Genomic DNA, 144179 nt, shown 5'->3' with positions numbered 1-144179 from the left:
GGTGAATTCTGTTAGCAAGCACCCTAACAGGTAAAAATATTAACTCTCAAGGGACCGCAACACTGCAAAAGTGATTTGAAGCAGAGTCTGAAGGTAAAACACCTAAAAGCATCTAAAATAAAAGCCTAAGTGATATATTCTTTTCCTCAATAGTCAGAATTGCCTCTTAGAATGGCACAGTCCACGTGCAGACCTCTGTGCCTTGTCTTCCAGACATCTGCCATTCTTTGACGTTGTGCAGAGAGCAGCAGAGTTTTACTCAGAGCTCTGGATTCTGGTAGGAATTGGACTGTGTGAGACTCAGGTTTTCTTGCTCTGATATCAGCTGTGGTGATCCTAATTTCTGGCCCTGTTTCTTCAGTCTGCAGCACCAAGGATGTGATAGGCACCTCACTGATAAAAACCTGTATTTGGACTGTGGCCAGGGTGTTTTGAAGTAACAAATTTGCATTTGTTTTGGCTGTTAATATTATAAATGAGGGATACAGTTACACTGTTGTGATCAACAAGAGTTTGAACACCATGAATTAGGCCTCCAAACTCATGAGGTTAGTTTAAAAGTAGAGATTATATTTTGAATAATAAATAGAGGCTTCTTTTTCTTAACCCCTTTTTACTTTTTCGAGTGCACTTGTGTCATGTTTTTTATTTTTCTTTTTTTTGTTTGTTTTTGAGGCAGAAGGTAAGATTTTATTTTTTTTTAATCAGAGACCTTCTATAGAAAGCATAAGACTGACAGCTGGAGCTTCAAAGAAAGAACAAATACCTTTAGAGCTGACAATGTTAAAGTTATTGCCAAGAAAAGAGAATCCAGTTTTCTGTAATACTTCCTGTAACTGGGTCACCTTGTTCATTCATTGATTTGTTGCCAGCATTTTCTACTTTATAAGACATTTATGCTACCACAATTTGTAGCAGGCAGCAGAGTAGATAATGAGGAAGAGGAGGAAGAGGAAGAAGAAGAAGGCTCAGAATCAAGTTGTCCTGTTCCTTACCAGATGAAGCCTCCTCCAGAAGGATGTTGCACCACTGATGGTACGAAATGCACTATCAGAATGCATGCTATCAGAAGGCATTTTGCCCTACTGAAATGGGTATAACTGGAGTATTTCCCCTATACCTAATCAGAATAAGATCATTTGTATGTTGTAGAAATCATAAACATTCCTGTGTTTGCTATCTGTTAGACAAATCTGGGATAGTTCTTGACTGGTTTTGCGTTTTGCAGTGTCTTTACCAAATGTGTCAAATAAGTGTTTGTGCTAGAACACTGGCATAAGGACAGAACATCTGTTCTATTAGGCAAGGTTGAGTTTACAGGCAAAATATCCACTATGATGAGTGTGGTAATTCGCAGGCTTTATCATCAATTTTTACTACTTGAAGTGTACCTAATTCAGCGTTGCTGTAAGAATTAAAACAAAACAGGAAAACCAGTGAAATTCACTAGATACTTAAAACTATTATCAGCATTTTTGAAGGTCTGACTGAAGTTAGAGTGACATTAGTAAGTAGCCCATAAATATCTGTGATGTTGTGCGACATCATCATGAGAAAATTCACTGTGAATTTTCAAATTTGTTTGTTTATTGTACTGATGGTATTTGTTTATAGTGACCAAAAGGCAGGGAAGAAAACTATCTCTTAGTTTGCTCTTGACCTCAGAGGATACCACTTTGTTTTTCACTAAAACTATTGGAAGATCTTTAACAAAGACAATTACCCGTGTTAAAGAAAAGAATCTTCTCAATTTAAAATACATCTACTTGATTTGTTTTTTTTTTTTTTCTAGGTTTCTGCCAGTCTGGTAAGGATTTGAGATTGGTTTCAATTTCCAATGAACATATTGAGGTACCATCAGGGTTTTTACTTGTTGGCGCCAAGTCACCAAATTTACCTGATCACCTCTTAGTGTGTGCTGTGGATAAAAGATTCCTTCCAGATGATAATGGGCGCAATGCCCTGTTGGGTAAGTGTTTGTGGTCGCAGTAAGAGAGCACTTCTGCCTACAGTTAATAGCTTTTTTTTTTGGTTGTTTTGTTCATCAGATGTTATTTCTGTTGTGTTTGTACAGTAGTTCTCATTGGTGATGCACAACAAGATAACAGTTCCAAGCTGGCTATGTTTACTTTGGAAAGATACAGAGCAAGCCAATTCATTTGAAGTTCTTCATCATCTTCTGTCCACTAGCCCAAAAATTAAGTCACTGTCTGGTCTGTTTAGTCCTAGTTGCTGGTGCTACGCATCTGGTAACTGGAGTTGAACTGCCGCCTTTCCCTGTTTTAGCTTTCCAGATACTAATATACTTGGACAGAGTGTAGATCTGTCAAAGTGAACCTTTCTGGCTACAATATATATGTAAACTGATTATAGCTTGTACTGTAAAAAGCAACAGAGAATCATAGAATGGCTTGAATTGGAAGGGACCTCAAAGATCATCTGGCTTCATACCTCTCCTGTGGGTAGGTGCCAACTACTACATTAAGCACTGCATCAGGTTGCCCAGAGTCTCATCCATTATGACTATTTTGATTCACTTTTTTGGGGGACAGGAATCACATTCCTTCATATGTTTAAACAATAGCATGAATCCTGGATCCTAACCTATGAATTTTTACAGATTTCACGGTAAAAATAAATATGAGGCATTATAAGTTGAATTTTTTCCTTAATGTGTAATCAGACAATACTGTGTTTGAATTCAGTCTTACAAGGCATGTTATTTTAAGAAAAAAGTTGTGTAGAGTACTTAAACTTTCCTTGCTTTTCATTAATTTAATTGTCCAGTTTCTGACATAAACTGAGTCTGTCTATTTTCATTACAGCCCTTCTGACTGCCATTAGCAAACACAATTAGGGGCAATCCACAATCATGTGAATGAATGAACTAAATATTGAAGTTAGTAAAGTGGAATAGTTTATATACTGGGACAAAAAGTATACGATCTAGAGGGAGAGCTATTATTTCAGTCAGACATTCTTGGGTAATTATGTATTATTTTCTTCAAAAAATGCCTCATCGTTTATCTGTGTACCAGTCTGAGCTTTAAATAGCAGAAAGGAACTATTTGTCATTGTGCCCTTTAACCATTTTCTTTCACAAACACTGAGGGATATGACGTGAACTCAGTTGTTATCTCAGTTTGAGCCACTCTTCAAAGCATTTGGGATGACAGCATAGTGTGAAGGTGGGTAATGTCATTCTGTGCACAGTAATTTCTTTCCTCATGTGATCTTGAAGAGTTGGATTGGTCACAGTAGATTTAACTAGTGATTGTAAAAGAGTTAGGAAGACTATAAATCACCCATGTGTTGTCATTTTAAAGATAAAGACAGGAATATTGTACCACTCACATCATTCAGTGCTAGCACTTTTAACAGCTTAAGCTCCTTAGGCTGTTAGCAGAAAGGAAGTAGTGTGCTTGTTAATTGCATGCTAAACAAGAACAGAAAAAGGCAATGGGAGCATAACTGAGAGAATTTTATACTACTTGCATCCTCAGCTTTCTTATTTAATACTGTTTTCTTCTTCAAAAACAACTTAGATGCTTTTTTTTGTCTGTTCTACATTTAAATTCTATTGAATCATGTTCTTTTGCAAAAAAAAAAAAAAAGTGATAATGTAGGATAACTTGTATGTATTATATAACAAGCTTAAATGTGGAAGAATTTGCATTTGGATCTTTAAGATTAAAAAAAAATCATCTATAAATTGAAAAGAAGTGTTCCCTGTTGCTATAATCTGGTGAAAACATATGATAGATCTCACTGACATGAAGATGGAATACTATTGGTAGAATAGACCATATAGTAAGTGGAAGTGATATTTTTATTCTAGTTTTCATCCACTGATGCAAATCACATCCAGGTAAGAAAAAATAGAAGCAGACATCAGTAGTCTGTTTCAGATGTAGTAAGTTAAAAGGCAGAACCACTCTTGTTTTTAATTCTCTGCTTATTAGGCTAACACAGTTATCTGTCTTGTGCTAAATTGAAGATGAAAACTTCTCATAAACTCCATCAAGAGCAGTAGCCCTTTTTAATACTTGTATTTTTAAAGAGAGGGTAGAAGGCTTACTTTTATATTCTGAATTTAAGCTATGCTGTCTTCAAAGATCATGGCCTTTCAGAACAACACAAAGTGATTCCTGAAGCTCTTCTGTATTGAATTCATTTTTATTTGAAATCAGGTATAATTGTCACTCAGATTATGTTTCACACTTTTGCTAAGGTTTGCTGGTGATTCTGGCACATCACTTCTAACCCTTGAAACTTATTATTAAAAAAAAAAAAAATCTTTTCTGTTTTTGTAAGGCAGTTATTACTGACTATTGTGGGATTCCCCTTCTCCCCCCCAAATAATTTCTTTGTAGGGAACATACAGAAATTTCAGAAGAAAGAATAATGTCTCAGGAGTTTCTTGACCAGCTTGTGACTTATGGCCTTGTTCCCATAAGGGGCTGCTGATGTTTGCACCAATTTATTCATTATGCTAATGAGTTGCCTCACCGTCTAAAAGTACGTACCTATAATATGAAAGTTGTCCCCATTGGAGAATGAGGTTATTTTGTTTCTTGGTTTTTACAGTGGATGGTTTACTTCATGGAAAACTTCTGTTTTCTGGAAGAGGCGTTCTTTGTATTTAACGAGCCTGAGAATATATTGTGTATATTTCCATTAATAGAGTTAGATCCCAAGTTATGCTACTCTGCAAAACAAATTCAAATTTTGGCTCTAGGAAACTCTTCCTTTTTGTTTTGTATCCTGAAGGAATGCTTCACAGGGGGAAGAGCTGTTATAGTGTGATATTTATTGTTTCCTTGGAAATGCAGCTAATATGTATCACCCCCAAAAGTTTTTCTCTTTTTTATTTTATTTTTCTCCAATTCTTACTCATAAGGAGAGTCTCTCGTGATAAACAAAGCAGCTATTCACCCATCATTTTCCTTCCCAAAAGACCTAACAGCTGCCCACTTTCCTAGCAGGGAATAAGAAATCCTTTCTTTTTTCAGTGGGTCCCTGAGGTCAGGACGACAGAGGAAAAGATTAGTTTGCATGCATTGTAAGCTGTGTGTAAGATGAAAAGATTGCAGTATAAAAACTGTGGCACTTCTGTTAGAAGATACAATGTTCTAGTTGGCTTTTGTAATAGTAGTGAGTTTCTGTACAATGGAGTCTTAACATGACGGTATTAATTTCATGTATTTTTTTTAAATGTGGGCCTTCAGTCTTCAAATGGAATGGTAATGAATGGGAGGGAAAAAATGTGAAGCACTGGAGATGTTTGTGTGCTTCTTGCTTGTGAGTAGAAGTGAGCAGAAGAAATATTTCTGTTGAAGAGTTAAAACCATGCTAATTCTTAGTATTAAGCAAGTTCAAAACTTTTAAAATTATCTTATCATTATGTAAATATTAACATTAATTAAAACCCCATTATTCATTTAAAGAAAAAAAAAGACAGGAAGAAAATTTTCATCTGGGCCAACAGGTGATAGAATAGATTGAGATTTTAGATGAATATCGTTCCACCTTGAAATCTTCTATTTACCTTTATCACAAGCACACTATTAATCCAAAGGAGCCATTGCCCTGTCATATGGTAGATTGGGCTTCCCATCTATTTAGTCCAAGATCCTGCTACCATCCCTTAGCATGGAAGTGATTTTTAAATTACAGTCATTGAATATCCAGAGTTGGAAGGGACCAACAAGGATCATTTAGATAATGGGTCACTCCAATGTGGGAAAATTCAAGCAAATGCACTTAAGATATCAGATTCAATCAAATATCTTCTGATTAAACAATCTTCAGAGGGTAACGGTCTTAAGTCACTACTGAACTGAGTTGAGTTTGAACTGCTGACCTAAAGGTGAAAGGCTTTTAGCCCCGAAACTCCAGGCATTGATTTCTAATTCTCTTGTGTAATCAGTTGCATGACATAGATATATTGAGCCACCTTATGGCTGCCCTGACTCCCTCTGACCTTTGTCCTTTCTATAATATATGGGAGAATATGTAATGTGTCTTGCTTATAAAGCAAACTCTCTATCGGTTGTTAGACCCAGCCATTGCATGTGAACAGGGCATGCACAGAATGAGAATTGGTAGTGGGTCCAGCCTTGTTCAACTTCTCATCAGTGACCTAGATGAAGAGATGGAGTTTACCTTCAGCAGGTTCACTGTTGATACAAAGCTGGTTGACACACCAGAAGGCTGGACATCTGGCCATTCAGAGAGACCTGGACAGACTGGAGAGTTGGTCAGAAAGGAACCAGATGAGGTTTAACAAGAGCAAGTGTAGAGTCTACACCTGGGGAGGGATAACTGCATGTGTCAGTACAATTTAGGGCCCAAGCTGTTGGAGGAGAGCTCTGAAGTTGTACACCAGGACCAGTGTGTCCTGGTGTACAACAGGTTGGCCATGAGCTTGCAGTGTGCCCCAGTGGCCAAGAAGGCCAATGTTATCTTGGGGTGCATTAAAAAGAGTGTGGCCAGCAGGTTGAGAGAGGTGATCCTCCCCCTCTACTGTACCCTGGTGAGGCCACATCTGGAGTACTGAGCTTAGTTTTGGGCTCCTCAGTTAAAAAAGTGTCCTGCTGGAGAGAGTCTGGTGGAGGGCCACAGAGATGAAGAGGAGCCTGGAGCATCTCCCTTATGAGGAAATGCTGATAGACCTGAGGCTGTTTGACCTGGAGAAGAGAGATTGAGGGGAGTTGGACTGATTGTCTTCAGAGGTCCCTTCCAACCCCTACAATTATGTTATCCTGTGATTCTTGTGCTGGGGGCCCCAGAAATGGACACAATATTCCAGAGGGCCTCACAAGTGCAGAGCAGAGGGGGACTATCACACCTCTCTCCCTGCTGGCCACCCCTCTGTTTAAGCAGCCCTGCTGGTTCATGTCCAGCTTTTCATTCAGCCATTGATGAACACTGTGAGTCTTACTCCATCTGCTGCAAGGCTGGCAGTGGATGCTTCAATCTGAAAAGCAGCCCTGGAGTAATGAATGAACATCACTTTAATGCACTGAAATTATAAAGTCATGCGATATTGTATCTGTGGTGTCATCAGAGAAAGTGTCAGTCTGAATGAATGGGGTGAAATTCAGTGTTGGCAGGTGTTTGCCAGAAGGAACTCTGCTCAGTGGGGATGGGAAGACTTGAGGTGTAAGATGATAGTTTTACTTAAATGGAAAACTGAGGAATAAACTTCTGAGTGATTCTCTGAAGAGTTTTTAAACAAGTAGACTCTTCAGGTGTTTTAATTCTTAAATTAACCTCACCTGTATGCTAGAGTTGGTGAAAACTAGTTCTCCAGTAGACCTTGAATAGTAGACTCTTAAAGATAGATGACGTAGAACAAATGGCTGTTTCAGGAAGGCGGTATTTTTTTGTTAAATCTATCTTAGTTTGCTGATGATTTACAAGAATTCTCAATACCGACTGGCGTAATGTCCACATAATAAGATTTGTGCCCACTGCTCCGCTTTCTGTTACGGAAATATTTCTACATGTGGCTTTGGAAAGCAGTTGGACACTTTCATCAAAACAAAAAACCTAGAAACGGTAAAAGTACTTCTGTTTTTCTTTTGGAAATGGTCCCCTCATGCTTCTGTTTGGAAACAAATAAGTCCTTGCAAGTGGAAACCAGTTAAAAATTGCAATGCTGCTTCTCATGCTCAGTATACTGCCAAGATGTAGAGGAAGTTTCCATTTGCTAGCAGCATTTTCTGTAGTTTCTTGATCTGCCTAAAATGCATGTAAATTCTACAGCCTTTATCACATCCGTTGTAGTTTTGTTTCCCTTTGTTGCTTTTCATGCAGCAACTGAAGGTTCTGTGATGTTAGACAGATGCTTTCGTGTTGACTGATACAACACAGGGGATTTTGCAGTCTTGACTTGTCCTGATTTTATGAGTCATAATGACCTTTATCATTCTACCTATCAGCCTCAGTGATATATTAGGCAGCTTTCAGTAGTTATTGTTTACTCATTACCATAGAAGCAGACCAAATGCCACATAAACTTAGATTTGTAATGAATTCTTCTGTGCAATTTGAAAATTAATGAAAATACTCAGGTTATAGAGCAAGAAACAGGTGCTTACAAAGCACAGCGCTTCAGTGACTGCATGTTAGTCACTTAGGAAATATTGAACATTGATTTGAAAATGTAATTTGTCTGAAATGTGATGGAAACTCTCATAAATGGCTCTTCATTCTATTTAACATGTTGGAGGAATAATATTTCCAATGTTATTCCTCATTATTTACATGAGATGCTTTTCCCTTACTTTATTTTTACTATCTTTTGATTGACTGAAGATACAATTTCAATTTGTAATTCCTGTGATAACATATCAAGATGCCCATTAGATGGGATTAAAATAAAAAGAACCTTTGTGCTTCAGAGCATGTGGAGGGAATAGGGAGAAAATTTCCATGCAGAACATTATCTTCTGTTTACACACTATACAATTTCCTTGTAGGTATTAAGTATTTTGAAATAATTGTTCAGACATAGTACAAAACTTTCTTATGGAAGTACTTTGGAAAATGGAATAATAAAGTTGTTTAAGAATAAAAAGCAGTTAAGTCTTAATTAGCTGTTCAAGGATTGTTCTGTATTTACGGTGATAATGGCATCACCATCGTGAGCTCCTCTTTGAAGCTCAAATTTTATTCCTCAGAATGAGAGGAAATGGCAGTATCCCTGGAAATGCCCCATTAAGTCTGAGTACAATGAGCTTTTTTACGTGCAAGGATTGCATCTCTCTTGTGTTCTCTAAAGTTGCAGACATGTTATTTTCACAGTCGTAAATAGCTTACAGTGTTGTGAAGTGCTAACACAGTCCCATCATATAATTTGAGAAATTTACTTAAATCAGTATCCTAAGACTGCATTAGTATTTTTCTTCTCTAAACAAACATCTGTAGTGGATGCTTGGTCCGTAAATATACTTGGATCTTCTTAAATAGAGTTGATTAAATACACTTTATTTCCTGAGGCTTCACTGAATGTTTAGTTTCAATGCAAGTTTAAAAAGAAGTGAAGCTTACTTTCTGTGGTGGTAAGTGTGTGATTCAGTACAGTTCAGACAAAAATATTTTGTTTTAATGCTTTTTAGGTACTTAATGTGTGGGTGCTGTGATTTTTTTTTCTGGTGGGAGAAAGTGAAAAATGTGGCTTATTTTACTTTTTCTGTTGGTGTGGCGTTCTGGTTTTGCAGTCTAGTAGCCAAGGTGCAACAGAGAGGACTCAATGTAAAATATTTTGGTTGATAACATTAATACAAAGTTAAATCTGTAAAATAAAACTTATTCTCCACAGAAGAGTCATGTTTTGATGTTATTAACAGACACCAACCTATCTCATTGGATTATATGTATTGTTTGTTTTATCAGGCTTCTCTGGCAATTGTGTTGGCTGTGGCAAGAAAGGTTTCTGCTACTTTACAGAATTCTCAAATCACATTAACCTTAAACTGACCACTCAGCCCAAGAAACAGAAACACTTAAAGTATTATCTGGTCAGGAATGCACAGGGAGCTCTAACCAAAGGATCTGTAATCTGCTGGAAAGGGGCAGGTAAGATAATGAAGCTGTCTTACTTGAGCACTGGTTTTTGTCATCCAAGCTTAGATATTACCGAGACTGGCGTCTATGTAAAACCTGAGAAGATCAGTTGAAAGAAAGACTCCTTAAAGTGCAGCTGTAAAAAAGCAATTGTCCACCCTAATAAGAGGATGGCATGTCTGATGCCATCAGTTCCTCCCTTCCAAGTGCTATAGCCTTATTAAGTAATTCACATGTGAAATTACCAAGACAAACACGCAGAAAAAAGCAACTGTCGCTGTTGTCGGTGGGTAAGAAGTTTCTTTTCTTTCTTAAGAACTCAGAGGCCGGCAGTCTTCATCCAGCACCTGTTCAGGCACAGTGTGCCAACTGACAGAGAGCGCAGGCCTCCCTGGGAGCACAGTGAGTGAGCCTCCCCCAAACCCTCCATCTAGGACTCTGCAAACAGGTATGATGCGGAAGGAGAACGCTCTGGGTTAATGTGTGCTCTTACTGCTCTGTTTGTGCACATCTGTGTGCATTTCTACACATAGACAAATAAATAAGCACGTTACCCCATACAGTACAACAAATTGAATAGACTTAGAATATCTTGTGAATAAAGAAAGGAATCCTGTTTTCAAGGCTTTTTACTGTCCATTTGTCCCCCTGGATTTATATACAGAATTTTAGGAAATAATAAAACGGATAGGTGATGTGAAGCTTGTTCATAACTAAGGCAAACCACGTCTTTTAAGAGACAATTTGCATTATAACTAGAATATGCATTACTGTTGGGATTGTACGGGCATCAGCAGAGAAAAGCAACTTTTAACATTAAAGGTAAACTGATGAGTACTGTCTTTGTATTAACAACAATTTTTTTAACATTTACTTCTCCTTTATCCTTACGTAAATAAAAGGTGATCGATGATAGTGGCTAAAGTGATCTTCCTGAGCTTCACAATGAATATTCTCTTGTGACTCTTACAGAGATTCATAGAATGGTTTGGGTTGGAAGGGACCTTTGTGATCATGTATTTCTGACCCTCTGCTGTAGACAAGGGTACCTCCCTCGAGTCTGTGTTACTCACAGCCCCATCCAGCCTAGTTGAATGCTTCCAGGGATGGGACTTTCACAACCTTTCAGGGCAACCTGTTCCAGTGTCTCACCATCCTCAGAGTAAATAATTTCTTCCTGATATCTAGTCTAAATCTACCTTCTTGCATTTTAAATCCATTTCCCCTTGTCCTGTTGCTACCTGCTCTTATTAAGTTCATTCCCAGGTTTCCTGTAGGCCCCCTTCAGGTACTGGAAGGCTGATATAACTTCTGATCAGAGCCTTCTCTTCTCAAGGCTGGATGCAGTACTCCAGGTGGGGTCTCCTGAGAGCAGAGGGGAAGAATCACCTCTCTTGACCTACAGATGTGAGAACTGAAGCACATCTGTTGGTAGTTATATTCTCTCTGAGAGACAGAACCCAGTTAAATAGTTGGGATCTGGAATGCTGGTAGTCCTCCAGAACAAACTGGTACTCTCTTTACAATAGCAGCAGTGGCATTTGTTGATATTGAGATCACACATATATTAAAAAAAAACAACACAACAGCATTAATTTCAAGAACATTAGACTTATAAAAACCTCTTTTTTTAATGTGGCACACTTGAAATGATGTGTCAGTCTGAACTGCATTGTTATTAACATTTTAAACAAGTTAAACAATTCTGATTCTCTTTGCTGATTAAGTAAACTTCATATAGCAGCTAGAGACAACCTGCAAATAATCTAAAAGATCTGAAATACACTTAGTTGCACAGTGGGATTTTAGTTAGACACTTATTTAGGAGTGGGACAGCAATATTCTAGTATGAGATCAGTGGTGAGTTTATTTTATTCAGCATGGAAGTTGCTCTGAGCAGATCTTGATGTCTCTATTAAATGGTAATTGTATTATGTCAATTTGGGATCTTGATCTAGAAACATTAATACGTCAATACTATTTTTTTTCTTGCCAGCTACAGCCATAGATCATACTTTATCAACAGCAGCATTCTGCTCAGCAGCTTATAATGGCAAGGAATCTCCTAAACAACAGTTGGTGAAAAATAACCTATCTGCTTTGTCAAGACCACTGGTATTAGGTATTTGTATGGATTTGTTCTTTAATAACCCTAAGCTCTGTATTCCATGGATGTGATAGAAACAGTGAAAAAATGATATCATGATCATAATTGTCTGTATAAATAGAAATTATCCTTCCCTTCCAAATCTTTTGTCATAACCCCTCCTTTTCTTTTGAATGTTAAAAAGTTTATATGATTTCAGCCATAGCTTTGTAGCACTTCAGATTATTAATTGGAAGTTTTTCATGACACTTAGAGTTGATATCATTTTGAATCAGTAAAGGCTGGATTCTGAGTCTAGTTTCTTCAATAATATATTTGCATCAATCTCACCAAACAGGCTTTGTGAAGGGAATTAAGAAAAGCATGTAAATATCATTCACAAACTGATTTCTGAGTTGCAGTCCACTTTGGGATGGAGCATTAAATTTTGACAACTGGCTCCAGACTAAAGACACTTTCCTCACTGAACCATGATTATCTTGATGTGTATCAATTATTTTCTGTCACTATCTATTTCATGTTTCTGACCTGTTTAAGCAGGAAAGTTTTTGTTAGTCTTTACCATGGAGTTGATCTCTTTCTTCCATGCTTGATCTCTTTCTTCCATGCTGGAACAAGTTTTCAGATCTTGCCAATTCATTTCAGCTGGATTCTGAGTATCAGCATATTCGATAATCCTGGAGGAAGGAGTAAGGCATTTTGAAATAAAAATTTCTTCATATTGAGCTGAGTATCATCCTGAAATTACATTTGGGTCACATCATTATGCCAGGAAACAAAATGAAAAAATGGGTAGAACAAATGGCTACATACTGCCCTCACATGGTAAAAGTTTAAAAATGAACTTTGAAAACATCGTCATAAGATTGTTCTGCAAATGAACAATCTTCTCCAGATTTGAGCATTCCTGGTTTACTTTTGACTTTAATATCTTTCATAAAAGTAAAACATAATAACACAAAAACTCAACCAACAGCATTTTTAATACAAAATTTTTACTCATTTTGAATTTTGTGTAAGACAAAGCATTTGACCGGGAGATATGAACTTGCCAGTGTACGATAGTAACAGTTTTTGTATTTTATATTAATGTGTATAAGTAGAAACAATTCAGTTCTTCAAGATGCTGAGTAATTCCTGGGCAACTGGGGACTCTCAACAGTTCTTTTAAGTGGAAACTCATTGTTTAGGATTTTGCATCAGTGCACAAGGTGACCAAAGAAAGTAATGTGAGACTGAGGAATATATTTGTCATGGGCTCCCAGAAAACTGTAAGAAATATGGTTATGATTTTACAGACAAAGATCTTGGAGCTAAGATGAGTATATGAAATGTGCAGAAGTAATTTGCTTCAAGTTAATACGGATTGTCATTAAAGAAAAGGTGATGCCAGTGAGAAGTACAAAAACCTCAACAATGGAAAAATTGTTGAAAAGAATGCAGATCTTTATTAATGTTACTCTGAAACCCATGAAAATATTTTTTTCAACATGAAGTTATATGAAACACAGTATCATGGGTTTGGAAATAGAAGGCACGAAATGCAGATATTGGCTTCAAAATTTAACATAAACATTATTAGTATGTCTTATTTTAGTATATTGCTCTTAATTCAGAGTAAACATTGGTATAAAATAGGTTAAGTTTAACAGGCCTCTACACCAGGAAGTTCATAAGTCTTTAAGCAGAAGATAGCAAAGTAAAACAAAAACCATAAGCAGTAATTACACTCATGGAGTCAGCCTTGTCTACCACAGTACTTAATGCTTTATTCAGTCCGTCAACACATGTTGAATTATCATGCACTAAAATGAATACATTTTATTGTAGTACTTTTACTACATGTTATCATTATTCAGGCACTTTGACAAATTCAGGACCTCCAAAAAAGCGCCATAAAGGTTGGTCACCAGAATCTCCGTCATCCGCTGAAACTTTGAACTTGCCCCTCAACCCACAGGTTTCAAACAGAATTAAAAATGGTAAGCTGTACCCAGGACAATGATGATGTTCATTTTATTATTTAGAAATAATGGGGGAAAAGAGCCAATATTTTAAAAACACACAGATTCTAAGGAGAGTTTTGTAAGGCATTTGATACCTACATTTACAGAATTGTTTGTGTTCTTCATTTTTATTGATTCCTCTTTGAGGCTCTGGACCTAGCTCTCATTAGAATCCAGTCACCAAGTCATTTTTAATAAACTGCAACAGGTACTTGTTTCAGTGTCTAAAGATGGACACACGTTTGGGACATAACAGTTAGTGTCAGAACTCGGATATCAGGGTATCATCTCTTGTTTCACTTGTTTGTCACTGTGTTCTTGGCCCTTTCTTGAATTTTAGTCTAGATACAGACTAGTGATATGCAGTGAAACAAACCAACTTTACCCAGGATGTTTTCTTTTGTATGCTACTGTTAAAATTACCATGAAGAAGTTAGTTTTGAACAAATGCTGAATCTTTATTTTTTATATATACCAAAAAACCTTACTTGTAATTAGTTTTACTGATTCTATCATACAAAGCCCACAAATTATACCTTTGCATTGATATCGTGTATATCTCTGTATTCACACATTCAGATCTAGAAAGGTTTCCTTATAAATATTTTGAAATCCTTGGGTGCATGTTCAATGTTCAATACAATTCTCAAAAAATAAGCTTGGGTTGTAGTAACAGTTCATGAAATGTTTGATGTCACCTCTAGAACTATGTAACACTTATACCAAATGTGTATGTATGATGGTGTTGAATAGCTTTTAATTGAGGAAGCGATTACTAGATCTTACTCCAGAGATATTATGTATAAACCCTTAGATGGAGGAAGCCTGTCATCTCAACCACATTCTGCTTTGGTGGGGCCGGCCTCATCTCCAATGGTGGGCTCTGGAGAACCTGTCTCAGTTCCTGACAACTTGCTGAAAATCTGTAAAGCAAAGCCAGTTATTTTTAAAGGTAAAAAAACCCCAACCCCTCACCAGGACCTCAGGTCTTTTTTTGTAAGAGACGTAAAGATAAATCCTACTTCTAAACACTGCTAAAGCTCTCATTTTTTAATTATCTACTATTCAAACTCTTTAAGTATGAAATTAATGTGATATGTACAAATGCTGTTTATTTCTAAGGTCATGGAAACTTCCCATATCTTTGCGGGAACATTAATGATGTGATTGTGAGTCCTCTACTGTATACCTGTTACAGAAATTCACAGTCTTTATCTAGAGCATATGAGCAGTATGGTGCCCCAACAATACAACCTATTTCAGAGGAAATGCAGCTCTTGTTGACTGTCTACTACCTTGTTCAGCTAGGTAAGGTGATTTTCTAAAACTAAATTAGTTGCTCCTGAAGACCAAATGTAGATTAAAATTTAATGATACACTGGGGGGGAAAATAAGGACAACAGCTGTAATTCATTGCTTTTGCTTGCATATAGTCCATAGTTTATAAATATTATATTGACACGTGCAGTATTCAAACACTTAAATATTTCTAATTAATGATAGTAGTCAGGTTCCAATTACAGCAACTTTGAGTCTCACAAGGACACTTAAAAATGAAAGATATAGTTCACATTTTCGTAACGGCATGTATAAATCTGAAATATGAGCATCTCTAAAAAAACCCAACACTTTTTAAAAAAGTTTTGTTCAATTGTTTCATAATATGAACATTTTCCTCTTAATTTTTTCTTAGCTTCAGACCAAGTCCCTCTGATTGAAGATTTGGAACAAATATTCATGCGTTCTTGGCGAGAATCACACCTGTCTGAAATTCGTCAGTACCAGCAGGTGATTCCGCAGGCCTTTCCTCAAGTGCCCAGCCATATTGCTCCAGTGACCTCGGCCCAGCTCCCCTGGCTGGCAGGGCTGGCAGCCAGCTCCTGTAATGACAGTGTCCACATCATTGAGTGCAGCTATTCTCTGGCTGAAGGGCTTTCAGAAATGTTTAAGCTGCTCATCGAAGGAAAATTAATAAAGACAAACTACGTAGTGATCATATGTGCTGGCAGAAATCGAGCCATTGATTCCTGCATTGTGATAACAGGTGAGATCCCAAGGGTGCATCTCCAGGCAAAACAGAGTCATTCCATGCTATGAGAATTTTCAGTAAGCTGCCTCATATAAAAAGGCCTTGACCAAGAAGGCATGGGTTTTGATGAACCCAAGCTGCTGCTTCACAGTTGGATCTCCCTGCTAATCCCATTCTGCCTGCATTAGCTGTGTCCTTACAAAGGCACTACTACAAATAAATAATGTAAAACTAACAGCAGTCAGTGTGTAATACTTTCCTCCTCTGTGCTACTGGGGTATTCCTGTGAGCAGAGCACTGAACATTTCCCCAGTGTTTATAATATGCTATTTCAACTTTATTGCCTTCAACAAACATGGTACATGCTTGGAGGAAGAAAAGTCTCATCTTGGCCTTTGTTTTCTGGCAGGAGGGAATTAATTCAGCTGGGAGTTGTTTTTATTACGACTTAGAATGTTTTTACTGTAGTTCAAAGTACTTTCAAAATGTCTTTTTTGTCTTTTAGGAAAGTATCAGGCAAGAGTTCTCTCTGAGGGCATGCTCACTCCTTCAGACTACCAAAAAGAAGTAAATTATCAACTGGTCACAGGCAAAGTGGAATCTCTGGGGTCCTTCTTCAGCACCCTCTGCCCAGGTACATAATATGCTGTAAATAGGCATATTTCCAAGTCTCTGTCTTTTTAGTGAGTGAAAATAGCTGTGCTCATGCTTCCTGGAAGTGAAACGTTATTAGAAATGTATAAAAAAATACAGGACGAAGGTGTGAAAGTACATTAGAATTGCAATTCTTCCTAAATGTGTCAGTTTCTAAATTCCCTCAGTTTCATAAAAATATGCTAGCAGGAAGCTGAATGTGCTATTCTTAGCTATGCAAACCTATCTATATAATTTATATAAGCCCATATGCATATGAATGGACACATTCTTTTGCCCTAAGCACATGATTCATTTGGACCGTGGTAGAATAGAATTATTTTATTGAAGGAAGTCTTACTGTGAACTTGATCTTGATGCATGGGAAAGAGAAGAAAATTGCAGAGTCAGCTTGACAGGATCGTTTTTAACTGAGTATATTGAGGATTACTACAGTCAGCATTTTCTGTGGCTAGATCCAGCCATGTGGAAAATGTAACTGTATCACACAACTAGAGCAAATGCAGCATGCTTGTCAGTGTTAATGCATTTCACAGGCCCCTTCACCATTCACATCACAACACAGAATCTGTACTTACAAGGCAAGAATGCTTTCTGAACGTGTTATGATATTTTCACTAGTCACTGAAGAGACACCTGTCTTCCTAAGAACCATCATGCAGTTATGTTGGTGTCTCTGTGCCTGGTATCTTTGAGTTACGATTCTCAAAATAACTTGTACTGTTGTTGGAGCAGAACAAGTAAATGAACATCCTGAAAGGAGTTACCATCTACATTGCACTTCTACTGGATTGCACTTCACAGAGCAGACCCTGCCACTCTAATATCATTTGCAGACACGTTCTAACATCTTTTCAACTGCTGAGAAAGTACTAAGTACTCAGGACAGACAGGCCTGTATTTTCTGAATAGCTATCATCTGTAAACAGGGTCCCTGTTAAACAGGACAGGATGTATTTGCAGATGTACTTAGCTCAGCAAAACATACCTTGCTTGCTTTTAGCATTATGTATTGGTACAAAACTCTCATTTCTCTGTCTACTTCATAAGAAAATATTTCTCCTTCTTTTTCTCAAAAGATTTTAAAGAATAATATCTCAAAAAAAATTAGCTTCAAAAACTTCTAATCCTTGTTAGTGATTAATAACAAATAGCTCAGTGGTCAGGACATAAACTTGGTTGCCTTCAGGTGTTTGTTGTTGCTGATTTAGATCACAACCTTGAAGCTAGCTTTCCACTGCATTCTGTAAACGTCCTAGGCTGAGGTCTATATAGCTGATATGTCATTCCTTGGCCTAGCGTGCATTTTATTAGTGATAAGGTGAAAAAAATAATGTAATGGAAACTAATGATAGGATTCATGTACAAAAAGGTCAATAAACCAAGGAGATGACAACCACCTAGCATACACAAAGCTCTTTGAGATCTACTAAAGAAAGTCAGCATGAAATACAGCTGTTGTCAACCTGGATATTTTTACCACTATCCTTTCCATTTGATAGAGGGTGACATTGATCTTTTGCTGGAGAAATTTTATCAGGAAAACCAAGGGCACATCTCTTCATCACTGCCTACTTCAGCAAATAAATCAACGACACTGAATGGAACAGGAGCAGTTGCTTGTACAAGTAAGGAGGATTTTCTGAAAAGGTAATAGAGTCAGATGCTTGAGAGTAGGTCTTTAGGTTTGCAGTTAGATGAACCTGTGCAGAGTCCTGGACTCTTGAAGAATTCTGTTCTGATGTGATTGTGAACTTGTGTCTTGGGATATCTAGGTTTACACTGGTGGATTCTCAGCTTCATTCCATGAGAACTGTAATCCCTGAAGCTTTAAATCTTACTTCCTTGGTAGCAGAATGCTACTGCACAAGTTCAATTTCAGCTCTTAAATACTTAAAGAGACTTGCAGGAATAAAATACCCAAGTGCTGAAAGTTTCTTTTGCATGTTCTATGTAGACTTTTCTAAATTAGAATTCTGACTCATAAGCAAAGTTCCTTAAAGAATAGACCTATCATTCTTTTCCAGACTGTAACATTTTGTATTAGATTAGGCTTCTGGTTTATATATAAAAAAATAATTTTGTCTTTTTCTAGGTTACGAGATTGAACGACATCAGATCCGCCCATTCCAGCTAGCAGTGGCTCAGAAACTGCTGTCTCATATTTGCTCAATTGCTGACTCCAGCACTCAAAATCTTGATTTGGGTTCCTTTGAGAAAATCGATTTCTTAATTTGTGTTCCACCCTCTGAAGTGACTTATCAGCAGACTTTGTTTCATCTCTGGCATTCAGGTGCTCATTAGTTAGCTTTGTTAGCTGGATTTGCAGGAAACCACTGAAAGCATTTGTGTCTGGAAATACTGACATTTATTCCGGTTTTTTTTTTTTTTTCTAGGTATTTTATTAGAACTTGGGTTGGAGAAGCAGCATCTTACAAAGCAGAGGGTGGAGCAGTATGTTATGAAACTTGACGCAGAGGCCCAGATTAAGTTCAAAGTCTTTCTGCAAAACTCTATGCAGAATCCACACACTTTGTTTGTCCTAATCCATGACCATGCACACTGGGATCTAATGAGGTGAGAATACTCTAACTTGTTTTTTGAGCAATTCTTTTTGTTTTTATTAACTCTTAAGATCAGGTTTATGATTTGTCTTCCTTCATCTGTTTGCATCTTTGCAAACATCTTTGAGAAAATGGACTGCTTTTACTTTCCAGTCACTGAGGCACTGGAGAAATTGGAGAATATACTGAATTCCAGAAACACCATATTCCATCTGTATTTGTTAATGTGGTGGTGTTTCTGAAACCATAAATGCTTGAGTTTTGCTTGCAAGTGGAATGACAAGGTTTTGGCTTTTGCACTGGTCAAGAACCAGTATTTTTCACCAAACTTTTGTTTTTGCATGTGTGAGGTTTTCCTGTTCAACTCCTCTTTATCTTAGACACTTGCATGAATTATTACAGCCTCTACAGCATTTATTCATGTTACATTCCTGAGTGGTAGGGATGTACCTTTATAGCTACTTAGCTCTGATATTTCTCCCTTTTATTTAATAGAGATATGTAAGAGACAGATATTGAAGTGATTATTCTGTACAGGAGGATCAATACCCCTTCACTGATATCAGTTAAATGAAGTGTCTGTAACAGAAATTTAGTTGCCTGGGATTGCCCACATAGTCGCAGCAGAGACACGAGCATTTCTGAAGGCTGAGAGGTCATGGGTTGGCACAAACGTTTTCTGAAGTTACCTACCTCTCTTTGTTGATTACAGCATCTTGCAGTGCTGAAGCTTTGTAACTATTCCCTGCAGATAAATGTTTGAGTTGGGACTGATGTGTTAAGCTGGACCAAGGAGTCGATTGCAGATGTCCCATGGTACTGGCATTTGCATTAACAATATGTATTCTTTATTGTACTAATTCTGTCACATGTAATTTTCCCCCTTTCTTTCTACTATACTGGCTTATGGTCTGTCATTTTCTTATCTTATATTTTGTAGCCACTTTTTCTCAAGAGCAGCACTAACAATGTGGCTAAATTTAACAGAGAAGTGTGTGATAATTAGTAACTGCCATAATGTCAGCTTCCTTTCGTATTCTGATGGCTGTAAGAGTCTGGTAATTTGCTAACTATGGAGTTAACCAGACTTAAAGCTGCAATGAAATAACTTGTTTCTTCTCCTATCTTCCATACAGCTAAATCTGGGTAAAGTATAGAGTCCTAAGTTCCCTGTACACGTTTAACTTTGATTTCACATCTCTCTTGCGCCGATCTCTTTGGAGAGTTCTGGGTTTCTGTTTTTCAGTGCTGTGCATAGCCTTTATCCTCAGACAGAACTGTCTACAGGACTTGTTGACAGACTGTTGAACTGCAGGGAGGTGAAAGAGGCGCCCAACATTGTGACCCTCCACGTGACTTCCTTCCCCTATGCACTGCAGACACAGCACACTCACATCAGCCCTTACAATGAGATCCACTGGCCTTCTTCATACAGCAATGTAAGATGGATGCTCTGAGGTGATTTTGTGATCTTTTCATGAGTTATTTTACATTATATACTTGGTGAAACTCTGGAGGCCTGATAATTTTTGTGTACACTGAGTGAAGTTTACATGGCATCCCTTGTGATCAATCTGTGTCAAATTCTTTTTTCCCTTTGCTTCTCCTGTAATTTTTTGCTTTTTTTCTTTATACTTTTTATACCTCCTATAAACTCTGGTAACCCTACTATAAACCTTTGAGTTATATAAATAGAAACCATCTTAAAATCTGTTTCTAGTACATTACTGCATAAATATAAGTGGATATATATGAATTTTCTTCATCTATTTTTACCTGTTTTTTTTTTTCTATCTGTCTATATGTATATGTTGGGAATGAGGAGAGAAATGGGAAAATGTAGTAAACTTTTTTTTCTCTCCAAAAATCAATTCTTTCTTTCTCTTTATATTTTATTATGTGCTTGAATATATGTACGCTTATTATAGAATGTGACTGTAAACACTGATGATTAATCAATTGTAAACTAATAATTGGTGGCTTTTACCTTTGAATTTTTGTTTCATTTCTTTAGGGTGTAGATTTATATAACGAAAACAAGAAATACTTTGGACTGTCAGAATTCATTGAATCCACCCTCTCTGGGCATAGTATCCCACTGCTTCGTTATGACAGCTCTTTTGAAGCAATGGTCATGGCTTTGGGAAAGAGGTATGGTCAATCCTTAGTTTAATGCAGGAAATTTAGGAAGTGTATTCTAGTGTTTTATTAGTTAGAAACCTGATTTTTTTTTTGTCTCAGATTACTTCATTTGTTCTTACTTTATCCTCCCATCTTTTTTTGTGTGTGTATATATTTGGCCTGTAATCTAATCAGTTCAGATGAATTGATTAGATAAACTTGCAGTGTTCAGCCCATAGTTGTGTGTGTTCCTGATAATAATAGATTCTTCTATATTATAGTATTCAAAAATGGCACTACCATGTTCTTTCAAATGTATTATTACTTTTATAATAACAATACAGGCCTTAGCTGATTTTTTTTAATGTATCATTTTTGTATGCTGCATAAATAGAACACAAAGAGAAGGAGGTATGTCACTATATTTTGTGCACTTATATCAGTGGTAAAAACTTTAGAGGATCATTTGAGCTTGAAAATATATCAACAGCTAGTTTTCCTTGGTCCCTATGAAGCAATTCTGGAATCACTGCAAAAGAATAAAGACACATTATGTGAAGGCATGCAACTGTGGGTGATCTCATTGGATTCTGGAAGAAGTTTAAAATAGGATGAGTACAATCTTGCAAATTTGTATTGCTGACTGAATGAGCATGTCCATACTTAAATACTGACATTTGCTACAGGGTGCCAATGAGCTCTGATCACATACATCAGGCAGTTTTCTGAGCAGGCCATAGTTCCTCTTTGTACTGTGCACCTGGGTTTCAATTTTGTGAAAACCAGAGCAAAGGAAGCTATTACATTTCCACGTCTCTCCCTCTCATAGAGTGGGCATTAAGACAGGGTGTACCTGGGCTTGGAAACTTGGAGTGCTCATTGAATGCTGCCTACATATTCTGTCCTCTTGGAAAAAAGAGTGAGTTGAATCACAGCTTCAGTAAGAACGTAATAGAAAAAAACCCTAATGATAATGTTATGAAGAGTACTGTTCTCATTGACAAATGCATGCATTTTGATCGATGGTATTGCTGAATGTAATAGCAAATACTCCATGACAGATTTTCTAGCAGCAGTAAAGTATTGATAACTTGAAGTGATCTAACATTACTGAACTACTTGCTTATTAAATCCTAACTGTACAATAGGGAGACAACTTCAGTTCTGGTTGTGAAATGATGTGTCATTGCAAGGACTCTCAAACTGTGATTTGGTGAGATTCTTTTGGACAGTAAATGTGAAGGGTTCTTTACAGGAGAAAGTCCTGAGTTTACTATATTTTGGAGAACGTTAGCTTTTTTACTTTAATACTTCACTGTTTAATTCACCCTTTATTTCAGGTTTCCCAGATTACACAGTGCAGTGATAAGGACTTTTGTCCTCATACAACACTACTCTGCAGCTATGATGGCAGTGTGTGGTCTTTCTCAGATGAAGAATTACACCTCAGTTGAAACTCTGGAAATCACCCAAAACCTAATAAACTCATCAAGACAATGTCCTAGTGGTCATGGCCTCATGGTAGTGTTGAGAATTCCATGTACCCCACTGGCTGCAGTGGCATATGAACGTCTGTATAATGTAAGGGAAAGACTAGCCCTTGAAGATAACTTTGAAATAATCTTGGGAAATCCTAATTCTGGAATCACTATAGGGAAGCACTTTGTGGAGCAACTGAAGGTAACTTGCAGAATGACATATACTGGGGAGCTTCATTAGATGGGTGTAGATGGGGAGACTTTATTGGTGAGAAATATGGTCTTGAGCTGAAGTGTGGTTCTATCTAGAAAAACTCATAACTACCGTGAGGAGCACAACTTTTATTTTTAGACTAATCATCTGTGATTCCTTTACTGTTCTACCAATGGTTACATTCTGGTATTCAGTTGAATATTAACCAATAGAGCTAGAGCTTGGCTTCCAGCAGCAACCTTCCCAAACAGCTGAACTGCTTTTATTTTTAGCAATGTGGAAAACAGACATATAAAACTGTCACAATTTTCTCACAAAGTCATTATTGGGCAGGAAGATTTTTTTGGGTGATCAGAAAGCTTTATATTATTCTTTCCACCAGCAGATGGCATAAAGGCACCAAATTGGTGGTTCCTGCTATGGGTCTGCATTTCACGGCTGGGGACTTTGTTCTTTCTGGACCATGTGGTGTTTCAAAGATTTGTTTATACCCTTTATGTCCAGAATCTTGGGTCATCTGTGTAACAAAAGGCTCTGTTATTTTCTTGCTCTTCGAAAATTGCTCTCTGATTGCTAAAACAAAAATGTACATTACACTCTGTTCTGTGCCTAATTTGAAGTGCTAGACAGTCACTTGATATCCAGGGCCTAATTCTCACCTTACTGTGTTATTCATAACTTCTGAAAAATCAGTGTTCTGAATGACATACTGTTTGTGGTAATAAAGGTACAAATAGCTGAAGCTGAACTATCTGTTGTTCCTGCTGTGTATTCCTTATCTGTCAGTCAGTCTCACAGCAGAAAGTATTGGCTGGTGGGAGTGAAGCAATATAGCCTGATGCTAGACATTCAAATGTTGGCCGTAGTTATCAAACTTCTCATTACGTTATTAGATATATTGACAACTTTGGTGGAAAGCAGGAGGCTTCAGGGGGTATTAAGTGAGGGCAGTATAATGTGCATGTTCAGAACTTCCAGCTTCCTGCTATATTCCTCTATTGTGAAATAACCTAGTTCCTTGCTCGTTTCCCTCCTTGAACTCAAACATCTGTAATTTGTTTATCACACAAAGCAACCCCTTCTCTCCTCAGAAGCTCCTACTCATCTTAAGTGTCTGATGTACCATATCCACTCTATCCATGTATGCCCTAGCGCTATGCAGAATATAGTGTCCTGATCTCCTCAGGTTTACATCAGATTGATACCTGTAACTCTTTAGGAACTGTGCAATCTACCTGTGTTGAAATTAGCTCTACCACGTGGCTTACTTTGGTGGAACATCCATCCCTGTATAAATCAATTCATACAATGGATGATAAAATGTATTTTCATCTGTGCCATATCTGTATATTCAATAGCGTCTCTTATGCAGGTCTGGCAGAAAATTGAAGATGTAGATTGGAGGCCACAGACCTATTTGGAATTGGAAGGTTTGCCCTGTATATTAATATTTAGTGGTATGGACCCACAAGGGGAGTCTTTACCACGGTAAGCAGATCTGATATTTTCTCAGTGGAAGTTTTTTATCCATTGCTTATTGAATGATTAAAAATTTAACTGTTTAAATACTTATGTGGAAGGAAACAGATCTCAGCATCAAGATACTTCTTATCCTTTTTATTGTTCTTTTGTTTTTGAATATGTACAAGTAAAAATAAAAAACATTTTAGTAATAATCTCCTGCCTATAGCAAGATAGAAGTAACTTTTAAAAATATGAGCTTCCTGTTATATAAGGGTATGTTAAAGAGAAGTATCTGTAGCTACTTTAGATATGTCAAGGTAGCTGAGATATCTGCAGGATACTTGTGTATATCCAACAAGACATGTCCATGTCCTTGCCCAAGAGGTCCATGCCTTCTGGAATTGAATCTGGAAGACAAAAAAGATGCCCTAGGCATCCAAAATAGCCCTAGACAACCAAAATAGCACTAAATGCTTTTATTTGTTCGATTGAATCCAAAATTTTATTTTTTTCCTATGCTGATTTTCAGTGCACCAGATTAAACTGCTTAACTGGATGAAGAATAATGAAATTGTATGCACTGTAATGGAAAACTTAAATAAACACCACAGATCTACTTTATTCTATCTTATATATAGTTTAAGCAGATCATAAAAAAAAATATTCCCCTTTGTTTATGTCTGGAAAAGAAATAGAATACAGTGAGTTTTCATACTATCTCATCTGTTTCTTTCCAGATCTCTGAGATACTGTGACCTACGTTTAATAAATTCATCTTCTTTAGTAAGGACAACCTTGGAGCAAGAGCTTGGTTTGGCAGCATACTTCGTGAGCTCAGAAATACACAGCGAGAAAGCAGTTGTGAATGATGTGTTAGAAAGTGACCCAGAGAAACTAAGCAGCACTGATAATGAAGATGAAGAAATAGCAACAGAAGGTATTGCTACTAGTGATAATAAGAAGTGTAAAGTGAATGAGTTGTATTATAAAAATGTATGTGATAAATTAGAAAAATGTGATATATTAGAAATGAGGGTTTCATCTTCTCCTGTGTATTGTCTGTCTTTGAACTCATATTGAAATGGTAGAGTTGGTAAGGTTGTCATAAAATGTAATGGGTAGGATGTAATTCATAACATGCTGACAAAATAGAGCTCTTTGTCAATTGGTTTCACCAACACTGGTTGAGTATGAAAGGTAAAGCACAATTGTGACGTGCCAGCTCCTGGCAGCAGAATTAATTTTGCAAGTCAGCATAATTAGATTATATCATAGGTTGATCCAATGCTGCACAGTAGGAACACACTGAAAATAGTGTCAGAAGGAGAACAGAATCCAGACAAATCCTAGAATCACACTGTAGGATGGAAGGAACCTTAAAGACCATCCAGTTCCAATCCCTTGCCACAGGTGGGTTTGCCACACACCAGATCTGGCTGCCCAGGATCCCATCCAAACTCGTATGCTCTTCCTTATTTCAACAATATTGCCACTACTTCTTACAGGCTTACTTTAATTATGTATTTGGTTTTGTTTGCCTCTGCTACTATTCATGAAACAGGTTCTACTTCAGAAAAGAGAAGTCCTATGAAAAGAGAAAGATCTCATTCCCATGACTCTGCATCTTCATCTCTTTCTTCAAAAGCTTCCAGTAAGTCCAGTAAGTTTATCTCTATTAAGCTGTATTTAAGATAGGAAAAAGACCTTTTATTCAGCTTGTTAGAGAAAGAATAAAAGGCGTAAATCACTCAGCTTTTGGCAAGGCCTATTTTAATGAGGTTATAATAGGTAAATTCTAAAAAAGATATTTAGAATTAGGCTTCTTAAATATAAGAAGTTGATTTCTTGCTTGGAAAGTAATATAGGACAGGGTACTTAAAACAGACACTTGTTTAATGTGTGACTCTTAGGTTTGAATCCTCAGTACTGACTGTGTTCACCGTGACAATTTAAACATTAAAAAATCCATAGTAAAAGAAAAGAATTCTGTCTTGTGTTTTTGTCTTTTTTATTTTGCTTTGGAATGTTCACTCATTAAATCTGCAACTTTAGAGGTAGATCTTTTCTCTTAAATCTGTTTCCTTTTTAATCTACAAATTGATGCAGAAAGCATGTGGCAATGTTCAGAACTACCTGAGCTTCTTGACAGATACATTTATTTGCATGCTTTTCAGTGCAGACAATATTAGGGGGAGAGTTGACTGAAAGTTCAGTTCCACAGTGTCCTCGTGGACTGCATGCAGCTTTGTGGCCTGAATTTGCTTGGGGTTAAAAAAAAAAATCCTTATTTTTATTTTTATTCTTTTCATTTTTCCTTGTGCCCTGGGATACTGATATTTTGCAGGATGTTGCAGTGGTTTCTTGAAACCATTTGTACTGCTGATATTTTTATATGTTCACTGCTAATTTGGTTGCTGCTTTAGATTAGTATATGCAAGTAGGATCTCTTATGATTTCTTGAGACCAGGAGAAACTATGGACTTTTTTGTTCAAAATGTGTTTGTTGCTTCTCTGTTTTTTGTTTTGAGAACACAGAATTTTGTTTTCACTAGGAATGGAAAGCTGCTTTTATCTATGTCTAGTTTCAGACAGATATTTCCACTGTGAGACTGATTCCTGAATCGGTTTTCAGTCTGTTCTGAGGATTGCAGTCTTTGCATCTCCTTTTTGAGGGTCACTGAGATTAAAGATGCTCAGAGCCACTTAAAATGAAGCTTTAGACTCACAAGAAATCATAATGATTAGAATATGTAAATGAAAGTAGGCCACATTCAGAGAGGTTGCAAGGGGCTGTGTGGTACATCTAAGTGAGTGATGGTCAAGGCCAGTCTTGGTGAGTTCAGTTTCTGCTCTGAGCTGACCAAAAGCATGTGGTTAGGTTCATAGCACCAGAATCTTGTGAGCTGGGTTATATTATGTCAGGCTAAGTGTTTCAGTGTCACAAATATGTGTGGAATCAGAGCTGACTCAGAGCTGAGGACTGTTTCTAGATGGCAGTCTTTGTGGACATTTCTGTAGTCTGATGGGATAAGAGCCCGTGAGTATGTATTTTCTTATATCCTTTTAAATAAAAGTTTACATAATTTTATAGTGGTCTTGAGTGATGAGGGCATGTGATGAACTTCTGACTCAAAAAGGGAATGGATGAGGTATGGATATATCAATCACACCTTTCCTGTGAATCTAAGTTCTTGGAAAGGCACTTGCTGCATTGAGACAAATACTCCCAACTAATCTCGTTAAGGCTTTATGTATGAGTAAGTTGAAAGATAGCAGGAACAGGGGTGGGGTTGCATTATTTGACAGGTACTGTATCGAAGTCACTTCTCAGTGTTCCACTGTGTCATTGACTAGCTGCAATTACTGTGCTATATTGAAATACAATTTTTCTTTTAGTTACAGCATTCTGCAGCGAGCCATCTCCTCCTTTGGTAACAGCAGGAGACAGAGCCAAGTCCCCCCACCAGGTCCTAAGTAACAGCACTGAAGAAGCTACAAATAACCACGAAAGGCAGAAGCAGAAAGTAGACAAGGGGGCACAAACAACAATCAGCAAACACTTACCAGCAGGAAATGAGCAACTTGATACGAAACAAAACATAAAAAGTGCTCAAATTTCCATCACCTCCTCGTCCTCCTCACCTTTCTCTTCCTCTTCTTCCCTCTCTGCACCTACTCCAAACTCCTTCATCTTACAGACATCTCAATGCTCCATGACTAAATCATCAAAACAGCCTCCCATAGTTTTCCTGCCCAAACTGGTTTATGACATTATTACCTCTACAGACAGCAGCGGACTTCCCAAATCGTCTTCCCTCTTGCCTTACCACTCTGTGATGTGGGCAAGTTCTTTTCGTCCTCTTATGAGTAAGATGATGACTTGCACGGAGCAGTCTCTATACTATCGCCAATGGACAGTGCCCAAGCCAATCCATATGGACTACAATAATAGAAATGAAGGCAGAATGGACACCTTTCACCCAAGGAGGCTGCTGCTGAGTGGGCCACCACAGGTATGTAATTAGAACAAGGTATTATCATCCATTTATGTTGTTTAATTTTATAATAATCTACAAAAATAGGTTGGTTATTACTATTTGTACTTGAAACAATTTTTATGTGGAGAGTAAGTTGCTTATATTTTATTTCCTTATTTCCTAACTTCCTTCTAATAAAATAATCTATCATTCTTTACTGTTAGTTTGAGTTCAAAGATAACAAATCTGGAGCAATAGTCATTTTCTGTCAGTCTCTTTCCATTGAAATGTTTTAAAAGATAGCTTGCTCGGAAGATGGATTTCATGCATTATTTCTATTTTTCAAAGATGAATAAATATTTATGTTTTAAATAAAGATCAAAGATCAGCACAAAACCGCTTTCCTAGGATCAATCTAAAGATAGCTGGAAGTTTGCAGTTGAGTTTTCTGTTTCCTCCACGTGATGGACAGAAAGATAGAAGCTGTTGTGGATAGCACATGCAAGAAGGCCTGTTCAACATTAGCAAAACTTTATTTACAAGGTGAATGATGACCCAAGAGTTTGTAGATTTGTTTCAAAATATTCATGAAAATGGGTATTGTCCTAAGAAATTCCTTCCCTGTCTTTTAAATTCTCTGAGAGTGTTTAGCTCTTATGTCTGAGTAAGGTGTCTCGTCGTTACAGACTAAGTCTGATACTGTGCCTCTCATGTTCTGCTGAAGTACCAAGCAATGAGACCACATGCCTATGAGCATATTTACATCACATGAACATCAGAAGTCAGAAAGGATAAATCATACCAGAGACTCATGTTTCCTGTTTTTCTAGCATCAACAAAAAAAAACATCTAAAGATAGTTACCTGCCTTAGCTTTCCATGTTTCACCCATTTGTGCCCTTTATTAATATTAAATATTTTTTTTCATACTACATCCAAATGTATATTGCAGTGAAGTAAGAAGAGTGTAAATGGATTTTTCACCTTGAAATTTCCTGCAAATATTACTGTAATGTGTGAAGCATTCCAGAAAGTATTATGATTAGAAGTTACACAGAACTCTTGATTCATTTAAAGGAATCAATTTACATTAATATAAATTGCCAATATTTGCCATAGATTGAGGTATTACATAATCAATAAAATGAGTGTCATATTAAGGTGCAGCCCGAAAAATAATGCATTCTGGAGCAGACTGCTGACTTTCCATCTCTAAGAAAAACATAAGCTGTGAGAATTTTTTGTAGAATTTTATATGTATACACATTGCAACTCACAAAGAGGCTATTCCCAAAGACATCCTCAAAATTCAGATTTACTGATATGTGAATACTGCCTTAGTATTCATTTGTTTGTGAAGCATATGGTTTAGGGTCTCAAATGTAAACCTGTGTTTCTCAGAATAGTCATTCAGAGACTTGAGAGCATACTGCATATCCATCAAAAGGATTTGTTGTTTAACACATGACATGTGACATTTAGCTAATTATATTGAGACAAGCAGCTTGCTTATTCATTAGCTCCCTACTCTGGTGTACGATATTTACCACCTTCAGATATCAAATGAAACTCTTTTTCCAAATATGGACTAGGGCCAGTAGGCCTATGTTCTGCAGTGAATGCCCCTTTAATATCACTTTCTTTACATGAAATTCCATCCTTTCTCCAGCTATCTGGAGAAGTCGGCAGCCCGTGTCTTGGGTCAGGTATACTCTTTGCTGGATGAAGAGCTGGATGGAAGGCTGAGCCTAAAGAGTGGTGGTGAATGGAGTTAAATCCAGCTGGCAACTGGTCTCCAGGGTTCAGTGTTTGGACCTGTCTTAATTATTGATGACCTGGATGAGGGCATTGAGTGCATCCTCAGTAAGTTAGCAGGCAACTCCAACCTGCAGAGAAATATAAGACGACCATTCTGAGGGATTTGGACGGATTGGATTGATGGCCTGAGGCCAACAGGAAGAAGTTCAATGACACAAAGTATTGGGTCCTGCGCTTTGGTCACAACCCCAGGCAATGCTACAGGCTAGGGATAGAGTGGTTGGAAAGCTGCACAGAGGAAAAGGATCTGGAAGTGCTGGTCAGCGCTAGGCTATAAGTGCCAGCAGTGGGCTCAGTTTGCCAAGAAGGCCAATGGGATCCTGGCTTGTATCAGAAATAGGTGGTCATCAGGAGCTGTGAAGTGATCCCTCTGTACTGAGATCTAATGAGGCCACACCTTGAGTACTGTGTTCAGTTTTGGGCCTCTTACTATGAGAAGGACATCAAGGCCCTGGAGTGTGTCCAGAGAAGGGCAGCAAATCTGTTGAGGGGTCTGGAGCCCAAGTTTAATGAGGAGCTACTAAGGGAACTGTGATTTTTCAGTCTGGAGAAGAGGAGCCTGAGGAGACCTTGTTGCTCTCTACAACTCCCTGAAAGAATGTTGTGGTGAGGTAGGAGTCAGCCCCTTTTCTCACATAACTACTGATAGGACAAGAGAGAATGGTCTCTAGTTATGCTAGGGATGTTCAGGTAGGATATTAGGAAGAATTTCTTCTCGGAAGAGAGTGGTCAAGCACTGGAATGGGCCGCCCAAAGAAATGATTGAGTCACCATCCCTGGAGCTGTTTAAGGAAATGCTAGACATGGTTTAGTGGTCAACGTTGGTGGTAAGTGGATGGTTGAATGAGATGATCTTAGAGGTCTTTTCCATATGATTCTATGGTTTTATCTCCACAGTGCAGATTATTTCCTAGTATTGTATTGGATCATACAGATAAGACATTGCTTAGTGAGCATGAACAAGTATCATAGCTATGGGTAGAAATGTATGACATTGTTGAGATTTTGTTGAACAAAATGCCTATCAGGAAGTCTAAATTCATGGAAATATTTTTCTTAGAAACATTTCTTTCATTTGTAGCTTGGAGAACTTTACCTTTGATACCCTTGCTTTTATAAGTGAGTATTACAAACCTAGAACTAGCGTTTTCCATAGGCATGGAGGACGCTCATGGCCTGTAAGAAACTATGCATTCCTGGTTGCAGAAGTTCTCTCAGGGAATTAAAAAAACATCTTAGGACACTTCCCGAGGAAGAAAACTGCTGCCCATACTGTTTGGGTCTCCTTTCCTCTTACTAAAATTTTATTACAATGGGCTTAAATGCCATTCTTCTAATGTAATAAAGGTACTAGGGAAATATTTCATATATCTTTTGTTAGCTGTCTTTTAGCAGAACATAGCAAGTGGAAACAAGGAGAAGACCCAGCACCATTTGACCAGCTGTCTGTGAATCATCAGCATATTTTCTATGAATCAACACAGGTTTGCAAACCACAGACTGAAAACCACTGCTGTGGTATGTGAAGAACTATCTCACCTGGAAATTAAAGGAGAGAAGCCTTACAAAATTTTTTCCCCTTTTGCCACATTGGTCTAAACGTGAAGATTGGTATCATATGGTACTTTCTGGAGGCATGTGAGAATAATAAAGAACTCCAGTGATCCTGATGTCTAATGACTGGAATAAGTTGAAAATAAAAAATAAAATAAAAAAAAAAGAAACTCATTACTCTTAGACCTGCTGTAACAACACCTTTGGATGACCTTTTTATGAATAAGCATGAGGACATGCATTTGATTTTTCTGGCTGGATTCTCTCAGTTTTTGTTTCTTAGTTTGATTACAGTTTATTATAGTTATTATAGATATCTATAGAAAGTACAGTTCAGTGGTCAAAATCTTTAATAGCCATCCACTCCTGTAGGCACTGTAGGTCTTTGACACAAAAGATGGACCTTTGCTCCTCTTGAATGCTCCTCTTGAATTTTCTGTGGAAATAATTGGAATTAATGTTCTCTCCTCTGGTTCTTGTATAGCTACTATCTTCATGAATGAAGAATTGCAGAGAAAACATGTTCTTAGTATCTCACCAAATCATTCCTTGCATTTAGGATGAAAATAGAAACCAAAATACTAGATCTTGACAGGATCTACGTTTCTTATTTTTTGGAAGTTTTCACAAAATAGGAGATTTTTGCAACTTAGTCTTCTGTGATTTTCTTCTTTGAAGTCTAATTCATCAAACTTCTATCTTCCAAACTCAGCAAGAAACAAATTCAAGTAATATTTCAATTATTTGGACATGTATGACCTCCAGGTGACCTATTCCACTTGCAGCATCTCTTTGCAGATGGCCCAAAAATCTGATCCAAAAGAAGGGAGGTTGCGTAAGAAACAAGAACTCTTTGGTGAGATCTGTCAGCTGTGTTATGACAGATCCTCAGTACTTTCAGGCAAGCAAAGACACTCTGTACAGTTCCATTTGGTCAAGTAAGGGTACATTAAAAAATACATTATTGAATTTAAAGACACATTTACCTATCTGAGCAGACTATACATTCAGATGTTTGAATTTCTTCCCTTCTGGAGCAAGCATTGAGTCTCAGTAAGTCATTTTTCTTTTCAACTTTTGCTCTCTAAACAAACTGAGAAGAGTGTTATGTATTTTACCAACTTCTTTCTTCAGCAGAAAATGCAGGCAAATATGTGAGTGAGGGGAATCAAAGTATGAACATTGTCTTGTGTTCAGCCTGGATTCTCTGCCTGCAGAAAAGCAATCTGAAAATGAGAGATTCCTGCCTGCTCCCACCAGCATTTTCCATACAGTGCTGCTAACACCTAGCAGTTCATAAGGCTCATAGTACTGTGTTGGACCATTTTCAGGTCATAGATAATGAGATTAGGTAAGGTGCGATGCGTAGAGTATCAAAAGTGCATATGTTTTGGTTTCCTGGGCAGGGACCAATACTTTTAGTCCCGTGGTTTTCAACATTTTCAATTTGTGACCCCACTGCTTTGTATACTTGAATCAATAGACAATTGCTACCTTTCTTCTAAGTACTGCTTAGGGTTAGCTTGCTGATCCCAGATGTGCTGTTGGTGAAAACACGCTTCCTGAGGGAAATGAAAAATAGATGATTTTGATAGAGCAGGTTTTAAATGGTTACTTAAAGGGAAAAGTAAGGCTTTCAGCCTGTTTACAATTCAAAGTACACTCTTCAAACAGATTAGGAATGATAGCTGCATGCTTTAGACAGTTTGTCTCTCGTTTGATCAAAATTAGGAAGTTTTGTCAGGCCACCTGTTGTTTAATCAAAGAATGATTGGAGGTACTTAAAATATGTTCATAATGGCATGGAAATGTAATCTCAGCTATGAGGAAGAAATATAGAACATGCATTGTAACAGAACAAAGCACAATCAAATTTGCCGCAAATGTGGAGAATGAAGTTTTGCCTTGCTTACCAATGAACAGCAATTCCAGTGAAGGTTACAGCTTTGTTCTAAGGTCAGTAGAAAGATTCACATGAGTCAGAATGGATTTTATATGAAAACTCAGACTGGGAACTAAAAACATCTCGTCTGTGGGTCCGTGCTCTAATAAAAATGAACTTTTCCTGTATTACCCCTGGCCAACATGGAGTTGTGCACTAACAACGTACGGTCTGTGGGCTTATTTTACCCACGGCAGGGAAAAGGGGACCCTTCTCAACTCTTACCAAACATTTATTCAAGTGCAGTCAGATTTACTGAGAGTAACAGGGTTGAACTTTGACAAAAGCAAATGTTTACTTGCTTGTTTCATCTTCAAAGATTCAAGTGTTGAGAGAAAGTGAAAAGACTGCTTGTAATATTTTAGTAGGTAGCACATCATGTTGCTGACATACCCCAACAGTAACGTCTGTGAAAGCTGGGGTTTAAGTGCAGTGCTAATGTAGATGTATTTCAAAATCTGATAAAACTACCTGATAACACAGTCGCAGAAGTAGAACGTGTCATAACTGATCTACGTGTTAACTTCACTCTGTATTCTCCTGTGAGAATGAAATGAGTTCGCAGGCCTCTTTTTTTCTCATTGAAACCCTTTTTGTATGGCTTCCTTTTGAAGTGAAGCAGAATTATTTCCTCATAGTCATCAATAAACATTATATGACACACAGAGCAATTAATTGAGTAAAACACTGACTGTGCTGAAAAAAAAACATAGAAGGATAACAAAACAATTGGGTGTAAGGAAGAAAAAATACATATTTTGTGTTAATGTGGTAAAAATGTAAGTTTAAAGTAATAATCTTAAGATAATTTTAAAACAAGCTTTTAGCAGATAATTTGAAAACAGTGAAAGAAAAATAATATCTTTTCAGCAAAAGAGGTGGAACAATGCATTATCGTGTATGCCATGTCCTCCTAGGAGTGGATGTGGCCTGAACAAGTTCTCCAGTGGAGGTTTGACACTTCTTTCTTCAGGATACTTCGACAGCACTTAGTGTTCTGATAAATTGTGCAAATACAAATGAGTTGAAGTAATCTTTTTTGTTATTTTACATCATGTGGATTGTTTTTAGAACATTTTATGAGCTTATGTGGATTTTTAACTGTTCATTGCCCATGTAACCACTATGAGAGAGAGAAAATATGTTGTCTTGTAATTAGACCTGTGATACAAATTACATTTTTCAAACTGATTTCCTGCATAAAGAGCACAAAAACATTGAGCATTTAAGTGTGTCATTTATGGTTAGGAATATGAAAGTATAGGGATATTTAAATGCTAAATATTAATATTTGGTTTCACTTCAGCTGTAATTTCCACATGAAAATGAAAGTTTTGTATTTTCTGATTTGTATATTTACAGATAGGGAAAACAGGTGCCTATCTGCAGTTCCTCAGTATTTTATCCAGAATGCTGATCAGGCTAACAGAAGTGGATGTTTATGATGAGGAAGAAATCAACATTAGTAAGTTATTGTTGTAAATATAAATATAATTTGCTTCTGTATTACTTCAGGCAGTAATTTTTTTCTGTTCACCTTAGCGATTAATTTACATCATTGAAATATTTTTTTTGTGATCTTTAACTGATACTTAAGAACACTTTAACATTCCACTCATGCTTTCTAATAGCTGATTTTAGTCTGAAATTATAAAATTACCGTTCACTCACTATCTCTTACCTACTTCCAAATATATTTCTGACTCTCAGCCACAGTAATTATGGATCAGTTGTATAGAGAAATCATAGAACAATAGAATAGCTGGGCTGGAAAGCTCAGGGTTTGATAGGAGAGCAGCTGCGTGGCCACTGAATTCAGCATGGGGCTGAACAGGAATTTAGAAAAGTTTGGTAGCCTGACTGGAATGCCAAACTCTGATGTTGCTGTTAGCAACCGACATGGCAAGTTAAATCAAGATGAAATCAAAAGTGAAAGCTGAATGCCATAAAGGAAGAGGAGCATGAAGTAGTGTCTACGCTTCAAAATCGCAACCTGACTTATGCTATATGAGCTTCACTCAGCAGATGATGTCACTACATTTTCTTTTGTCAAAAAATATTGCTCAGAGCAAAGTAGCGGTGCATAATAGCTGGGGAAATTTAAAAGCAGGTTTAGAGATTTACACTGATGAAGGGTTTACGCAGGCATGAGAAATACTGAATATTATGCCCTTCTATTGGAATTTCACCATCTGATTAATTCCAACTGAGTTCATATTTACTTTGGATTTTATCTATTGCAAATAATTATTTAGTAGTCATAGACATTGAGTTATAGTTCTTTACAATAGCTGGAAACTGACCCTCAAACCGAACTCTTCACTACTTTTATCCTCTTGAAAAAGTGGAAAAGTATTTTGGTAGTGCTAGCGTGCATATGTTTGTTTGGTTGCTCATTTGTTTAATGTCAATTTGCCTGTTCCAAAAAAACCAACCTGAATTCAGAGCCTCTGGTCTTATTACAAGAAGGGGCATTTGACTTTAACTCTGCGTGGTACTTAACACCCAATTTTTGAAGCAGTTTCTTTTCCCAGGTGAGAATAATGTGCTATAAATAGACTGCAAATGTCTGGATACAGGTAGATCAGCTTTACTAGCATCTTAAAAACTGTTTTCATTATAAATTAAAAGCCAAAATTGCAGTGAAATATGAGGTATGTTTGCTCAAAGCTGCACCTCTTTATGCATAATAATATTGCTTCATGAGAATGATTAAGGAAAAAATGATGCAAGAATTGTGTGCATTGAAACAGATTCTATAATAATAAAAGGAGTATTTGCAATTGTAGTTCCATTAATCTTTATTTTTCAACAATTTCACAGATGTAAAAGAAGAATCAGATCAATGCTACCATCAGCCTGGAGATACGTGGCCAGATTTGGAGACATTTAAGAAAATCCCTTTTGACTATACTATCCATGACCCAAAATATGAAGATGCAAGTCTGATTTGTTCCAAGCTTCAGACTGTAAACAGTGAAGGTTAGAATTTGAAAAAGCTAGAATGGTACACGTACATACATTTCTTTGGTTTCAAAATGTGAATTGTGTTGACTTTTAAACAGTTGCACTTAAGTAATAATTGAAGATTTGTAGTTTGTTAGATGAAACACTAGGTTTTGAGCCTTATTAATATTTTATGGCATATCAAAGAAGTAGTCTAATTAAAAACACTCTGATCCCACCAAAAAAGTGTGTATTTAAATGTTTTCTATAGTAACGTTGGTCTAATTTGTAGCAATTAAGTAATTTATCTGTTATTTATGTGCTTAAATTTGTGTTCTTAGAGATGTTTGGAAAGGGTGATATGTGCCTACTCAGATTTAGATTCCTATGGTGTTATGGTGTGAATTAGTCCTCTGGACTCCTTTAGTAATTCTTCATAAGAAATAAGCACTTCTAAAGTAAACATTATCTGTAGTGTACATTTAAAGTAGGGCATGTGGATTGCAGGCTAGATGTGTTTGTGTCTTTCTGTTGGTTGTAACACTCCTGCAGCTTACAGGCAAATAATAAATGAAAATGTCTGTGGTCAGGTGAAAAAAAGTCTTACTATGGTCCCATACATAAGCAGCTTGGATATACATGAGACCAGATGGGATGCACCCAAGCATGCCAAGAGAGCTTGCCAACATCACTATTAGGCTACCATCTTTAAAAGGTAATAGCAATGGGTGGAGGTGATGGAAAAAGGCAAATGTTGCCTTTCCTTTTCAGGACAAGAAGGAAGATCAAAGTAATTACAGCCAATTCAGCCTACTCTCAGTCCACAAGACAGTTCTGGAACCAACCCTCCTGCAAGTCATGTCCAGGACATGTTCCTGAAGAACAGGAAAATGATTGGGAACTGCTAACATGGAACGATCATAGGCAAATAATGACTGGCAAGCTTAATTGCCTTTTATCATGAGATGAGTAGCAGAACGGACAAAGGAAGATCAGTGGTTTTATCTGATCTTCACTCAGATCAGAGTGAAGGTAAACTTCTAAAGCTGAAGAAGAAGCTTTAGAATCTCTTCAGTGAGATTTTTGTCAGTATATTCTGTAATATTCTTATAGATAAAATTGAAGAGAGAGTTTGGACAGGTCAGTTGTAAAGTGCATAGGAAATTGGCTGGACTACTGAACTCAAATACGATGTGGCACAAAGTCTGACTGACATCTGCTTATGCATGGCAATGCTCAGGGACTGATAGTAGGGAAGATGTTGTTTAAGCTTGCCTTTAGTAGCACAGTCAAAGGGAATCATTGCAACCTCAGCAAGTTCATGGACTCACTACTCTCAGAATGACGCTAGATTTTGTTTTGCATGTATTTAATCCTGCCATTGTTGGTGAATTTAATTACAGTCACAGAAAAAAATTATCACGAGGGAATACATTCTGGCCTTGAATATACGTTACATACAAGTTGTTCCTGTTTTTAATAGACAGACCCAAAAGCAGAAGGCAGGAGGATATGTACACCCACCGTCAAACAACTAGAATGAGACTATCCAAGTATGCAGCGTATAACACCTACCATCACTGTGAACAGTGTCATCAGTATATGGGTTTCAATCCCAGGTATCAGGTAAAGATTTTCAGACATTAATATTTAGATCAGAAACGGGACCAGATAACATCCCAAACACAGTTTTTTGTTTATTCACTGTGGCTAAATTGACCTAGAAGCTGTTTGTAAGCATTGGAAACTAAGAAAGAGCTGATGAACTGATTTTTTTATTTCTTGAGATTTGACTGCCTTAACTAGGCATCAGATCTGGGGTCTATAGAGTTTCTGTTCCTCATATAATTTTGGGTCCTCAGGTGGATATTATGCGTTTGGTAATACTATGAATGCATATTAGCCACAGTGAGACTTTGTAGGAGATAATTCTGTCACTAACCACTGGAATTATCCTATTTTTCCCACCTTCAGCTTTATGAGTCCACTCTGCATGCATTTGCCTTTTCCTATTCCATGCTGGGAGAAGAGATCCAGCTTCATTTTATCATTCCAAAGTCAAAGGAGCATCATTTTGTCTTTAGCCAACCAGGAAGACAGCTGGAAAGCATGAGGCTACCACTAGTCACGGATAAGGTAGATGGATTATTATATTTACGGCCATATATGGGAGAGAGACATGACCAATTTTGAAATTCATTGTAGGATTCTTTACATTTGATTGTGCTGTCAAGAGATGATAAAAACCTGACACAGCTTGTATTTTCTGCCAGAAAGAGACATCAAGCAAAATCACCAAGCCACTAATAAGCCATTTCTTTTTCTCAGTATCAAGACTGATTTTTTCACATATACATTCTTATCTGAGATTAAAGTTCTTTCATTACGGGTTTAAGGCGTTAAAGTGAGAACAGTTTAAGCAATTGGCCTCAGAGATATGGTTCATACAGCTTACTGACTGTAAGGAAGCAATTTTTTACTCTAAAGAAATGCAGTGGATTATCAATCCTATTATGCAGAAGCGCACAGATGCTTCCTTACAAAAACAAGGTTTTCAAAGACTCTTTGCCATGGCTTTAAGACTGCCCAAAGAATTGCAGGATACACTTGTAGAAAACACCTTATAAGGTGATACATTTGATAAGCTATGCAGTCTATGATGTTGGCCTTTACAGTGCTCTTAATATCCATATTTATGATGAAGCTGTGAGTGGTACAGGCTAGGGCTACACACATTATTGGAGCAGTTTGTGAAGTGGTAGTAAGCACTATTTTACTACTTGAGAAAATAAGCTGCTTCCAGTACGTGATAATCTATCAGTATCACCCTTCATTTGGGCATTTATGTCCTCAAAGTTTGAAATGGGAGACCCCACACAGCAACACAGCAGCAACTGTACAATATGAGGTTTAAACTTCAGTAAGCTTGTACTTGCCTACATAACTTGAAGCGTGCACTGTGTAGTTGTGGGCTCTTTTCCTGCTTCCGTGACAGACTTGCTCTGAGGTTTTGCCAAAAATATTTGTTTTTCCTTTGCTTCTTTATCTGTTCATCCACTTCAAAATGGTGCCTGCAGCCTTGATGCAAACTGGAAAAGTGTTGAGAGATATAAACCTAGATTATAAAACTAGATTAAAATGTTTTTCTCAATGCACTTTAAATTAAATTTGTAGAACTCCACAGGAATTAAACCCATCACATTGTGCTTTGGTATTTTTAGTGTAGAGTGCTTAATTGCAAGGGCTATCAGGAGGCATATTTCCATTTTGGGTCCTTAGCAGCCTTAGTAGGCATCAGGCTGAGACCAGTTGCTCAAACTGGAATAGTTCTGGATGTCTGTAGAAACAGGGCACTATGGAGATATACTATCAAACTTGGCAATAGCTAGTGAATTTAAATGCATTCAAGATGGCATGTTAGCCAGTCAGAACACTTGTACTGCAGTTTTGGACTAATATGTTTCTTACCATGTTTTGTTATACTGGATCTGGACCCTTTCCCAGATCTAGCCTCAAGGTCCATGTGTACTTGGCAGGTCAAAATTAGCAGTCCTATTCAATTCAGCACTCTCTCACCAGTCAAGTAAGCCAATAGATGGAGTTTTCTTTTTCACAGCTGTTATAAAAGTTGTTTATTTTCCCATTAAGTTGATTTAAAATTTAGCAGTGTAGTGAGACTTTAGCCAGTTTACTCTGTTGATTTGTTCTGATTCTCGTTTAAACAATACCTAGTTTAATACAGAAACTTACACTTCTGTTTATTTACAGAGTGAAGATTTCATAAAAAGCCCCACTTTCACACCCACCACTGGGCGTCATGAACATGGGCTTTTCAATTTATATCATGCAATGGATGGAGCCAGTCATTTGCATGTTTTAGTTGTCAAGGAATATGAAATGGCCATATATAAGAAGTACTGGCCCAACCACATTATGCTTGTTCTTCCAAGCATTTTCAACAGTGCAGGAGTAGGTAAGTGTGACATATATTGTGACATAAAAAAATGTGGACATGTGACTTGGGCCCTTGAGGTGGTGCTATTCATCAGTGAAATGTAGATATATACCTTATAGCTACCATATCTGGTGATCTGGATTCTCTTTGAGGACAATGTGTAACAGTCTTAGGTGAAGTTCACTTAATCCAGATCACCTGGAACAAGCTAGATGAATCACATCATGAAAATAATTAGTCTTCTCTATCGAGTTTAAATATAACTCAGTGTAGTTAATTCAGATTGAATTACCTACTCTGCTTTCTTCTGGAACTAAGTTGTGTGCTATTTTCAGAAAGCTGTGTCACTTCTAGTTCTGCATAAATACCTCAGGTACCCAAAGAGCTCCAAATATTGCTAGATATTTCTGTTTGTTAAGTGAATTGTGCTTACAGTTTCTGGTAGATGAGGTAACTGCAGCATCTCATGAAAGTGAAACATGTGAGTTCATGAAACTGGAAGCCCACTAATACAGCTTCAGATATGCGTGGAGGAGAAATGAGATGGGTAAAGATTACTGAGCATACTGAGCAGGGTACATATCTTAGGTAGATTCTGTTAAGATAATATCTGTGAAATAATCAACACCTTGCATTAGTGATGTAATTTGTAGACAGCAGTAGTGACAACCATTGAGAATAGAGAGTCAAGAGAAATCGCTCCTATGTTATTCAATTAATCATGATTTCTAGATGTTTACACTAAGAGATGATAGTGGAGGCAAATATCTGTCACGCTAAAATGATCAGTCACTAAACCTTCAGATATTAAGAAATCTTTACCACAGAAATCAGGCTTCATCTGGCACACTTTCACGGAGGGCTCTGTCAGTTGTTAGCTTGGCTGGAGACACAGTATGTTGGCTCTGAGGAGTGTTAGGGCATTGAAATCTTCAGAGTGAGTCATTCCCTGGGCTCCAGAAAAAACCCTTCAAAAGGATTCCAAGTTAAAGGCAAACAATTTCTGCCTCTACTCTTTGTCTTATGGTTTATGTCTTTTGTTTCAGGTGCAGCACACTTCCTGATAAAAGAGCTGTCTTATCATAACTTGGAGCTAGAACGAAATCGGCAGGAAGAGCTGGGCATAAAGCCCCAGGATATTTGGCCTTTCATTGTCATTTCAGATGACTCCTGCGTTATGTGGAATGCAGTAGAAGTTGATTGTTCGGGAGACAGGAAAAGGTAAATAGAAGACCACATGCTTTTTCAGCTGATCTCTTTTAAGCTTTCACTGCATGTCAGCTTTAAAATGACATGTTTGATGTACTACTTTTACCTTATGCAAACAGAGAATAGTTATTTACCTAATGAAAAATTGTTTTCCACACTGGTTAGTGCCTGTTTTACGTTCCTGTACCCTGAGGATTTAAGTGCTTTGCAGCCTTTGTTCTATAGTTTGACTCTGGTTCAAACTAGAACTGCAGGTTTCAAGTTCTGTAAATAGTCCTTGATACACTGAGCAAACACAGCTATTCCTGTGTACATTCTTAGAAGGATTTTTCTAAGGAATTTAAAATACATTTCTGTGCTAATAGAGCATCTGATTTCTGATGGATCATTTGTCTATCTGTGTGGTTCTTTCAATTCCCCAAATCTCCAAAAAGTATTTTCATTTTCACTACCTTAGAACATTATTTGTACTAGATGTCTTTGTCTATTTCCAGAATGGTGGTAATGTGGGATTTATAGCAAAGCTTCAAAAAGAAATAAACTCGTGAAAGGTTTGAAATTTGTGGATTTGAGAGGTAGGCAAGGACAATCTTATATTTTGCACTGAAGTCATGGCACCAAGCCAGCAACCCTCTAATGGTCGTTGTCCAGGTACATTGCAACATAACTTAAAAAATCTCTAAATCTGAGTGAGTACTTTGAGAGATCTAAGATAAATTTCCAACCTGGCATATCAGTTCCCCACCACATAAGCACTAGTTAGTTTTAAATTTTGAGCCTACTCTGTAAAAAGTTGCAATGAATCAGTACAACGTTGAAGTTATCTACCTGGTTAACTACTATGGGCTGTTGAGAGCTGTTGTTCAGCTGAATAAGATTCTGATTATTCTCTCTGTATCTCAACACACTTTCCTAATTATTGTAGTGACTATACGTGGACTGAAAGAAATGTTTCCTTGAAGCACATTCTGCAACGTATTGAAACAACTCCCAATGTCACTCACTATGCCTTAATCGGGATGAGGAAATGGTCCAGTAAAACAAACACTGCTGAGATCAAGGAGCCATTCTCCTGTTGCCATGTACATGATTTCATTATGCTAAATGTTGATCTGACACAGAATGTACAATACAATCAGAACAGGTAAGTAAATCTGTAACACCTTTCAAAAGACATGAAATACAACTAATACATTTTACAAAAACCCTCTTGCTGGATTTTTAGGAGGTTGTTAATGCAATGCAAACAGATTTTTTTTCCTTAAGATTCAAATTCTTCCCTCATTGCCAGTAGTTGGAAAAAGACATCAATCCCCATAGTTTCAAATAAGCAGTCTTTTGAGTTCTGGAGTAGATGCACTAAGCAATGTGCCCTGTAATGTATGTCTCCCAGTTTTGTCCAAGTGGTCTTATTGATAAATATCATATTTCTCTTCCTGTTCACTTGGACTCATCCAAAGGAAATCAGGGCTGTGTGGGTAGGTAGTGCATACCTAAGTCTTGTTCTGACATGGAAATGAGATACAGCTGTTGTTTTTTTGTTGTTGTTTTATGCTGAGGAGCATAACACAGATCTGAATAGCTATTATGACAGATTTATTTACCATGGGGGTGGTCAAACATTGGAACAGGTTTCCTAGCAAAGTGGTCGTGCCTGTCAATGTTCAAGATGCATTTAAGTAATGCCCTCAATAGTATATTTTAACATTTGGCTAGCCCTGAAGTGGTCAGATAGTTGGATTAAATGATCTTTGCGTGCTCCTTCTAACTGAACTATTCCATTTCCTATTCTTATTCTATTCCATGTATGTTTTATCAGCAAAATCAGAAGAAAGGAGTAAATTAACATCATTAACATTAGTAATTGTTTCTCACATTCTGCTGTCACAGAACTCCCATTTTTTTCATTTATTTCACATAGAGTATTTCAGATTAAAATACCACTGTGAACAGTATCACCACAGTTACTAGAACTGCATTCAGTAGGTGCATCACCTCATAGACATTCACTGTTTTATGTGAAAACCCTGGGGTTTTGGTTCTGAGAAACAAGCATTTATCACAACAGAATATCATAGCTATTGTCAGAGGTAGGATCCCTTTGTCTAAAGTGAGTCTTTCAGCACCTCAGTGTACACAATATGTCCAGATGGGGCTGACACATACGACATGGAATCTAAAACATTTATTTTTCTTTAAGCTATTTGGGATAGTCGAAGTCATCTAAAATGCACAACAAAACACTAATGTATTTCTCAGGAGAATGTATTTTGAAGTCCAGATTTATTTCTAGCTGTGTGGAAGCTCTTCTGCTTTCATTAGTCTGGATAAACAGATGACCTAAATTCTTATCACTACCAATCTGACACTAAAATAGCATTTAAAATTTGCTCCTATCCATTTTCTGGTACAGAACTGTGCTCTCAGGCTGTCTAGTGGTATTGTCTTATGAAGCATTATGAACTGCTAATGAAGGAAATGACAGTGCAATAAAATATTGATATAATATAATGATATGAGCATCAGCAGCAGCACTAAAAGGTCAGGAATGCCAGACCACATCATGCATTCCTGTCTGTGTCTTTAATCCATATTGCTGTATGTGGGTGATGTTGAAGCTGAAGCATTACATGACATTCCAAGCATGAGCTGGCAAGGAAAAAGGTATATTTTGAAACACAGAGACACTGAGAGTCATGGATAACACATAGCCACATAGATATTGTTAAAATCAAACAGGGTTTTCAAAACATATAATAAAATAGCATTTTTCTTACTGATGTATACTGTTGCAGTAACTACTTAGCTGTTTTAAATCCAAGCCTTGTCCCACAGTTCTGCACGTCATCCTGTTTGCTGTACAAATCTGCATTCTCAGTAGCAAACTGAGGCTGAATTTCCCCAAGGCCAGAGGATTTTAATGTTGTCAGCTTTAGAAGTTTACCTTCTGTTCCATCTTACTGTTGAAATAGGTCAAATTTAGCTCAAGGTTGTTTGGCCTCATTCTGCTTACTTTATTCCTATGTCTCATCACTTCTGCTGGATTGAGAGAAGAGTCTTTGTCTTCAATTTTTTTCTCTAATGTAAAATTGCATTATTTCTGTAGAGGAATATAAAATAAAATTAGTGGATATCACAGAATCACAGAATTGTATGTGTTGAAAGGGACATCTAGAGGTCTAACCCCCTACTGTAACAGGTTCCCTACCATAGGTTACACAGGAAAGCATCCAGATGGTTCTTCCAATATCCCCAGAGAAAGAGACTCTCTGAGCAGCCTGTTCCAGTGCTCTGCCACCCTCATAGAAAAGAAATTTTTCCTCAAGTTTGTATGGAACTTACTTGTGTTCTAGTTTGTGCCTGTTGCCTTTTCTTCTACTGTTGCAATAGATTTTTGTAGTCTAAGGGAAAAAATGATTAGGCAGACTGTTTTGCATTTGACAGAACAAATGTAGGACCTTTTTCATTTCCTTAGAAGTCAAAGGAATTAATTTCATTGACCTTATTTAGGTCAAGGAAATCAGTGTATCTTTTTTCTATGACTGCATTATTGTACTAAGAGCAAAGACAGGTTTTAACTCCTGGGTCATTTCCCTGGCCTTTTGCTACTCTTTCTGCTTTCCCCTATGTTTCTATTTTTTTTTTCTACTCCCTAGTGGTTCCCTCCCTCATTCTAATCTTCTTGAACTCATTCTGGTCATTGCTACTGGCCTCATTATTACAAAGCTGAAGTCTCTTTCCCCAGTTGATTACTGCTGAATGCAGCATGGATATATTTGACAGCTGTCCTTCCTTTGGTACTGACCAAAGACCCTGGGTGCTTGTATTTGTTAGTCTCTGATGAGAAGCCTTCCTCTGAAGTGCTGTGACTTTATTCTTCCTAGATTTACCTGTGACGATGTTGACTTCAACTTGCGTGTCCACAGTGCTGGCCTTCTTATTTGTCGGTTCAATCACTTCAGTGTCATGAAAAAGCAAATTGCAGTAGGAGGACAAAGATCCTTCCACATTAAGTCTAAGGTGGGAATGAGACCTCTGCTTCCTTGTTGTTAAAATTTAATTTTCCCTTTTGTACCCTGGAAGCAGTAGAGCTGAGATATTAATGTCATCACCCAGTTGCCAGTAATGGGGTATGTTTGCTTTTTTTTTTTTTTTAATGAAATCCAATTTCCAAAGTTACCCAAAATATCACTTTATATTATAGATAACCATTCACTATAAGTTTATAGTTTTGATTACTCATCTTTATATGATTTGATACTTAGGAGTACTTCAGTATCAAAGAAGAAACCCCTAAGACTCTATAAATACAAATATAGTTATCTGAAGCTCTCAACATTTTTAGTAGCAGATATGTTTGTTTGAAAGACTTCTACATAAATCCTAGATTTCTGGATAGAGATGTGTTTTGTACAAACCAGAATTCAGATAAATGCAACATGATTGATCAGGATTGATCTGTACCAGAAATATTTTTTCCTCATAGGTATCTGACATTCCAGTTTCAATCTCACCTGCTCAATACATTTGTGCTCCTGACAGCAAGCATACTTTCTTGGCAGCACCTGCTCAGTTACTCCTAGAAAAATATCTCCAGTATCACAGCCATCGCTTCTTCCCCCTCTCACTGAAGAATTACAGACATCCAGTGCTCTCTGTGGACTGTTACCTCAACTTAGGACCACAGGTATGAAACAAAGAAATCTTTAGTCAGCTTTAGAAATGTATTTTGTGTGTTTTTTGGATGAGTTTGTTGATGGATTCCTTCACAACACAGCCTTGAAATAAACAAATATTAGAATCATAGAGTGTTGAATTTTTGGTATCATAGAGATATTTGGAGAAATTACAAATGAAGTACATGGAGAGCAATGTCAGAGTTGTCTAATAGAGTTTGTGAGTGGTATTAGATTTTTAACTAACTTAGAACAAATTTTCTTTCTTTAAGAAGCGTTTTCCCTGTCTGTTGTAATTTGGTCCTTCTTACATCACATATCTTCCACAAATGTTTTACAAATACTAGCTAGTCCTTAGAAAGCACCTTAAAATACAAAAAATTGAGTCCGCTTTTGGCTGACAAGCTGAGTCAGAGAAGCAAATACCGAGACAGAGATACGCAGTCAGAATGGGAGAAGCTGACATTAGCTTTCAAGAGCTGTTGGCTCTCCCCAGTGGCTTTGGACCTAAAGCCAAGGTTATATTTAAATACAAATGTAGGTCATGTAGAAGTGCATAGTAAGGAGCTGATTTTCACTGAACTATTTTTATCTATTCACTTGACTTAAATGCTAAATGAAAAACAGTCTTGCTGCATTTACTAACTTCTTTACCAAAACAGCTGTGTAATGACCTTTCAATCTGTGCTGCTCCCAGAACATTTTCGTATCTTTTAGTCCTTTCTGGCTGAGCTCCTGCAGGTTCCCTCCATGCCTAGAAAAACAAAGTCTGTGGAAAGGCACTGTACTGTTAGTGTCTTTATCCACTGCATCCTATCAGCTGTAAATGATTCAGTATGTAAAATAAATTAAATTCAGTTCTGGAATTGTTATCTGAGCTAGTATGTGATATAGTAGGACTGAAGGAACTATTGCATCTATATAGTGCACAAATAGAATAAATAGAGACATCCTGAGCCAGTTTCTGTTCCTGTGGGTCAACCTTCCTCCACTGATTCACACTGATTCCTGCTGAATGTAGGTCTCCCCCATCTAAGTAGAAAGGCACTTCGGAATCCTCATATGTAGAGGATGAAGTTTATAAAACCTGAAAGGATGCTATAATTATTCCTAGTTCCCACTGGAGTAGGAAAGTAGTGATAGAAAAAATAATTAGACAGTAGGAAACCTCATGCAATTATGTAGAAGCACAACTGTACTGATTTGAGTAATCCTTCTGTGATGTAAATGGCATTAGACCTTTCTAGAGGGTTCTTCTTGTGTCAGACTGTGCAATTACTATATTTATGCTTGTGTAGATAAACCGTGCTGCACAGGTCATAGAGTTATGGCTGTGGGAAGCCATCGTTACTGCTGCTTTCAAACCTTTCATACCTAAACCTCATGATTATAGTAGTAATGAATAACTATGACTAATGAATACTTACAGATACTGCTCTTAGATTGCTTTTTAATAAGTAGAGGAATTGTTACAAAGGAACAATAAGGATCATAATATTTGGAGTTGGGAAGCAAATCTGAAGGTGGATCAAGTGCAAATACTATAAGGTTGATATGAAGAAACCTGAAGGAAGCTAATTTCTGTGTTTCTTACCCCTCTCCCAATCAGATTGCAGTTTGCTATGTGAGTTCACGGCCTCACTCTCTTAATATCAGTTCCTCTGGTTTGACGTTCAGTGGTCTCTTGCTGTACCTCTGCGACTCCTTTGTTGTAGCTAGCTTTTTGAAGAAGTTCCAGTTTCTTAAAGGTGAGCTGTAACAATTTTATTACAGGGAATTATATGACATAGACTCTGGAAAATTAGGAAGAAAGTGGGACAGGTACCACTGATTTTGAATTTTATGTGAAAAATTGCATATGTACGTGTATATATTTTTACTCTTATTTATACACCCTAAAATCTCTGATATTTGATGATTGATCTATAACAGTGTTAAGAGCTCTGCTGATAGGAAAGCAGTGTTGGATCTATGTTGCTATGTATAGTGTATTGACATAACTTATTAGCTTGTATTTGAAACTGATTAAGATATATGTATGAAACATTTACCCATTGTGTTCTTGCAAGTGGTGTTTTTTCTACTATCAAGAGAAAATGGATGATGATAAGACTCCATCAAAATCTGTTTGCTGTATCTGGAAATATAAATTCTATCATGAAAATTTATTCTTAATAACAAATTTCTTCACATAATGCTAATGACCATGGACAGCACTGGAGACAAATCACTTTTGTCTGTATTGCAACTTCTTCTGGATTGTTCTGCTGCTGTTGTAGAGATTCTGTGCTCTCGGGATTTGTTTCACTCAGCTGTATCTGTCACTGCAGTATAAACACCATAGCCACTGCCTTCTTAAAAAGGCAAAGTTACAAACTGCCATGTTCTTTGTTGTAGTTAATAATGTGGCACTAATTAGCGTATACAGTACTTTAACCTGCACATGCTACTGAAGCCATGTGGGTCCCTGTGTCTATTCCCACTCTGGAGCAATGTCCACATTTTAAGTATAAAAGGACTGTTCTCATTCAAAGTTACTCTGGGTTTGGTTTTTGTTTGGTTGGGTTTTTTTGAGACAAGATGCTGTCAACCTGCACAAATCAGCTGATTTTTGCAGGGTGTAGCACAAAGTGGATTTGATTCAGGAGTTCCTTGTCTCTCTTGGCAGTTTAGTTGACCTTCCAGTCAGTCACTTCAGCATTAAACACCACTTGACTCTCTTGTTATTGGCCTATGTCACCTTCTCTTTTTCAGAGTATTGAGTGCAGGTGAGGTAATTATTTCCTCTTGACTGAGCACTTTTTTCAAAAGACAGGAAATCACGAGTATGTGTTGAAATTGTATCAGCATGCCAGTCAAAATAGTTCATATTAGATCATTTCTGCTCAGCAAAACACACAGAGCTTAATTAGCCATTGTGGGGATTGGCTTGTGTTGTGTTTTGTTGAGTGAGGGTTTCACTCAACAAGGTAATGATCAGCAGAGCTAGAACAGTAATGGAGTTAAGGTGTTATTTTGTTTTCTGTCACCACCCTCTTTGGCTTGACAGTTTTGGCCTTTCTTACTCCAAAGAGAAGGAATGTATTGCTAGTCTTGTGTACTAGATGAATACTAGATATCTCAAGTTACAGAAGACTCTGATAAGCAGGAAGCTGAAGGCAGCTCTCCAAAACAACCGCATGTCTTAGTTTTCACTCAAGAATATCTATAGCTCCTGTTTTGCAAATAGTGGAAACTCCTCTTGCTAAGAGGTGGTGGGAGATGGGTGATTTGAGAGTAAGGGTGATACTCACATGGGTTTCTCACTGACTGTTTACTTAGGTGCCACTCTGTGTGTTATTTGTCAAGATCGGAATTCTCTTCGCCAGACAGTTGTCCGGCTGGAGTTGGAAGATGAATGGCAGTTTCGACTGAGGGATGAATTCCAGACTGCCAATGCAAAAGAGGACAGACCACTTTTCTTCCTGACTGGACGACATATTTAATAGATAGTAGACACTATTCCTGAACAACTAGGAAAAAAACCACAATGATTTGGGAGACTAGTTACCACCATCTCATGTAATGTCTTCGAGAGGCTCTGCTTTCTGAGGAGAAACAAGACTGCTTGCCACTGTCTATTAGAATCAATTTATCCTCTTATTTCCAGACACTGTAAGTGAATTTTCTAATTTAATTGTCTGATGGAAGTAACTCTTGATTCCTGGGAAAGACGCAGAAACTCATTATTCCTCCTGGCAGCAAAAAAATTTCAATCAGAAAGGAAATCAATAAATGCATTTCTTCTGACATAAAAAAGGGCACATGTGAGTTGATAAGCAAGAGTTTTAGAAAACTTGCTGTTCATTCCAGCAATAGGAAATGTAAGTGGAGGAACAGATTGTGATTTTGTTTTACAAGTCTTATTTATCTAACAGTTGGTACAAGGCAACAGGAATTGTAGTATATTGCTCTTGATTGATCCAGGTAGGCTTTTTAATGAAGATATGTGAAGTATAATTCTTACAGAATGGAAGTGAAGCCCAGTTGGAGTCTTTTTTTTTTTTTAACAGGTGCCAACTGGATAGTTTTAGTATACAGAAATCTTGGGATGGAAGCATAATCATATGTCTGATTTTCATAGCATAAAGAAGAGCCGAGAAAGTAGATTTAACAACGAAATCTGAACATTTAAACATGAAAATGAAATTGCCTGGCATAACTGAGAACACCACATGGTGAGATTTACCTGCAAGTGAACTTTACAACTAGAACATTGATGTTTTTGGTTTCTGACTAATCTACTGCACTGACTACAAACTTCAAGCTAGGCACAGTGCATTCAAGACAGCATATTAGATGGTTCTGAAACACTCCTAATATACTTACTGGGGATATTTTCTTGCCAAGGTGCATAAATAAAATGAGAAAATAGAGACTATGTCTCTGAGTAATTTAGCTGACCATCTAAAAGCATGTTCTAGAAGAGCACCAGGCATCACAGTATTCTTGTGCACTCTAAATGTGAAGTCAGTGATCACAGTCCTCGTTTAGATTTTTCAAAGTATTCTCTTAAGTTTCAGATTTCATGTTTATTTTTATAGAATCTGTGTCAACTTCATTCAGTCTGGATGCAAGAAGGGTAAGTGTAGACGTTGCCAAAAGGTAATATTTAGGCAGTCTTTCTTGCTGGATACACCAATAATGATGTCATTGATTTTATATTGATGAAGTGCCATTAGGTGCCTGAAGCCTTTACAGTATCAGTCTTGAAATGATGATGTGAATATGACTGTGCCAAAGAGCAAATTTTGGAATGTTTACAAGAAAAAGGTAATTTCAGTAAGTATGAGAGACTTAGATTTCAATTTACAAAAGACAGGCTGCTATTTACAATATAACAGGCAGAAATCAGTGTGCTTATGTATTTCATTGTTTTTCTTTCATAAAGAAAGATTCAGATTGGCTTTGTTTAAGTTTTGGGAAGGAAGATGGACATTGTCTTATGTAAATAGCATCAGCTGTGCAGTATTCACCTGTTGGTTAGTTAATTTAAACTTTTTAGAGGAATGTGACATTCATATCCAAATGATCCTTTATAAATAAAGTCAATATAGCATGGATATCTGTCTTGGTGGTGTATAGCACTGGGAGTTTTTTCATGGGTCGAGGGTTGGGGGAGGAAGAAGGTTGGTTGAAAGGGGCTAATATGATTAAGAATTTCCTGAACTGATCAAGAGAAAATACAGTGTTGTTTAATGGTCTAAAGCATAACACAGCCTCAAAGCTTACATGAGTCTTCAGAAGAACTCTGGACTAAAGACGGAGGTTCAGAATCTCCTTTCTCTTAACCAAATGCTCAAACTACTTATGCCAAGTGTCTGTAAACTTTTATTATGTTTTAGATGTGAGATGATTTGTTTTGCAAGTCCGTAGAAGGGCATTTTCTCCATGAATCATCCTGTCCCTTAAAAAAAATGCCTGAAGTATTTGTTACGTTGAAGCAAAAAGCTTTCCAATTGTGCTTTCAGAGATGGGACCTTTGCTTAGCAAAATTTCTAACTCTTCACTGTAATCTTCAGAATTTCTTTCAGAGGAAATATGTGCGAGTTTTTAGAAAAGGAAATGGTAGAGAAATATGGTACTGTCATATTCATAAATAAATTCTTGCTTTTCTAACAAAATGTTAATATATTTAGTTTGACTGATGAAATGTTAGGAAAGAGAAAGAAATAACCAGAAGTAAGAGGAACTAGCATGATTCTCATAGCTCCCTGAGTGTCAGCTATCAAGCATGGGAACAACACAGGATTTTGTGTTCAACCTGGACTCTGAGGTGACACAGTAACGCAGATAAATAGTCAAGACAAATAAAATCCAGTCTGTTTGGGTGGGACTGGCAGCTTTTGCCATACACAAGGTAGTAATTTCTTTGTGCTGTGTGTTTACCACAGGTGCATTTGGAGGGTTGGGAACCCAGGTCCCAGCTCCACTTGTTTTACCTTTGTGAGAGGGAATTATTTGCTTTCCATCATGGTGACCTTTGTGACAAAAATTAGCCAACACTCATTAAGCAAACAGATCATTTAGTCTTTTCTTTCCGACTTTGACGTGGCAAGGAGGTAGAGCTCTCCATCACATGGATTGATGTGGTAATTTAGTAGGAAACAAAAGGCAAAAGGGAACTGACAGCATGCTTTTACTGACTTTTATCCAGCCTCAAACTTCTTCTCTAGTGCCTTCCCTGCTTGCTGTCTTAGTCAGCCACTATTATCACAGATAGTATTATAGTTGTGTTCTGTTTTGTGTGTCAGAGGGTGAAGCATTTTGTGATTCAGCTTCTGCAACAGACAGCATCCAAATATAAAGAAGGTTACGGAGAAGATGACATTATATTCCTTCTTATCACCCTCTCTCCAGTATCAAAGCATGCTTCACAAGCACTTGAGCTCTGATGTCTGGCATTTGAACAGCATGGGCATGATGATCTGAATGATACAGGATGTGTAAGGGATTTCAGCATTCTTCCCTTAATAAGCAACTCTTGGTGTGACAGGGAATGTTCAGATCTCAGCTCCCACGCCACATCTCACAGCAGCTGCTAAATATATCAAAGGCAGATTTGTGATACTCTGTGATTATGTGTGTCAATCATACAAAGCAGAAGAAGTACAAGAGAGATAGACTCTGTGTGTAAGGCTCAGGGTTACAGAGGTTTACAAAGTGGAAAAGGGAAGTGGGGCTACAAACAGAGACAGCAGAACCTTGGTGTCTGCCTCTCAGCAGTCTGCCTTGGTAATTCATCACCTTTCACTGGAATAATGTGAGGAATAAAATGTGTTATTCTTTCCTATCTCCTTAAAGACCCAGCTGTTCAGTGAAAAGGAAAATTAATTCCACACATTCTCTGCCTGTTGACTGTCTTCCACCCTTTATCCCTGTTCCAGTTTTCACCTGAAAAAATAACAGCAGTTCTGGTCAGTGCTTTTATCACATTTCCAGTGCTGTCTTGGCAGCCTCAGAGGCACTAAGGGATTGTTGCAGAGGACACAGTTCAGGGAGTTTTGAGGCATAGTCCAGCTGCTGGCGTTCCTCAGTGTTTACACATTTTTCAGTGAAAGAGAGGATGGTATCAGAACAGTGAGAGTTCTGCTCAGTTAAAAAAAAAAGAGATTTGAAATCAGCTGCCATATTTTTAAGAAAAGCATAATAAAGATGCCCAGGGAAGTGGTGGAGACATTGGCCCTGCAGTTATTCAAGAAACATGGAGGTGTGACACTGAGAGACATGGTCAGTGGGCATGGTGGGGATGGGTTGGTGGTTGGACCAGAGGACCTTCAAGGTCTGTCCAACCTCTATGATTCATATGTAAATGTAGTTCTGCTTAAAATCCTCAAGAAAACTGACATATTTGTTTTGCATTTTCTTAGTTATATAAGCAGAAGGAAATGTCTTTGTACTTGTTGCATCACTGATGTGTTGACTGAGCACTTAAACTCTGGATGGATTAAGGAGAATTATTTTGGCAAACTGCATACTGATGTGTTAGAGAAAAGGTTTAGTAGCATTGTTAACAGCAGCTTGACAATTTCCTTTTTTCTTAGAAGCAACAAGATGGATAAGAAAGTGAATTTGTACTTGTTACTGCCTGTAGGGAGCCAATAAGGACTTAGTAACTGTTTTGAGAACAGGGTATTGCAGTTACCACAGGATTCTATACAACACAATACTCATGCAGCAGGTCATTTTGCAATTGCACAGAATCTGGGTTTGGTGATGGTGTCATTTCTATTTGAATTTGATTTTCATAAATGCCCAGAGTGTATCAGACACAAATCTCAGATCTATCCTAGACAAAGTGGCATCTGTGCTGTTAGCAGCCCTGTGTGCCATTCTGAAGTTCCCCACTGAGACTGTGTTCAGGCCAGACATGAAGCATTTTGCATCTTACCTCTGCTGTCATTGTGCCTTTTATTGCTCGTTCTCCTTAGCAAGTGTAAAACAGAGGAAGTAGTGAAAAGCGGTTTCATGTGCTTTGTTCTCAGCAACTCCAGCAATGTGAAAAAGCTGGAGAAAGTTTGACTGTTCTAGGAGAGTGATACTGCCCCAGAACAGCAGAGTTGTGACTGTATTTAAAAATATCTTCAACTAATCTTAAAGTGGAAAAACTATTTTGTCAAAAATAAGAAGACATAATCTAATCATTTCAGAAAATAAAGTTCACACCAAGGCTTCCATGAGATAATATTATAATTTTAAATATTTTGGAATGATTACAGGTTTGTTTTTTTTTTCCCTTCTCATGACAGAGCACTTACAGAGTCTATAAAAAGAAATCGGCTTCTGTTTATCCTGTGCCCTCATGTAATGAAATTATTGAGAGATGTTTAAAATTGTCAAAGGACTCCTGGATGCCTACCCGTGCAACCTGGGCTAGGGAGCTGCTTTGGCAGGGGGTTGCATCTGATGATCTCTAGAGGTCCCTTCCAACCCCTACAGTTCTGTGATCACATGATTATCCAATGAAGCTTTCTGCTACAGGATCTCACAGAGGCAAGGAGCTGAGTAGAAATCCAAAAGTGGCCATGAAGCTTATGGGAACCTGAGTCTGAGAATATCTTGTGTGATTCTGGGGCAGCCCCAATGGGTCTCTGATGAGAAACACTAACCTGGGAAAGAGCAGCAAAGTTGTAAAGTCATGGAGAAGTGATTGGGAAAGCATTGAGGGGAAAACAGCTGGCATGTGGGGTTGTAGGAAGGAGACTTTCAGGAGGCAAAGAGGAATTGGCCTGGCTGGGGGCACTGAAGCAGAGGAAGTGAGAAGGGGAACAGGCAGTGGCAAGGACAACCTTAGTGAAAGGATGGAATCACTGTGCTAATGTATGAAAGGGGAAAGTCTTTTTCCATGTGGTTATTGTTCCATTTCTGGATTTCTTGATCAGAAGCACCTGGTGCTGGTCACCCTTGGATGCAGGATGTCTGACTATCATTCCTCTAGGAGCAGCAGTCACCGGGTTCATGGGCTGCACAGTAGAAATGCTCATAGCTGTTGGGGCTTCCTGGGGAAGGAAAGTTCCAAGAGTTGGACAGTGCTCAAGATGACAAAGGCTTCAGATATACAGTGTGCTGGGAAAGATGTCCAGCCACGTCTTGAATAATTTTATAAATAATATTATTATGTATTATATATATCATTTTTATATACTACTATTACAGTGATTGAAACAATTTCTGATAGACCAATATCAGCTTGAAAGTAAATTTAACAGAAGAGTTGGGTGGTACAGTGGAAAATTATTCCAGCAACAAGTGATTCCCACCTTTCAAGTGCAGTGAATAAACATTTCAGTGGGAGTAGGAATGCCGTTGAAATTCTCTAGGTGTGGCACTTCCCTGCTTAGCAACACTGAGGAGAATTGTATTGAATTTCCTTCCCTAGATCTATTCCGGAGAGAATATATGATGTGCCAGATAGCTAATAAATGGGTTACTGTGCTGACTGTCTTAGCAGTTGCTGTTCAACAGAAGCAAGTAACTTGAGCATCCTGGTAACTTAAGTGCTGTGCTTTTTTCTCTGGGAAATGTTGTTCTGCAATATTAAAGTGACCTGGCTATTTGGCCACCTCAGATTCAAAGTTTCTGATGTGAAATGTGGGTATCTAAGGAGGCATTAATTTTTCTGAAGATTCGCTGTCCTCCACTCTTCCAAGTGAACATCCCATGGTCCTTAGTGCCACTTAAGGTGGAGAGAGACCATACTCTGGCTACGGGCTACACCTGATCTCAGTACCAGATTTCCAAACTTTTTTCATCACTTATTATTTTTCCTACTTACCGAATCTACATACAGCTTAAGGTGAAATATCAAACACAGATGGGTTCACTTGTTGATTTGATAATCATTATCAACTCAAAGCTAACCCTGGGTCTCTCCTGCAGTAGCTTGCTATTATTAGCACATTTCATTCTAGTGTGTAGTGGAAAGATTGAGAAGCCTTTGCCTGAAGTCAGAGATTTTTTAATAACAGTTTTATTTCACCAGCAAATAAAACTAGATGCATTACTAGAAAAGGAATTCATAAAATCAAAGCCAAAGGTTATGAATTTGAAAGTGTAACGGAGCTGTGAATTACTGCTCAGCTCAACAGCAAAGCCTCTCTTGGTCTCATCTGGGATTCCATTCAGCTCAGCTGCCAGGGGTGATTTTAGGACGCTGAGTTCTGTAGTTCTTTGATAACAAAAGAGTCCTACAGGTATCCAGGCTGATTTGTCTGAAGTTCCATAGGACAACATTTATAATAATTGTATTTACACTCTGGCACATATCTGAAAAGAAACATAATACCAAAAGAAATAAGTGGAAAAGGAGGTTTCCTCTTTCAAGGTCTTTATTGCACAGAAGGAAGAATCTGTGCTGCCTGCACAAGTTACAATCTGTAACAACTGTACAACTGTGCAGAAAGGCAGAATTAGACTTTGACATTAAGAACCTGCCTTGAAAACAAAATGAAGCCATTAAAATTCATTCTCAATGTGATTAGTGATGGTAATAAAATGTTGGCAGGGTGAGAATTCCTTATATTCTGTTCACAGAATGTAGCACTCAGCAGGTTGTCTGAGCATAAAATCTCATACAGAGGTACAATGGATACTGACTGTTTGGAAGTTAATTTGTTGGCCAAGCTCTAATTTTTCACTGAACCTTATGACTTAATAAAGATACTTGAGGAGTCAGTTGCAAGGAAAATGTGCTCTGGTTTACTGAGCTCATGTTTCTTTCTCTGACGGTGCTTCCAAGAACTTCAGCAGGTAAAATTAGCAAGCAAACGCGATCGCTGGGAAATTATATTCTCTGGAGCTTTGTTGTCAACAGCTAAAAACTGAAGGCAGCATTTTTGTATATGGCCAAAACCAGGACTAGTTTGAGTAGCCTGTGCAAAGGATGGGGGAAAACGATCACCTCAAGATGTCATCTGAGGATGAAGAACAGCCTGAGAGCCCTCCTGGATCCCCTTGGTCTTGGGTAAGATCTTATGCCCTAAGTAACATTTAAAAGCTGTAGGAAAAAGTAAGAGAGTGTGCTGTATGAACCTAGGTGGAACTGAATAAAACAAGCTTTCTTAAAGTTTGCTTCGCTAATGATTAGATTTTCTGTTTTAGCTTTAACTGTAAACATTTTTAAAACATTTGAATCAGGAAAACCTGTTGCTTCTGTTGTGTGTGTCAGGTGCTGCAAGAAAATCTGCCTGATTCTGTAAAATCTGCTTTCCTGTCTTACTGAGGGTGTAAAGCAGTACTGTGGAAATGTGCCTTTTAGGTGTAATTGAGGGAAGGTGATTTAAACAACAGTGTAAATCTTTGCTCTAAACGTATGCGTTAAGAAGAGGGTCAGTGAGATCTCTATTACAAACACAGAAATGCACTGCTATAATTTTTTTCAGTAATACAGAGACTGTCTTAATACCAGACAGTGCACCAATGGTCCACTAAACGTAATCAGTGTTTGAACTTGTTTCTGATTATTCTTGGACAGGCACAAGAGCATGTGTGTTAAGCACAGAACTGACATTTCATGCAGGTACTTAAGGAGTTATCAAAGAAAAATATTTTTGAAGGTAAAATGCATAGAGTAAACTTTTAGCTGATGATACGACTGTGGATTTAAAGTTGTTTTATCTTTGGAGAAACACGCAGGGAGGATAAAAAGGAATATCAGCTGTTCTCACTATCACTCCACAAGCCTGCTGCCAAATAACAGGATTAGTGTGTTGGTGAATAACTATTTTTGATATGTGGGAAAACAATTTATAGGTGTTGATTTCTTAATTTAATTAAGGAAAAAAATGGTATCTGCTGACATTCATCAATACTTGCTGAATGTTGATGGAGACCAAACAGTGGATGTGAGCACAGTGAGGGCGGTGGTGATGCGTTTCAGCACTGGTGACAGTGACAGTGGGTCACCACTGCTGGTGCAGACCATTATGAGTGCAGCACTCAGGCTCTTGTTCATTGCTTGTGAAAATGCAGAGCTAACTGTGGTGACTGTTGAAAAACTGTTTTGTAGCTGAGAACGTGTTCTATCAGTGCTGTTGTGCTCACTGTACCTGTTGTAGTTTCCATGCAAATAAATAGGATGCATTACTTTCAGAGTGACCTACATATATTCAGTATAAACTAAACTCTTAAGTATGGCTAAAAATAAGACTTTTTTTTTAACTTTGAACTTCAGTAGATTTCTGGCTATGAGTTTTTATTAAAAATTAAGATGTTCTGAAAAAGCAAAGCAAAGTGAAAAGAAAATGAGAAAAACAAAAAAGATGACATTGTTGCATATGTACTCTAGTTTAAATTTACCTCTGGGAATTTCCTTCAGGTATAAGTATCCCAAACTGCAAAGAGAAATCCTAGATTCCACTGCTCCATGGAACATTCTATTCTGTAACAAATATGGGAGTCTCATTGCAAATTAAATAAGTAGTGTTATTTAGCATATAAGGGATTTGATTTAGTAGTTCAGTGGGTAGGGATGGCGATAAGAGGATGGTTGGACTAGATGATCTTGTAGGTCCTTTCCAACCTAATGAACCTATGAATCTAATAGAAATAGATATTCTAAACATCATTTGAAAGAGTTGGTGTTGGCCTCTAGGTTTCTGCTAAGAACTTCAGAGAAGACCGTTTCTCTCCATAGATCTACTGCAGTGCTGCTGTGTCTGCATATCATACAGTAAATAGAAAATTGTGATTTCTAAAGATGATAAGGGAATACATATATTTGAGATTATTAAAAGCTCATAATGAAGAGTTCTTCAAATAAAAGATTCCCTAGGTATGTAAAGATAAACATTTCAGTCCTCAGGTTAAACTTCGAAATTGAATGTGCAGTTAGAAAGATTACTTTCTTCCAGAAGCAAAAATATTCTTTTATAAGCATCTAGACCTCAAAACTGTTCCCTTTATTTACCATAGCATTGCAAGAGGACCACATAAATATGATTACATGTTGACATTTTATTTCTGTAAGGATATTGAATGAGATTGTATTCTTCTCTCCCTTTCATCAGAGGAATAAAAGAAAAAAAGGTACAAAATGAACCCCAGACAAAGAAATTGCACATCACTGAGAGAAGCCAATATATCACGGTGAGGACGGTGTAGCTATAATTCAGACTTGAAATAGAAAGATTCCTAGGAAGGCAGTTTTGTAGTAATTATACAATAGATTAGGCAGAAGGAAAAGTGTTACCTTAAAAACCTGCACAACCAGTTCCATTTCTCTTCCTTCGTTTTTTAACAACTCATTGGCAATGTGTCAGCACATGAAGTTTCGGTAGAAAACTGTGACTAATCTGTGTGGCTGGAAAGAGGACTGTTAGGAATGGAGGATGCCACCACAGCAGCACAACCTGCAGCCCAGGTTGCAGCCGGCCTACATGGGTTGTGTTATGCTTGTGTATCTGCCTTTCTGGACCTCTTGTGAATGCAAGGTAATTATAAATTCTCTACAGTGTTACAGTCAATTGCCACAAGTTTGTATTTACAATGCAAAGGCGGATTCCTTTTGCTCATTCTTGAACCAGTCCAGCCCATATCGAAACTGAGGAGCGGGATGAGCTGTGGGGATGCTGGGGCTCCTCCTCTATAGAGGGGCTGCCATCAGGGGCCCACAGAGGCTGAGAGTGGATTTCCCCTAAAATAGGAATACTGTGGTGGTCACAGGTGTCTCTCAAGGGCCCTTGCTCAGGAAGCCTTCTGAGCTGACAGTGCAAGGCTGGGTGGTGACGCTGAACCTAACCCCCGTGGCTTTTGCCCTTGCAGCACCAAAATGTCATCAGGCCATATATCATCACGGGGCACTGGGGTCACGATGGGTGTGTGCCAGGCACAGAAAGCTGACTGTCCATTTTGTGACCAGGAAACACTCGTGAGGGGCGTGTGGCAGGAGCCAGAAGGCCTTTTATTTCCCTTGATTAATCTGTTTGGATTCAGCTTTTTCATGGTTTCATCAGTTCATATGGGGGTTGTTTTGAAGGATGTCCTTGAAATCCCCATGCTTTGGAGTAGACAGCTGTCTTGTCAAGTAGAGGAGAGCATGAGGCTGCTCTGGGGAGCATGTTGGGTGTAGGGTCACCTGCTTTCCAGGGAGAGCTCACAGCAATGGTTTTGTACCTGATAACGAATGAGATAGTGTGGCTTATGCAGATTTAATTACAGAAATATCCAGCAGCACTATTTTATCTAGTACTCACCTACCTTCATTATCATGAAATTTCAGAGCAGGGCTAGGCCTGCCAAACTACAGAGGAAACAAAGATCTATGCAAATTCCTGTACCAAACTCCCCATACAGCCTTGGGCAAACATCAGGTTTTATTTTCCATCATTCCCACATGCTGCAGGGAGCTCTGCTCTGAGATCCCAGCTCAAGACCTTCATGCTTTGAGGAACTTTTGCAAACTGAGTCCTGCCTTTTCTTCAGAACAGATTGCTGGAGGTCAGCAATCACTGTGTATCTGGGGATCATGTCTCTCAGAGCCTGCCCTGTCTTAATATAGACTTGAAAGTTCATGAGGACCAAAGGATGTGAGGGCAATAGCTGGTAGGGAAACAGTATCAAGGCTATCAGCTACCTTGCCTTCCAGTTCCTTCCTGTCACCTACGCTGCCACTGGACTTCTGTGGGATGAGTAAGCATTAATAACAACAAATAGTGTTTCCAGAAATGCAGAGAGTGTTAATCTCCATGCTGCCAGTGCTCCTTTTAGTGGTCATTGATAGGTGACTCTCTGTTGCAACAGGACTTTACACCAATTCAAGGTGCAAGCTTCAGCAGCCCTGTTCAAACAACTGAACAAAACCTATGCCAAGTTCTGGGCTACAAATGCAAAACACTTCTATAAGTGTTTTGCCTCTAACAGATGCTGCCTCTGCATTCAGTGGGAACAAACCAGAGAGATAATCTCAGAATATTTGTGGCAAAATGGTTCCGGAGATGCAAAACTGGCTTTTACTTTGCTTAAAATGAGTGTGTGGGTAAGGAAATGGGAGGAAATGGTCTTGTAGAAGTCATCACCTTTACAGAGCTGAAATAATAAACTGCAAATGGAGCAAAGATTATTTGCACTCCTCTTGTATGTGCATCCTCTTAATATGAGGATCAGACAAGGGCCTCCTGTGAAGCCCAGTTAGAACTTGCACTGTCAATGAAGCATCTGTTGCCTGGCTGTCTTTGGGTGGTGAGTGAAGGGCATAGATACTCATAATGTTTGATCATTTGCCTTAGCAAAAGGAGATACTAAAAGCTTTCTGTGCACTGTGTCCCGTGGGGCTCTGAAACTCCCTCCCATGCAGGGCATTTGTGTGCATGCCAGTGGCTTTTTACATTTTAGAAACTGAAGCTGAACAACAAGCAAGTAAAAAACGTTGAAAATGTATTTTTAATGAGGCCTTCAGGGAGGTGACGTCTCAGTGTCATGTGGGATTCTGTGGCACTGTCCAGGGCACTCAGGAACAGAAGTCAAGAGCCTGTTTATCCCTCAAAACCACTAGAAGTTATAACTCTCAGAATCTTAAACATGTGGTAAGCTGTGATTTTTATCATTACAGCTTCCTAGGAAGTCCAACATACAAACTGCAGACCACAACACAGAAGATCAATCATTGTTGAACAGAGCAGATCTATATTACAGGCACTGTTACCAGGCAATAGAGGAATGCCCATTCACAATAAATCCTTCCTTCTGAAAGGCCAAGAAGAAAATTGATGGATGGATGTACTTAGTTCCTATATTTTCTTGCCTTCTCTTCCTTTATTCTCCCTTCTGTCTTCTGAATGTTGTGAGATCCTCAGATCTTGGAGCAATGCTGATTTTATGATGTCAGTCCTTCAGTCGTTCTTTTAAACTCATTTATTTATTAACATCATTGTCTTCCAGTTCTAAATATTCACATTGCAGAACTCTGTAATATGGATATGTATTTTTTGAGGCATTTGCTAGTATCCTCTGAAGCCTTTCTGAGCTGCTGAATATCCTAAGATAAAATAAATATCTTCAACGAGTTGTTATGAACAAGTCTGCAAGCTCCAGGTGTAGGAGTTGGATAAACTGTGTTGCTGCCTAAAACTTGGGAAGCTGTGGATTTCTAAAACAAAAGTGACCTCCAGTGGTCACAGACATCAGTCATGGCTGGTGAATAATATTTCTCTTTTCTGAGTTAGGGAAGAGGCAGTGTGGTCTCAACCTGTGCCTTTACTAGCACTTTTCCTATGCCAGCATGGTTGGTTAAACCATTCCTTATTTCTAGGTGTTCTATATACCAATGGGCTTGCTAACCAGAATGAAAGTTTTTCATTATTTTACCCTTTCATCAGTGTTGTGTACCTCAGGAACATTTTTTTTTGTTTCTGTTTTATGCTTGGGACTATCTGCCCCATTCTCTTTGCTCAGCTTTTGTGTGTAGTACTGCTTTGATGCTAACATCCCCTGTACAAAACAGAGTAGAGTTTTGAATAAACAAATAATGAGAGAATATGCTGTCAGATATCTCAAGGTTCATTTTTAGGTATTACACTAGCAATGAGGAGCTCTGCAAAGCTTGGCTAATAAAAACACTGATTTTCCTTTAAAATCTGGAAATCTGATACATTTCTCTATGGGGTCATCTTTGTGTTTGAAGGTAGAGAAACATAAGGCAGAAGTGTAAGTTGGGGCTTTGTGGGATGTCTCAGAATCACAGACTTGTAGTTGTTGGAAGGGACCTCTGGAAATCGTCTAATCCATGAGTGTCCAACTTTTTGGTTTACCTAGGCTACACTGATTGAAGCAGAATTGTCTTAGGCCGCATATACGTAGGTTACTATGAAAGTAATGCTGGGTTGGGCATGCCAGAGGAGCTTTAGATTGGACATAAGGAAAAACTTGTTCTCTCAGAGAATGGTCAGGCACTGGGATGGCCTGCACAGGAAGGTGGTGGAGTCGCCGTCCCTGGCAGTGTTCAAGAGGCATCTGGATGAGGAGCTAAGAGAAATGGTTTAGTAGTTTGTGGTAATAATGGTAATGGGTGTATGGTTGGCCTAGATGATCTCGTAGGTCCTTTCCAACCTTGTGATTCTATGATTCTATGCCTCATCTAGTCTAACCCCCTGGTAAATCAGGCTCCCTACAGCAAGTTGCACAGAAAAGCATCTCAGCCAACACCTCTGAGAAATCTGCAGAGAATTCAAGGATCACCTTTCAGCATAAATGCCTGAGCACCCCGAAGTCCCCAGTTTTTGTTTAGAGATTTTTACGAGACATCTGCTGGTGAGCTTTCATGCAGAGCAATGCTGAGGAAATTCAGTAGAAGAAACACTCTTTAATCAAGAAATTGCTAAAATTGTATGAAGGAGTTGAAGAAGAGTTTTCCCACTGGTATTTAAATATTCTGCATCTTTACATCCTCAGACTGGTTTCACTGGCCAACACCCAACATTTTTGGAAGGTCAGTGAAAATGCAAGTCATTGCAGTTTGGACTGATTTAAAGAAATACAGACATGACCTTTGATAAAAATGTTTGGATATTCATAAATCCCCTCCCTTGGAAATTGTATTTTGTATGTGCTACAGGGGCAGACTTCAGTGTAAGCCAAGTAAGACTTCTGTCTAAGATTGAGAAACAAAGGGCATCTCTTGGCCTAAGCCCTGTGGTGCTGGCTCAACACAGGGTGACAAAGCAACTTTCCCCAGTGCTGCTGGATGAAGTTCAGCAAACCACTGCAACGTCCTCAGTTACTCCATCTGTTATAAGGGGATTATACTAATGACATCAGTTGTAACATGCTTTTAGATTCACAGAGGCTGTTCTTTATGTAACAGAGAGATTAAATAAACAGATTGTAAATATACTAACGCTTTTATTTTCTTCCTATATAGAAAGTTTCATAACAGACGAGAGTTAAAAGGATGGAAGAAGGAGGCTTGCTTATCCTTATTTTATCTCTCCCTTTTGCTTCCCTCCAGCAGCTTTGTTATGTTTCTTAAGCAGGATTTGGTGAAGATGTTCATAACATCTCTGCAGTGACAAATTTGGTTATAAATTGTGCCGTAAAGCTTAAGCTCACAATTAATATTCCTTCTCTCTCTTCCCCCCTTGCCCTTCCAGGGGGATACCTGTGCTCAGCCAGGCCTTAGGGGTACAGATGAGAATGTGTACTTTCCCCTGACACTTCTTTATGTGACAAGCCCACTGATGTCTATCTTCTCCCTCCTCTTCACGAGCACTGAACAAATCTCAGTAGCTTACAGAATGGTAAAGAAATCTGTGTTATTCCTGAGGATCTGTGTAGCACTGACAATGGGTGGCAGCAGGGGAATGGGGCTCTTATCTTGGTGTAACACCACAACAACAAACAAAAGGGTGGTTTATTAATAGGTGTTTGGCAGACATACTAATCCCAACACTTAATGACTGAAAAAACAAGATGGAGGCAGGTGTCTAATTTCTCGCTGGTAGTTTGTGCCTAGTGGGTGACAGGTTAGTGCTGTGGGAGAGGCAATGGCCAAGCTTCTGACTCAGTTTTTTCAGTAATACTGGACAGCAGGGTAGGAGAGGGAGGTTTCTGTGACAGATGTGAAAAAGTTATGGACAAAGTATTAACCCAGCATTAAGATATTTAGCTTTTACACAGCTAGGTATTTTCCTCCTGTAGAAGGTCTGTGTAACAGCTGGGCTGCATCCAGCCCAGCAAAGCTCTCACTCAGCCTTTGGCAGAAGCCTCGAGGGAAGAGGGCTGCCAAAGGCCAGAGCCACAAGCCTCCAGCCCTTCCTCACGTGGCGGCTGCTGCTCTGCATCCCCGTGACCTTGCCTCTCGCTTTCCCATTGACTCATTTCAACTGCACCCACATCAGAGGAAGGTGGAGTCTGCTGCATGGTTTTTGATTGCGTTTGGACTCAGTGGAAATACAGCAGTGCTCCTCTTGAAGGGTTCAGGTTCAAGAGAAACCCTTTAGAATAAATCAGTCCTTGGAATTGTCTCTACCTCTTCACTGCCTTTAGGGAACACAATCAGCTCTCTTAGGCTTTGGACAAGGTTAGGGAAGATGCTCATCGCTAGGAATTTGCATGACACTGCCAGGCTGGAGTGGTTCCTCACTTTCATTCCTCACTGTCATCAGCCACTGACTGATGCCAATCATAGAATCACAGGGGTTGGAAGGGAGCTCAAGAGATCATCGAGTCCAACCCCCCTGCCAAAGCAGGTTCCCTACACCAGGTGACTGACCAGACTTTTTAATCACAGTATCACAGAATCATAGAATCATTAAGATTGCAAAAGATTGCTAAGATGACCTAGTCTAACCATTGAAACATCACCACCATGAGCACCAAACCATGTTCCTAAGTTGAATACTACTTCAGGAAATCCCCCCTCTTCTGTGGTTAATGAGGATTACACAAACTTTTTGTTTTGTCCTAGTACAATGTGTAACAAAGTGGACCACAATTAAAGCTGCTCAGCTCCGGTGAAAGCAAGCAAGCAGTGATAGAAAAGTGATTCTTAGATTCTTCTCCTTTGTAAACCCTGTGATAATTTAATGCTGATAAAAATGAGACAAATTTGACTGCTGTACTGTTTTTCAGCATGCATTTGCATCTGTTTTCATTTTTCCATTACCCATGAGAGTTTGCTGAAGAAAAGCTGACTTTGTTTCATGGAGCTGCAGCCCCTGCAGGAAGCAAAGTGCTTTAAGCAGAGTACAAAGGCAGATGTGTCGTGGGAAAAACTGAGAAACATAGTATAGGAGAAGGAACAGAAAGCTGTTCTGGAAAGTGCCTTCCTATGACAGGCCAGAGGACAATTTACATGGCATTTTAGGGTAGACCAGATGGATCATGCTTTAGCAGTGCTACTCCTTCCTACTGATGAGAAAGGGAATCCTGAAGTAACCATCCTCATTATGGATGTCCAAGGTAAGTCGGGTAGCCCTAGGTTCGAATCTCACTGAAGAACAGTGGCCTTGAAGTCAGGGGGACCATTCTCTGTCCTTGAATCCAGAAATGCGCACCCAGGCTGAGTACAGCACGGTCCTTATGTTAAACATCTTTACGTGGTCTTCTGTGGGCACTCCAAATCAAGTGCAGTCTTATTTAAACACTAAGAAACCATGAATGAAAACTGATCTGGGTGAAACAGGCTCTGAAAAGGTGTAGGCCTGTGTTGCCTCCTGAAGCAGAATACGATTAACTTGACCTGTGTGCTTGCTCTTTGCAGGAGTCCCTTCACATAGGAATAATTACATGAAGGGCATTCAATAATGAATAAAAAATAAGAAAATACTCTAGACCCTGCTCCAGTGAACAGGGTCAACAACTCTTCTTGTTGTCTCACTTTTTGCTCACTTCGTAATCTGTGAAGTTAGTTACAAAAATGGATCCTGTTACCCTGGAGTATCTATGATGTTTTCGATCATGTCAGAAGATGTTGGAAGAAATTTATGGCACAAATCTCATAGCTCCATATAATTCCTAAACTTCAGATCCAGAGAAGAGAGAACCCTAGGTCATTCCTGAGGGCAGGTGCTTATTGCTATTTTAGTCCCGCATGGCTTCACTACCAGCATAACAGCAATGACAGCTCCATAAGGGTAGAAGTGGTCACTGTAAAGAACACTGGGAGCTGTTGCTTTTTCCCAGGATCAGCCAGACACACATGGAACATATGCTGGCAATGTAAACTCTATGATGTACAGCAGGGGCATCTGTGAAGCTTCACCCATTGCCTGGAGAAAAGTGATATCACTTTTAATAACAAAAGAGAGCTAGATACTAGGCTAGTGAGGCTGCTTTAAGCAAAATTCTGAGGAAAATAGGAGAGGTAAAAGGAATCTGTAGTGATGTAATTCACTTGCAAGTTGGAACAATTTCAAAGCCAATCCAATGATTTAAATATTAAGTAAAGCTCATTAAGCTGAAAAGACTGTTAATGTGATTTAACATATTTCTTAAGATTGTTAAAGCTTTACATGTAAACAAGCATGAAACTTGCAGCACAGAAGTAAAACGCTCCTGCCCTGCTGTACTCTGCGATTTTCCTGGACAAGAATGTGAGTCAAAAGCTTCCTCTTGTTCTGCACGTGTTGTTTTTCTACTACTCAGCAAAGCTGTGGTCTATTTTGATTGGTTTTTACGACCGCCTCCTTCTTCCTAGAAATAGTCCTGAACAGCATGTAGAGGAAAACAAAATCTCATACAAAGAAAAGCACACTTAGGCTCCCCTCCTCCCTGTTTTCTGACTCCTGGATAAAATCCAGCAGGGAATGGCTTCCAGAGTCTATTTATGACCTTGTGTTTACTTTTATGTACGCGTAGTCTTTACTACGTATGAACCCTATGTTCTGACTCAAGGAACTGGGAACTTCTGTTCATGCTGAGAAATTCAGTTCCATGACAGGAGGTTGAGGTTAGCTGTGTTGTTCTCAAAGCACAGAAAGCCTGTGACAGTGCTACCACAGTGGAAGTTTCCAAACTTCCTGGCCCACCACGAGATGTAGGATTGTTTTTCTCTTCCTGTTGTTTCCACTCCAGAAACCTCATCATGGGACACAAGTCCTGTCCTCACTGTACTACAAAGATACCACTTTCCACAAAATGACCTAAGTTTACTCCCTAAAAGGCTGTGGCTATCAAATCCCTTTTAAAAACTGACCGTTTCATATAAGACAATTACATATTTTCACTGCACTTAGCAACGTGCACATGGGGCTGCAAGATCTGAATGCATGAAAGGTTTGAACAAATCATAACAATGCTATCTATTTTTTTTTTTGTTTTTTTTTTTTTTGTTTTGTTTTGCCAGGTGGACAATCAGATGAACTTTAATTCACTTGCAATTTAATACAGCCTTGTTATCACTATTTCATGAAGCCTTATCTTGAAACTTGATGGACACATTACTTCATTGGTATACTTGCTGACTCTGGGCTGTAGCTTAGTACTTAGATATTATCGCTGGACTCTGTGCCACAAACTGAAGTTTGTGGCAAAATTTAATCATCTCTGAATACACTGCATTCTGATGGGAGGTTTGCCACAAATCAATGGGCAGGGGGGCTGGGAAGCATCACTTGCAGTCTAGAATAACTGTGGTTCCTTGGAGAAAACCTTTGCCTATCAGCAGAGAGTGAGCATGAAGCTGGCTGATTTGCAAGGGTCTGACACAGGTGCGACCATTACCTTTAACTTGCTGCCACGTTTATACCACACTACAGAAGAAACTGCATTGATTAAAGGGTTCAGTTCACCCACATGTAAGGTTCATGCAGCTTTTCAGTGTGCAGTGCTCAGTTTTGTGTCTGTCACCTTTCTCATCCCAGCCACAGTCCTAAACCTCATGCCCAGATTTACATGAGGAATAAATAGGATCAGAGAAACACTCCTCTTCATACAGCCTCTCTGAAAGCCTTCCCCCTCACCCAAGCTTTGATAAGTTGTACCTGAATTATGGCAAAATTTGCTACTAAGTGAAAACACCCATGACCTGTGCCTGTGTTACCTGAGCAGCCCACAGCAGTACTGCACTTCCAGCAGATTTCTTTGGTTTACTTCTGGATGCTGTGGAACCTGTGGATTCAGCATGTGTCACAAACCCTGTTTCTCAAGCCTGTAAACAAGACTTCACTGTTTCGAGCTCTGCTGTTGTACCTGTTTGACCAGAATATGTCTGATCTAAGCCAATAGCTTCCTAATAGCTCCTGCCTTTTGTCTTCCTGAGGGTCCCGTGTACATGACTAAACATGTCACAGCATGAAAGCCAATAGGGGAGGCATACATTCAGTCTGTTCTCTACTTACTGTACGCAACCAAATATTTCCAGAATCTTCATCTCTGAACCCCTTGGCCTCATACTTCACAGTGAGCTCCTGGACAACCCAAAGTTTGCCACCAGGCTGAGACCAGCATGCAAGGATGCAAATAGAACAGATACCACCACTGGGCAGCTTCTCCACTTGTCAGCTTTTTGCCCCTTCTTGCGAGGGTGAGACAGTTAACGCTCCACTCCTCACTGTAACCTTCCTCTGGTGAAAGGTGTCTGTGGGATTTCTGGGTGGTTTGATGGTGAGCTGCACCTGGCAGCCACCATTTCCAGACGTGACCACAAGACTATCCTGGGCGGGAGAAGGCAAGGAGGCCATAGGCTCCAGAGAGGCAGTGAGGGTGTGATGATCAGGTGATGTGGAAACATCACCTCATGAAACACCTTTTGGTAGCCTGGGGTAGTGCCTAAGAGGAACATAGCCAGGTGTATCATTAACTGCAGTGACTGAAACATCTGCCAAATGCAAGCAGAAGGTGTGACAGTGGGGCCACCCTGCCAGCCAATGGAGGCAGTGTTCAAACATGCCCCTTCAGCAGAATGGCGTGGGGAAGATGGGGAAACGGTCTCTATCAGCTTCAGTAGATGTATCATAACCTTTCAGATAAACAACCTATCATTTTATCTGTAGGTGACTAATGTGAGGTTAAAAAATGGGAGGAAGCTCAGGAGAAAGATTTCAGATGCAGCTAAACCTGGACATTTGTATAGGACGAGTGCATTTGAAACACTGGCCCTGTGATCACATGCTTTAACCCTGTACTGGGATGAACTCAATGAAATGTATGAAAAAATGATTTACTTACTGTGTAGCATTCCTCCTCCAGTCTTTATTTCCACCTTTAACTCAAATTCACTTTCAAATGTGGTTAGAAAACTGCCATGCCTGGGCTCTGCTGCAGGTCAGAGCTATCTAACCACTCCTCCCACAGCAAGAAAACTGGAGCTCTAGGACAAAATTGCTATGTATATTCTTACCTTTTTTAGTCTAGAGACTGGACTACTATTAAGCATTCATCACAGTCTAAAATTTAAAATGATTTAGGAACATGAGATAGAGCAAAATGCAGCTGTCTGTATTTGCAGCAGTAAAAAGGGCTGCCCTGGCCATCATGCTGTTCTGAAGCAATGCATGCTTTCAGGGCTGGACAAGTAAGGGTGCTCCAAGACACTTGGAATCTTCCTGTCTCTAATTCAGGACCTTGCAGCTACTGAAATGCTTGAGGATAATGGCTCTTTTTCTAGCGACAAATGTTGAAGGTTGAGTGAGGCGAGACAGCAGAAAGAATTTCTTGTTAGGCCTCCTCAATGTCACACAATGCAGCCTGACTATTTTCACATTACAAAGGATGTAAATGATGCTGTAGTCCAACATGTGACCTCCTACAGACCAGCAGCTGTATTTTGTAGGCTTTTTGTAGAAATGTAGATATTAATACTTTGACTCCAGTGAACTAACTTAAGACCTTTTGACTAGGAAGTCATACAGGTTCTGATGGAACTTTATGTGGTTATATTTCTGACATAGTTTCTGAGTATATTAACCCATTCTTTGAATTACTTATTGATGACCTAGAATTCACCTGACTCTAGCCACACCTCTCCAGGAAAGCTTAATCTTGCCTGTCAAACTTGACTATTCCAGATACTACAAAATAGTGTTATTTCCATACCAGGAAATTGTCATTTAGACAGGAATTTGGTCATGCACTGAATCTAAGGTTGTCATCTTACAAGGGGTCATTCCTTCTTTGCTGTTGAAAAGAACTCTGTAGTGGAGATAACATCTCCTTATCAAAGAAAACTGGGTCTGTGTATCTCTGCAAGAATAGATCTGCTGCAGATCACTATTCACCAGCACTACAGAGAAAATGTAAGTCACCTCTGGGCATCAGAGGTAGCTCTTAAAATCATTTTTTAAAATCAGATGCCCTTCAGGGGAAGAAATAGTATGTTTCTCTCTGGTACTGCCAGGAAAGAAAAGACATACACCGTGCATTTAACTACATTAGGAAGCATCATTACTGTAGGAACCAGATTTAAATGAGGTGAGTAATTCACAAATGAGTAACTTTGTTTACAACATCTTTTGCAATCAGTGTGATGAGTTAATCAGTGGTCAGGTGATGTCATGCAACCGAGTCGGATGTTTGAGACAGAAAAGCCTTGTAGATCACCTGTCCTGTTCCTGAGTTATTCTGCCATTGTTCCCTGCAGTTTGTGCCTGCTCTGTTCTCTTAGTCAGATTCAGAGCACCTCATGTGACAGGGGCTCACCACCAGTCTCTGAATTTTTCCACTGTGAGATTTCATTACTAGGAAAGAGCTCCTGAAAATGCAGCCTCATCCTGATGTGTCATTTTATCACAAAATAACAGAATACAAGGCTAGAAGATACTCAGTGATTATCTGGTTCATTTCTATGCCTAAAGGCAAATTCAATGAGAATTAAAACATTTCTGACGAATGTGTGTTTACCATGCTCTGAAAGATCTTAGCCTCTTCCGGCAATCCATTCTGGAGCTCGCCTACCCCAATACTATAATTTTCCTAATGGCTAAATGCTTCCTGTTGCATTTTGTCCCCTTCATATCTCCCCATCTCTCCCAGGGAGACAAGGATTACAGCCACATTTTCATTTTCCTTGTAATTTTTTACACTAGATAGATATATATGTTTTTCACTTAGTGAGGGGATAAAGTACAGACTGATCTTTCCCCTGCAAATGTCATGTCATAACACGTCATCTCTGAACCTTCTCTTGTTCTACTTCATCTTCTACGAGCTGTAAGGATTTTTCATCCTTTGATTCTTAAACATATCATATTTAGCTGGGAAAAGTACACCTTGGATTTTTCCTTCCAGATAGGGAAGGATAAACAGAGCTGAGGACAACATTATTCCTGTTCAGCAGCAGGAGAACTGAGGAACAGTGCTTATGGTACGCCCATATACCTGGAAGAAAGCTCAGGTAGCTCTGAGATCTGAGCCCTTGGCTACCTGGCTGCTAGTCAGCTAAGCAGTGGTGGGGTATTGGTGCTTTGTGGCAGGCATTATGCAGTTACCTCCATGTTATTTCAGACCCCAAAACTGGCAGTCCCCTTTCCAACAGCCTGCTGGAAATGCCCTGTGCTCATGGCTGAGGCTGGGGTGGGCCTACAGCTGTTCCAGGCTCTGGTCTGATCTACCAACATCAGGGTAGATGTGAAGCTGTTCCAGCACCTCTTCCTGTGTCCTGCCTCTGCTCAGTTTTCTACTACACGAATAGCCTTATGTCTCATTTCACTGGCTTAAGCCCAAGGTCATCTTCTCCTTACGTTAGCTCCATTCCCTGAGGACAGCAGAGTGACTACAGATGCTAACATAGCCGAAGGAAGGATTTAATGCACTGTGTATCTGCATTAAAACAATTTTAAATCACGTCAGTTTGCATCTCCAAGCCTATTAAATAGGGAAGTCAGGTAGTAGATTTGTAGCAGCCATCCTTCAAAAGAGGATACACCAAACAAGGAGCAAAAAACATTCCATAAAAACTTATATTTCCATTGATAACAGGACTAAATGAAAGCTGCTAAGGGTTGTTTTTCAAATGCAAGCAAGAGCAGAGACCAGACAGCTCTAAAGATCAAATACTTAACTGCAACATTAACTGAACTTGCAAACAGCTGGCAGGGAGCCTGGAGAGTCCCGTGGCTGTTACACCAGCACACGAAGAATGTTTCACAGGGCAGCCTCTCTGATCAATGTTTTTCAGAAGGACTGAATGCAAAGGCAGCAGCACTATTGTACAATTAGCAACTTGTTGCAGCACACTGTTGACTTCTCTGCTAATGAAATGTACTGCTTTCTTGTGGCAGTTCCTAGTATTGTGTTCCTGAGATTTATTTACTTACTTTTAGATGTGGTTTATGGGGATCCTTGTTATTAAGAAAGACAGAAAGACAGCAAGAAAGGAAAAGAGTGGGAGAGAAAGAGGCAACAAAACAAAGAAGAGAAAGAAAAGAAAGAAAAGTCAGTCTAGTCCTTTCATGAAAATAGCTCTACTCATCTGAGCTATTTTATAGCTGTATGGCCTGAAGATTAGACAGCAAAAGTTGGGGAAAGTGGAAGAGGGAACGAATTAATACCGAAAACCCTTCATAGCTGATCTTTCCTTCCCACCTCCAAAGCAGATCCTGGACCCAGCAGCGTGCAGAAGTAGCAGACTTCTACCCCAAGTGGTGATTTCCTGTGGGAAGTCCTAAGGCTGCAGCCAAATTGTTGGGCAGGCATTTTCTGGAGAGTAACACCAGTTGTAGTACCTCAAACACTGCATCTATCTGGCAAATCTGGGTTTGCTTCTAACATGGTCAGGACAGAGATGGGGATGGTACCTCTCTCTGGGAAGTGGAAGTACTCAAAAAGTTTAAAAGACCAAAGACATACAGGTGCTAAAGATTCACAGGTCAGACAGTAAAATAGGGTGGAACTTGCCCTACGAAAATACAGGACACATATACCGTATGCATTTTATATGCACCAGATATACAAGCATCAAACACATAAACAGTGTTAATTTGATCTGCCATTTCATGTTCTACAGACTTTGTGTTAACACTGAGCAGTTAATTGCTGTGATATCTTCAAGCCACCACCTTCGTTACCAAAGCAACAAGATGTATCTTGAACCCAAAGAGGCATGCACAATTGGAAAATGTAATTATGTTAAATCCTACCTTTGAATACAACAGACACCTGCATTTCAATTAATAATTTAGCTTGTGAAAATGTTTCTGTTCATTTCCTTATTTATGCAACAATGCCATCATTTTTGTTCTATTGAGAATAGTCTTGTTAAAATAATGGCAGATGGATAGAGGTCTGTTTCTAATTCTGAAGCTAGACTTCCTTTGTAACCCAAAATAAGTCCTTTAGTCAGGGTGTATCTCTGTTTCTTCATTTGGAAAATGGAATTAATACTTCCTGACACATAAGGTTGTTTGGGGACTCAGTAAATTGTGTTTGAATAGCATGGTGCAATCCTTAATGAAGGTTCTGAATGCGAGATATTATCATCCAAGTACTGGAAACTTACCCTTTTCATTAGGTACTAATTCATTTCAATATCTTGCAACTGTGGATATTTTAAAAATGAACTCACCATTCACTCTCACAATAATTCTGTGCTTTCAGAAAGATGTTGTTACATTAGTTATGTGCCACCTCAGTTTTGGAGCTCTGACTCTTTTGAGACCTCTGTCAGTAAAGGGATTACACAAAGTCCTGCTTTTGTTATGCAGCCTCTTCAGGTTCCTCCAAAGGAACTAAAACGGGCCCTTTTTGTCCTACAGAATTCCTTCTCTCATCCTAATTGATATTACAGGACCTCCTGTAATAGGAACCAGATGCCAGGGATGTTGTCATATGAAAAAATCTTTTCCCTGAACAGCAGTGTAGGTCAGCAGCTCTGTCTCTAGCCTTTGCATTAGGCATACCCGTCCTGCAAAGAATAAACAGAACTTGTTGTGGTCCATGTTTCTTCACTGCTCACAAGGATTCCCCCACTTTCATGCTCTGTCCAGCAGACAATACAGAGCTTACTAACAGATGATTAAATCCTACTGAAAAAGAAAAAGAAAAAAGAAGAGAAGAGAAGAGAAGAGAAGAGAAGAGAAGAGAAGAGAAGAGAAGAGAAGAGAAGAGAAGAGAAGAGAAGAGAAGAGAAGAGAAGAGAAGAGAAGAGAAGAGAAGAGAGAAAAAAAGAAAAGGAAAGGAAAGAAAAAAAAGAAAAGAAAAGAAAAGAAAAGAAAAGAAAAGAAAAGAAAAGAAAAGAAAAGAAAAGAAAAGAAAAGAAAAGAAAAGAAAAGAAAAGAAAAGAAAAGAAAAGAAAAGAAAGAAAAGAAAAGAAAAGAAAAGAAAAGAAAAGAAAAGAAAAGAAAAGAAAAGAGAAAGGAAAAGGAGAAAAAGGGAAAAAAGGGAAAAACAGGGAAAAACAGGAGAAAAAGGAAAATACAAAAAAAAAACAACAAAAGTAACAAAACAAAACAAAAAAAAGAGTTTGTGGAAAAACAGAATTGAGAACATCTCACAATACACATAAAATGTGAGGGTGACACAAGGGCAATGTGGTTTACAAAGGAATTGCAGGAGAGATATGCAATACAGCAGTTGGGTTTCAAGGACAGTAATTGAGGCCTGCATTCATTAGCTTCTATGCATAGTTAATTAACTGTATTGTTCACCATTATTCTTTCTTTCAGATTCTATTGATGAAAGATCCTGGTTGGATTCGAAATGTCTGGACTCGCAATCTAAACGTAAGGAATGTTGTTGTCTCTGATTTTCCCCTCTAGTGTGTTGCAGCAGGCCTAGCTTGAAGCTGGGCAGGTCCTTAGGAAAATGGGATAGGGGAGATTAATGCTTGGCCACCTTCCAGTACCCAGCAGAGTATGTCCCAGTGTCACCCTTCAGACACTATTACCATAGGTACCTTGGGGTACTGTTATTGCTGTGAAAGGTTGAGAGGCTGTGAAACTGTGGCCCTCACATGGGCTGATACTGTCAGGATAAAGATAGAAACAACAAAAGAAAAGAAAGAGTAAGAAAATAATAAAAAAGAAATCTGGCACTTGGCCTGGGCAATAAGGACAGAATAAGAAAAGCTGTGTCACATGTTATGAGAGACACATCCAAAGACAAGGGAAGTGTGCCCAGATGGCCCTACTGCTGCTCTGCTGGAAGGCACATCTGGGAGGCAGTGGGCTTGGGACACAGCCACACATTGGACAAAAGAATCTCAGAGGAGCTTGATGCTCCTGAGAGGAAAAAAGCCACTTCTCACCTCAGATAGAGAGCTGCTAGCACTGAACAATTTGTGAAGAAGGGAAAAGAAGCAGAGCCAGGAAAGAACCTGTTGACTTCCTATGTGTCTCTGGAGTGTACTCCTCAGTAGTGACCTGCTTGTGCAGTGATTACGGGGCAAAATAGTTAGAGGCTGATGTGTTTGAAAACATGTGGGACCACAGCATTTTTACCTAGCACCAAACAGTGCCACACAGACACATCCGTTTCACTGAATGAATGGAGTCACTGCAGATCTCTGCGTGATTTCACAGATGTATTAGGCTGGGTGGAGTGTCATGCTAGCATAGCTATATAGGTATCTCACGTAGATCCTGCTCAGGTGCTTCCACTCTGTCTATATTGGTGCAGCACCGGAGATATGCTATGATTTATGAAGGAGCGCTCCTGATGTAGGAGTCTTTGGGTGACTCATGTGTAGCTCCTCTGCTGGGTAGATCCTGGCAGCTTTTCAGTTTGGGTCTGATAGATGAAGGTTAAGATCCATGGAGCTATGCCAATACAAATTAAGGATCTCATCTATACAATGAGTTTGATATTAGCAATGTCATGTAAACTAGATGAGAATTCTGAAAGGAGGGTGAGGTAAGCTGCTGACGGCCTGTCTTAGACACCAATTTCAGCTGCTAAACTATACAGTTAGAAAGATAACTGGGAATTCATAATTCAAACAAAACAAACAAGGAAGGAGCCCCAGCTAGCAAAGGACAGCACAAAATCTGAAAATAAAGGCAATAGTATGGACGTGATCTTTTCATTCCAAACTCAGGGAACACTTGGATCAGCATTCAGGTTAGATTCTGAACTTCGCATCTCTTGGACAAACAAAAAGTATCTTGTGAATTTGTATAAAGGTTTGGAAAAAGTGAAGATAATGCCTTCTTGCAGTACGATTATACTTCAAGAAAAATCAGATTATGTTCAGCAGAAGAGGCTGAGGGGAGGCCTCATGGCATCCTCCATGGCCTCACAGGGAGCACTGAGCTCTGCTTTTTGGTGACAGCCACATGGCCCAAAGGAATGGCATGGAGCTGTGTCACGGGAGGGGCAGCTGGGGGTTAGGGACAGGCTCTGAACCAGAGAGTGGTGGGCATGGCACAGGCTGCCCAGGGCAGTGGGCATGGTCCCGAGTGCTGGAGTTCAAGGAGCACTTGGACGATGCCCTCAGACACAAGGTTTGGATTTTGGCTAGTCCTCTGTGCAGCTGGAGGTTGGACTCAATGATACTCTGTGGTTCTATGTTGTATTCAGGCAAAATTTTGAATTCATTTTTATAGCTCATCATTATAAGCTTTCCCCTAGACTGCCCATAATGTAGCAGAGAAATACCAAAAGAAGATGGGGAGAAACAATTCCGTAATGTAGATGAGCAATATTTGAAACATGCTACAGGGAGGGAAAATCAAGGGAAATTAATGAACTGCTAAAAATTAGAATACAGAAAGGATTTTGCAGACAAAAGACATGCTTGCACTAAACAATACTTGAGTCTGTGAGCAATTCTGCAGCCCAAGGTATGAAACAGAAAGTGAGAAAACTGTATCAAACAGAATCTGCCACAGGAAACAGAATTGCACAGGCTGAATTACCTCTGATCAGGACAAGGTAGATGATCAAGCATGATCCCATCCGCATGCAAGCAACATGCAAAACACACCATGACTGAGCTGGGCTGTCACTGATGGCTTTCAGGGGAGGGGCATCTGATAGCAGGATGACTACACAGGCAGGCTTTTTTGTTTGTGCCCAAATTGCAGGGTGTGGGTGGTCATGGGGAAAAACAGGGCGACTGAGGAGGTCAGATCAGAAGCAGACATGTACCTTGATGTGACTTTGAGCTACCTGTGGGTATGGCTTTTTTTTTTTTAATTCTATTAAATAGAATTATTTACTGTATTTTCTGACTAGACTTGTGTCTGCTTCTTGTACTGCTGCAGAGCTTCATGCAAAACACCATCTGCTTGCCTAGATTTGCTTTTTATAAAAAATAATCACCTGTTTCAAACAATGAGTGAGATGCTTTGCTTGTTTATATCTACAGAGGTCACTGGCTTGAACAGGATTATATTGCTTTGTGTGAACTGAGCGCAGGGCCCGAGTTCTCTTTGTGCATGATCTGCTGAGCACAATGCTCCTAACCTGCAAATAATACTAAAATGAGATTATGTTGCTTTTGTAGGCAGAAGCTGCTAGGTTTGAGACCGTCCATGGTCTGTACATTTGTCTGCAGGAAATAATTGTAGGGTAAGCTGTAACAAGGGTAGCAAGTCTGGGGCAAAGTCTGACAAATTCTCAGGTTTGCATAACAGACTATGTAAAGCACACAGGCTCCCAGGACAAAAGCTTCCTATTCCAGGATGTGCTAGACCTAATGAAATACATTTCACTAATTTCACTGTAATAAATGATTTCTATGGACTTATGCAAAATGCTTGCACTGATGAAAAATTTATGGAGCAGGGATAAATAATTTTCTCAGAGTGCTAATTCCTAAATACAGTTATTTTATCAGAAATATAATTTTTTAAAAAGCTTATCTTTGTAAGTGTGAGTGCTTGGAGATTTTCCATACTGTGAACAGAAATACATGGACACACAGATGACTTTCCCAGCCTTTTACAAAGAGGTAGAGTCTAGAGAGTGGTAGAAGGGCAGAGAGAGTTGATTAAGGTTTCTTTTGCAATATTTTAATACTGAACCAACCAAAATAGTTTCGGGTTTCTCAATTCATTATTGAATTGGTTTTCCTTACAAGGGATTTTTGCCTCCTGAGAACCAAATACATTACACTTTTTGGCCAGATTACGTACCTATAATAACCTCAGGTGTTTCACTTGCAAAAAGCTTGTGTGTTTTATACTTAGATTCATTTATGTCTTTGTTCAAATGTTAATATTTAGATGGGAAATTTCCCATTAGGGTAAAATTGCAGTTTTTTGCTTAGCTTTCAATAAAACAGGAAAAATCAGAAAAATCAGAAAAAGGGAACACTTTAAGTATACAGGTTGCAGTTCCTGTATTCAGTACTTTCCCTTCAAAACTCAAATTGGCTGATATATCCTTTGTCACAGGAAATCTAAGTTTAGTTTTCCAAATAATTGTTTTTAGACTGATAGGAATGAAGTTCTGCTTAATTATAGGTCTAATATAACCTTTGTTAGCACATTCAGGGATTGCTTTTCCATGACACCTTTGGAAAGACAACACTTATTTTGACACCAGCAATATTTGAAGGGAAGCAATTACTGCTGAGTTATCATGGACACTTCTCCCATTCATAGAAATTTGAACATGAAACTGAAATAAAATATTTTCATGATTTTGCAAAGCTAATCATATACACTAACTGCTTAAGTACTCCAGATGCAGAAATCATAAGCAAACGACCCATAAATACATGCTCATTCTCACATATGTAAAGAAAGATGGCTGGTACTGATCTGGAATAAAACACAATATTCCTGCTTTAAAATGCTTGACTCAGAGGCACCAGTGAGAGTTTTATATATGCCCAGAGCCTAAATCAGGAGAGTGAACATACTTAAATAGGAGAAAGATTGCAGTAAACAACTTTATATACTGATTAACTACTTGGACTCAATGCAAGTAATTAAAGAGCATTTATTGTCCTATGACTGCATCTAACTTCGTGTCTCAACTTGTTTCTAGGATTTCAGTACAATCTTGATTATTATATTTATCAGTAACAATATAGTTTTGAGAATAATTCATCCCAGAAGCAGTATGGTTAAGTTAGCTCTGACAGCACAACCAAAAAATTGTTTAAACAAAATACATTCTTTAAATATTGCTATGTTACAGGCATTCAAAGGATGACTATACTTCAAATCCAGAGCAAATACACCCTTGTCATAAACTGTAATCATTAAAGTCCCAAGAGAAGTACAAAGAAAACACCACTAAGATGAGTTATCCCCAGTACAGTATCTCACCTCTCCCTCCAAACCACCTGGTATTTATTCAGAGGTTAAGATCAGAGAGATTGGAAACCTGTGCTGCCAGGTGCTGCTGCCAGGCTAAGGTCTCACAGCACATGGGAACGAATGAAAAGACAGTGTGGAAAGACTTAAGGGCCACAGCTGTTGATCAGGCTTACATTCTCCTTCCTGTCCTGCTGTTAGAGAAAGCCCTGAAGAGGGAATGCTGTCACACTTCAGCTGGAGGTGCAGGATCCAAACCTATTGCACAGGCTGAATTGGGAACAGTGGAAAAATGCCCTATTAAGAAATACACAGATACATTTTTTAAAAATGCTGTAACCTGGATACGTTCTACCATTTCAAACATTCAAGAATCACAGAATCAAATTTTAGGTGTTGGAAGGGAATTCTGGAGATGATCAATGCAAACTCCTGCTGAAGCAGGTTCCCTACAGTAGGTCACGCAGGAAAGCGTCCTGGAAGGTGTTGAGTATCTCCAGAGAAGGAGACTCCACAAACTCCCTGGGCAGCCTGTCCCAGTGCTCTTTCACCTTCACAGTAAAGAAGTTCTTTCTCACGTTCAGATAGATCTTCCTTTACAGCAGTTGAGTCTTTCTGAAAGAAAAAAAATGGTAAGGGCAAGTAACTCCAGATAGTGTTACTTGTATAATAAAACTTATTTAGTTGCTTTACTCAGTGGAATTACAAGATGAACTTCAATCTGATCTCTACTACTACTTGATGCTTGCCCTACCATAAGAAATTATACAAAGTATCTCTGCATTTTTGTTTTCTCTGAACCTGGCTATCCAATGATAGATATTATATCTCTATAGTGGAAAGAGGACTGGTTTACACAGTAATGAGTTAACAATACAGTGAACCAATCATGGTGTGATACTTTACAGACTCCAAGCAGTAACTTTCCCAACTTGTTTGCAAAGATAATGCAATATTGCAAAGGAATCTGATGTAGACATTAAGTATGAAGAAAGCAGTAATCTTCCTAACAGAAGGAATTGGTTTCTGAGTATCTTTTTTTGGAATGAGACTACTGTTTGAAGATAACTGTTGTAGTTTGCAAAGGACACAGAAACATGAAGAAAGGATTGTACTCTGAGAAATACAGCAGCTTTGTTTGGAGTTCTCAAACATATTTTGTAATATTTTGTTCCAAACAAACAATGCTGAGCATCTTGCTTTTATTGCTGTGCTTTTTCTGGGCAAAAGCTCTTAGCCATGCACACAGAACTACTGGATTGAAGAAAAGGCAGCTGTTGGGCTGGAAAGCATTTCAGTCCAAAACAGAGTGGAGGAGTTTCCCATGAAGGTGTATATAATCCTTCCTTTCTTGTATGCGTGTACATTTAAACAAAAATATGCATTTTGTCTGATCAGAGCACAAGCCTTTGTTGCAACACGTCTACTTAGAAACTCTGGGCTTTGGCTAAGGAAGGAGCATGTTGATGACTTCACTGTTATCTCTGTAGTCTCATATGTTCTGGTTGTTTTGATTTACCAGTACTCATGATTTTCTAAGATTATATGTAGAGAGCTCAAGCTATAGATTTGGAGATAAATCACTTCCTAATGAGACTGGACTGGTGCAAGTAGACCTCCATCAGAGTTGATAGATATATTTACTCTCCTTTGCTTGTCATTGGAATATTCCTCCCCTCTATTGTTTTGGCCATGTTTGGATCATAGGAGTCAGTGCTGTTTTTCAGTAGCCAAGTATTCTGACTTTGGAAAGAGCTCCTGGGATATAATGGAAGCACTGAGGTTTTCATGGCTTTGCAAGGCTTGATGTGGATCTAAAAAGAAATGAAAGGCTCATTTAAGAACTTTAATTATCAAAACATGTTATATTCTGAGAAGGAAAAAAAAAAACACCACACTTATTGAGTAACTCATTGGCTACAGATCTCCCTTTTGGGAGCATTTTTCAGTGAGGGCTCAGTAGAAAAATGTGCGTCACAAAACCAAGTCCAAAAGCAGTTGGTACAAAATCAAATTTGGTTGTGCAATAAAAAGCCCTGATGGCAAGACAGTTGATAAGTGTGTTAGCATTAGAGATGAACATTTTGGTAAATGACCAGTACCTCCTGCCCTGCCTCTAATTTCATTTGTAGCTGTTCCTGGAAGACTGCAGTCCTACATTTGACAAAATAATCCCCACAGTTTCCCTTTTCATCTGTCACTCCACCTTCTCACTGACTTAGACTTTACAGTCCTTTTGAAGACCTTGTAATCCTCCTGAGGATGATCTCATCGTTCACCTCTTAACAGTGAGGACAAAGAAAGAAGATAAGAAATGATGTCAGAATGGCGTTGTGTAACGTGTGATTGACAGTCAGGCAATTACAGTACAGGGAACTATGACCATATGGAAAGCAGAACCCAAAACCTGGAGTTGGCAAAGTGCATGGAGCTCAGGTGGGGCAGATTTTGCAGCTGATGCAGGCTAGAAGCGTCAGCCTAAATAGGACACGTTGAACACACTGACAAATGCAAGATGGTTTCATGGCTTTATGTTGGATAAGGATGGCATTCTTACTCTTTTTGAGGTTGTTTTCTACTCAGATCTTCAAGAACCTCACACTGATAAGGTGAGAACAGTCCATCCAAGAAACAGACAGGGCAAAACTAGCAGGAAGACAAACGTTTTATAAATCTGCAACTAGGTAACTTTTACTTACATCTATACGCTACAGTTACCACTATTATTGTGCCCTCAAATGAACGCAAAAATGAAATGCCAGATAATTGAAGGAAGATAAAAGGGAAAAAACATGATTGAGATGATTCAGTAGATCATCAAAGGTACTCTAGGTACTGTATCTACTTACTTAAATTAAAATCTGTATCTACTTACTTAAATTAGGATATTTACTATTTTATTAAGATGATGGGACATTTAATTAGATAATTACAGAGCCAGAGTTTTTAATGCTTATACTGGAATAAAACTAGATCAACTCTTATACCACTTATACAGCTTATACAGCTTGAGCTACTGAGTTTATTACCAAGACAGTCAGCACCAGATTCCAGAGCCATATTTGCTTATGAATACACTATAAATTAGCTAAAATTTCAAGTTCTCTATTTATTGAATCAATTGCACATGGACATTGTGTATGCATTAACAATTGCGGTCATTCATAACCCAGGCATGATATGCCTGAAGATGAATTCCAGTTTCAGTGTGGGAATTGCCAAGCAGTAGAGATAATACAGTAAACAAATTTCTGGTCTGAGTGGTCATTTTGTTGAAGGGCCTACACACTTGCCAGGAAAACCTAATGCCCCTAGAACTGAAGGGTTTTTTGTTTTTTTTTCTTTTGTTTTTTTCTTCTGCATAAACATATGTACTGCATTCTAGTAATCTGTACTTGAGTTTTATTAAACCTTTCTATGCTTTTTCACTTTCTTTTAACTTGGTTTTATTATCAGAAGACTACATGGGTTAAATTTCTTGCAACTAGTCTTCTCATAGTACCTATGAGCCTACATCCTAGGCTAGAAGCACTGTGCCAAAACCAGATGAACACAAACTGAACCAATAAACTGTGAGTTCTTTGGGACAGGAACCAAGAGTTAAATGAGTCGTAATGGATGGACACAGATCAGTGAAGGAACAGAAAGAAAAAACTTCCATGATTAGGTCCTTTGAAAGCTTTTGGGCAGTTGTACAGTCAAAACTTAGGAAATAAACTTGTGTTGCCCAAACTTGCCTCCAGAAACCTGGCAAAGGAAAAAAATGACCTGAAATTCAAAACTTCTTCATTCCAAGGATTGTTCTCTTGCATGGGCATAACATGCTTCTTGAGCATACAGTGCGACACCCTCAGCCACATTGTTTTGTGCATAACTCCAGTCTGCCTCTTGGGGATGGTCTGGGGCTATACTGTCCTCCAGATGTGGGACTGAGCCAAACCCACATCCTTGACCATGCTAAAGCTTGTATGGTGCAGAAGAGTGTGTACTAGTCCTTGGTTCTCTAAACAGATGTAACTGATGAGAACAGTTGAGCTGAAGTGAGTTGAGTGCAAGAAGAGTAAGGATTTCCGATCAGCTGGCAGAAGTTGTTCTGAGATGTAATCTGAGGAACAGTGTCCTGTCACATCATCAGTAAGAACAGCAGGACTAAACAGAAGGACTAAGATAATGTCATGCTGCTAGCAGGATCTTGTAGATGCTGAGCAAGCATTTGGCACTCTCCGCAGCCTCTTACTTGTATCATGGCTGTATTTGCACTGCAACACAGAAAGAGAAAACGTTAACTTTCCAACAATGAAGCTCTCATTTCAGGATTTCTGAGAGCAGCAGACAAGAGTGGGTGGTGTTGAGGCTGTGAAAAGATAGTGGCTTGAATTCAATGTGTTACAATTATGTTTTTATATAAATACTGTGGTGAAAGTCTGTAGTGGAACAGTGCATTAAAGCAGCCCTGAACTGTGAGGGCTGAAGGATACCACCCACTCAGAGGGAACACAATACAGAACTGAACTCCACATGAATGCAGCAGAGCTCTGGCCAGGATCTACTGCTATCACAGACACAGCTTCTTGTATTCACATCAGGGATGGGACTATTCACCAGCACATCTCAGTGTCTTTAATGACAAGGAATTAAACAGGAAATGAAAGTGTAGGTATTCCTGGGCCCAGCTGCATGTTTTTTTTCTTGGGAATAAGCAAACACCCATATTTGTTGTGTGCTGCCAGAAACTGCCTCAATGAATTTTTATTCTAAATTGGAGATGAAATTGTTCATGGCATTCTGTAACTGGAAATGGAGAACAGCAAACTGGAATTTGAGCTTATGGGAGTGCAGCAGGCCTGTCATCCAGCAGTTCTTGTGGGCAGTACAAAGATTAGCCAACAGTTAGAACTGCAGGTAGGACTGCTGAAGGAAAGCCTTTCAAAGGACTACAGGCAGGTGAGGGATAAGGGGAGACTGCAAGGAGATTGTTTGACAGTATGACTGGAAAGTGAACAGAAAATGGAAGACTCAATTGCTGATTGCTCAACAATGTGCTCTCCCCAGAGGGGAGCAGAATATGTAGAGACATGAAAAACACCTCGGAAAAACTCATTTTCAAGCCTAAAGCTGGCACGCACTCCTCCAGCTCATGTAATAACTTCGATCTCTCTTTGTGCATGTTCTCTGCCCTCTTTATTTTCTGTGTTTTACCGTTTACTGATCATTTGTTCAGCACTTCACACCATCCCCTTCTGCTTGCTGTGAGAGATCCCACTATCTGGTAGTTTTTGGCAACTCATCTCCACTTCCCTATTTAGCTGCACCCCAAGCTCTCTCTCTTCCTGTCGCTACAAGCTTAAAACAGCGACTTTAAGCGAACCGACAGACAGCCCCCCACAAAAAGGGGCAGCACCACGCGCCGTGGCAGCCGTGCTATTGACTTGCCCTCACAGTTCGGCTTTCGGTACAGAGCAATGTAGGCCTGAGGGCACGGCTGGAACGGAGAGCGAACACAGCTGTAAGTGACGACAGAGACGACACGACGCTCCGCTTCGCTCCCCACCCCGCACACCTCCGGGCCAAACCCGCACCGCCACCCCGAGCTGCAGGCGGTCGGCTTCCGCGCCTCCTCCACCGGCGAAACAATAGCGGCCCGCCCCCACGTCACAACACCGCCAGCGGCCGGTGGGGAGGCGGGTCCGGCCCACAGCCTGAGCGGCGCAGGGCCGTCCCGAGGAGCCCTTCACACCGCCCCGCTGCGGTCCCTCCTCCGAGGCGGCACCGCCGGGCTGTGTCGCCGTGGCGGCGGCGGGCGGCGCGCACAAAGGCGGCGGCGAAGAACGGAACGGAACGGAGCGGAGCGGAGCGGAGCGAGGCAGCCCGGCTCCGGCGGTTGCAGCCGGGAGGTGGGAGCCGGCGCTCGGGGCTGTGTGGGTGGGAAGGGAAGGTGCGGACCCGCATGGGGATCCGGGCTGGGTGGGCTGTCCGGGACGTCGCCCCGGTGCAGCCGGGGTAGCTGCTTTTCTTTGCTGAGCGCTCTGATTCGCCGCCGATTCGCAGGCGCTGCTCGGAGGTGGCATGATGAGCGCGTCACGGGCTGGGCATGGCCGGCACGGTGCCGTCTCTATGCGTAAAGCTGAACTCGGGTGTCTGGAATCTGTCCTCTGTGATTAGCGACTGGTTTAGGTTCGCGGACTGGGGTAGTTTTGTTATTTTTTTATTTTATTTTATTTTTTGGACTGCTTTGTTTATTTTGTTTTCTCGGTGGTTTTGTCTGTGCTGTCTCAGGCAGCGAATAGGAGCAAATGATTAGTGCTGTGGGTAAGGTTTTGCTATTATCGTGTCAGTTAGAAGCCATATGCACCTATTATGATAAACAGCCTATTGCCATGAAGGGAACTGGAGGAGAAGTAGGGCAACAGAGAAAGGTTCAATAACGTGATGGATCTAGGCATAAAAACATGAAAATAACTACTGATAGCTTTAGCTATTTTTCCGGTAGCTTATGTCACCTGTCAGCATCTGCTTACCTGGCTCAGTGTGGTCTGGTTGTGAGGGAGTTTGGCAAGTTTCAGTCATTGGCCTTTTTCCATGCCTACAGATGTGCAGGTGTACGTGTTTGTTTATCTGTTGACCACGCATGCACTCAGCAATCATTAAAAACATTTGAAATATGCTAAGTGCCTACTTTAAGCTCTGAAAATACAGCAGTACAGTCAAAAAGAAAATATATTTTCCAGTCCCACTGGAATAGAGGACAGCAGTCACATGAGGAATCAGCACAGAATAGAGCTACAGTTGTGCCTCCTCTCTCGTTTGTGTTCCTGCTCTGACATTGGAACAATAGCCCAGGGCAGCACAGGACATGATCTGCAACAAGTTCACCAGTTGATTCAAAAGCTCTTGGTTTCAAGCACTGCTTTATAGTTTCAGTTTGTTGTAAAGCTTGATCGTGTTTGTGCAGTTTCAGTTCGAGTAGATGCCAGAACATTTTGTATGGCTTTAGTGGCCCCTACCAGGGGAGGATTGGGTGAGTTGGGAATGTGCATTTGGGGGGTTGGTGTGGGACTAGATTTTTGGACTTAAGCTGGTTGTGAAGTAGTTCTCTTGGGCTCAGGCATGCTGACTCTGGGACAAGAGGCCAGTCTTATCTCTCTGTTTGAATGCCAGGATTCAGTACAGGCACATTTGTGGTCTTCAGATTCAAACTGCTTTGCAGATTTCAGCTGCTCTCAATGAAATATGCTACTATATATGGAAACTTTCTCAAGTATATGAAAAATACAGTATTTCAAATGGGAGAGATTGCAGTAGAGTCTCAGCAGTAACAAGTGGATAGTCATTAGATCGTCAAAGCCTGTATTTGTGAGTAAGCAGGTTTGGAGAATGACTTGCAGCCTGGAGAATAACTTTGACACTTGATCTGTTTGACTCTGTGGACATAATAAGAAGTCACAGTCCTTGGCTAACTCCAAATACGAGTCAAATAGTTCCTAATGGAACTAAGCCCAGAATAATCCCTACCTTAAAGTATTTCTGCTTACTGGAAGCAGAATGCTCTTACTCTGGTGTTGAGCCAGTCATATGCAGCATGTTCTTTTCTAGTTTGTGATGAGCAAGTGACTTGCACCTGTTCCCAGCTGAGCAGAGGCACTGTCAAATCACCTGCAGGAATGTGGTCTGTCCCATACTGCTGTGACTATGGTGAGATCTGGAAAAAACTGCATAATCAGGTTTGGTCTAGAGTCTGCAATCCTATTAGCAAAGCAACTAGAATTGCACTGTTCAGCAGACTGTTCTGGAGTTATCCCCACCACAGCTTGTCTGTATCAGAAATGTAGCTGCTTATGGCTTCCTTCAAGCTTGTGTGTCCAACTTCCATTTTCTAGAGGTGGAAAAACACCTACTTAGCAAGTTTTGTCTGTATCTTGCTACCTTATGGTATAGCCATACAGGCAGACCCCAGTTGAAACCAGTGTGAGTTAAACACACTCTAGATCTGATCTTTAGTGGCTTGGGCAAGATATGTGGATCTTGTTGCACAATGGGGACCTAAACTGAGGTTTGCTACAGTCCCACACAGTGCAGTCTCTGCTTCTCTAGGGGATGTAAATCATAGGATCATATCAAAGAATATCTTGGGTTGCGAAGGACCTTAAGGGTCATCTAGAGTGCAACTTTTTGGTTCTGACAGGGAGTTTATTAAAAAAAAACATGGGGTTGGGGTTCGTTGAGTGGACTGATGTAGGAACCAGCAAGTAGTAAAGAAAAAGGTTTTCAGAAGATACTAATGATTTTCAGAGTCTAACCAGAAATGTGTTTTTTTAAAAAAACTCAGGAGGTTTGGATGGGGTGGTAATTCAGCATTAGGGATTTTTATGAGATGTTGACTGTATAAATACCTCTTTTAAAACATTAGAGTATTAGGTTTTTATGGACTTCTGTAATTAAGAAGTCATTGTTAGTGCAGTTGCTCTATAGACATGAAGGGATTTAATCTTAATTTTGGGAAAAAAAAACAAAACAAACACCAATCCCTTCAGATAATCTTACTGGAAGTACTTCATTGTCAGTGTTTTTTGAAGTGTAAGCTCTGATACAATAGACAAATTCTGTTAATTGCTGTAGAGGGGTTGGTATTCAGTACTGCAAACAAAACAGTTGTTTCAGAGTCAAGAAAATAAATGTTTGTCACATAATAAAATGATAGCAGTAAGCTGTTACAGACCTAGGAGTCTCTTAGATGTTGCTGATTCCTCTGCTGTGAGGGAGGAATAATTCCGTAGGGGGAGCTAAGATTTGGTCCCCAGGCGTGGTCCAGTCTCTCTTAAGCTTCACATCTCCTTAACAGAAGCCAAGAGTGGGGAACCATAAGGAACTGTAAGGAACGTTTCTTAGGAAAGCTAGGGTCTCATCATGACATAAGGTTTTAAATACATGGTGAAAAGGTGTGTCTGATGCAGTGTATTCCTCTGTGCTGTGTGTTTGGTTTCTGTTACTGTTGCCGCACATCATCATCTCATGGTTTGTAGAACTGCAGAACTCTGGAGAAAGTGTTGATAGGAACCTAAATGCTGCACTCATACTAATGCACAAAGGATGCCGGAGGCCATTCTTGGCAGACAGAACAGATAGCTCAGTGTGCTCGCATCTGCTCTTTAAAGGTCTCTTAACATTTAAAGAAGGTGACTACACATTAACTGCTTGTTGGGAGTCGTCCTTTGCCCATCTGAACTGCTACTGATGGGCCAACTACCAACAGATTGCTTGGGTGTGTGCTTGTGTGCCAAAAATGTACTGGAAGTGGATTTTGTAGTTTGAATAGATTAAGTATGGGTGATCAAGTTGTAATGATGGGATCTGTGTTGTGGTTTTACTTACTAATTACGACATGAGCACAGTGACAATGTCTTTTAATTGCAATAACTTTGTTATTGTATAACCCACAGCAAAGAAAGGTGAAACAGCATGGGGAGGAGCTGGGCTGCAAATAAGTGGCCAGAAAGGGTACAATGACCAGCTTTTGCAGTGTACGTGGTTTACTTGTACAAAACAAGCAGGCAATTCGGTTGATGGTGTATTTGAACCTTATGGAGCACCCAGTAGAGTTGGGACTTGAGGAGGGACTTCAAAAGATGTTAAAGCTGCTCTTTGTTAATTAGTTAAGTAATCAAGTAACATCTAGTGATGGATTTTTCACATTTCCCACAAAATGATAAATTCTGAAAAATGACGACTGTCTCAATAATAAAAAAAAAGTTGGAATTTTTCCCTGGCAAGGGATGCTTGTTAATTTGATGTTAAAAACGATGCTGGGAAATAGTTTTAATTTTATAATGGATGCATCGTTTGGGGCTGTGGAGTGTTTCAGACCATTTGAGAATAATGGTAGAAGCATTACAGACTGCTCTCACTTGCTGAGAGCTTGGATCAAAAGCATTCTGAACTTTCCCAGCAGCAAGAAGTACTTTGTGCTCTGTCCTCTAGCTTGCTTCCATGGTATGACAAACAAGTTTCACTAAATCCAATGTAATTAACAAACAGGCAGTGGGTTTAACCCATGACATAAACCTTGTGCTTACTGCTGAAGTCACTGCTGCTCGGTTAGCCTGTGAAAGATGTCTCAGAGCTGCTGGAGTGAAATGTTGCAGCAGAACCACATGCAGCTTCTCTGAGGTTTGAGGAATGCTGGTTTCCTGGAGTGCTGACACAGTGTTGCCTGACTGTAGGTTGGCAAAACAAACTTAGCAACTTCAGTCTCCAAACAGTCTCAGCTTTGACAGGTATGCGCAAAGCCTAGAACAAACAGCCCATGTGTCTGAGTCCTGTTTCTGAACTGTCCCCTCTGTTATAACTCCATTTTGCTCCCTGCATTTGAAATATGAAGTAATTTTTGTGTATTCCCAGGGGATTAATCTGTCATTCTCTTTTAATTCTGCAGTAATTTTACAGCATGAGCCAGGTTCAATTCAGCCTGGACTGAGTATCTGCCAGTAGCTGACTGAGTGTGGTTGTTGTTTTTAATAGGGATAAGAGACTTGCACTGCGTGGAAGCAAGCTATGCTATTCCACTTGGCCACAGAGCTTGAGGATAGTGTCTCACTTCTAATTCACCAGCATAAAAATAATCTGTGTCCTAAAACAGGGCAGGCAGTGTGTTTGGATTCTTTGTGAACAAGAGCAGATCCATAATTCTCCATTGAGGATGCCTACTGGTATAACTTAAAAGGATGTGTGAGTCCTCACATTTGGATTGTTTGCCTGTAACCCTCCCGAAAAGTGGGTGTACATCATGTCACAGCAAGTATTCATCCACTAAGGAAAAGGAAGTTAAAGCTGTGCTGCACCTAGAAATTTTGTTGCTTATGGGGCCAGCAATTAACTGGTGTCAAATGCAGTGTGTAATTTGGAGTCTAAATGTAGCCAGCTTTAAGTTTCTAGCTCAACAAGAAATGTGTTTCTTCTTGTACTTCAGGTTAAACAAATCCTCCATAGAAATTGGAAATATTTTTTCAAAGTGAATCACAGACTTGTAGGGGCTGGAAGGGACCTCTAGACATCACCTAGTCCAACCCCCTGCCAAAGCAGCTCCCTAGCCCAGGTTGCACAGGTAGATGTCCAGGTGGGTCTTGAATGTCTCCAGAGAAGGAGACTCCACCACCTCTCTGTGCAGCATGTGCCAGTGCTCCGTCACTGCACTGTGAAGAAGTTCCCACACGCATTTGAGTGTATCTTCCTATGCCTCAGTTTGTGGCCATTTCTCCTTGTCTTATCATCACACACTGCAGAGTCCAGCGTTGTCCCTTTACCTCCCATTCCTTTGATATTTATAGACGTGGATCAGATCCCCTCCGAGTCTTCTTTTTCCAAGGCTGAACTGACCCAGGTCTCTCAACCTCTCCTCATAAGGGAGGTGTTCCACACCCTTTATCATCTTTGTGGTCCTCTGTTGGACTCTTTCCAGGAGATCCCTGTCTTTTTTGTACCAGGGAGCTCAGAACTGGACTTACAGTAACGGTGTGTGTGTGTGTAGTGCAGGCTTCTTAAAGAGCTCTGATAAGACCTATCAAGGTAATTAGGGGACTAGAACTTATGAGCTAGGAGAGTCTGGGAAAGCTAGTTCTGCTCAATCTTTAAGACTGACAGCAACCTGTTGAGAGTACAGAGGAAATGTCCAGGATTTGCTTAGAGGTGCAGAATGATAAAACAAGAGACAACAGGCACAAATTGTGGGAAATTCTAGTTAGATACTGGATAGAAAGTCCTCACTATGAGGATGTGGCAACAGGTGCCTGTTGAGCCTGTGAGATCTTCATCCTCGAAGACAGTGAGAGCTCAATTGTCATTCTGGGCCAAGCTGAGGGTCCTTTGAGCAGGTTTGTGGTCCAGGGGGCTCTAGAAGTCTCTTCCAAGCTGTTGTTCCAAGAATTATGACGCAGCACAAGGTGCATCATGAGTTTAAGCTTCTCAGCACAGCAGCTCTCAGCTGGGTGTACATTTAGGAAAGTATGTTACTAATGTACTTACTGTAGGAACCCAGGATGCTGCTGCCAGTTGAATATTGGAGAATTGAATATAATGACTCTTCGCTATCAGGTTTTCACATGTTGACATATCAGTAGCACTTCCTTGGTGCCTGAATGTGGATTTATGGATTTCAGCATTAACATTTTGCATAGTGCCAAATACTTTGAAAAAGACAGGTCAGTTTTTATGCCATTCTTTTAATCGTTTGTTTGTTTCTAAGTATAAGTCAGTGTTAAAAATCAGAGCTATTTTTGAATCATTTCACACTTGTTATTACCAAGAGAACGCAGCTGAAAGAAGTCTGTGTTGGTGCTGCTGCTTAGTGTGTGCTGTGCAGCTCAGTGCAGTGACTGTCTCAGACTGAGCTCAAATTGTTCTCATCAGCAGTGTGAGTTTTACCATTGCTTGCCTCTCTGTTGATGTCCAGGTGATGTGCCGCCCTGTTAGGGGGAGACTTGTATGTCAGGCACTCTGAGCACACATATACTGAGACTACAAGGATATTCTTGCAGTCATTATCTCAGAATCTGTGAGAGGTATTGGAAAAACAAATGTCTCTAAAGTTTCTAGTGTTCTGGAAAGTATCTGCTTAAATCTAGTCATATTCGGTGAGCCCTTAAAAGACTTGTTGGATTTATGAGTGTCTTAAGTATGCATGCTATCTTGTATTGGGACTATATATAATGTGTATAAGAAGGGAGAAACTATACTAATTGGAGAGGAGGAGAAATAAAGCCAACCAACTAATCACATTAACCATTAACACGTGCCTAATTTTTAATAAACCTGCTCTTACTAAAAAAGTTTTTTAAAATAATTGGTAGAGTTGCATTTAGAAAGCACTCCAAAGTTCAGAAGCTTGGAGTGCCAAACTGTAATGCATACCTTTTGCATATGTGCCTTAAAATGGTCTTTTAACAGCAGAAATCTCAGGTAAGTGGGTGAAGAGTCTAATGCAGTGGAAAATGAGATCTGTTTAGAAGCGTCCCTTGCTCTGCCTTAAAAGCCTGTAGAAATACGCAAGAAAAATATATTCCATCTTGAGAGCACAATAAATGATAGGAGGAGATGTATTGTTTTGCAGTAATGCTTTTTTCCTTCAGAGATGAGTAGAACCTCCTGGGAGCTTCAGCTGGAAAGTGTGATCGCAGCTTTGAATTCAACTAATGTTATGCACTTTTGAAGGTTGTTGTAATTGTCTGAGTTAAAAGGTTTCTTTTGCTTTTGCCTTTTAATAGCTCTCTACACCTAAGTCAGTTCTAAATAAAGTAGTTGAGATATCCTGATTTCATGTGAAGTTATTCATTTGTGAAACAAGAGAATAACCCTTGCTGGAATCTAAAATGTCTTTAAAACCTGATCTGTTTTATCTGTTGCCTTTCAGGTCCAAACCATGAACTACGTTGGGCAGTTAGCAGGGCAAGTGTTTGTAACTGTGAAGGAGCTCTATAAGGGACTAAACCCAGCTACGCTGTCAGGATGTATAGATATAATTGTTGTACGTCAACCAGATGGAAATCTTCAGTGTTCTCCTTTCCATGTACGCTTTGGGAAAATGGGAGTTCTGCGTTCTAGGGAGAAAGTGGTAAGAAAATTGACACTTTGGATATATTCTGTCTGTGGTTTGACTCCAGTAGTGTGAGATTTACTGGATGCTCTCTATGCTAGTCAAGGTTTTCTTCAGACATTCTTTATGAAGTGCTCAAATTGAAGCAGATTTCACTTAAAACAGTTATTACAGATTACCACACTTCTAAGCATAATTTATACGACATCGACTGCAGTAATTAAAAGAAACCATGAAAATTGTAACATTCTCTTTTCAGTAAAGTAAAATTTCAAATGTGCTGATTTTCACATTTTCTCTATTTCATTAGTGACTATGTGGTAAGGCCCCTTTTTTAACATGTGCATTGTTATTTATAAAAAAGAGATTTATAATGAAGTAATCTTTTCAGGTAAAGAATGTTAAGAGCAATTGAAGTTAGAAAAAGCAGTGAGCACTTTAGATAAGTGTAATCAAACTGGATGATCTGGCCATATGATGTCAGATGAGAAGTTGCCAGTGACTAATGCATGGCAGATTATTTTAGGAAATAATTCCTAACCACACGTAGTCTGAGTATCTGTAATTATTTAGCAGAAAAATTCAAATGTCATCATTCTTGAATTCTTACCTGAATCTAAAAGGAACACAAATGTTTGGGATGGGGTAAGAGTTGGCATTGTTACTATGCAAGAGACATAAAATTTTCTGAAGTACAACTTAAATGTTGATTTGTCCACATCTCCCTCAGTAAATACAATGAAAATTAGGTTTATGGCAAAAATGGTTATAAGCAAAGAGAAATCTTCCTGAGAGGAAATGGAAATGATTGGTGCTGTACAGCACTGAGATAAATGTGTGGAAGAAATCAATATGTGGATTGTGTAGAGAATAAAAATCAATTTTTGTTTTTGCTTCTCATAGTACCTGTTTAATTAATTTGAAAGGCAGGATATTAGAAATTTACATGTGGAAGCACTTCTTGCACATGGCAAAATTAGGCCATGAATTAATAGGGAGAAAAGATTTATGTGGCGAATGAAGCATCTAGAATTTCATTTAAAAGGATTCAGGGCTTTATATAATAGCTATAAATCTTCCCGAGGAGCAAGACATTGATGAGCTGAACATGTTAGGAAAACATCTTGAAAACTGATGGCCTTGTGAAGGGCAAGAAAATCCCCCTGCCCTTTCACAAGTGTAGTAGAGTATTTTCTGTTTATAAAGATGCTTCTTATGCTTCACTGAGAAGTATTTGTCCAGTGACAGTGGTAGGATAGCTGAACATGAGCTGTGTATCTAAAACAATGTTATTTTAATTTTTAGAAATGTTACTGTCTTCTAGGTTGACATAGAAATTAATGGAGAAGCTGTTGATCTGCACATGAAACTAGGAGATAATGGAGAAGCATTTTTTGTTCAGGAGATGGATAATGATCAGGTAAGAATCAGAATTCCAGTTTGTTAAAACACAGTGCTCACTCTTCAAAGTCAATTCAGAATTTAGAGATTTTGTTGAAAAGCATTTTTATTCATTCTGTAATTCCTCAAGTTTCTGGATGTTTTTCTGCCGTTGGAACTCAGTACTAAACTTTTTCTTAATTGCTGAGGTTGGAAAAAATCTAAAGAAGATCATCATCACATAACTAAAAATAATAAGCTTATATGCATGTCAGTGTGTGAACAGAAATAAAGTATGCAGTTCATGTGGTCCAAGGATGTGTACAACAGAAGATGATGCTATCACAAATATCACAAATTCTTTTTTTCCTCATAATTCTTTACTTTGAATTCAGCAGTCTGTCAGTGTGAAGTACATGTGCCTTGTAAACGTTTGTGCATGCAGTAATTCTGGTACTCACCAAAGACTTGATCTTGCAACTACAATTCACGTGAAATTGTGGTTAAATGAGAATTTTTGCTGCTGAGCTGTGTAATTAAGTGTTAGTCTATGTGAATTACAGTCACACTTCTTTTGAGTAGTCTGCATGTAAAATAATCCAACAGAAAAGCCCTTAATTTTTGTTACTGCCCTAAGTGGAATGAATTCTCAAATTCTTCTACAGTGTAATGATAATAATTTCAGGTGAAGTTTGGGTCATTGCAGAGTTTACATCTCTATATATTTGTTTTCTATTTGTTAATAGTTGTTCAACTGAAAATGCCTAGAGGTACTTCTATTAGTCTTTAGACATATGTACATATGTTATTGTATAAGAGGTTGCTTGTGTGACCTAATAATAAACTGCTGACCTATCTGACTAGTATCTTCATCTGATTTTGGAAGGAGAATTGGATTTTACGAAATGTTCTATTTCTACTCTGTCTTGCATCAAGTGAATAGAGATTTGTGCTGTAAACTGGGTAATTCTAGATGCTGAGAGGATTTGTTTTGTTGGGAATATTGTTATTGGTTTGTTTAAGAATTGTTTGGATTTCTTCATTCTTAGGAGGTGATTCCTTATCATCTCTCTACATCCCCCATTCTGTCTGAGGGAACTGCTTTAATGGAAGCTCAGCTGAAGAAGAACTCAATTGACAGGATAAGAAACCTGGACAACGGTGTGTCCTCGCAAGTGCCACCTCAAGCTCATGGATCCCAGTCTGGTACTGAAACATCTCCAGTCTGTAGCTCTGTGAAAAAAAGGAGGAAAAAGAGGAGGAAGTCTACCCACAAAATAGACAGCTTAAAAAGAGAGGACAATGGAGATACATCAGAAGATGAAGACTTGTTTCCTATAGAGATTAGCTCAGAGGAAGAAAAGGAACCATTGGACAATTCAAGGTATCACGGTGGAGCAGATTTATAATGGGAAACTAATGCTGGGTTAATGTTCTATTCTATACCTTGTGACAGTAATTTCTAATTTGGTACTCATGGCTGATTAACATGTTTTGCTAAGAAACAGCTGGAAAGGTATGAGGAATACTACTAACAGAAATAATGAAAAGAGTACTTAAAATAAGAACAGTCTTTAGTCATGCTGTGGACTAGGAAGGTGTGAATCAGATAAAGTCTCCGTGTCTTATTAGTTCAGGTTGCACTAATTCTTCTTTGAAGTGGGTGATTTCTTCCCTTCATACCCCCCATTATCTGTAGCATGTAACAGCTGAGTAATCAAATATGGCTTTTTTTATTTTGTCATGTCTTTCCGTAGGATCCTTGTTCCAGATGTGTTTGTTGATGAAGTATCTGATATAAAGGCTCCTGCTGTTCCTATGTATTCTCAGTCTTCATCTTACCCTTGTTCGGATAGAGAATGGTCACCTATTCAAAGGTAATTTTTGTGATAGTACAGTTCTAGGCAGTTTTCCTCTTTTCACTAATTTCTTATACACTAGTGCTGTATGAAGCCTTATGAAAATTTTGCTATCAAGCATGGTCACTATCGACTGCTAGATGAAATCAAATAGTGTAGAACAACTTCAGGTCAGCTCTGTCCTTGATTCAACGAACGAGTGCATACAAAATGAGGCCTACAAATTCTAAAGAATGCTTAAGTGCAAACAATGATATTAACAGATATATGTACTTCAGAGAGGTTGTATGTGTTGTGAAAGCTGAATCTTTGCCTGATGCACGTGCTTTCTGAGGACTTCAGTGAATACAGATACGTAAAATTAAATTATACTTTTAATTATTATACATTTTTAAAATGAATATTTATGACCATTCCTGGTGTTTGAGAAACACTGTTAAAAATTGATAATTTTTTACTTGCTGTCAGTTGCATTCATTAAAATGCAAATGTTTGTGTGTTTTTCTGTTTATGACTGTACAAATGTGCCCCGCATCTCTGAAGACTCTGGAAGTGGGGCAGTATCAATAAGACTTTATGGTATGTCTTATCTTAATGAACTGCCTCTGTGGGTTAGGAGTGGAAGAAAAGAGAGCAGGGAAATTATTTTAGAGGCTTAATTTAGATGTTTTATATTGCATTTTATAATAAACTTTCTCCACTGACTGTAAAGCTTTATGAGATTAGCTGGTGATAGTGTGTGTCAACACCCTGCCTCCTCAGTGGCTTTTTGTACTGTATGTTCTGTTTGTTTCTCAATTGCAATATTCTAGATTTCACAAACTCTAGATGTAAATTCATCATTCATGTAGTTAATACACAAAGAGATTGTTAATCAGCACTAGTTGTGAATAATGACACTGTTTTGTTTCTTTTTTCTTACCAACATGTTGTGTTGTCCAGTAAGCCTATAGATTGCACAGGGCAATCCTCTCTTCTCACAGTTCCAGCAGATGGAGGCCTATCTAACTCTTGTCCTCATCAATCTTCTCACTTTTCTCCTCCAGACAGGTAGAACAGTTGTTCTCCCTCTTTTCTGTGCTAATCTTTAATCTTTTTAACACATGAATATGCTCTTGGCACATTAATTGCACATGTATTTATACCTGCACTCATTGCTAACCCAGACACTTTTGGAGAAAGTGACTTTGAAAACCATTTCCTCTCTTCTTTGTGAGCATTGACTGGAGGTAGGTTGCCTTGAATCACACACTGAATGAGGGTAACTAACATTCATAAAATCAAGGCAGTGAAGACCTAGTTTTAAAACTGAGTTGATTAAGATGATAGCAAAAAATGAGGAATAACTTAGTGAGTGAAATCCAGCAATCCTCTGAAGACTGGCATTTCCACGTGTTTTTTTTTTTTTTACAGTTAGTGCATATTTAAATGACATTTTTATCCAGTGTTTTTCCTGAGGAGTTTACTTTTGCTGGAGATGAAGAAGTAAAAGCAAAACAGCCATCAAAATTGAGAAATAAAGAAAGCAAAATTTGTAAAGAAAGGAGCCAAGTCTCAAAACAGGACCTCTTTCCTTTTGTTGCCTGGTTTGGAAAACTCTCTTCTTGTTGGATTGGAATGGGTTTCATCTTAGAAGGAAAGATGGCACAATAGGTAGGGCATCTTGCCTAAAGCTTGGGAGACCCACAGCTAAGCCTTTGCTGTAGTGTGGGCTTCCTTTGACCTTGGACTCTCTTACAAATATGAAAGTGGATACAGATGTTTGTTGATGCCCTATATTCAAAGTGTATCAAGGTTCTGCAGCCAGGATCTTTCTTTCCAGTCAGTGGAGAGATGCTACAGCAACTAAGTTAAGTCATCTAAAGTATGTGTCTGAGTATTATCTCTTCAGTTCTCCTTTAGTGTTGGGGAAGCTTTTAGTAATGAATCAGGCAAAATTGCTCATTGCTTATCTCAACATAGATACTATACTAGTTACCCAAGGCTATCTAAAAACTGTTAATCTTGAGGGTTTCCCAGCTTGGAGATCTGCTCTTTCTAGCATAATCATGTTGCAACAGCAAATCTATGTGAAATCCTAGGGTAGTCAAGGATATTCTCACAGGATTTGTCATGGGAAGATAGGGCATGTGCACAGGTGGGCCTAGAACAAATAATGTGCCCTGTACGGCTCCGTCAAATTTGATCTGGAGTTCAGCTGTCCTGCAGTCTAGATATACAGCTAAAGTGCCCTAGAAACTGGTCTGAATAAGACCCTGTCTGTGTCTGCAACTCCTTTCCTCTGTGTGAGATCAGAAATGGTACTGTGGCCACCCAGATGGAAATTCAGAGGTTCTCAACTGTTGTTCTGGAATGCAAATGAGGTACATCCCTTTCCTTTTGCCTATCATTTCCTGGTGTATTTGAGTTCAGTCAAGGCAGGACTTTTTTGCAGGCCACGCTGCTTCTTTCTTGGTCTTTCCTTTCTTTCAGTAGGGAGCACTGCTTAGTTAAGTGTGGTTTGTTACTGTAGAGCTGCTAGTGACAGCCCAAGTTCCTGATTCTTTGACATCAAACTATGCTTAGTGCATGCATAGCTTGTATGAAGAAATTCATAGATCTGGGACACCAATATTCAGTGCATATGGGATGTGAATTGAACATTCTGATCTAAATGATTGAGCTGAGTTTGCCCTTCTTAGGCAGCGCTGACAGTATTGGTAGCTCTAGTTTGATCTGTGGTATCTTCAACAAACAGTAGAAGTTGAGAGAAATTCAGCTGGGCTCATCAGTGCTTGATTTGAGGACAGAATTATGTGAAAATCAAGGTGTAGTTCAGCCAGAGTTGTGAATTTCTTGATGGTGTAAGAAATAAAAGTCCTTTTAGAGTCCTTTATTTAGGGATGTGCATCTAGGTTACTATCACTAAATTACAAATCCTACCTGATCTTGCATTTTAGCTTTATTGACCTCCTTTGTGCAAGTGTAACATTAATTCAAGGTTTGATATAGTATTTTTGACCTCTTTTCCCATATATCTTGTGATAGGACTAGAGGGAGTGGCCTCAAGTTGTGCCTGGGAGATTCAAGTCGGACATTAGGAAATATTTCTCCAAGAGAGTGGTCAGGCACTGGAATGGGCTGCCCAGGGAGGTGTTTGAGTCACTGACCCTGGAGGTGTTCAAGAAATGTTTACATGTTGTACCGAGTGACATGATTTGGTGGGAAATATTGGTGATATAGATGATAAGACTGGGTCTTTTCTTAGAGATCTTTTCCAACCTTGGTGATTCTAAGATTCTGTGATTATGGTGCCCAAAAAAAAAAAGTGATTGTGAGCTTTATCAGTCTCCAGTCTGATGTTACTTTGTTAGCAGTAGTTTGAAGGAAATAGCACCTAAAATAGACATTGCTTGGATAAAGGTGACACAGCTCTCGTCACATATATATAAAGGCAGAACTATGTAAAAAGGCAATAAACAAGCAAGACTGTAGTTTGTGTAATGGTCATCTGCACCTATAAAATACAGAGATTGCTACTACTGTTCCAGAAAGGCATTATGTGGAGAGAGTAGCTACTGAGTCTTAAACAAGATAGCATGTGAAGAAAAAAGAGGGATATTTCTCTCTAATGGAAAAACAGCTCTCACTGGGAGTCCACTGACTCCCTGCTAATGTTTCTGGATGGCATGGAAAATCCCAGCTTATGTTCTAGATGATATAAAAGATAAGAATGTTTTAGCATTCTTTTTTTTATAAACAGGACCATAATTTCTCCTTTACCTCCTGGATACATGTTTACAGTCTGATTTGATATCAAAGCTTATACATTAAGATGCTATTGCAATGATGATGATGGTCTGTTATGAGATTGTGTTAGTATTTGTATGGTATAAAATGGGAATTGCGCTTGTGTTGAAATTTTAGGAGATGGTGTGTGCTCTGTTTTAGGAGAGTGGGTAGCCTTTTGCATCAGGAGCCTTCTCAGAGTAGAACTCTGTGTTAATGTACACTGTTCCTAGCACTTCCATGTGCTTGTTTGGGAATAAATGTCATGGTTCTTCACTTAGTTGTGTGAACAAGGGAACTGCATTTTCAGAGAAAATTCTGGAAAATGTAATGTCTGTCTGCTCCACTCCTTTGTGTTCTCACTGCAAAATGTACTTTCTAGACCAAACTGAAGTAATACCTGTATTCTCTTATGCTATCTGGCTGAGTAAGGAGGGTTGAAAAAGCAAAGCTGTTTTGGATTTTCAGTTGGATTCAGTTTATTTAGAAGGTAAAAAATAAACACGAAGAATTTAGACCAGTGTAGAAAGCTTTTTAACAGTGAAGGTAACTCAGCTTTGAACCTTTTATCTATGATTTTTGTGGATTTTTTTTTTCCTCGTGGTTTGTAAATCAAGACTACATGAGTACACCAGTGTCTGTTCTCAAACAGCCATAAATGCTGTGACTCAAACAAAAATAATGGACTTTCTTCAGGGATTTCAGGGTGAAATTGTAGGAGTTGCATCATGCCAAAAGGCAGAGTGGATAATTATGATTTTTCCTTTCACTCTTGAAATCAGTGAATCACTATTCATTACAGACTAACTTGACTCCACATTAAAAATGTGCTACAAACTGATATATTCCTGATGAATAAGTGATTTTATATTCCAGTAACAGTGAAACAGTTAAATATTTTTCTGCTGGGAACACTCAAATCCTTTGTGCCTTGCTCCTGTTGTTTTTCCTATAAACATCTATATGAGAATAGAATTGAACAAGTTGGTAAAAGGAAGCAATAAACTGAATACCTTTAGATTAATTTATTATTTAGTCAGGGTAAGGTGTCTTGTTGATTCAAATGAATCACTTCTGTATTTCGCATCCATTTCACAATACTAACAGCTCTTCATCTACAGCTTCTGGTGCCATCCCTATTCAAAGTTCTTTTTTTTTTGCACACATTAAAAATCTTCCTGAAAGGTTCAAGTCCAGTGCTTGTCTCACCTTTTTCATCTTCTCAAAGCCTACTTCTGTGATCGCAGTCACTAAAAAATGGCAGATAACGAGATCACTGAGAGCTTAAGAAGATCCTGAACTGTTTGAAATGTTTTTCCATGCTTCCATACTCCCTCGTTTGGCTGATAATAATTATAAAACTTTCAATACTTTGGACTGGTGCATGTCTGTTTGTAAAGTGCTTACTCTGTAGTGGTTATTTTTGGTTTTGTAGTATTTCTGTACTAAATACTACTTTTTTGTTTATTTTTCTTCAGCCCATCAGGCTCTCGTCCTCCTACTCCTCAAAGTGATTCAGAATTAGTCAGTAAATCTACAGACAGGGGTGGGCTAAAGAATCCACACATGCACTGGGCCTGGGGAGAGCTACCACAGGCTACAAAGGTACGTGGTATGATCGGTTTAATTTCTTGCTGGCATCTGTTGTGCTTTGATTGGGCAAATGGTGCTTATTGCAGGCTCCTGAAGGGGAAAAAGATCCCATTTTTACATATAATCATACAATTTTATGTAGGAAGTGGCATTTTGCTCCTAAAGAGCATTAGATGGAAATTAGTTGCTTGGTATTAGCAGTTTGATTCACAAAAAAATGAAAGAGGCTGTTTGAGTGCTTAAGTATCCAGAAACACCTGCAATTGTCCACAGATCTTCACACGCCCAGATGTGCTGCTTTTTTGGATTGACTTGACTAGCTAGTGTCCAGCCTGTGGCCATTTGGCTTTTCTAAGGTCCCTGCTAGATGGCAGGATTTGTGGTGTGCTAGCAGCATTGCCAAGCTGCACAGAAGCCATGTACAGCTGAATATGCTGCTGTTCAGGTGTGGCTGGCTCCTTATGGATGTTGAGTCAGAGCATTCATTCAGGACAAGAGATTGAGGGCTTGCACCTATCTGTGGGTAAGAGAAACAAAGATCATAGAATCATTAAGGTTGGAACTGATCTCTAAGATAATCTAGTCCTGTTGTCCACCAACCCACGTCCTGAAGCATCACATTTACCCTTTCCTTAAACGCTTCCAGGGACAGTAACTCCAACACCTCCCTGGGCAGCCTGTTCTAATACCTAATGGCTCTTTCTGGGAAGAAGTTATTCCTAATATCTGTCTGAACCTCCCCTGGCACAACTTGGGGCCATTCCCTTTTGTCCTATTGCTAGTTACAAGAATATATTGCAGTTATGGGGGCATGGATGGCATAGCTTTTGGTCCCCACTGTTGTAGGCTGGCTTTTCTGCAGAAATGACTGTGAGAGCGATGGGGACAGGAGCAGAATAAAGGGACAGAGCCCAGGCCGTGCAGGCCAGTGAAATAGGCCTTGCAGGTCTTATTCCTGGAAGCTCTTCCCTTTGGAATCCCTGAATGTGTCCCTAACTAAGCTATTCTGTATTGGTCAGGCCATGTCTGAGCCAGGAGTTATACTTTGGATACTGTTCATCACCTTGCAAATGTTTGCTTGCTCTGACATGAAGGTTATGGCAGCCGTACAGCTGCTGCTCTAGGAGTACAGCTCTCTGCTGTAAGAACTGGGGAGATCTAGAATTGTGCCTACAGAGTGTTGAAAAGTCTTCACCTGGGATATTGATAAATGACAGCAAGCCACATCCTGTTCCCTGGGAGCATCCTGATTGTATAAGGACTCTAGTCAACAATGTTTGTCAGGGTTACTTTCTAAGGCAAAGCTGGGGGTTGTGCTGAAAGGGAGGAGGGCAGGTGGGAACTGTGATGTGCTTTCACACAGGTGTGTGCATTTTACAATGCAGGTGCATTATACACAAAAATAAAATATATATATACACACACACACACAGTGGAAGGCTTTAATATGTTGTAGCCTCAAACTGAGTTATTTGTGGCTTGCTCACCTTAAGAATCTGATCTTGGATTGAACAGAACAGGTAAAACTCTGTTGCGTTTTTTTTTTTTTTTAAAGAACTCTTCTGTATAGCAGTCTGCTCTTTTTATTTCTTACAGGCAAGTTCCACGATCAAGGCTAAGGAACCCAATCCTTCAGAAAGCACTCACTTTCGAGTCATCCAGAGTGCTCCTGTAGAAGAGTTTAATGGCGTGTCTCCTCTACCTGCCCTTGGGCAGGCAGATGCAGCAACTGCTGATGAAACTGAGCCCTTGCCAGCTGAGACAAATAAGCCAGAGACAGAATCTGCAGGAGCAGCTGTACCATCGTTGCCTGCCAATGAGGAAATGAAACAAACTGCAGCTTGCTCAGCCCAGGCAGTTGGGAAGACAGATTCCCCTTCCAGGAAGAAAGGTAAAGCCGTTGATGTTTCTTATTTACATGTAGGATTTTTGTCTTCAGAGTTCATGGTGATAAAGCACCCCATTGTCATATAAATTAATCTGTGCCCTTAGGACACTGTCAGGTCTGGAAAGGAATAACTTTTTAAAAGAACCATCAAAACCCAAGTTTCTCACAGCATTGTAGGACAGAAGTTCTCATTCACTGGGTAATTTTGGCAAGGCTGCAAAATTTGCTCCAAATTCATCAAATATGGATGAATTCAGAGATTTCATTTTTGGCACAAACCCACTCTTGATCTGCTGATTCACTTGCTCTGACCACTTTCAAAGTTATTTTGCGTGGCTGGTACTTGTTGAGTGTCTCTGTTCTTGCACAATCATGTGGCATGTATTTTACACAAACAGTGGATTTGCTGTAAATTAAGGTACTTTGTTTTCATATGAGCAATTTTAGATATTTACTTGGTATGCATCTTGTCTTGAATTTGTGAGATGCAACTCTGCATTTCTACTTCCTAATTTTTAGAATCTATAGCTATTCTATTTTACTGCAAGTGTTAGTCTTCACATAAAATGTACTTACAGAATTTTATGTTTTAGAACTCTGATTATCCTGTAATTATGAAAACTCTACATAACCCTGGTTTGTTCAAGTGTGTTTTACCAGTTAATATAGTTTTTAGCTGTTTTCCCGTGCTTTTCAAAGTAAAAAAAGCCCAAGTCAGTGACCAGTGATTTGTAATTCCCAGTGATTTTGTCTGAAAGAGGAAAGCTGCAGCATATCCCAGAATTAGTCCTCTGCTTTCTTATTTGTGTATTCCAAGTGTGAATAGTGTATACAAGCAACTTGTTTTGAAACTTTAGGCAGTACCATTTTATGCAGCTGTAGTTCACAAACTGTTATGACTTGTCTTCTTTCTCAATCCTAAAATGAGTAGCTAAATAGCATTAACAATTCAGACTTCTTACTCAGAAAAGACTTGTTAATACCCTTATTTCTACCATCCCTTGCAGACAAACGAAGCCGGCATCTTGGTGCTGATGGTGTCTATTTAGATGACCTCACTGACATGGATCCAGAAGTTGCTGCGCTTTATTTCCCCAAGAAGTATAGTTTGCTTATATTTCTGCTATTTGTGTTTCTTTCTTTTGCACTGAGGTTGCTTCTGTCTTCACCTCAATTGAAATGTTGGGGCTTTTAGGTGGCTTGGTGTTTGGGCCTAAGAGCTGTGTTTGAAATTGATGTTCCATTTTGGTCGATCAAGCATCATACATTGATTGCAGATTGTTATGTAATGTGCACTAATGTTTGTGGGAGTTACTCACATGCCCTGGGAGAACAGTTGTCTGTGGGATATATATATCCCTGTGTCCTTGCTTATTACTGAGAAGAATGTAGCTTACTGTTAACAGTATAAACTATTGCTCTTACATTCTACTGTAATTGAGCATCTATAAATAATACGTTAGAGAATCATTTTTTGTATGCTGCATGGTAGACTTATGAAAATACTTCATCCCAAACAAACAAATTAGAACTTCTGAAATCTTTTATTAGACTGTCTTAACATTTCTCGTTGTCTTTCTCCATCATGTTCAAATCATTTGACTAAAGTAATTGAGCAACAAGTGGCTTCCATACTTCTCATTTTTTTTCTCATTTGCTTAAACCCAGCTGTTGTAATATTAGTGTTTCAGTAGAACAGAGAAAGATTAGTAATATGGAGGGAAAGGTCGGATTGCAAATTCCATTATCAAATGCATTCATATAAATCTGGAATGGAAAGGCAACTTGATGAGCCTGCATTTCTTAGTAATGATCTCATCTATGTACATTTGATTTTAAGAAATAATATGTAATTATATCCTCTTAAAATTTTCAAGTCCTAATAGCTTATATGTGCTTATTCAATATGCAAAATATTTATATATATATCTATCTGACAAATGTGAAAACTTTGGGTTTTTTTTGGGGGGGGACTTGGTTATTAATTAGTACAATTAATACAAATTCAAGAGTAGACAACTGTTTGTTTTTGTTCCCAGAGCTTGGGAACAATTCTCCTAGTGTAAATTTTGTCTTAGTTTGTCTGCTAAGCTTTTGCTGAGTATTATTTTCCCTTTCTCTTGTAAATAAACTGATTATACATGAGTAGTTTTGGAAATTAAGTAGAAGCAGTCTAATTCTTAAGAACAAGTGAGGTCTATGCTGCTTTGTTTAAATTTTATGGCAAAAGCAAGAAAATTTATTTCTCTTTATTCTTAAGCATGGATCTGATTTAAACAGTATACATTGAAGGGAGAGAATCTGGGAATGGATCATGAAGAATGAATGTCTGATCTTTCTTTTTCAGTGGAGACAATGTACAGAACAGAAACACAAATGATGCAGGGCCACGGTCTGCCACTCATTCTCCGCAGTCCTTTGGGAGCTCAGGTGCTGACAGTGGTGTTGAAAGCACTTCAGATGGCACCAGAGATCTGCCCTCCATTGCCATATCTCTCTGTGGAGGCCTCACGGACGTCAAAGAGATAACCAAAGGTATAGAACGACCTGAATTACAGACGTGTGCTGTCAAGTCCTTGCTCAAGGGAGCAGTGCCCTCCTGTGGCTGTACCTGGGAATGTGTTGAGAAAACAGTTCTAGCAAATTTATCAGTTCAGAGGTTTTTTTCCATAATTAGAAAGGTTTTATTATTTTAACACATTTTAATAGTCTTCTGTATGCTGTATTTTTGAAAAGTTTGTGTTTGTATATGTTTCCTGATAATACCAATTTTATATCATAGCAGTGTAAATGGTATTTTTGTAATCCTGTGTAACTTATAGCCAAGAAGTACTCTTCTGTCCATGCCAGAAATTAAAAAGGTAGTCTAGGCTGTAAATGGAGACATCTGAGGCACCATCAGTTTCTTGTGTGACTCTTAAAATGAATCATGTAAGAGTGTCCTGTGCTTTAAGCTTTCAGCTATGTACCATGAAGATAAATGATTTAAAGGATGTGAATTCTGCAATAACATGAATTCATAAACCCAACACTGATTGCTGTTCAGAAGCTGGTTATTATGCATTTTGATTATATTGTAATTTGAGTTATGCTTGTTATTTAGATCACCTGTAAACTACAGGGATTTTGTTGAAGGAGCTGGTGGTAGAAGAAAAGGTGTTTCTTCATAGTTGTTTTCATTTTGCTGTAAGCTGTATGTGTGGTCATTAAACTTTTGTTTATGGATTTATGTATATGTAAGCCCACCAGGTCCCGTTCCTAATTTGGGCAGAGGATCAGTAGAAAGCATGAAGAAATACTTCACTACTTTTCTCAGAACACTGATTTTCCTCCTCACAGTTCGATCCTTCAGCTTTCCCTTAACTTGTATTTTGAAAGGAAAGATACCAAGGATACCCAGCAGTACATAAAGAAACACTCATTATCTTCAGAGATTGAAATTTCTGAATGTCTTGCTTCTATGTTTTTACTGACCTCAGTATCCTAGTAATCAAGAGCAAATTCTGAATGTGAAAGCAGTATTTTCTTTTAGATTGGCCCATTCCAGGGATCTATAAATGCGTGACTTGCATGTGCTTTTTTTTTCCCAACAGAAGAATTCTTAGAACATGCAGTGACATATCAGCAGTTTGTGGATAATCCTGCTATCATCGATGACCCTAATCTTGTCGTTAAGATTGGAAATAAGTAAGTATATTTCCACGGAGTAATGAAGGAGAAATAGTTCTTACTGTTGCAATGAAAACACTGCTGTGGTACTTCATTGTGTTAGATCAGTGTCGCAGTAGCTGAAAAATAGATTTTGAAATTTTGTAGTATGGAGTTGTTTGGAGTCAGCTTTCTAGTGAATTCAAGCTTTTTCTTCCAGTTCTCTCTTCTCCTTTAGACTAAAGTAAAGAGCAACTTCAGATCACCTGCCACGGCTAACTGACACAATCTGAATTTTAAGAAGCTAGCATTAAAAGCTAATAGTATTCATTTTCAATAGGTAGAGTAAAAATGAAGTAGGATGTACACTTGCTAAGGCTTGCCTTGATCCAGTTTGAATAATTAGTATTTGCAGGGTTGTGATGGTCTGCTTGCAAAACCCTCCATATGCGGTACATTATGATTATAAATCTGAATATTTTTACTAATATGCCTCTATAGAAGCATCATCCTTTCCAGATTTGTCAGTTTACCCACTGAATATGTGAGTTCTGTTTCTGGAAGGCTAAAGATATTTTTTCATGTTTGTGTTGCTGAGCAGGGCATCGTTATGGACTATGCCAGATGCAGTTATTTAGAGGATATTTTAACTTTACAGCCCTTTTCAGCTAGCATTTTGTATTTAGAGTAGAAGAGAGAAGATGGCATTGTGCTGCAGTTAGGACTTAAGCTACCCTTAGTTATAGAGATTGGTCATATAGATCTGACATGCTTAATGCATCCTTATGCAATAGTTTTTAATCACTACTGGGATTGAGTGTGTAATGACCTTGTCTTCTCCATCAGAAAAGAACAACTTGAGAAGTGTAGACTTGCCCTCTCATGAACTGAGGAGAGTAATTTATTGCTCCTCTGCTATATGTCTCTGATTTTAGTAGGTAATGTTTACCTGCCTACTGGTGCTCTGAGGAGAGAGGACGATACATCTCTGTTCATACTGCAGTCTATAAAAGAAGTTGTGCTGTGTTTAGCACATCATAGTAAAAGCTTAACATCTTATAGACTCAGGTTCATAACATTTGTGTAGTGACTTGATGCAAAACTAGTGAAAAACAGCTGTTTATCAAATGAGCTACTTTTTTTTTAATGAGGTGTTAAGGACCTGTGCTAAAGAAGCTTCACAGGTTTAACCTGCTATTATGATAAATACTAGATTGTGTAGTCCCAAGGTTCCAATACAGAATGCAGTAACTGTCTTTCTTAAATGCCTAGGTACTACAACTGGACAACAGCTGGTCCCCTTCTGCTGGCAATGCAGGCATTCCAGAAACCTTTGCCAAAGGTGAGATTGAACATGAAGGCTAATCAGAGTGAAGCTGTGATATTTTGCTGTGAAGGCATATAATTAACTAAGGCAGAGAAAAGGGGTCATGTTGTAAAGGCATCTGTGTACCTATTCATAATAAACCATTCCTTTAGTAATTTAGCTCTTAGTATAAGCTAGATTTGGTCTGTGAATAGTATTACTTTCTAAGCTAAGATCATTGCAAGTAATTTGAACTTGACTTGATCCTTTTCTTCTCCTGTTTTCCTTCATTAATATTGGATGGTAAATATAAATTAGGTTGACCCACCTTAGTATTTACTGTATCTGAACACTGAGGACTTGCTTCATTTTATCTGTGTATAGCATATATTAGCAAATAAAAATTGAAGTAAAGAATTTTAACCTTACTTGAATGTGACGTAAGTACTGGACAGGGAAGGTCTGTAGCTTGTTAGTCTTCCATTTCTCATGTGGTGGGTCATAACCAACCCAGGCAGGCAGTGACAGATAGTTATGACTGTATGACAGCTGTATGATTGTTTATATTAAACATGCTGATGACCTTAGTTTAATTACATGTGACCTAATGCCACAGAGATGATTGGGACAGAAATACATGTCACTGTCCCTATTTATAAGGGAGTAAGTATCAACATTGGCACTAACTTGTACCCTGGTTGGACATGGATTTAATACCCTTTGTAAACTTTTGCCCTTTGCAGCCCTGCATGTATCTTTGCATTTAATTTATGTGAATTCTTTTGCCACAACTTGGAGTAATACTCCACTGCCATGTTCTTTCTGTTTTAGTGCTACATCACCTATTGACACAGATAGGCAGTATAAAATCATAGAATACTCCTGGTTGGAACGGGTGCATTAGAAACACTGAATTGATTCAGTACATTAAAAAAATGATCCTAGAAGTCCTAAACATCTGGTCGATCAGGCTTGAATTTCAGGTTGTCACAGAGCTGGATATTTTTGTGTTTTACTGCAAATATTCTAATCATCATTAAAGCCGAGATTCATCCCATTGATGCATATTGGTCTCCAGTGCCAATCCAAAGATTGGAAGATAACTACCTTTGCAATTCAATGTTTAGATGCCTGATCCAAGTGTTTTGTCTTTTGCCTAGGAGGCGTAAGTGGAAGCAATGGGTATAAAATACTTTTCCCTTTAAGGAAAGTAGCAGTACCTTCAACAGTATTATGGTTATACCACTATTCATGTAGTTTATCAATTAAGAAAAGTCTTTTATGAATGTGAAATTTACTGTTGTTTTTTTTTAATTCACTTGCATTCTGTATACTGATATCTTAATAGACAGAACAGTTTTCATAGGGTGGAGAAGCTAGTACATGTCGTTGGCACAGACTGTGTGACTGGAAAGGCTTACTTGTCTAAACTTTACTGCTGATATCATGATTGTTTATGCTACAAGTCATTCTGCTGGTTTTCTTAATCATTTATTTGTAAGAATTTTGATTTGCTGGAATAATGCAACTAAGGTGTTGAAATATTAAGATAATTAATCAAAACAGGCCTTATGAAGTGATTGAAAACTGGAGTTACTGCAAAAAAATCACCGATGTTCATTCTGTAAAATACACTTAAATACATGCTGAACTGTAAGCATGTGCATTATATAATCAAAAATCAATTGTACATCTGCTTGAAGCTGTCCATATGTTTGATAACCTCTTTAAACTGTAGCCATTGTTCTCAACAACTGTTATTTTCTCAGTAACTCCATCTGCACTGTTTTATTTTTTTTTTGTCTTAAAAAACTTCAACTTATTTGTTCAACTTCATTCCTTTGTCACTTCTCTCTTTTCTATTATACTTTAGATGGTATAGTGAAGGAAAAACTGAGAAAAGGGATGCACTGTTGTATTTCTGCATAAGTTGAACTCTTTTTAACTGATAGCCTTTCTTGGAATCAGTTATGTTTTTTTTTCCTTTTCACTGATCATCAACGCCATTTTGTTTTGGTGACTTCATTTACAGTAGAGGGTATTATCTCATCGTGTCAGGCAAACTAGGACATACTGAACATTGTTGCCACCTTTATTGCTATATTTTCCTTCTGTTTTTTTTGCTCACTCTTGTGGTTGAACAAATTCACCTCTTGTTGTGGTACACAAATCACTCTAGTCGTTGTTATTGGAAGAAACTTTCTTCTACTCAGATCCAGGATATACAGTGAATTTAAATTAGCAAAGGATTTTTTTTTTAAAGCACAAAAACTTACAGTGCTGTCAGTCAATTTCATAGCATCATGCTCACCTCATAAAAGCTAGTAACATCTTTTATTTTTTCCTAGCCAATGATGAAATACGTACTTAATAGTTATTCTTAAATGAGAGTGACCATCTTGCATGCTGGTTTTTTTTTCCAGTTTTTTTTACTGTTTTCCATGGCTACTCTTTCAGGGACTGATCTTTTCTACTCATTTGTTTGTTGTGCTTTTTTTAAGTATAATTTGCACTAAGTGACTTAAGAAAAACAGTAGCTTCTCCATTCTAGGCATTATACTAATACCTATTTATGCTTTTTTTTCCCTTCTTTAATTTTTGTCTTTTTTTCATTTTTCTTTTAAAAATTCCATAAGTATTCATGTTTAAGTTACTTCAAAGCAGTGCTGGATACCATTAGATTTTGCTTTAGTAGAATTTATGGTCCGCAGACAGTATGTTTACTTTTATTCTGTTTATTATCAGTTAAAATTGTACATTTAGCACTCTTTCATTTACATATATCAGGTTGTCCTTTGTTTTGGTTTCTTTTTACGTTACCATCCATTTATCACAGGCCACTGTGGAATCTATAATGAGAGACAAGATGCCCAAAAAAGGTGGAAGATGGTGGTTTTCCTGGAGAGGGAGAAACAGCACTATTAAAGAGGTAGGTTTAAGAAGCAAGCAGTTTCCTTCTGTGTGGATTGGGAAGGCTAGCTACCTCCAAATTCATCCCTCAGAACTTTACTTCAGTACTCACTTTGGCTGAGGAGTTGCATGTTGAAAGGCATTTAAAGAGCATATGAAGTCTGACTTCAGAAAGCCTTCGATCAGACCACCTAAAATGTTTACTTGCAGTGTTCTGGTTCTGCTTTTTTTTATTTCCATTATACAAAGGGGAAACAGTGGCAGATTAAATCTGTGTTTGAGAACCTAGAATTGAAGAGGTGTGCCACATACATTTTGCCTGCCTTATTACAGTTTTTGTTCACAATTGAAGAACAGAGATATTTATGACTAGAGTGCACCGTAAAGTTCAGTAAAACCTAAGATGGAAAACTAATGTAAATTTTGAAGTTGTCTTAAATTTCTTTTCTGAATATTAGAAGTTTGTGGTAACAGCCTTAAAGCCATGGAAGAACATTAAAGCACAGTGGGGAAAAAAAGCAAAATTTTATATGAAATATTGATCTCCTGTCTAGACATATTTAATCTTTAAAGTTCGCTAATAAAACTGTTTCATATTCATTTATACTATTGAAGCATTAGTACATGAGGGGAGAAAATGACTTCTTATATATTTTTATGGTTCTACCACAGTAGATGAACACTTTTAGCTTTGCATGAAATATCCACAGAGTAGTATAGTGGCTATGAGCTTTACAGCTTTTAGTTTGCACAGTTTGAAATATTTAGAATGTCTTTCTCAGTGCAAGTGTTGCTTATCTGTAATACTGTGGCAGCTGTAAATGGACAAGGGCAAGTTTGATTGTTCTTTATTTCTCATAAGTCATTCACTACTCAAAAATCTATAAATTTCTTCCCAAAAGAAAAAGAAAGAACTTAGCATCAGGTTGGTAAAAATGATGTGGAATGTTTTATTGGATTAAAAATTTTAACGATTCCTTGAAAGGTAATTCTATTATTGTTCCAGATGCTTTGGTTTTTAAGTGAAATCTGTATTTGTGATGGATGAACTGAGTAGTTTGATCCCAGAACTTCATGAGTGCTAGCTATGTGAAATCTAAGTACTACTATAACTGTAAAAAAAACAAATCGTAATTCTTCTGAGATTTATATTTGCTTTGTTAATTTTTCTGCACAGCCTTTATTCTTTAAGAAAACTGAAATTTTACTTTATCTACAATTAGAGGAGGAGGGAACACATGAGGGGAGGAAAAAAAAGCCCGTCTTGATCATTGCATGGAATTTTTTTTTTCTCTAGTTAAATCTCCACAAATTTGTATATTTTATTTTTTTACAGGAAACAAAGGCAGAGCAAGGTATAAGTGGGTGTAGACTTAACGGAGAAGACTCTTCACAGATGAGCATGGCAAACAGGTAACCAAGAAGTTAGCTCTACCTGGAATGAGCAGGAATTATAATTTAAATGTGAAAGCAGGCTGCTCCTGTATTTGAACCAAGAAGTGCTGCATACAGTAAATATTTGATGCAGTAAAAAATGAATTGTATGTAAGTGCTGATAGTGAGGCCATAGCCATGGGAAGGTTGCAGACCTTGTGAGTGTGTTTTGGCATTTCTATCTTATGGTTTGGCTGGTATTTCTGTGACACATATTCCAGTCCTTTGTCAACATCAACAGAGATAGAAAGAATACAGTTTTGCAGAACAATTATTGTTTTAATCTCTCTAGAGTTTTCAAAGCAGTGTCAGAGGTTATCGTAGGTTGTTTTCAGTTCCCACGTGCTAAAATTCTGATTTATGAGTATGTATGGCTTGATGCTTTAATTTCTTCCTGTATATCTTAGGAAGCTCAGGAGTCAAACACTTCCCAGGCTTCTTTTCACATGCGATGGGATAATTACGTGTTTGGGTTTTTTTTTTTTAGTTAATCCTTTCAGTGATTGCAGAAATCTGTTCATTCTCAGGCTGCAAATTAATCATACTTTATAGCCTTCTGAAGGCTCTGTAAGGCGAGTCATATTTTTTCCCCAGAAACTTTGAGGGGATGTGGCAGCCAGAGACAGCTCTTCTGTCTTGTGTCTTTGCTGTTCATGCAAGTTGGACTGTAAAGACAGCTCATGTATGTTGCGCTTAGTGCTGAAGAGGACTGTATCATGCACATTTAAATATGCTTTATACTCACTATGTGAAACTCAATGGTCACCTTAGTGGGGAAAAAAAAAGTCAGTAGGTACAGTTTTTTCAGCAGTTGCCTTTGAGAAGAGTGGGCTGTCATTCTTGACTTGCTTGCTTCTGTTCTCTGTTTGAAGTCTGCAGAAGGAGTCAGAAAGACTGAGTTCTCTCTGTTGAGTGATAAATGAGGTGTAGGCCTGTTGTCTTTTACTTGGCTATTGAAAGATAAGTCTGTGAAGTGGGATTAGGACTTAAAGTGGACAGAATTCTGTAATTGGTGCTCTTTAAGTTTTAACTGATCTTAAAAATCTGTCATTAAGAATTTATTGCTTGCAAACAGAGCACAAATGAGGTGTTAAATGAAGCTTTTGAGATCTTATGTTACAAAGGAGAATAAGATGATTTTATAATATTGCTAGTCATGAAATGCATCTTGAGAATGGGTCAAGACTTCTTGACACAGAAGAGTATCCAGATGTGATGGAAATATGGGCTCAGTAGCTGATTGTTTTAAAGATCATGTTTGCAGGATCTGAAAGGGTATTTTACCTTCTCTAGGTGATTGTTCTGTGTACTGTATAGAAAAACTTTTCCTCTGTCTAAAAGGAGCTTAATCAAGTGTTTTTCAGTTTTCACTATATCCCATATGGGGTAATCCTGCAGATCGTGGAAAAGACTAACCCAGTAATCTAAAATTGCTGATAGAAAAAGGAGGAGTTTTTTGATGGTAAAACTGTAATCACTTGGTGTCACATCCCAACCATAAGGGAGGGGAGGAAGGACGACCAGGTTCCCAAATTATTTTATTATTGGATAAATACTTTATATACTTTAGGGAAATACTTTAAATACTTTAGGGAAAACAAACAAACCAAAAAGCTCAACTAAACACCAGCACAGCAAGCATCTTCTTCTTGCACTGAGAAATGAATATTTTCTGTAGTTTTAGTATTTTTTTTGTATATCAAAGAAACAATGTATATAATAATATTAACCACTTTGAGTTTTTTGAGTCAACATAATTCTTATCTGTTAAATTTAAGTGATGAAAACTAGCATATAGACGAGTGAATTGCAGAATCATTAGGGGTTGAAGGGACCCCAAGGGAATCGGAGTACTAATAATGGGAAACAAGCATGAATGGAAATTCAGCATTCCATTGGTGTATTTAAAAGTCGTGCTGTGAATGACCTCTTGTGAAACAGGATCAGAGAATCAGTAACTGATTTGGTGACTCACTGTTAATGCATTTTTAATGGACACTGAGATGCATTTACGGATGTGAAAGCATCATTTTCTGTGTGCACTGTTCCAGAATAAAAGATGAATCTTCTTCGAGTGATGAAGACCCTAGAGCTGCCAAACAAAACCTTGGGTCATTACAAGCCAACTCAAGTCATCACTCACTATTGTCTGGAATCAGTTACAAAAAAACACTTCGACTAACTTCTGACCAGCTTGTGAGTTGACTTTACCTCTTTGTCCTGAAATGTCATTTCTAATACAGTGAGAACAATACTCTTTTCCAGACTTGCAAGGTTTAGTTATATTTTAATTCTTACATTTAATCCCATTTCATACAATGTTTTTGAAGCTATCTTTTACTTTCTCTTCTCAGTATTGCATTTGAATATTCTTTCAGCAAGCGCTGGGGTTCAGAGACTGGGAGCTCATTTAGACAAATAATACCAAAATTAATCTCCGAAGTGTGTGTTTTGCACCTGAGTATCATAGAACCACATCTTTTCTTTATTACATGTAAAGTTTGTGTCAACCCAGAGGTCTCTTTTCTGCCCCTACCCTCCTGTTAATAGACAGGCATTTTTATGTAAATACAATGTTAGTTACTTTTGAAAGAGCTGCTTGTGAACTCACTATGAGGCCACGCTATTAATTTCCTGGGAGCCTACTCTCTTCCTCTGTGACAGACGTGTTCTGACTCATGGTGACAGAACTGTTACTGTGTTTTGCACATGCCAATTGGATTTTGGTGAAATGGGCTGGTTTAGGAAAATACTTTTTGTCGTCTTACCTACAGCCAATAAATCTTCTAAAGGAAACCCATATATGAAGTACAGCATTTTGCAGCCTATTGCTTACTGCCTAAATAGTTTGAAAAGAACGTGGACATTTTCCCAAGAGGTGAACAGCATGTGGCTGTAACTTCCTGTATCAGACAGAAAACAAGGGCTCTGCTAATATGTTACTTGCTTACAAATATATACATACTTTTCAGATACAGAAACCTTGTAGTAATTAGTGGAAGCCAGAACTACTCTTAGACTGGATTCTTAATGAGACAGTGGATGGGGCTCATCATTTTCCCATCAATTGTTCCACATTCACACCTCCATTTGTTCTCCATAGAACATAAGTCTGCATATAAGCACTGTCATTTTCACTGTTCATGGCACTCCTTGGTACCCATGCTTCTCTCTCCCATATATATCTTTATCATGGTATGAAAAGCCTCCTGTATTCATTATTACACGTTAACCTTTTATGATGCTTTTTCATACCCCTTACAATGAATGACTTTTGTTCTGTTTCATTCTGTTCCATAAATCAGTGCTTCGTATGCACCATACCTGACAAATCTCTTCTAACCTTAGTTAGAAAGTGGCTCTGCTGAAAGCAGTAAGGCTGTGTGACCAAAGCAGTGGCCATCTGTGGCTTTCTGTTTGTACAATGTCCATTTCACATGCTCAAATTGTTGATAACCTTACTGATAATGTCTTGCAGAAGAGCCTGAAGCTGAAGAATGGTCCCAATGATGTGACATTTAGTGTTACAACGCAGTATCAAGGTACTTGCCGCTGTGAAGGCACCATTTACCTATGGAATTGGGATGATAAGGTTATTATTTCTGACATTGATGGAACAATCACACGGTGAGTTCATAAACAGGGAGCCTCTTTATTTGCCTCTGTCCATTGGACTAAAAAAAGAAACAAGGGAAAAATTTTTAAGGGAAAAAATCATTTTATTTTAGTATGCTTTGGAGTTGGTGTGGTTTTTGTTTGTTTTAGTTTTGTGTTCAAGTACTGCAAGTCTCATTGGCTGGAATCACCATTTCATAATGAGACGTGCCATAAACACTCACAGTTCTTCACTTTTTTTGTTTGATGATAACATTTACAATAGTACTGCAGGGTATTCCACAAAATAGTGGACTTCTTGCTCTATCACACTTACAAGGTAAAATAGATGCATTAAAAAAAAAAAGAAAAAGGATTTCCAAGACGAATCTGGGCTGAATTAAAATATTTGATTTGAATTGAACCGAAGTGCTTTTTTTCCCCCCTTACGATTCATCAATTGAAGGGCAAACTGTTTTTTGGTTGCCAACGCAAGTTAGTTCCTCTGCATTTTTTATTGTTTCAGCAAACTCTTCTCTTTGCTGTTGAGCTGACTGGACAGTAATTGAATCCCTTCACCTTACAGTACTAATGTGAATCCTAAGCCATTGCCAAATCTTTATAAGATGCAAGGTACTTAGGGTTGGATGTCTTGCTATATGTCCTTATAATGATTAATCTAGTGAGGCACTCAGTTGTTTAAACTGTTAACTGAAAATTATTATTTACAATATAATAATATTTATGTAGAGTGGGAAATATGTTGAAACCAGTATAACTGTTTATACCTGACCAGCTGCCAACTTGGTTATTTGAAGAAGTTAGTTTAAGTTAAACTTGCAATCATGCAATAACATTCTGCAATCTTACCTATCTTATATTTAGACTTGGTTTATTTAGGAAGTGTAAGCCTCAAAAAGTATTCATAGTACTGACTGGTCTACTCCATGGGTCTAATTGGTATTCTATATGCTATAATTTCCAGCTTAACTTAGTGCTCACTTGCTTATCTGAGAAAACAGGTCCTGGGGCACTAGGCTGATTAAAACAGCATAGATGTGTCAAGACTGCCTTGAAAAAAAAGGCTATAATCTCACCCTCTTCTGATTGCAATCAGTACCTTGCAGAAAACCTAATTTTCTTGTGCAGCTGGGTAATTTAATTATAGGGACTTGTGTTAGCCTCATCTGTTATTAGTTAAAAGCAGTAAGGTTTGTTTTGTTTTGTTTTGTTTTTCTTCATTTCAGTTACAGTGTTCTTCTTTTATTCAGGTCGGATACTTTAGGTCATATTTTGCCTACTCTTGGCAAAGACTGGACACACCAAGGGATTGCGAAGTTGTACCATAAAGTGAGCCAGTGAGTATTCAGTAAATCTGTTCATATATCTGTGACTTGTGTGTGCTTATTCATTTGCACACAAGTTAAAATCTTTGTGGACTGTTACATTTACAGGTTAAGAGAAATCTCATCAGTAGCTCTTTGCTTACACAGTGTAGCCGTCTGCTGTCTGATAGCAGAGCAATACCTGCTTTGTGATACCAGGGTCAGAAGTCTCCTTTCAGTTAACGAATAGCTATTCTCCTAATCATCCCAACCAGATAAATTTTTACATTTCTAAACTGACTGAATCTAAATTAGTTGTGTAGCTTTAGCAAGTGGAAGTTTTTGCAACTTTGGAGTTACAGCAGTGTTAACTTATAAGACCTTCCCATCTCTCCTTGTTGAGGACATTCCAAAAACATGTAAGGACTGTTCAGCTGAAGGTGGTCACAGTAGTTGAAGTTCTTGCCAAAGTTCTTGCCTGGATGTTGGGTGTCTAATCTAGGCTAATTGCATAGTTGTTTTTCTTTTGAAGTGTTGAGCAGAGAGACGTGGGTTTCTTTATCTGTTGTGCAAGGATGAAATCTAAACTACCTGGGATGAGTTAGCTTAGGGGAACTTCTACTGTTCCCAGAAGTAGAAAGGGGGTTTAGAGAAAAAGTGTAGATTCAAGCTGTCTAAATATTTAATTTCTAGAGCGTGATATTTTATCCTGAGTAGGAAAGGGCTGTTTAAGACTTTCATTGCTTTTATATACAGTGATGGTGGTCTTTGTTGCTGATAGTTACATGATTTATTTCTTTTTTTGCCTATATGCATATTTGCTCTTAATACATTATTTATTTGCACTCTACCACTTCCTGAAGGGGGGTTGTGGTGAGGAGGGGGTGGGCCTCTTCTCCCTGATAAATAACGACAGGACGAGAGGGAATGGCCACAAGTTGCGCTGGGGAAGATTTAGATTAGACCTGAGGAAACATTTTTTTTCTGAAAGAGTGGTCAGGCACTGGGATGGCCTGCCTAGGGAGGTGGTTGAGGCACCATCCCTAGCGCTGTTCAAGAAGCGTTTAGATGAGGTGCTAAGGGATTTGATTTAGTAGTTGGGTAGGGATAGTGATAGGAGGATGGTTGGACTAGATGATCTTATAGGTCCTTTCCAACCTTATGAACTTATGAACTTATTTGTGAATTTACAAATGTCAAAACATTTTAAAGCTATTGGAAGTTATTGAGATGCATGTTGCAAAGGATCTGAGGAACTAGAAAAACATAGGGTGTTTCTTTTAGTGAGTATGAGTAGGATAACTGTTCTGAGAGGATAGTGAGCTTTATCAGTAGTAGTTGAAGAGGAAAAAAAAGAAGGTAGCAGGAAAGTTAATTGGTATCTGAGTGTGATCAGTTGATGTGACTGCTGTATTCTGATATTCATTCTGTATCTGGATTTTTAGCATCAGCAAGTTTTAGAGATTGTTGTCTGTCGAACTTGAACAGACATTGAGGGAAAAAGAATGTATTTTATTACATCACATTCAGCTGCTCTTGTATATTAAGAGTGCTACAGCTGTCCGAAGTGCCTCTGGTACATATCACAACTGTTCTTTTAGGTAATCTGACTTGTTCTATGCACTGTGGTTATGGTAAGGCTTGTTTATTGCTTTTTATTTTACTTAGATGATAAATTATAAACCTTGGTTGATGGAATCTAAATTATGCCAGAGACACTTGTCCATCCTTTAATTCTGTGTACACATACACTATCAGAGGAAAAACAGGACAGCCTGTGAATTCACATACTGGAAGACTGTTCCTGTGTGTAACCCATACGTTGTCTATGGTGAAAATGTTGTTAATATTTTTTTAATTACAGTTGTTATTTCTATGCCTGACAGTTGTTAGGACTGCCCTGATCACGAACATAGAAGTAGGAAAATGGATTTGAGTCATGTTTTTCAAGTTACTGAGTTAAGTACGTAGCAGCTAGATGTTACAGCTGAACACTACAGAAATATTGAGTAGCTATATTTAATGACCATGCCTGCACTGAATAGGTATTTATTTCACATTCCTTTGTTGGACTTGCAAATGGAAAAGCTATTAAGTTGAACTAATGCCTTTCAACTCTGTTCCATTGTGACAGGACCTTTAACTTCTGCTGAAATTTTTATTTCAGTGTCAGTATGAAGATTGCTCCTCATACAATGTTTTGCAGCTTTACTTGGCTCATAATTGAAAGGAGCATGTTGCTGCTGCACATAGACCAGTTTTCCCCACCCAGAGGCCCAGAAGGCAGGAGTATGACATTGTTAATACAGTGAAGGTTAATATGCCATTGTCTGTTTTATGCCAAGTGCTTCCTCTTAGGAGATGTTATTGTAGTTAATTCAAATGTCTGTGGCTTTAGTATGCAAGGGTAAGTAGAAAATTGTATGAAGCCATGAGAACTTGAGATAAATAAGTCCCTTATAGGTGTAAATCATTAACTGTAATGGAACCAGGCAGATTTATTGTCCAGCATTCTGACGTAAATGCTGTTGTTCCTTTTTAATACAGATTTTTATCCACCATGATTGATTCACATAAAAATAAACTTACCACGTTATTTATTTCAAAACACCTGCTTTATTTATAATGATATTATCTCCTTTTGTTTCTGTTTACAGAAATGGATATAAATTTCTGTATTGCTCAGCACGTGCTATTGGGATGGCAGACATGACCAGAGGATACTTGCACTGGGTCAATGAACGTGGAACTGTGCTACCACAGGGGCCAGTGTTGCTGAGTCCAAGCAGCTTATTCTCAGCTTTGCACAGGTACTGCAATATTCTTTTTGTGTAGAAAGAAACTTGGAGGTTGCTGAGGGCTCAACTGCCAGTATTGTAACGGGATCTCTTGAAATCATTCACAATGGTTTTATTTTCATAAGGGTGCAAAGTTTAGAAAGAAAGTATGTTGAAGAAAAGACCAAATAGATTAGCATGTTGCCTAGTTTCTCTTTTGAACATACCCCAACGTATGTCTGTGATCAGTGTTTAGGTAAAAGTATTGCCTGTTTTTTGTTTGCAAGTGTGTATGGTAATATACGTTTCTTGGAGGCTTCAAAAGAAGTTCATGTGAAAATAAAATGAACTCTGAGTCCTGACTGTATTGTGCTGTTTTGCCCAGGCAGTGATATTCTTTCTAGGTGTTGTTGTGTGATAAGTGAATCGTAACAGCACATATATGAATATTGTACCTTCTTACTAACTCAGCATGTCAAATGATTGCTGAAAATATTTTAGGTTGTTAAATGCTGCTGTGACAGGATTCATTAGAATTTTTAATGGAAGGTTGTTCAGATATTTTCCTGATTGAATGGCATGCTACAGGCTGTATTACCAGTCACGTTCTAAATATAAGAGTGTTGAGGTACGCAGTGTTCTTCTTAGACTGATGCAATAAGTCATGGTAGGAGGATAGCTGCTGTCATATTATGTTCTTCATATCTAGAAATATATTTCAAGTGATACTCTTTTTTTATATTATCAGTAGACAAAAAAATGCCCATCTATCTCTCTTAAATTCTGTGGTGTGTGGGCAAGATATGACTATATTGTTATCCATGGATTTATTCACTGTGGTTTTAAGGGCACTGACATCAGGGGACTGGGGAAAGATGGTTTTATTCCTCTTTTGCACATGCTCAGTTTATAATTTATATGTGGAACTGTTCTTCCAAAGGGCTGTAATATTCCTACAGAGCTTCTGTGCTACTTGAATATTCCTTGGGCATATATGATATTACTGGGATGTGGGATTTTGAGCTTCTTCAGCACTTCTGTGTCATACTTGGTGCCTTTCTCTGTTACGGGAACTCCAGACTTCACCACCTGTTCAGCATCCTTGCCAAGAGAAGCTGTTATGAAAGGGCTTTTACCCAGAGATGAGGCAGCTCCTCTGTTCATTAATGAATTCTGTATTCTGCAAGTAGCAACTGAAAAGAAATAGATTTCTTTATTATTTATTTAACTTCTGCTAGCTAGCAGTGATGGATGACCCTGACTTGTTGGAGCATCTTAACAGACTGAGGTCCTTTTAGTACATATGTTAATTACAGACCTTTAATTAAAAAAAGAAAAATTGTAATAAAAAGCCATGCACAGCGTTGGCTAATATAATGTGTGAATCATACTGCAGTTCTCAGGAAGCAGTTTACTTATGTCCCATAAGTCTTTATTTAGCAGTAACTCCCTGTAATCAACCATCTTTTCTCAGTAGCCATCTTTTATTACTGAAGCTTCTGTAGAAGTCCTCTTGTTTTGGGGGATTTCTTTACTGTGGCCATTATGAATGCCTAGGAATGCTATTTGTCTTCATGTCCATTGTGACTTCCAAACAAAGATTGATTGAAGGAAAGGCTTTGCAGGAGTCCTCAGTGAAGGGGGAGGGGGAAGATTGAATAAAGGAAGTAAAATGGCTTGTGCTGTATTTTGTGTGTACTTATACAAGTGGTGCTTCCCTCACTCTTTTTCTTTTATATCGTTTCAGGGAAGTGATAGAGAAAAAGCCAGAAAAATTCAAAGTTCAGTGTTTGACAGACATAAAAAATTTGTTTTATCCTAACACAGAGCCCTTTTATGCTGCTTTTGGAAACAGACCCGCTGTGAGTAATAGCTGAAATTATTTTATTTCAGAGAACAGAAATGTTGCTGTTATTTCACAATTCTGTTGCATTAAAGCTGAAAAGCTTCTAGGGGAACTACGGAATATTTTATTAGGCCTTGTGCAAAGGACAAAAGAAGTTCCTCCAAGATATCACAGTGCAGAGGTGGAAGAGCAACAAACCAACTAGGTTATATCCACATAACTTAGGGTTTAAATCAGTATTTAGCATTATGCTAACTAGGTAATAATTCCTTAAGCATTTGTGAAAATACTGGTACCACTTTACTGCAGCTGATGCAATGCTGGTGAATTACCCATTGACAAACACCAAATCCTCCTATGTGAGTATCAGTGGGACTCTCAGGTTTCAAACCACAACATTTAGAAGGATTTGGATGTCCCATGTCAAATCAAGCATTCTATTCTGTGGAGAAGCTCATGTGCTTCTTGGCACAGAGAGGGGAAGTCACGTCTCTCACCCATTTGAAGTCTAAAATAGGTCTGTAGGCTTTTCTTACTCCTGTCCTGGCCTGAAGGATGCACTTACATGTATCCATAAAAGGCATGAGCCTTAGGGAGGATGTTGTGACTTTATATAAGCTAAGCAAAGCTAGGGCAGAGGCACCTTGGCATGCGATGGTCCTTTTGTATTGGAACCATGATCTGAAAAATGGTTTTGGCACAGGAAACAGTAAAGTATGTGCATTGTCACTGGGCACCTAAGTTAAGCACATGAGACTGTTTTTTGTGCCTTGCGGAGCGTTTGCTACTTCCTCCAGCTGTGTGTTGGTGAGGAGTGTTTTCAGTAGAAACTGATGTTTAGTATTGTGCAGATTGTAGCATGACCTTGAGAAAATGTTCCTTGATCCTTCCAGGACCTTAATATAGCTAACCAGTCAGTTCCTTCCTTCTTTAGTTGCTGAAAAGAAATGGGATGCTTCTCAAGGGTGATTCAGGTGTTCTCCATAGACTTCAGAAGATGTAAAAGCTTCTAGTTAAACTTGAGGAGCATGGAATAGATTCCAGCCTTGGCTGCTCAGCACATTAAGACCTCAAATGCATCCACTAGCTAAAACATTGATAGCTTGGAGAAATTACCAGCGTAAATATGGAAACCAGCCATTTTCAGTGTGAATGAGATCTCTTAGAGACTGAGCGTTTTAGCTTGCCTGGATGAAAGTGCCTGGCAAGATATTTTGGCACTGAAACCATGCACAATGTAGTTATATTTGAGAGAATTCAGCATGCCTTTCTGTTGGAATTAATTCCTACAGTTATCTCACATTTTTCTTAGGGTTGCTGGTATTTATGAGCTGTGACAATTTTTTTCAGCTTCATCTTCTAGCAAGTTACATAATTTAAAAGCATTGTCAGTGAGGACAGGCAGAGGACCTCACTGACTGACCAGTGCTGGTATCTGGTTGTTATATCACACACAGCTCAGTTTCCACTATTGAGGTAATTTTAGACATGTGGCTTTGAAATTAATGTTTCAGCTACTTTTGTGGTTTTTGTATTATAGTTGAGCCTTAGTGTAAAACAAAATCATTATTTTCATGCATGCATCCATACAAATTTTAAGTAAAGCAATAATTTAGAGTTTCTAAAGAAATTACTGGTATCTCTGATGATTGCTGTTTCAGATGTGAAATACAATGTGCTGGTTGTTTCGTGAACATCAGGATCATGGCTTTCTTAATTCCCTGTGCTGTTTTTGTTTTTTTTCCCTAATACACTCAGTGAAATTTCAGTACTTGTGGGCATTACAGGGGGATGTAGCATACTGTACAATGTAGAAATTAAGTATTTTTGAATATTTTCATTAAACTTCAAGTCTTTCAACACCTGAACTTTAAAACTATATCCAATGACTTAGTTGGAAGCTTGGTCTAATCTTTTTCCTTCAGATCAGAGCTTGTTCATGCTTACCTTAACAATTTGAATTTCTTAGAAGATAGTAACTCTTACTTCCAATTACACTCCATAGCATAGAATCGTAGAATGGTCTGAGTTGGAAGAGGCATTTATGATCATCTGGCTCCAACCCCCTGCTGTAGGCAGGGGCACCTTCCTTTAGACCAGGTTGCTCATAGCCCCATCCAACCCAGCCTTGAATGCTTCCAGGGCAGGGGCATTTGTAACCTCACTGGGCAACTTCTTCCAGTGTCTCACTGCCCTCACGGTACAGAATTTCTTTCTAATATCTGGTCTGAATCTCTCCTCTTCCAGTTTAAATGATTCATGGAGTTAGAACTTTGTTACCTTCTGGGGGGTCTCAGCTGCACTTATGGTGTCTATACCTTGCTTTCCCTTTCTGCCTGTTTCTGATGCACAGTCAGTGTATGGATATTGCACCAAACTCAAGAACTGAGAGATGTTTCCAGGGGTTTAAATATAAACACTTGCTGTAACCACCTTTTGTGACCTTGTCCTTACAAACTAATCACTATTTTATGTCAGTTATGTTTTAGCATCAATTCATTGTTAGAAGACATTCAGTACAACACGCTTGGGAAATGAAAGATTCTCTGAAAGAAAAATGAAAGTGCAAATATTTCTTACCTCCAAATAACATTAGGTTTTTATTGAATGTTATTTTTGTGTCAGGGGATTAACTGAGAAACAAAACAACATGATTTTGATCAGCAGTTTAAATTAAAGTGGCATACTCCATACTTAACTGCAAATTTTCTGTTTCATGAACCTTTTGTTACTCTGAGTTTGTTTGCAACCTTATAGAGAATTTCAGATCCACAGTAGGAAGATATAGAAACAATATTACATGGGTGTATTCTATGTAATATATATTCCAAACATTAACATATGGAGACAGAATTGTGATTTTTTTTTTCTTTCTGTTTAGGATGTTTATTCATACAAACAAGTGGGTGTTTCTTTAAACAGAATATTTACTGTCAACCCCAAAGGTGAACTTATACAAGAACACGCAAAGACAAACATCTCATCGTAAGTAATCTTATCCTTAACACTTTATAGACTAAGTTAATTTCCTTTTATAACCTATGACTCAAGTTGCCCAAAGATGGATTTAATTTTAGTAATGAAAAAATATTCAGAATGTGCCAAACAAAATATGAAGTAAAATACAGACTTTTCATTCTCTTTCAGTTAATCTGATACAGAAATTGTTTCATATTTTAGTGTAACATATTCTGTCTACTTTAATTGTGAAAACGGAATAACAAGTGTACAATTTAATGTGCATAGAAAATGTATTAACCAGTTTTGTGAAACCATCTGCCTTTTTGTGACCTTGTCAGAATTTCCTTTTCCTGGAACTTCTATGTTGAAGAGCCAGGAAAAAATCTGATGGAAGGGCTGAGGGCTTCCCTCATGATGCTTAATCATCTCAATGAAAAGAAAAGGCCTTGTGTAAAGTTGAGACCCCACTTAATGGAAAAAGAACCAAAGTGAGCATATAGACGTGAATGATCAGTTGAGTATGGAGAAATTTGAGCTGAGCTGGAAAGCACTGAAGAAACAAAATGCAGGGCCTGAATATCTTGGGAGGTGATTAGGGCTGAAAATGGCACCTATTTCTTTCTAGAAAAAGTATTCATTCTGTACTGAACTGTGAATTGTGTTTGGAAGCTAGTCACCAAAATTAAACTCAGTTTTATTCGTTTAAGGAGGATATCTTGTTCATGTAAGTGTAGCCATGTCTTGATGATTGGGGACTATGTGATGGTGATCTGAAATGGTTTGGTATTTTATTTATTTGTTTTTCAGCTATGTCAGACTATGTGAAGTGGTAGACCATATTTTCCCTTTGCTGAAAAGAAGCCATTCTTCAGATTTTCCTTGTTCTGATACCTACAGTCAGTTTACCTACTGGAGAGAACCTCTGCCACCTTTTGAAACTCAGGATGTGCATCCAGACTCATCTTAACTGCATCTCCATACTGTCAGCCTCAGATCAAAGGAAGTATTAGCTCACATCACAAGGACATCGTTTGGCTTCTACTGTTGACAGCTCAGCTGGAATCTGTGATGTTGTGTTCATTTGCAATAAACAAACTTATAAACGCTTCTTCATACTTAGTCACGTTTCCAGATGACAAGAATGAGCCATACTAGGAATAGAAGTTACATCACTCACTCTTCACTCAGCAACTCAGATCGTGCCATACAGTTTCATTACTGAAATAAAAGTGCAGTGATGATGGAGTTGCAGTTAGTTCTGTCTTAAGAGCATAAAGTGGTCCTGTATCCTTTTTTTGTGTCTCTAAAGTTGACTTTCATCTTTCAACTTTCTCATCAGACACCACTGCAAGTTAGGGAGTTGAAGGTACTTGCCAGTCCTGACATTGTCTTGTGATATGTGTTGCAGTCCATATGCCAAATTCCATTTTCTGAAAGAGCAATTGGTTGAGCAAGGGGCTTCCAGAGGAGCCTGAAGTAATTACTGAACTAGTTCCTCAGTTGCTGTAAGCTGGAGTAGCTATTGATGCCACTGGAGCTGTGTTCGTTTTTTCCAGCCTATTGTTTTGACCTGGTAACACTTTTCTGTGTGGAAATAAATGATGTGCAATATAAATGGGAAGTAAAATAAATAGGATGATCTGATTCTGCTAGTCTTCAAATTGAGAAGTACTGCACTTCAGGAAAAGCTATTTGGCTTAAGATAAGTGTGATGGTGTAAGGTAAAGGCTGCTGTGTGTAGTGCCCATCTTTACTGAAGTCAGTGGTTTGACTCCAGTGATTTTTTGTTTTTCCTTTTTCTCAGTAAAAACATCTTGCTCGGCATTTTGTGCTGAGTTCCAAGACATTGCTGAGCCAAAAGAACTGAAGATTTTGTCAAAACGGAATAGTTTTATTTGAAACATTATTTTTGGTTAAAATGTGAACTTTGATGCTGGTAAGTGATGTATCTCAGGTTTTTACTGTACGGATATATTTTTTTTGTTGTTTTTGTATCATAAAGAATGGATACTTTTAGTGCAGCTTACTTTGCTCCAAGAAAATGAAATCTCTTCCGTCTTTTTTTCCACTCATTTGCTCAGACACAGTCTGTATGTACTGTTTTTGCTACTTGCTCTTAACTGCCTTAAGATTTAACTGTGTGTGATAGAAGCAATACTGCGGATCAGTTGATAATGTTTTCCAAATGATCTGCCTTTATTTAATGTGGTACTTTGCTTTAAAACGTGCATCAAATGACCATATGCCAAATACTTCTTAAATGACCATAGACCATACTTCTTAAATCGAGCTTGTAGCTAAGAACGTGATGTTCTCTTTCTTCTTTTAAAGTACCTTTAAATGTCTAATTGTCCTCTGGAACACTAAAAATGACATCATGGGATTCTGTGTATGTAGGATTTCAGTATGGCTAAAACAGGGGTTTGTAAGCTGTGGTCTCTGCCGGCTTGTGATCTGTGAGGCCATGGTACATGTTTGCAGCTGTTTTGTAGTGTTTTCAATTAAGAGTTTGGGCAGAATGGTCCGGGAGAAATTTTAAGATGTGTTTGCGGTTGGTTAGCACCCTAAGGTTTGGGAACAGCTGGTCTGTATCAATTTGTTCTCTTTCAACACATTCTGCTTTTGCATGTCAAAAGGAGTGATAACAGCATAGTTAGGATGGTAATTCTATAAATGGGGCTTTCTAACTTTTAGTGCTGCAGACTTTATCTGAGATGTCAGGGGGCCAATTTGCAATTTCCCTGTGCCTTCAATAGTAATTACTGAGCGTGGCCCTTTGCACAGCTGCAGTGTGCAGTGGTGAGCCCTCCATCTTCCTTTTTGCATGGATGTTGCTGGTTCATTGCACATCCACTTCGAAGATACTGGAATTAGTAGGCAAACACAAAGAAGTGTGTGTTCAGTAACCCAGATGGATTGTGCTCTCCTTGCAAATGTAATGGAAATGCAAATTGACTGTCAGAAAACCTGCATCACATTTCTCAAACCTTTAAGGCAATCAGTGAAGATCTCAGGTTACCAAACTCAGATGGTTGCATCTCTAAATATAGCCACGCTTTCTTTCAAGTATCTGCTTATAGTTGTCACTAATGATTGAATTAATGGGTGAATACACTGATTCCTATTTAATTCAGTTTTGGTAAAGGTCTGTTTCAATCCATTTGTGAAGCAAAATTAAGCCAAACCAACTTTTCAGTAGGAAGCTGTCAGGTTTTTTTAACCCTTTATTCACACACAGTAGCTTCCACTGTAAGAAAAATTCCCAGAGAGTTACCTGCAACTAAAACCTGTGTGTTTTTATTTATGACATAAACAATCCTAGATAACCTATTTTTTTATCTCACTGGAGTGTATTTCAATCCAAATGGTAGTGTGAACAAGTGGTGACTTTAATTCTGTCATGTTTTTAGGCACAGAGTCATGCTGGTGCAGGTAGGCCCGAGGTGCTGTGGGATCCCCACCTTGGAGTTTTTCAGGACTTGGTTAAGGGAGCTGGGTCTGACTTGATCTCATATTGCCAAACAACTGCTGCAAGCATGAAGTTGGACTAGATGACCTCCAGGGGTCTCTTCTGATCAACATTTCTATGTCTCTGTGAAGTTAACGCCTCGTGTGTGACATACAGTATATCCCTCTGTGTATCTGGAAGTTTAACTATAGCTGGAGAGCAAAACAAATGTGTGTTTATACAACTTTTGTTTATCAAAATTGCTGACACACAAGATAGTTAAGGAAGTCTAAGTTTTGTCCTGTTAGAAACATTGGCAAACTTTTGAAGAGAGAAAACGGTATTTTGGTTTGGTAGCTGAGCGATTTTATGTGTGATATTTAAACTGCTCTGTTAATTCACACAGGAAAAAAAAAAAAAAGATGGTTTAACAAATTCCTACTCTTTCTGTGAAAGAAAAATCGACTTTCAGTGTAATTCTGGTTTCTGTTACAGACAGAATATCTGGCGAACGTAAATATGCAAGGCATGTGAAGTCACTGTATGTTCTATTTGTGCAATACGCATAAACTAGAACGTGCAGCAGTGAGGAGTGACTATTGTTTATTTTTCATGGAGCTGATGACCATTCTGCTCCAGCTGTGTCTTTGGTGGGACAGAATACCATGCTTGGTGCATTAGTTGTGTTAAAGATAAAATGTTACTGCTGTAATATGGGGAGATAAGAAGAGGGTACTGGGTATTTTTATTTGTAGATATGGGTTATTATTTCACAGCCTATTTATATACAGTATTTACTCTGTATATGTATGTGCTACTGCAATGATGAAAATTGTTTTAACACCTCATTTTGATCTGAATGCAATGATAGAACTCTATATTGTAATAAAGGCAAATATAATAATTTTGGCTTGTCTGATATTTTCTGTATGCTTTGATGTTGCTGAAGTGCTTTTGCAGAACTGCTGAAAATGTGAAGCGTGGGGTTTGTGTGCTGGCTCTCAGCTGCCTGTCTCGTACTGGGGCTATCCAGTGAAACTTCCAGAACTTATAATATTCTTTACTGTCTCAGAGTTTGATCCAGAGCTTTCTTAGGTGGGAAGAGTCTGAGAGAGACGAGGTTGGGTTCTGGGCTCTTACTGCTCCAGGATCTGAGAACAGCACCTGGAACCCAAGAGCCAAGAGTAAACCAGGCAGGGACTGGACCACTCAAGGATCTGACCCCACCTCAGATTTTTCTTCATTGTCTTCATTCTTTTTGTCTAATTTCTAGCATGATCTGGAAGACAAACAATCTGATTGAATGGGAGCACTGTCGTTCACTGTATTGAATCTGACAGTCTCCCTTCTCCCCTGCTTCCCTTTCTTTGTCATTGTCTATTCTGTTGTACCATTTCCTCATGTCTGTGAGAATACAAAACTGCTTTTTGCCCCCTCTGCTGGGCTTGCTGAGCAAGCTAGCTACAGCCTTAGTGTCAGGCTGGTGTCAATATGAAAACGAAGATGTTCAGGGTTGATAAAGCTTTGCAACGCTTGAAGTTCCATATTAAAAATAGAAGAGCAGTCGCATTTGGGCAGCCTGCGCTCACTGCTTCTTCAGTCTTCTCTATTTTCTGTATGTCTCCAGCTTGAATAAACATTTACACTAGAGCTCTGGAGACAGGCTTTGAAATGAAGGTGCTTTTTTAATTAAAAGTCAGGGAAATTATGCTTTTGTTTCAGCAAACCAAACTTGATAAGGACATGTTCATTGCTCCTGCAATATCTAATTAACACTAGAGGTAGAAAAATCGGGGGAGCAAATCTCCTGAGGAGCAAAGGCCGTTATTTTCTGATGCCATGGAAGGTAGGGAATGTTCCCAGGATGCTATGTTAATTGGTTTCTTTTTAAATAAGTGTCTCAATTTGTGTTGCAGATACCAGCAATTACATCAGAATAGATTATTGCAAGAGGCAGAAGACCATTGGTGCCAGAAGCCAAAAATGTAGCTTTCAACTAATTTCTGAATATATAAAAATGTGAAACTTGGTTGTATTTTTCTTATTTTTATTATGTAAGTGCTGCTGAAGGGAGCATACTCCCAGTGTCATAACCTAAGGTACTCCTAATTCTTGTGCTTGGTGTGAAATCCAGCCTCTCCTTTCTTCTTCTAGCGTAATTGATGCAAGGAGAGGGTTAGTTGCAAATGAGAGACAAGGAGCCGGCTGCAGAGAAAACCCAACGGTGATGTGGAGATCACTTTTGGGAAGAGGTCCTCATCTAGACCTTCCTAGCCAGTGGGATGTGAGGGGGGAGAACAAAGGCAATAGAAGAAATAAGTTTTCTTCCGCGGGATCTAGAGAAAGAGAACAAAAGCCAAGTAAGTGGTCGAAAAGCAGCGTGTATTACCATGCCAGTGTTGAATTTTGGTTGTACTGAGCCAGATGTAGAGATGCTTCCTAAGCAGTTTTGACCTAAATCCCATGTCTCTGAATTGAGCAGAGGAGGTGAGCAGGTCAGTTTGTCTTCATTTGCCCAGCAGGAGGGAATCAGATTCACCAAAAAGAAATCCCTGCTGAAATATCCAAGGGCCACTGCTAGCAGGAAAATGAAGTTGCAGCTACAGCTGTATTTTAAATTTAGATAGGATTATGGCTTCTTTTCTTCGTACAATTGGGAAACAAAACCTGAAGCATCTGTAGCTTTGCAGTACCATACGTGCCCCCTTTTAGTAAGATTTGCTTTGGAAAATAGCCGTAGTCTATTTAAGCATGTGCTCAACTCCATGCACTCAAATTTATGCATATTCTTAAGCACTCTCCTGGATTAAGTCAACTAATGCCAAGAAATCCAACTGGTACTGGGGAGATACAGTTTTCAAGCTAAAGAATTGATCTATTTTCTAATGGCTACTCTTGCACTGGTTTTTACCCTCTAGCACTGTCAGGTGTTCTGCTGACTGCCAGCAATCTATTTATTGATACAGGAAATCCATTTTGCCTTGCCTTACTTTTAATGAGTTTTGCAAGCAAGTGGCCCCTTCCTGTGACTCATTCTGTGTTTTCTGAGCGGGAGATTGTGGTTTTAAGTTTCACATTGGAGAGTAACTGCTGTGTCTGCTTTCCTTGTCTGCTGGAATCTCAACAAGAGGGACACGTTTTGGAACAAAGAAATGTAAATGTAGCAGAAGAGTTCACATTTCTTTGCAAAATTGTATAAACATTCTTCTCTTCAAAACAGCTAGAAAGACTGGTGCAAAATGAAAATAGGTCATGTTTTCAAATAACAGCTTTATCTCAGAACATTGCTGTTAACACAGACTAAAAAGATGCTTTCACAGGTTTCTCAATATGTGTTGGTTCTTTGATTTATAACCATTAAATATCCAAAAACTGAACAGTGAAAGCCGTTCTCTGATCCTGCCGACACAGGACCAGCTCCGTGAGCCTCTGGATGAGTGTTCAGACGTGCACAGCTATGGCTGCAATTTGGTGTGAACAGCGAATGCTACAGATTTGCACCCACCAATTCGTTCTGCATACTGGAAGCCAAGAGGAGGTAGAAGTAGACCTACTTGTTTCTGACTTTTGTAGAGAGTATGGTAGAGGGAGGAGAGAACTATCTGCAAGCTTGGACCGTTAGCTCTGAACATGTAGATTTACGTTAAAAGCAGCCATAAATACATCAAAACCAATGACCAGGACAGTTTCCATTCCCCATTACTAGGTAGAACTATTTATATTTCATGCTTAGTGACTATGTCCGTACAAGTAAACAGCTACCCAACAAGGGCAGGGACCGTTCCTTGCCACCTCAGCCAACTGGCACGCTTTGGCAAGTGTCCCAATAACTTCCTGCCAAGTCGAGATAATCACTGCCCCTTGCTGACCCTCCTCCTGTGTCTAGGCATTGCTTGAAAGAGGGCTGTGTGGGTGACAGAGCCCTAGCACAGGTTGTCCAGATGTGGGGTCTTCTCCTTGGGGAGCTTCCAGAGCCAGTGCACATGGTGCTGGGCACCCTGCTCTGGGTGTCCCTGCTGGAAAGAAACACCAAACCTGGAAAGAAATACCACAAGAATCCCAGCTGGGTGGATAGTAGCAATGAGATATTGGGGCCTCCTCTTCCAGTGGGTTTAGGCTGGAGCTAAGCAATTTGCATGGGCTTGGGAAGGAACTTCAGTTCTTCTGTAGCCTAGTTTGATCTCAAGAGGAGCCACTATCTGGCCCTGAGCTGATTCTGCCTCTTTCTAATGCAAGCTACACAATGTTAAACTGTGCTATGGAAGCTGAGGCTATCTCTGGAGTTATACAAAATGCCTGTGAAGTCTAAAAGCTCTGCTAATGCAGACTTCTTAGGGACATAGTGCGTAGGGAGAGGTACAGAAAATTATACTTGAGAGCAAATAAACACACCAGGAAAGCAGAAATTCAACAGGTCACGTTAAAAATGTGACCTTTCAGTTACCCAAGTTAGCTGTCAAGTTCAAGGTGGCAGAGACAAAGATTGGAAGAAAATATTGCAGTTGTTAGAAACTAAAAACTAAAAACTAAAAAATAATCATTGGGAAAGTGTAAGAGGAAAGCAGCAGGGAGAGCTAGAAGTTGTCATAGTCACTTTCATTTAAGAATCCAGCTATCAAACAAGAATGCAATGCTCTGTATTGTGGACTTCATTTTTGATCCATCTGCAGTGTGATGGAAAAAAATATGACAAATTTCCTATTTCTCAAAGTAATGTGGGATGGGATTTTTGTTGGCTTTGTGTCAGTGCTAGGCTGCGCTGGAATGGAGTGACTTAGGGAGCAGTTCAGCCGTGCGCACCCACATTTTCTGCCCCACTCATTTCTTCTCTTGCTCTTGGCTGCTCCTCTGCATGTGTTATTGGTATGGAATCACTTCAGTTTTCTTTTGGCCTGGTGAATTCTTGTAAACCAAGGCTGTGGTTTCATGGGCTAATGATCTGATCTACTGTTTGTCACTGCCTAAAGGAAAAAGTCACTTTCCACGTCTTTTCCTCCCTTGTTCCTCCTGATTCTTCACTCCACTGCCATACTGTACTTTTGGGATGGAATTATTCTGCACTAGTAGAATTAAGCAGACTCAGGGAAGGATCCAATGCATGCCAGAGACAGAATGCATACATCGAGGAGTGCATGGATAGGGGAAGGGGGGAAGCTGGACTTTTCTGAGTATGTCCAATGAAACTGCTACCTAATTTTCTCATGTCTATCTCCATACTATACCTTAATCCACCACTGTTTATATAAATCCTCCTATAATTGAGGGGGAGGTCTTATAAAGTGACTCGCCTATTGTCTACCTGTGAACTTGAAACCATGGATGTATCTCCATCCAGATGAGATCAAGAATGCTGATGTACCACAAGTAAAGAAGTTCTAGGATCAAAACCACCTGCAAGACGCAAGGGCTGATGAGGAAGCAAAAAAATGGTTCCAAGTTAGGATCCAGCCCATGCCTTTACCCATGTCTTGTGTTGCTTGGGATGAATCCATCGATGTACTTTGAGCCTTGGCTCTACATGTTCCAGTTGAGGCTGGTGGCAGCTACCTCTGTACCAGGCATGCTCTGAGGACAAGGTCTTAATGCCAATGAGATGTTGTGATATGAAACTGAGGGTTGGGAAGTATACAAGGAAACTATCCACAGTCTGTGACTCATCTTATGAACACCCAACAATCACATGGAGTATTGTCCTTACTGTTCTCTGAGAGGGAAAAGGAAGACTGTCTCGATCCAATAAAAGGAAACAAAAGGTCTTGGTAGCCTTAGCAACATTAGCCACAGGTTATGAATTTGATGCCAGGGTTCCAGGCACCATGTCAGTCTTTGGTGTGCTTGGTACATGGACTGGGAAGAAGCAGGTAACTCAGGGCAGACCCTGATTTGTCAAGTAAAAAGCTTCTGATCTTCAAAATGATTAAGTGGCACTACTTTGCTCTGGTACTACATTAGTGGCACTACATCTCTGATACTCCGGACCCAGCAAGAAGAATCCATTGCACTGAAACTGCATGTATAATAAGGCTATCTGGATGCACTAGAAATGGGTAGAGTCTGAGTGATGCACAGAAACAACAAATCAGCATTCATCATTATAACAAAACAAGGGGGAATGGCTTTAAACTAAAATAGTGGAAACTTAGGTTAGGTGTTAGGAAGAAATTATTTTCTTTGAGAGCAGTTTGGTTCTGGCACAGCTGCCCAGAGAGCTGTGGGTACCCCATCCCTGGAGGTGCTCAAGGTTGAGTTGTGTGGGTCCATAGCAGTCTGATCTGGCGGGGGAGAGGGGCAGATAGTACATGGCATGGAGGTTGAAGCTCGATAATCTTTAAGATTCCTCCCAACCATAGCCATTCTGTAATTCTATGGTTCTATGATATGCACCAGATCTGCCTGGCTTCTGTGGGCTGAGTCCAACTGATTCGCTCTGGGGTTACCACGTGTTTGTTTGCTTGCTGGTTATGTCCCAGCTAATTTTGCAATGTGAGTCTAAATCCTTCAACCACACATCCAATTTGTAACTTAAGCCTGAATAATTTTATCTCTACTTGCTTACACCCACTGTCTCCTGGTTTACACAGGCCATTGCTGGTTCCTGTAAGAATTGCTGCATTCGCTGATATACGAAACGGGAAGGTAGGATGTTTTAATGTGGAATGGTATTTAGAGATGCAGCATCTGTGTCTAAAGTGAGAGATAGTTACAGGGTTAGACAAGTAGGCCATCAATTACAGGAGACTGAGGTTAAGACCATCTGTCTCTTTGAAACAACACCAGGTGTTTGCAGAAGCAAATTTCCTGTGTTGCAACACAAGAGGAGAGGGGTAGGCAAGAAACAGTCCTCCAAAGTGAATCTCAGCCATGAAGGAAGCCACTTCTCATTTCCTTTTTTAGCACTGTCTTGTGGGAAAAAAAACTGCTTGAAGAGTCTGACACACCTGTGTTGCCCGCTTGGTGCCAGAGCTGTCAGGGTAGCACTGGGGACCCTCTCTTGCTGATGGACTGAGCAGGACTTGTGCCATACTGATAAGCCTTGTCCTGGAGGAACAGGTTTTGTTGCTTCATATCCTAATGGGCTCCATCCTGATGGGCCACTTTGGAGGTTCTGTTAGGAGGTGATAACCAAGATCTCCCAGGTGATCCCCAGCTCAGCAGCGTCCTTTCCCAACAAGCAGACAAGTGGTTAAAATGCTGTGTCAGTAGCTGGCAGCAGGATCTTGGATCAGTTTTTCCTAGTTTCTATTTCTATCAGTGAGATATAGCCCTCATGGGTTTATTTTAAAGTTTAATTATTATGCTTTAATTATCTGGTGGCACAGGGAAAAGCCTTTGGTTTAGTTATAAATTCCCAACTTAGATGAATTCCTCTATAAAACACTTCATTTAAGAAATACAGCATAGGTTGATAAGTTACAACAATACACTTATGCATCAGAGCCATTCCAAACCCTGAGCTCCAAGGAGAAAATAAATAGCTAGGGGCAGCGATGTGTGAGCAGGGTGGGCAGACCCCAGGCCACATCTAGCAAGTAAGCCTGTACTGATGTATTTCCAGCCATCTATTTCATGCAAGCTAGTTTTCAGTTCTGAGCACTTATGGGATCTGCTGAATTATGGAAACCTGTGTGGTGCTCAGAGCTGTAGGTAGTTTTGTGGAAGGAGATCATGGGGTGTTAGTGTCAGCTGGGTTTGAAACTGTTGGCCAATATACAGATTGGAAGAGGGACTCATTTCTATCTGTTCCCTTCGAAGATAAAAAATGTTTGGTGGGTTTTACCGCAGGTAATACTAATAAACATGAAAAATTATTATAATCCCTTATAATTATTATAATGATGCTGCGATTGTAATTCTTGATAAAAATACAAAGGAAAAATCTAGATGTCTGGTCAGATTATCTACCTACCGATTTACCTGTGGAACTGATGGATAGTAATAACCAAATGCATGGCCTTTTACAGTGGTAAACAAATACTTATTACGTTCAGGAAGTGTCAGCACATCAGCTAAACAAAACCACTACCTATTTTAAGAAGTAGGCTAATCATTTTTATGTTCCTTTTAAGTGAAATGTTTTGTTATATGAAAATTTCATTTTTTCTGGTTAGGGATGAAAAAGTAATATTTATAATAATGATGGACTACATAAATATATTATATTCCTTAACACTTGTATATTATTTTTAAAGGTTTTATGTGACAATTTGTCAAGTGTAGGCTTGGAGTTTTTCATCTGGAATTATTTCACATCAAAAGAAAAACTCATTTGAAAAGCAAATGGATCTCCATGTTCTAAAATAAGGTAAAAATGAGATGGAGGGCTGGTTTGACTGTTCAATGAATGCATAAAACTAATGCATAATCACATATTTCTGAGATTGGGCTGGGAAGAAAGTGTTCAGATAATTGTACTGACTACTTCTATCCAGGATTCTTGCTTTGGTGCTTTGCATGGATTAACACCCATTACCCATTTTTCTCTTCTTTTCATTCCACCCCTCCTTCCTATTTTTTTTTTTTTTTTTTCCTGGATACTTGTGCTTGCTTTACAAATTGTGCTTCTTTCTAAAGGTTTTATTCTTAACTTCCTTATGAGCTGTTTGGTGTGTCACTCTCAAGATCTCATTCTACTTCAGACTGACTCTGAGATGGGGTTTTCCTGGGGCCTCATCCTGCCCACCTGCCTCTGTTGTCAGCAGAATAGGCTGCAGCGTTGTGGCAGGAACAAAACGAGAGCTGCTCATGGCACCAAGGCTTTCTGCAAGGATTTCACAAGAACTTTATTTATTCTTTAGAACTGCAGACTGTGCCACACCTAGACTTAAATCAACCTTTGGTCTGCCTAGTCCGGCTGCCAATGTTAGCTAGAAGTAACAATGCAATGGTTTTGTGCAGAAAAACTAAAAGCATCACTTACCCATATGCTGTAAGTGACCTTTGTAAGTCACCAGATGGGCAGCACTAGCCTGGCTTTGCACATACTTTCAGCCTCATGTAAGAGCATTCTTTTTTTGTCCCCAGATAGCAAAAAATAGTTAAAGAATTAGAATTAAATTTTTCATGGTGAGATAAGAGGAACCCAGCTCAACATAGGCTCAGTTTGAGGCTGCAAAGTGATGGATCTGACACAGATGTGCTGCATGGAATGAAATGTGGACCTTCTCAAGGCACCACCACAGCTTTGGTTTTCTGCTTTGGAGTCCTGCTTCCTGGCTTGCTGGCCATACAAGGCTGAAACTTTAGAATCTGAAAATGCCAGACCCACCTACCAAATGGCTATTCTACTTGATCAAGCCTGTGCACTCACACAGTGGCTTAGCTGGCAATGAGTAGCTCCATGGTACAACAGGCCTGGCCAGCTCGAATGTAATGCTTGCATTGTTATAGAACTACAGAATCACTGGTGGAGAGAGACCTCTGGGTCCTATGGACCCAGCACTGCATCCAGGCAGCATTTGGTGAGCTAAGGAGGAGACCTCACAGCCTCTTTGGGAGTTCTGCCATCCATATCCTGAATGAGTCCACTTCTGCAGCCAGCTACTGGCCACCCAGGATGTTTAAGGTTCCCAGTCTGAGAATGTTGCTAAGGATAACTTAAGCCCCTTGACTGGTGAGTTGGTTCCTGTACCTTTTGGGCTAGGTAACAATTTCACATACAGCCATGGGCAGATGCCCAGGCAGCTGCCTCTGAAAACCACCTTAGTGAGCACAGTCCAGCCATACACTCTCTCCAGTCTGTTTGTTCTGAAGGACAGGATAGAAAACCTAATGCTGGAATCTGCAACACAACTGCCTTGCCCTTGGTTTGGCAGGAGAAACCAAAAGAAACAGAGAAAGAAAGAGCAACAAAATCGTCTTTGATCTGACTGTGAAATACACTCTAAATATGTGAGAAAGGCATGAGAATTTTGGTCTGCTTGAAATTTCCCATTGTCTTCTAAGGAGCAAATACTTTGGTGTATATTTTGTTTCGCTGGATTCTTTTGCTATGATGATCTGTCTACACTAACTAAATTATTGTACTAATGGCTCCATGATGGTGCATTTAAAGATTATAATACATTTATAACCCACTGATAAAAAAAATGCAATCAAAAACACAAAAACTGTATAGAAGCCAGGTATTAGCTATTATTAAATAAAAATAATTTACGGCTTACCACAGCCACAATGAATGAGATTGACTCACTCATGAGCTTTAGGACATTTTTTCTAGTTTTTATTTTACGAGACTGTACATGAAGGATGTTAGCTCAGTTGGAGATTTTCTCTTTTACTTTATGCCAAGGTTTTCAGAAGTGACTAATGACTTTGGGTGCCTAACTGGAAACATTGTAATAAGGCCTGAATTTCAGAATGGCTGAGCACCCATCATCTGAAATTTAAGTCCTTTTATGGTCTTTTAAATTCAGCTCTCAGGATTGCGGTCCTCTAATTCATCAGTAACTCTTGAAAAGCATGGAAGTTATGGAAATATATTAAAACCTTTAAGATGCAATTTCCTCCTTAAAAGCCTCCCCATACGCAATTTTCCATGTCCCAACATGTGTGGAATTAGAAAAAAAGAAACTGGCAATTACTGAATGCAATGTGCTTTGATTTTATGATAAAGAAAACATGGTGCTCATTTCCTTACTATGGTGGAGTTTCCCTGCTTTTCTGATAAACTGTAATATCCATAACCACCTTTTTAAAGAGCCTTGTGTCAGTTTTTTACATCTTCAACATAAATCAGTGAAGTGATCGCTGCTGGGAATTCAGCCTTTGCTTTGGAAAGGTTGATACAAATCAGTTGTCTATATAGGGAGGAATGATTCTCAGGATGCAGCAAGCACAAAAGGCTTGGGATACCTAGGAATGAAAGTCCCCATAATAGTCTTTGTTTAATAGACCTCCTGGTGCCGTGCTGCTGCAACCCACAGTTATGTAGTGGCTAAGTATTGCATTTCACTTTCATTGCCTTTGCAGATACTGAGTCACATCTTTCTTTGATATCTACTGGTATGCACTACCACCAGTTAAATTACTCCATTTGACATCAGGTGGGTTTCGTATTTCATTGCTCACTGGGAGGTGAAATCTTCCCTTACATAACTGGAGAGCTCTACCTTATTATCTAATAAAATCTCTACTGCATCAGGGGCAGAATAAGAGGAAGCTAGTCTCTTAAATGGATTGTAACTGGAGGGTTTCACTCTACCTATCTGGGCTGTTACCCACAGTTTAGATCACAGATTAGATCTGATCTTTTTATACTTCCCTACAGGTTTGCTCCAATTGCGTCCCCGTTTTCCAATAAACACTTGAAAACACCACTGGGCAATTATTGAGGCTGTTGCTGAGAATGGTTCCCAGCTGGTCTGATAGGAGGCACTGGCCCAGGATTGCTCCCAGGTGCACAGGGCACATGGCTGCCCATTCCCAGAAGAGGCTGCCAAGAAGCAACTAGCAAGGGGCATGGGAACAGCCTTGCTGCTGCTGTGGGCAGTGGTGGTGGGGGACTGAATGCTGCAGCTGGGCTGTGAGAAGTGAACGAGTACATGTGGTCTTGAGAGCTGAAGTGAGAAATCTAAGTGCTTGTCTAAAACATCAGTGAGCACCCAGTTTTGCAGTGACAGTGTCACACTGAGGTGCTGTGAATCCTTTTTCTCCTTCTGATTGACCACTTCATTGTATAGGTGGCCCTGAAAAGTTTAGCCCCAGGCAAAAACAGAAGAGGAAGCATATCTTTGTCATTTTCTACTCTCATTTTGTAGAGTTATAGTATCTATGATTGTCTGTATTACCCCATGTCCTATGTCTCTGAACCCAGACAGCAATATTGCATTCACTCACAGTATCACAGAATCATAGAATGACTTGGACTAGAAGGGACCCCAGGGATCATCCTGCCACAGGAAGGGTTCCCAACCACTAGATCAAGCACTAGATCAGTTTGCCCAGGGCACCATCCAACTTAGCCTTGAACACTGCCAGGAATGCCACCTCTCTGGGCAGCTGTGCCACTGCCCTCTCAGTGAAAAACTTCCTCTGATATCTAATCTAAATATAAATATCCCCTCCTTTAGTTTAAAACCATCTTCCCTTGTCCTGTCGCTATCTACTCATGTAAGAATTCGAATTCCCTACTGTTTATAATCTCCCTTTAGATAATGAAAGGCTGCCATGGTGTCTTCCTGCAGCCCTCTTTTCTCCTGACTGAACAAGCCCAGTTCCTTCAGCCTGTCTTTATAGGAGAGGTGTTCCAGCCCTATGAGCATCCTCTGGACTGTATCCAAACACTTGGCATCTTTTCTTTGTTGAAGGCCCCAGAAATGGATACACTTCACATGGGGTCTCAAGAAGGCTGAGTAGGGAGAGAGTCATCTCCCTCACCCTGCTGGCCACCACTCTTCTGATGTAGTTGGTATATTCCTGTAGCAGTCCCTCATCTTCTCAGTTTCTGTCTTCATATGACCAAGATTGTTGTTCCTTGGCTTTGGCCAGTTGACATACCAACTATGTATTGGACACGGAGGAGTCAAGCAGCCCATTGCACCTTTTATTTTACCCTCTTATTTTGCTTCTTCTTGTCAGATGAGCCTATTCCAGGCTGCAACACTAGAACCCAGCAATACACATGAGTACTTCTCAGAGTGCAACCTCAGTCAGGGTCAAGATCTCCAAGACCTCAGTACCCACATCCATCCATCCATCCTCTTGGGCAGGTTCCACTCCTGTCCTGTGTGTCCTGTGTCCACTCAGACACCAAAGTCTGTCCAAGAGCAGGCAGACCACTTGTTCAGTGAGACAGCCTCATTTCTGTTTCCTGAATTGCCAGCCTGTCAGCAGGAGTCCTCATCAAGGCACACACCATGGCACTCAAGACAGACTAATGCTATGAATCCCAGCACTACCCCCTCTTCTCCTTCTTCTTTTGCTCAATGTGTTGTGCTGGAATGGTTTCAGGAAAGACAAATGAGTAGGAGGGTGGGGAAACCTGTCTGCCCTCAGCTTCTGCTGCCGATGAGCAACAATCTGTCTGGCTTGAACTCTTAGATGTACCCAGCTGCCTAAAGATTTCTGTTCATGGTACCCATGGCATTGCCTTTCCAGCTAATCTACATGACTTCAGCTTTCAAAGAGAAAGATAGCGAGACATGTATCTCAGCTGTTATAGGGCTTGGGAACTGTGAGTCTGTGGAGGTAAAATGGAGCCAGTACTTGTTTTAGATAAGAGGTCGGACAAAAGCATAGCACAGGAAAGTAAAATCCATGCTACTTGTACTCAGACATCTGTGCTGAGTTCATGCCTGGAGTGGGTAGAACGTGGGCAGTGAATTCTATTGAAGAGAGTCTGAGAGTCAACACTGGAGGTATAACCCAACCTGTAACCTTGTTGTCTGTTCCATCACCAAGGAATAAAGCTTACCTAGACAGTGTGATCTCTAAACTGGACATAACCTCTAAACATTCCTAGACATGTCCTCCACTCCTAAAGAAGCAGAGTCTGTCCTGGCAGTGCAGTGTCCATAAACACTGTTGTTACAGTCATCTGGAAAACCCCAGAGCAGCTAAGCTCCCAAGCAGAGGTACAGCTGAAGGGAGCATGCCATGTGTCCCTTCCTGCACCATTTTTGCTGGCTGGGTGATTTTAGTAATGTTTCTGGATTTTTTCTGCTCCTCATAGACATAGCTCTGACCTTCGCATCTCATTTGTTTTCACATTTATTTGTCTGTCAGTTTTAGAGGAATGCCTACATCCCTCAACACAGTGTACAGTGTTGACTGTGTCTTCATGGCATACGGGGCCACACTGGTATCAGCTCTATTTTTCTACAGTGAAAACTCATGGAAATTTCTATTGCTTAATCTGTGTCTTCCTCGTGCCTTCAATGAATGGAGTGCAAGATGTATGCACAGGCTTGTGCAGCTGGGGATGCTCCCAAAGGTGCGTTAGCAGTTGGGACAGTATACTGTACAACTCTGGAACCAGAAGCATCCAAAGCAGGATAAAGAAGCTAATGACCATGCCAATGGGGAATGGTGTCCTTATGCCTCTGAATTTTCTGATAAATTTTAGTGTAAGACAACAGATGTGCCTGCATCCAGTATATAAACCACACTTCTTTGTCGTGAAATGCACCTAAAATTCAAATATGTTTTACTCTGAAATTACCTAGGAAGAAGTAACTGATATCAGGACCAGGCGTCTCATTGAGAAACCAGCTTACTGCTGTCAATATCCAGAAAACTCAGAGGTGCTGGATCAAATCAATCCTCTTTTGGACCAATAAACACAGAACACAGTACAGTGTAACAAGAGCCAGCAATGTATTTGTAATGCACGCTTTTTTTCTCCACTTTCCAGAGAATGCTGAAGACCAGTTTTGCCTCAGACTTTGTCACCAAGACTGACCTTCAGGAATCTCAGGCCCCAGAGGTCAGTCTGAAAGATTGGAGCAAAAAATATGTACCTTTGGTAGAAAAAGATCAGGTTAGAAAGTACTTGAGCAAACAGGATATTTTTAATTCCACAGACCCTGGCGGGATGCACCCACGAGTGCTGAGGAAGCCAACAGGTGTGGCTGTGAGGCCACTCTATAATCTAAGACAATGGCCACTGGGAAAAATGCCTGGAGAGCAGAAGAAAGCAAATGTCACTCCTATCTTTGAGAAGGGAAAAAGAACGGACCTAGTGACTACAGACAAGTCAGCCTCATCTTGACTCCTTGAAAGCTGATGGAACAGCTAATCCTGGAAACCATTGGTGGTTACATGAAGGAGAAAAATATCATCAGGAATAGTCACTGGGGATTCTCCAAGGGAAAGTCATACCTGACCATCTCGATAAGCTTCTGTAGTGAAAAGACTAGCCTAATGGATAAGGGGGGAAGCAGTGGATATTGTCTTCCTGGACTTCAGAAAGGCCTTTGACGCTGTCCCCCATAAAGTCTTCATAGAAAAACTATTGATGATGC

The 144179-nt window shown here is 39.0% G+C and overlaps 2 protein-coding genes across 3 annotated transcripts in view; both read left to right on the top strand.

The window, feature by feature from the left end:
- Nucleotides 1-49804, top strand: part of GREB1 (growth regulating estrogen receptor binding 1) — a 52992-nt gene extending 3188 nt beyond the window's left edge. The window contains exons 2-32 of one of the 2 annotated variants that reach the window (XM_065730709.1): nt 916-1035; nt 1793-1969; nt 9403-9585; nt 9890-10021; nt 11570-11695; nt 13540-13662; nt 14501-14638; nt 14809-14994; nt 15380-15730; nt 16221-16349; nt 17872-17997; nt 18465-18662; nt 18766-18946; nt 20180-20372; nt 20948-21084; nt 22395-22734; nt 24119-24234; nt 24948-25147; nt 25772-25861; nt 27613-28223; nt 34863-34965; nt 36324-36482; nt 37930-38072; nt 38421-38582; nt 40215-40419; nt 41448-41622; nt 42536-42754; nt 45495-45630; nt 46097-46297; nt 47896-48034; nt 49608-49804. In XM_065730709.1, coding sequence (XP_065586781.1) covers nt 916-1035; nt 1793-1969; nt 9403-9585; nt 9890-10021; nt 11570-11695; nt 13540-13662; nt 14501-14638; nt 14809-14994; nt 15380-15730; nt 16221-16349; nt 17872-17997; nt 18465-18662; nt 18766-18946; nt 20180-20372; nt 20948-21084; nt 22395-22734; nt 24119-24234; nt 24948-25147; nt 25772-25861; nt 27613-28223; nt 34863-34965; nt 36324-36482; nt 37930-38072; nt 38421-38582; nt 40215-40419; nt 41448-41622; nt 42536-42754; nt 45495-45630; nt 46097-46297; nt 47896-48034; nt 49608-49771 — 5663 coding nt within the window. In that variant the 3' untranslated portion in view covers nt 49772-49804. Of the gene's footprint in view, nt 1-915; nt 1036-1792; nt 1970-9402; nt 9586-9889; nt 10022-11569; nt 11696-13539; nt 13663-14500; nt 14639-14808; nt 14995-15379; nt 15731-16220; nt 16350-17871; nt 17998-18464; nt 18663-18765; nt 18947-20179; nt 20373-20947; nt 21085-22394; nt 22735-24118; nt 24235-24947; nt 25148-25771; nt 25862-27606; nt 28224-34862; nt 34966-36323; nt 36483-37929; nt 38073-38420; nt 38583-40214; nt 40420-41447; nt 41623-42535; nt 42755-45494; nt 45631-46096; nt 46298-47895; nt 48035-49607 lie in introns of both variants that reach the window. The other variant, XM_065730708.1, reaches the window with a different exon arrangement.
- A 7339-nt stretch (nt 49805-57143) lies between these two features.
- LPIN1 (lipin 1) lies at nt 57144-127087 on the top strand. Its single transcript, XM_065730742.1, has 22 exons — nt 57144-57288; nt 75359-75415; nt 93300-93500; nt 94807-94902; nt 95912-96246; nt 96620-96739; nt 97664-97771; nt 101968-102094; nt 103679-103973; nt 104978-105071; nt 106318-106505; nt 107564-107657; nt 108891-108960; nt 111761-111853; nt 113171-113247; nt 115320-115464; nt 116747-116895; nt 118134-118220; nt 120845-120997; nt 122712-122826; nt 125692-125795; nt 126579-127087. Exons 1-22 carry the CDS (start codon nt 57208-57210, stop codon nt 126736-126738), a joined length of 2949 nt encoding a protein of 982 aa, XP_065586814.1. The 5' UTR covers nt 57144-57207; the 3' UTR covers nt 126739-127087.
- The last annotated feature ends 17092 nt before the right edge of the window (nt 127088-144179 follow it).

Source organism: Cyrtonyx montezumae, unplaced genomic scaffold (genome assembly GCF_038088225.1).
Source record: "Cyrtonyx montezumae isolate F1298 unplaced genomic scaffold, pur_monq_1.0 scaffold_13, whole genome shotgun sequence".
NCBI lineage: Eukaryota > Metazoa > Chordata > Aves > Galliformes > Odontophoridae > Cyrtonyx > Cyrtonyx montezumae.
This window is presented reverse-complemented; position numbering and strand designations above follow the sequence as displayed.

Excerpts from the sequence above, each read along its gene's own strand:
- LPIN1 (XM_065730742.1), top strand. The coding sequence starts at position 57,208 with ATGGGGGAAAACGATCACCTCAAGATGTCATCTGAGGATGAAGAACAG. Across the intron at positions 107,658-108,890 it reads GTCGTTAAGATTGGAAATAA|GTACTACAACTGGACAACAG; the intron begins GTAAGTATATTT and ends TTAAATGCCTAG. Across the intron at positions 118,221-120,844 it reads TTGTACCATAAAGTGAGCCA|AAATGGATATAAATTTCTGT; the intron begins GTGAGTATTCAG and ends TTCTGTTTACAG.